The sequence below is a fragment of the Filicampus tigris genome, chromosome 17 (genome assembly GCF_054856515.1).
Source record: "Filicampus tigris isolate MCC_2025a chromosome 17, RoL_Ftig_1.0, whole genome shotgun sequence".
NCBI lineage: Eukaryota > Metazoa > Chordata > Actinopteri > Syngnathiformes > Syngnathidae > Filicampus > Filicampus tigris.
This window is the reverse complement of record NC_141233.1, coordinates 797740-941918: the sequence shown is the minus strand read 5'-3', so window position 1 is coordinate 941918 and position 144179 is coordinate 797740. Positions and strand designations below refer to the sequence as shown.

General features: G+C 41.6%; 2 protein-coding genes and 2 long non-coding RNA genes across 10 annotated transcripts; 2 read left to right on the top strand and 2 right to left on the bottom strand.

Moving 5' to 3' along the window:
* The first annotated feature begins 19507 nt into the window (after window positions 1-19507).
* On the top strand, window positions 19508-22357 carry LOC147132810 (uncharacterized). The gene has a single exon (XM_086013163.1). It carries the CDS (start codon window positions 19508-19510, stop codon window positions 21548-21550), a length of 2043 nt encoding a protein of 680 aa, XP_085869289.1. The 3' UTR covers window positions 21551-22357.
* Window positions 22358-27951: 5594 nt separating this feature from the next.
* LOC147132809 (uncharacterized) lies at window positions 27952-31688 on the bottom strand. Of its 2 annotated transcripts, XR_015081873.1 has the most exons (4): window positions 30925-31688; window positions 29711-29859; window positions 28319-28412; window positions 27952-28242 (listed from the first exon to the last, which is right to left on the bottom strand). It is a non-coding gene; the product is annotated as an uncharacterized LOC147132809 (long non-coding RNA). The 2 variants fall into 2 exon arrangements; XR_015081872.1 differs by having other exon boundaries at window positions 27952-28412; window positions 30925-31686.
* Window positions 31689-32186: 498 nt separating this feature from the next.
* amot (angiomotin) lies at window positions 32187-117919 on the bottom strand. Of its 6 annotated transcripts, none has more exons than XM_086057173.1 (14): window positions 117673-117919; window positions 110383-111343; window positions 91265-91314; window positions 89564-89748; window positions 89178-89297; window positions 84816-84960; window positions 82375-82467; window positions 81900-82045; window positions 77598-77747; window positions 62342-62538; window positions 59510-59638; window positions 45637-45875; window positions 42248-42502; window positions 32187-35087 (listed from the first exon to the last, which is right to left on the bottom strand). In XM_086057173.1, the coding sequence occupies exons 2-14, from the start codon at window positions 111279-111281 to the stop codon at window positions 34954-34956; spliced, it is 2742 nt and encodes a 913-aa protein (XP_085913299.1). In that variant the 5' UTR covers window positions 111282-111343; window positions 117673-117919; the 3' UTR covers window positions 32187-34953. The 6 variants fall into 6 exon arrangements, with proteins under 6 accessions (XP_085913299.1, XP_085913300.1, XP_085913301.1 ...); XM_086057174.1 differs by lacking the exon at window positions 91265-91314 and adding an exon at window positions 90865-90966 and having other exon boundaries at window positions 110383-110585; XM_086057175.1 differs by lacking the exon at window positions 91265-91314 and having other exon boundaries at window positions 110383-110585.
* LOC147132808 (uncharacterized) lies at window positions 38918-68309 on the top strand. The gene is made up of 3 exons (XR_015090302.1): window positions 38918-38974; window positions 40885-40970; window positions 68280-68309. It is a non-coding gene; the product is annotated as an uncharacterized LOC147132808 (long non-coding RNA).
* Window positions 117920-144179: the final 26260 nt, after the last annotated feature.

Sequence of the window (144179 nt, the reverse complement as noted above, 5' to 3'; positions counted from 1 at the left end):
TGAAGTCGCAGTTAAAGGTAAACTATCGCTAAGAGGAAGGACCCAGATGGGTAGTCTGCTGTCAAGCATGATGAAACAAAAAGAAGAACTTGTTACGAACAGAGATTATGTTGATTCTGAATTGGACAGAGTCAGCATTGAGAGGGAAAATTTACTGTCATTGGAGAAAAATATTGATACGGAGAAGGAAAGACTAACAATTGACAAGGACAAGTTGGAACAACTGCAAACTGAGCTGAGAGTGCGGGAAGATGACTTAATAAGTAACATACAATTACTAGACATGGTGAAGGCCAATCTTCAGGAGTTGAATGAGAAAAGACTTGAAAACATATTCAAGAAGGAACTTGATTTAGAAACAAATCAAGAAGGCCTGCAGAAAAGGACACTTGCTTTGGAGAAGACGCTTGCAGACCTCGATCAAGTGACGGATCAAATATTAAACCAAAATAAACTGCTGCAGGGACAAAGGATCCTGCAAGAAGGTCTGCTGTCAAGCATGGAGAAACAAAGAGGAGAACTTGAGGAGAAGAAAAAGTTTGTTGTTGCTGCTTCAGAAAGAATCATAAATGAGAGGGAAACATTAATTTCCAAGAAAAATGATATTGAAGAAGAGAGAAGAAGACTAGCCAGCGAGAGAAACAAGATGGATCCACAGCAAGCGGAGCTGAAAGAATGGGAAGATCACTTCATAACTAAAGCTCAATTACTGAAAACAGCAAAGGCCAATTTACAAGAGGTAAATGAGAAGAAACTTGAAAACATTCACAAAAAAACAATCAAACTACAAGCCAACAAGGAATGCATGCAGAAAATGTCGCTTACTGTGAAGAACAAAATTGCTCACCTTGATCAGATGACAGCTGAAGTCGCAGTTAAAGGTAAACTATTGCTAAGAGGAAAGATCCAAATGGGTAGTCTGCTGTCAAGCATGATGAAACAAAAAGAAGAACTTGTTACGAACAGAGATTATGTTGATTCTGAATTGGACAGAGTCAGCATTGAGAGGGAAAATTTACTGTCATTGGAGAAAAATATTGAGACGGAGAAGGAAAGACTAACAATTGACAAGGACAAGTTGGAACAACTGCAAACTGAGCTGAGAGTGCGGGAAGATGACTTAATAAGTAACATACAATCACTAGACATGGTGAAGGCCAATCTTCAGGAGTCGAATGAGAAAAGACTTGAAAACATATCCAAGAAGGAACTTGATTTAGAAACAAATCAAGAAGGCCTGCAGAAAAGGACACTTGCTTTGAAGAAGACGCTTGCAGACCTCGATCAAGTGACGGATCAAATATTAAACCAAAATAAACTGCTGCAGGGAGAAAGGATCCTGCAAGAAGGTCTGCTGTCAAGCATGGAGAAACAAAGAGAAGAACTTGAGGAGAGGAAAAGGTTTGTTGTTGCTGCTTCAGAAAGAATCATAAATGAGAGGGAAACATTAATTTCAAAGAAAAATGATCTTGAAGAAGACAGAAGAAGGCTAGCCAGCGAGAGAAAAGAGATGGATCAACAGCAAGCGGAGCTGAAAGAATGGGAGGATCACTTTATGACTAAAGCTCAATTACTAAAAACAGCAAAGGCCAATTTACAAGAGGTAAATGAGAAGAAACTTGAAAACATTCACAAAAAAACAATCAAACTACAAGCCAACAAGGAATGCATGCAGAAAATGTCGCTTGCTGTGAAGAACAAAATTGCTCACCTTGATCAGATGACAGCTGAAGTCGCAGTTAAAGGTAAACTATCGCTAAGAGGAAGGACCCAGATGGGTAGTCTGCTGTCAAGCATGATGAAACAAAAAGAAGAACTTGTTACGAACAGAGATTATGTTGATTCTGAATTGGACAGAGTCAGCATTGAGAGGGAAAATTTACTGTCATTGGAGAAAAATATTGATACGGAGAAGGAAAGACTAACAATTGACAAGGACAAGTTGGAACAACTGCAAACTGAGCTGAGAGTGCGGGAAGATGACTTAATAAGTAACATACAATTACTAGACATGGTGAAGGCCAATCTTCAGGAGTTGAATGAGAAAAGACTTGAAAACATATTCAAGAAGGAACTTGATTTAGAAACAAATCAAGAAGGCCTGCAGAAAAGGACACTTGCTTTGGAGAAGACACTTGCAGACCTCGATCAAGTGACGGATCAAATATTAAACCAAAATAAACTGCTGCAGGGAGAAAGGATCCTGCAAGAAGGTCTGCTGTCAAGCATGGAGAAACAAAGAGAAGAACTTGAGGAGAAGAAAAGGTTTGTTGTTGCTGCTTCAGAAAGAATCATAAGTGAGAGGGAAACATTAATTTCAAAGAAAAATGATATTGAAGAAGACAGAAGAAGGCTAGCCAGCGAGAGAAAAGAGATGGATCCACAGCAAGCGGAGCTGAAAGAATGGGAAGATCACTTTAGAACTAAAACTCAATTACTAAAAACAGCAAAGGCCAATTTACAAGAGGTAAATGAGAAGAAACTTGAAAACATTCACAAGAAAACACTCAAATTACAAGCCAACAAGGAATGCATAAAGAGAATGTCACTTACCGTGAAGAACAAAATTGCTGACCTTGATCAGATGACAGCTGAAGTCGCAGTTAAAGGCAAACTATTGCTAAGAGGAAGGATGCAGATGGGTAGTCTGCTGTCAAGCATGATTAACCAAAAAGAAGAACTTGTTACGAACAGAGATTATTTTGATTCTGATTTGGACAGAGTCAGCATTGAGAGGGAAAATTTACTGTCATTGGAGAAAAATATTGATACGGAGAAGGAAAGACTAACAATTGACAAGGACAAGTTGGAACAACTGCAAACTGAGCTGAGAGTGCGGGAAGATGACTTAATAAATAACATACAATTACTAGACATGGTGAAGGCCAATCTTCAGGAGTTGAATGAGAAAAGACTTGAAAACATATTCAAGAAGGAACTTGATTTAGAAACAAATCAAGAAGGCCTGCAGAAAAGGACACTTGCTTTGGAGAAGACGCTTGCAGACCTCGATCAAGTGACGGATCAAATATTAAACCAAAATAAACTGCTGCAGGGACAAAGGATCCTGCAAGAAGGTCTGCTGTCAAGCATGGAGAAACAAAGAGGAGAACTTGAGGAGAAGAAAAAGTTTGTTGTTGCTGCTTCAGAAAGAATCATAAATGAGAGGGAAACATTAATTTCCAAGAAAAATGATATTGAAGAAGAGAGAAGAAGACTAGCCAGCGAGAGAAACAAGATGGATCCACAGCAAGCGGAGCTGAAAGAATGGGAAGATCACTTTAGAACTAAAACTCAATTACTAAAAACAGCAAAGGCCAATTTACAAGACGTAAATGAGAAGAAACTTGAAAACATTCACAAAAAAACAATCAAACTACAAGCCAACAAGGAATGCATGCAGAAAATGTCGCTTACTGTGAAGAACAAAATTGCTCACCTTGATCAGATGACAGCTGAAGTCGCAGTTAAAGGTAAACTACTGCTAAGAGGAAGGATCCAAATGGGTAGTCTGCTGTCAAGCATGATGAAACAAAAAGAAGAACTTGTTACGAACAGAGATTATGTTGATTCTGAATTGGACAGAGTCAGCATTGAGAGGGAAAATTTACTGTCATTGGAGAAAAATATTGATACGGAGAAGGAAAGACTAACAATTGACAAGGACAAGTTGGAACAACTGCAAACTGAGCTGAGAGTGCGGGAAGATGACTTAATAAGTAACATACAATCACTAGACATGGTGAAGGCCAATCTTCAGGAGTCGAATGCGAAAAGACTTGAAAACATATCCAAGAAGGAACTTGATTTAGAAACAAATCAAGAAGGCCTGCAGAAAAGGACACTTGCTTTGAAGAAGACGCTTGCAGACCTCGATCAAGTGACGGATCAAATATTAAACCAAAATAAACTGCTGCAGGGAGAAAGGATCCTGCAAGAAGGTCTGCTGTCAAGCATGGAGAAACAAAGAGAAGAACTTGAGGAGAAGAAAAGGTTTGTTGTTGCTGCTTCAGAAAGAATCGTAAATGAGAGGGAAACATTAATTTCAAAGAAAAATGATCTTGAAGAAGACAGAAGAAGGCTAGCCAGCGAGAGAAAAGAGATGGATCAACAGCAAGCGGAGCTGAAAGAATGGGAAGATCACTTTATGACTAAAGCTCAATTACTAAAAACAGCAAAGGCCAATTTACAAGAGGTAAATGAGAAGAAACTTGAAAACATTCGCAAAAAAACAATCAAACTACAAGCCAACAAGGAATGCATGCAGAAAATGTCGCTTGCTGTGAAGAACAAAATTGCTCACCTTGATCAGATGACAGCTGAAGTCGCAGTTAAAGGTAAACTATCGCTAAGAGGAAGGACCCAGATGGGTAGTCTGCTGTCAAGCATGATGAAACGAAAAGAAGAACTTGTTACGAACAGAGATTATGTTGATTCTGATTTGGACAGAGTCAGCATTGAGAGGGAAAATTTACTGTCATTGGAGAAAAATATTGATACGGAGAAGGAAAGACTAACAATTGACAAGGACAAGTTGGAACAACTGCAAACTGAGCTGAGAGTGCGGGAAGATGACTTAATAAATAACATACAATTACTAGACATGGTGAAGGCCAATCTTCAGGAGTTGAATGAGAAAAGACTTGAAAACATATTCAAGAAGGAACTTGATTTAGAAACAAATCAAGAAGGCCTGCAGAAAAGGACACTTGCTTTGAAGAAGACGCTTGCAGACCTCGATCAAGTGACGGATCAAATATTAAACCAAAATAAACTGCTGCAGGGAGAAAGGATCCTGCAAGAAGGTCTGCTGTCAAGCATGGAGAAACAAAGAGAAGAACTTGAGGAGAAGAAAAAGTTTGTTGTTGCTGCTTCAGAAAGAATCATAAATGAGAGGGAAACATTAATTTCAAAGAAAAATGATCTTGAAGAAGACAGAAGAAGGCTAGCCAGCGAGAGAAAAGAGATGGATCAACAGCAAGCGGAGCTGAAAGAATGGGAAGATCACTTCATAACTAAAGCTCAATTACTGAAAACAGCAAAGGCCAATTTACAAGAGGTAAATGAGAAGAAACTTGAAAACATTCACAAAAAAACAATCAAACTACAAGCCAACAAGGAATGCATGCAGAAAATGTCGCTTACTGTGAAGAACAAAATTGCTCACCTTGATCAGATGACAGCTGAAGTCGCAGTTAAAGGTAAACTATTGCTAAGAGGAAAGATCCAAATGGGTAGTCTGCTGTCAAGCATGATGAAACAAAAAGAAGAACTTGTTACGAACAGAGATTATGTTGATTCTGAATTGGACAGAGTCAGCATTGAGAGGGAAAATTTACTGTCATTGGAGAAAAATATTGAGACGGAGAAGGAAAGACTAACAATTGACAAGGACAAGTTGGAACAACTGCAAACTGAGCTGAGAGTGCGGGAAGATGACTTAATAAGTAACATACAATCACTAGACATGGTGAAGGCCAATCTTCAGGAGTCGAATGAGAAAAGACTTGAAAACATATCCAAGAAGGAACTTGATTTAGAAACAAATCAAGAAGGCCTGCAGAAAAGGACACTTGCTTTGAAGAAGACGCTTGCAGACCTCGATCAAGTGACGGATCAAATATTAAACCAAAATAAACTGCTGCAGGGAGAAAGGATCCTGCAAGAAGGTCTGCTGTCAAGCATGGAGAAACAAAGAGAAGAACTTGAGGAGAAGAAAAGGTTTGTTGTTGCTGCTTCAGAAAGAATCATAAATGAGAGGGAAACATTAATTTCAAAGAAAAATGATCTTGAAGAAGACAGAAGAAGGCTAGCCAGCGAGAGAAAAGAGATGGATCAACAGCAAGCGGAGCTGAAAGAATGGGAGGATCACTTTATGACTAAAGCTCAATTACTAAAAACAGCAAAGGCCAATTTACAAGAGGTAAATGAGAAGAAACTTGAAAACATTCACAAAAAAACAATCAAACTACAAGCCAACAAGGAATGCATGCAGAAAATGTCGCTTGCTGTGAAGAACAAAATTGCTCACCTTGATCAGATGACAGCTGAAGTCGCAGTTAAAGGTAAACTATCGCTAAGAGGAAGGACCCAGATGGGTAGTCTGCTGTCAAGCATGATGAAACAAAAAGAAGAACTTGTTACGAACAGAGATTATGTTGATTCTGAATTGGACAGAGTCAGCATTGAGAGGGAAAATTTACTGTCATTGGAGAAAAATATTGATACGGAGAAGGAAAGACTAACAATTGACAAGGACAAGTTGGAACAACTGCAAACTGAGCTGAGAGTGCGGGAAGATGACTTAATAAGTAACATACAATTACTAGACATGGTGAAGGCCAATCTTCAGGAGTTGAATGAGAAAAGACTTGAAAACATATTCAAGAAGGAACTTGATTTAGAAACAAATAGAGAAGGCCTGCAGAAAAGGACACTTGCTTTGGAGAAGACACTTGCAGACCTCGATCAAGTGACGGATCAAATATTAAACCAAAATAAACTGCTGCAGGGAGAAAGGATCCTGCAAGAAGGTCTGCTGTCAAGCATGGAGAAACAAAGAGAAGAACTTGAGGAGAAGAAAAGGTTTGTTGTTGCTGCTTCAGAAAGAATCATAAGTGAGAGGGAAACATTAATTTCAAAGAAAAATGATCTTGAAGAAGACAGAAGAAGGCTAGCCAGCGAGAGAAAAGAGATGGATCAACAGCAAGCGGAGCTGAAAGAATGGGAAGATCACTTCATAACTAAAACTCAATTACTGAAAACAGCAAAGGCCAATTTACAAGAGGTAAATGAGAAGAAACTTGAAAACATTCACAAAAAAACAATCAAACTACAAGCCAACAAGGAATGCATGCAGAAAATGTCGCTTACTGTGAAGAACAAAATTGCTCACCTTGATCAGATGACAGCTGAAGTCGCAGTTAAAGGTAAACTATTGCTAAGAGGAAAGATCCAAATGGGTAGTCTGCTGTCAAGCATGATGAAACAAAAAGAAGAACTTGTTACGAACAGAGATTATGTTGATTCTGAATTGGACAGAGTCAGCATTGAGAGGGAAAATTTACTGTCATTGGAGAAAAATATTGAGACGGAGAAGGAAAGACTAACAATTGACAAGGACAAGTTGGAACAACTGCAAACTGAGCTGAGAGTGCGGGAAGATGACTTAATAAGTAACATACAATCACTAGACATGGTGAAGGCCAATCTTCAGGAGTCAAATGAGAAAAGACTTGAAAACATATCCAAGAAGGAACTTGATTTAGAAACAAATCAAGAAGGCCTGCAGAAAAGGACACTTGCTTTGAAGAAGACGCTTGCAGACCTCGATCAAGTGACGGATCAAATATTAAACCAAAATAAACTGCTGCAGGGAGAAAGGATCCTGCAAGAAGGTCTGCTGTCAAGCATGGAGAAACAAAGAGAAGAACTTGAGGAGAAGAAAAGGTTTGTTGTTGCTGCTTCAGAAAGAATCATAAATGAGAGGGAAACATTAATTTCAAAGAAAAATGATCTTGAAGAAGACAGAAGAAGGCTAGCCAGCGAGAGAAAAGAGATGGATCAACAGCAAGCGGAGCTGAAAGAATGGGAGGATCACTTTATGACTAAAGCTCAATTACTAAAAACAGCAAAGGCCAATTTACAAGAGGTAAATGAGAAGAAACTTGAAAACATTCACAAAAAAACAATCAAACTACAAGCCAACAAGGAATGCATGCAGAAAATGTCGCTTGCTGTGAAGAACAAAATTGCTCACCTTGATCAGATGACAGCTGAAGTCGCAGTTAAAGGTAAACTATCGCTAAGAGGAAGGACCCAGATGGGTAGTCTGCTGTCAAGCATGATGAAACAAAAAGAAGAACTTGTTACGAACAGAGATTATGTTGATTCTGAATTGGACAGAGTCAGCATTGAGAGGGAAAATTTACTGTCATTGGAGAAAAATATTGATACGGAGAAGGAAAGACTAACAATTGACAAGGACAAGTTGGAACAACTGCAAACTGAGCTGAGAGTGCGGGAAGATGACTTAATAAGTAACATACAATTACTAGACATGGTGAAGGCCAATCTTCAGGAGTTGAATGAGAAAAGACTTGAAAACATATTCAAGAAGGAACTTGATTTAGAAACAAATCAAGAAGGCCTGCAGAAAAGGACACTTGCTTTGGAGAAGACGCTTGCAGACCTCGATCAAGTGACGGATCAAATATTAAACCAAAATAAACTGCTGCAGGGACAAAGGATCCTGCAAGAAGGTCTGCTGTCAAGCATGGAGAAACAAAGAGAAGAACTTGAGGAGAAGAAAAAGTTTGTTGTTGCTGCTTCAGAAAGAATCATAAATGAGAGGGAAACATTAATTTCCAAGAAAAATGATATTGAAGAAGAGAGAAGAAGACTAGCCAGCGAGAGAAACAAGATGGATCCACAGCAAGCGGAGCTGAAAGAATGGGAAGATCACTTCATAACTAAAGCTCAATTACTGAAAACAGCAAAGGCCAATTTACAAGAGGTAAATGAGAAGAAACTTGAAAACATTCACAAAAAAACAATCAAACTACAAGCCAACAAGGAATGCATGCAGAAAATGTCGCTTACTGTGAAGAACAAAATTGCTCACCTTGATCAGATGACAGCTGAAGTCGCAGTTAAAGGTAAACTATTGCTAAGAGGAAAGATCCAAATGGGTAGTCTGCTGTCAAGCATGATGAAACAAAAAGAAGAACTTGTTACGAACAGAGATTATGTTGATTCTGAATTGGACAGAGTCAGCATTGAGAGGGAAAATTTACTGTCATTGGAGAAAAATATTGAGACGGAGAAGGAAAGACTAACAATTGACAAGGACAAGTTGGAACAACTGCAAACTGAGCTGAGAGTGCGGGAAGATGACTTAATAAGTAACATACAATCACTAGACATGGTGAAGGCCAATCTTCAGGAGTCGAATGAGAAAAGACTTGAAAACATATCCAAGAAGGAACTTGATTTAGAAACAAATCAAGAAGGCCTGCAGAAAAGGACACTTGCTTTGAAGAAGACGCTTGCAGACCTCGATCAAGTGACGGATCAAATATTAAACCAAAATAAACTGCTGCAGGGAGAAAGGATCCTGCAAGAAGGTCTGCTGTCAAGCATGGAGAAACAAAGAGAAGAACTTGAGGAGAAGAAAAGGTTTGTTGTTGCTGCTTCAGAAAGAATCATAAATGAGAGGGAAACATTAATTTCAAAGAAAAATGATCTTGAAGAAGACAGAAGAAGGCTAGCCAGCGAGAGAAAAGAGATGGATCAACAGCAAGCGGAGCTGAAAGAATGGGAGGATCACTTTATGACTAAAGCTCAATTACTAAAAACAGCAAAGGCCAATTTACAAGAGGTAAATGAGAAGAAACTTGAAAACATTCACAAAAAAACAATCAAACTACAAGCCAACAAGGAATGCATGCAGAAAATGTCGCTTGCTGTGAAGAACAAAATTGCTGACCTTGATCAGATGACAGCTGAAGTCGCAGTTAAAGGTAAACTATCGCTAAGAGGAAGGACCCAGATGGGTAGTCTGCTGTCAAGCATGATGAAACAAAAAGAAGAACTTGTTACGAACAGAGATTATGTTGATTCTGAATTGGACAGAGTCAGCATTGAGAGGGAAAATTTACTGTCATTGGAGAAAAATATTGATACGGAGAAGGAAAGACTAACAATTGACAAGGACAAGTTGGAACAACTGCAAACTGAGCTGAGAGTGCGGGAAGATGACTTAATAAGTAACATACAATTACTAGACATGGTGAAGGCCAATCTTCAGGAGTTGAATGAGAAAAGACTTGAAAACATATTCAAGAAGGAACTTGATTTAGAAACAAATAGAGAAGGCCTGCAGAAAAGGACACTTGCTTTGGAGAAGACACTTGCAGACCTCGATCAAGTGACGGATCAAATATTAAACCAAAATAAACTGCTGCAGGGAGAAAGGATCCTGCAAGAAGGTCTGCTGTCAAGCATGGAGAAACAAAGAGAAGAACTTGAGGAGAAGAAAAGGTTTGTTGTTGCTGCTTCAGAAAGAATCATAAGTGAGAGGGAAACATTAATTTCAAAGAAAAATGATATTGAAGAAGAGAGAAGAAGACTAGCCAGCGAGAGAAACAAGATGGATCAACAGCAAGCGGGGCTGAAAGAATGGGAAGATCACTTTATAACTAAAACTCAATTTCTAAATACAGCAAAGGCCAATTTACAAGAGGTAAATGAGAAGAAACTTGAAAACATTTACAAGAAAACACTCAAATTACAAGCCAACAAGGAATGCATAGAGAGAATGTCACTTACCGTGAAGAACAAAATTGCTGACCTTGATCAGATGACAGCTGAAGTCGCAGTTAAAGGCAAACTATTGCTAAGAGGAAGGATGCAGATGGGTAGTCTGCTGTCAAGCATGATTAACCAAAAAGAAGAACTTGTTACGAACAGAGATTATTTTGATTCTGATTTGGACAGAGTCAGCATTGAGAGGGAAAATTTACTGTCATTGGAGAAAAATATTGATACGGAGAAGGAAAGACTAACAATTGACAAGGACAAGTTGGAACAACTGCAAACTGAGCTGAGAGTGCGGGAAGATGACTTAATAAATAACATACAATTACTAGACATGGTGAAGGCCAATCTTCAGGAGTTGAATGAGAAAAGACTTGAAAACATATTCAAGAAGGAACTTGATTTAGAAACAAATCAAGAAGGCCTGCAGAAAAGGACACTTGCTTTGAAGAAGACGCTTGCAGACCTCGATCAAGTGACGGATCAAATATTAAACCAAAATAAACTGCTGCAGGGAGAAAGGATCCTGCAAGAAGGTCTGCTGTCAAGCATGGAGAAACAAAGAGAAGAAATTGAGGAGAAGAAAAAGTTTGTTGTTGCTGCTTCAGAAAGAATCATAAATGAGAGGGAAACATTAATTTCAAAGAAAAATGATCTTGAAGAAGACAGAAGAAGGCTAGCCAGCGAGAGAAAAGAGATGGATCAACAGCAAGCGGAGCTGAAAGAATGGGAAGATCACTTCATAACTAAAGCTCAATTACTGAAAACAGCAAAGGCCAATTTACAAGAGGTAAATGAGAAGAAACTTGAAAACATTCACAAAAAAACAATCAAACTACAAGCCAACAAGGAATGCATGCAGAAAATGTCGCTTACTGTGAAGAACAAAATTGCTCACCTTGATCAGATGACAGCTGAAGTCGCAGTTAAAGGTAAACTATTGCTAAGAGGAAAGATCCAAATGGGTAGTCTGCTGTCAAGCATGATGAAACAAAAAGAAGAACTTGTTACGAACAGAGATTATGTTGATTCTGAATTGGACAGAGTCAGCATTGAGAGGGAAAATTTACTGTCATTGGAGAAAAATATTGAGACGGAGAAGGAAAGACTAACAATTGACAAGGACAAGTTGGAACAACTGCAAACTGAGCTGAGAGTGCGGGAAGATGACTTAATAAGTAACATACAATCACTAGACATGGTGAAGGCCAATCTTCAGGAGTCGAATGAGAAAAGACTTGAAAACATATCCAAGAAGGAACTTGATTTAGAAACAAATCAAGAAGGCCTGCAGAAAAGGACACTTGCTTTGAAGAAGACGCTTGCAGACCTCGATCAAGTGACGGATCAAATATTAAACCAAAATAAACTGCTGCAGGGAGAAAGGATCCTGCAAGAAGGTCTGCTGTCAAGCATGGAGAAACAAAGAGAAGAACTTGAGGAGAAGAAAAGGTTTGTTGTTGCTGCTTCAGAAAGAATCATAAATGAGAGGGAAACATTAATTTCAAAGAAAAATGATCTTGAAGAAGACAGAAGAAGGCTAGCCAGCGAGAGAAAAGAGATGGATCAACAGCAAGCGGAGCTGAAAGAATGGGAGGATCACTTTATGACTAAAGCTCAATTACTAAAAACAGCAAAGGCCAATTTACAAGAGGTAAATGAGAAGAAACTTGAAAACATTCACAAAAAAACAATCAAACTACAAGCCAACAAGGAATGCATGCAGAAAATGTCGCTTGCTGTGAAGAACAAAATTGCTCACCTTGATCAGATGACAGCTGAAGTCGCAGTTAAAGGTAAACTATCGCTAAGAGGAAGGACCCAGATGGGTAGTCTGCTGTCAAGCATGATGAAACAAAAAGAAGAACTTGTTACGAACAGAGATTATGTTGATTCTGAATTGGACAGAGTCAGCATTGAGAGGGAAAATTTACTGTCATTGGAGAAAAATATTGATACGGAGAAGGAAAGACTAACAATTGACAAGGACAAGTTGGAACAACTGCAAACTGAGCTGAGAGTGCGGGAAGATGACTTAATAAGTAACATACAATTACTAGACATGGTGAAGGCCAATCTTCAGGAGTTGAATGAGAAAAGACTTGAAAACATATTCAAGAAGGAACTTGATTTAGAAACAAATCAAGAAGGCCTGCAGAAAAGGACACTTGCTTTGGAGAAGACGCTTGCAGACCTCGATCAAGTGACGGATAAATTATTAAACCAAAATAAACTGCTGCAGGGACAAAGGATCCTGCAAGAAGGTCTGCTGTCAAGCATGGAGAAACAAAGAGGAGAACTTGAGGAGAAGAAAAAGTTTGTTGTTGCTGCTTCAGAAAGAATCATAAATGAGAGGGAAACATTAATTTCCAAGAAAAATGATATTGAAGAAGAGAGAAGAAGACTAGCCAGCGAGAGAAACAAGATGGATCCACAGCAAGCGGAGCTGAAAGAATGGGAAGATCACTTCATAACTAAAGCTCAATTACTGAAAACAGCAAAGGCCAATTTACAAGAGGTAAATGAGAAGAAACTTGAAAACATTCACAAAAAAACAATCAAACTACAAGCCAACAAGGAATGCATGCAGAAAATGTCGCTTACTGTGAAGAACAAAATTGCTCACCTTGATCAGATGACAGCTGAAGTCGCAGTTAAAGGTAAACTATTGCTAAGAGGAAAGATCCAAATGGGTAGTCTGCTGTCAAGCATGATGAAACAAAAAGAAGAACTTGTTACGAACAGAGATTATGTTGATTCTGAATTGGACAGAGTCAGCATTGAGAGGGAAAATTTACTGTCATTGGAGAAAAATATTGAGACGGAGAAGGAAAGACTAACAATTGACAAGGACAAGTTGGAACAACTGCAAACTGAGCTGAGAGTGCGGGAAGATGACTTAATAAGTAACATACAATCACTAGACATGGTGAAGGCCAATCTTCAGGAGTCGAATGAGAAAAGACTTGAAAACATATCCAAGAAGGAACTTGATTTAGAAACAAATCAAGAAGGCCTGCAGAAAAGGACACTTGCTTTGAAGAAGACGCTTGCAGACCTCGATCAAGTGACGGATCAAATATTAAACCAAAATAAACTGCTGCAGGGAGAAAGGATCCTGCAAGAAGGTCTGCTGTCAAGCATGGAGAAACAAAGAGAAGAACTTGAGGAGAAGAAAAGGTTTGTTGTTGCTGCTTCAGAAAGAATCATAAATGAGAGGGAAACATTAATTTCAAAGAAAAATGATCTTGAAGAAGACAGAAGAAGGCTAGCCAGCGAGAGAAAAGAGATGGATCAACAGCAAGCGGAGCTGAAAGAATGGGAGGATCACTTTATGACTAAAGCTCAATTACTAAAAACAGCAAAGGCCAATTTACAAGAGGTAAATGAGAAGAAACTTGAAAACATTCACAAAAAAACAATCAAACTACAAGCCAACAAGGAATGCATGCAGAAAATGTCGCTTGCTGTGAAGAACAAAATTGCTCACCTTGATCAGATGACAGCTGAAGTCGCAGTTAAAGGTAAACTATCGCTAAGAGGAAGGACCCAGATGGGTAGTCTGCTGTCAAGCATGATGAAACAAAAAGAAGAACTTGTTACGAACAGAGATTATGTTGATTCTGAATTGGACAGAGTCAGCATTGAGAGGGAAAATTTACTGTCATTGGAGAAAAATATTGATACGGAGAAGGAAAGACTAACAATTGACAAGGACAAGTTGGAACAACTGCAAACTGAGCTGAGAGTGCGGGAAGATGACTTAATAAGTAACATACAATTACTAGACATGGTGAAGGCCAATCTTCAGGAGTTGAATGAGAAAAGACTTGAAAACATATCCAAGAAGGAACTTGATTTAGAAACAAATCAAGAAGGCCTGCAGAAAAGGACACTTGCTTTGAAGAAGACGCTTGCAGACCTCGATCAAGTGACGGATCAAATATTAAACCAAAATAAACTGCTGCAGGGAGAAAGGATCCTGCAAGAAGGTCTGCTGTCAAGCATGGAGAAACAAAGAGAAGAACTTGAGGAGAAGAAAAGGTTTGTTGTTGCTGCTTCAGAAAGAATCATAAATGAGAGGGAAACATTAATTTCAAAGAAAAATGATCTTGAAGAAGACAGAAGAAGGCTAGCCAGCGAGAGAAAAGAGATGGATCAACAGCAAGCGGAGCTGAAAGAATGGGAGGATCACTTTATGACTAAAGCTCAATTACTAAAAACAGCAAAGGCCAATTTACAAGAGGTAAATGAGAAGAAACTTGAAAACATTCACAAAAAAACAATCAAACTACAAGCCAACAAGGAATGCATGCAGAAAATGTCGCTTGCTGTGAAGAACAAAATTGCTCACCTTGATCAGATGACAGCTGAAGTCGCAGTTAAAGGTAAACTATCGCTAAGAGGAAGGACCCAGATGGGTAGTCTGCTGTCAAGCATGATGAAACAAAAAGAAGAACTTGTTACGAACAGAGATTATGTTGATTCTGAATTGGACAGAGTCAGCATTGAGAGGGAAAATTTACTGTCATTGGAGAAAAATATTGATACGGAGAAGGAAAGACTAACAATTGACAAGGACAAGTTGGAACAACTGCAAACTGAGCTGAGAGTGCGGGAAGATGACTTAATAAGTAACATACAATTACTAGACATGGTGAAGGCCAATCTTCAGGAGTTGAATGAGAAAAGACTTGAAAACATATTCAAGAAGGAACTTGATTTAGAAACAAATCAAGAAGGCCTGCAGAAAAGGACACTTGCTTTGGAGAAGACACTTGCAGACCTCGATCAAGTGACGGATCAAATATTAAACCAAAATAAACTGCTGCAGGGAGAAAGGATCCTGCAAGAAGGTCTGCTGTCAAGCATGGAGAAACAAAGAGAAGAACTTGAGGAGAAGAAAAGGTTTGTTGTTGCTGCTTCAGAAAGAATCATAAGTGAGAGGGAAACATTAATTTCAAAGAAAAATGATATTGAAGAAGAGAGAAGAAGACTAGCCAGCGAGAGAAACAAGATGGATCAACAGCAAGCGGAGCTGAAAGAATGGGAAGATCACTTTATAACTAAAACTCAATTTCTAAATACAGCAAAGGCCAATTTACAAGAGGTAAATGAGAAGAAACTTGAAAACATTTACAAGAAAACACTCAAATTACAAGCCAACAAGGAATGCATAGAGAGAATGTCACTTACCGTGAAGAACAAAATTGCTGACCTTGATCAGATGACAGCTGAAGTCGCAGTTAAAGGCAAACTATTGCTAAGAGGAAGGATGCAGATGGGTAGTCTGCTGTCAAGCATGATTAACCAAAAAGAAGAACTTGTTACGAACAGAGATTATTTTGATTCTGATTTGGACAGAGTCAGCATTGAGAGGGAAAATTTACTGTCATTGGAGAAAAATATTGATACGGAGAAGGAAAGACTAACAATTGACAAGGACAAGTTGGAACAACTGCAAACTGAGCTGAGAGTGCGGGAAGATGACTTACTAAATAACATACAATTACTAGACATGGTGAAGGCCAATCTTCAGGAGTTGAATGAGAAAAGACTTGAAAACATATTCAAGAAGGAACTTGATTTAGAAACAAATCAAGAAGGCCTGCAGAAAAGGACACTTGCTTTGAAGAAGACGCTTGCAGACCTCGATCAAGTGACGGATCAAATATTAAACCAAAACAAACTGCTGCAGGGAGAAAGGATCCTGCAAGAAGGTCTGCTGTCAAGCATGGAGAAACAAAGAGAAGAACTTGAGGAGAAGAAAAAGTTTGTTGTTGCTGCTTCACAAAGAATCATAAATGAGAGGGAAACATTAATTTCAAAGAAAAATGATCTTGAAGAAGACAGAAGAAGGCTAGCCAGCGAGAGAAAAGAGATGGATCAACAGCAAGCGGAGCTGAAAGAATGGGAAGATCACTTCATAACTAAAGCTCAATTACTGAAAACAGCAAAGGCCAATTTACAAGAGGTAAATGAGAAGAAACTTGAAAACATTCACAAAAAAACAATCAAACTACAAGCCAACAAGGAATGCATGCAGAAAATGTCGCTTACTGTGAAGAACAAAATTGCTCACCTTGATCAGATGACAGCTGAAGTCGCAGTTAAAGGTAAACTATTGCTAAGAGGAAAGATCCAAATGGGTAGTCTGCTGTCAAGCATGATGAAACAAAAAGAAGAACTTGTTACGAACAGAGATTATGTTGATTCTGAATTGGACAGAGTCAGCATTGAGAGGGAAAATTTACTGTCATTGGAGAAAAATATTGAGACGGAGAAGGAAAGACTAACAATTGACAAGGACAAGTTGGAACAACTGCAAACTGAGCTGAGAGTGCGGGAAGATGACTTAATAAGTAACATACAATCACTAGACATGGTGAAGGCCAATCTTCAGGAGTCGAATGAGAAAAGACTTGAAAACATATCCAAGAAGGAACTTGATTTAGAAACAAATCAAGAAGGCCTGCAGAAAAGGACACTTGCTTTGAAGAGGACGCTTGCAGACCTCGATCAAGTGACGGATCAAATATTAAACCAAAATAAACTGCTGCAGGGAGAAAGGATCCTGCAAGAAGGTCTGCTGTCAAGCATGGAGAAACAAAGAGAAGAACTTAAGGAGAAGAAAAGGTTTGTTGTTGCTGCTTCAGAAAGAATCATAAATGAGAGGGAAACATTAATTTCAAAGAAAAATGATCTTGAAGAAGACAGAAGAAGGCTAGCCAGCGAGAGAAAAGAGATGGATCAACAGCAAGCGGAGCTGAAAGAATGGGAAGATCACTTTATGATTAAAGCTCAATTACTAAAAACAGCAAAGGCCAATTTACAAGAGGTAAATGAGAAGAAACTTGAAAACATTCACAAAAAAACAATGAAACTACAAGCCAACAAGGAATGCATGCAGAAAATGTCGCTTGCTGTGAAGAACAAAATTGCTCACCTTGATCAGATGACAGCTGAAGTCGCAGTTAAAGGTAAACTATCGCTAAGAGGAAGGACCCAGATGGGTAGTCTGCTGTCAAGCATGATGAAACAAAAAGAAGAACTTGTTACGAACAGAGATTATGTTGATTCTGATTTGGACAGAGTCAGCATTGAGAGGGAAAATTTACTGTCATTGGAGAAAAATATTGATACGGAGAAGGAAAGACTAACAATTGACAAGGACAAGTTGGAACAACTGCAAACTGAGCTGAGAGTGCGGGAAGATGACTTAATAAGTAACATACAATTACTAGACATGGTGAAGGCCAATCTTCAGGAGTTGAATGAGAAAAGACTTGAAAACATATTCAAGAAGGAACTTGATTTAGAAACAAATCAAGAAGGCCTGCAGAAAAGGACACTTGCTTTGGAGAAGACACTTGCAGACCTCGATCAAGTGACGGATCAAATAATAAACCAAAATAAACTGCTGCAGGGAGAAAGGATCCTGCAAGAAGGTCTGCTGTCAAGCATGGAGAAACAAAGAGAAGAACTTGAGGAGAAGAAAAAGTTTGTTGTTGCTGCTTCAGAAAGAATCATAAGTGAGAGGGAAACATTAATTTCAAAGAAAAATGATATTGAAGAAGAGAGAAGAAGACTAGCCAGCGAGAGAAACAAGATGGATCAACAGCAAGCGGAGCTGAAAGAATGGGAAGATCACTTTATAACTAAAACTCAATTTCTAAATACAGCAAAGGCCAATTTACAAGAGGTAAATGAGAAGAAACTTGAAAACATTTACAAGAAAACACTCAAATTACAAGCCAACAAGGAATGCATAGAGAGAATGTCACTTACCGTGAAGAACAAAATTGCTGACCTTGATCAGATGACAGCTGAAGTCGCAGTTAAAGGCAAACTATTGCTAAGAGGAAGGATCCAGATGGGTAGTCTGCTGTCAAGCATGATTAACCAAAAAGAAGAACTTGTTACGAACAGAGATTTTTTTGATTCTGATTTGGACAGAGTCAGCATTGAGAGGGAAAATTTACTGTCATTGGAGAAAAATATTGATATGGAGAAGGAAAGACTAAAAATTGACAAGGACAAGTTGGAACAACTGCGAACTGAGCTGAGAGTGCGGGAAAATGACTTAATAAGTAACATACAATCACTAGACATGGTGAAGGCCAATCTTCAGGAGTCGAATGAGAAAAGACTTGAAAGCATATCCAAGAAGGAACTTGATTTAGAAACAAATCAAGAAGGCCTGCAGAAAAGGACACTTGCTTTGAAGAAGACGCTTGCAGAGCTCGATCAAGTGACAGACCAAATATTAAATCAAAATAAACTGCTGCAGGGAGAAAGGATCCTGCGAGAAGGTCTGCTGTCAAGCATGGTGAAACAAAGAGAAGAACTTGAGGAGAAGAAAAAGTTTGTTGATGCTGCTTCAGAAAGAATCATAAGTGAGAGGGAAACATTAATTTCAAAGAAAAATGATATTGAAGAAGAGAGAAGAAGACTAGCCAGCGAGAGAAACAAGATGGATCAACAGCAAGCGGAGCTGAAAGAATGGGAAGATCACTTTATAACTAAAACTCAATTTCTAAATACAGCAAAGGCCAATTTACAAGAGGTAAATGAGAAGAAACTTGAAAACATTTACAAGAAAACACTCAAATTACAAGCCAACAAGGAATGCATAGAGAGAATGTCACTTACCGTGAAGAACAAAATTGCTTACCTTGATCAGATGACAGCTGAAGTCGCAGTTAAAGGCAAACTATTGCTAAGAGGAAGGATCCAGATGGGTAGTCTGCTGTCAAGCATGATGAAACAAAAAGAAGAACTTGTTACGAACAGAGATTATGTTGATTCTGATTTGGACAGAGTCAGCATTGAGAGGGAAAATTTACTGTCATTGGAGAAAAATATTGATACGGAGAAGGAAAGACTAACAATTGACAAGGACAAGTTGGAACAACTGCGAACTGAGCTGAGAGTGCGGGAAAATGACTTAATAAGTAACATACAATTACTAGACATGGTGAAGGCCAATCTTCAGGAGTTGAATGAGAAAAGACTTGAAAACATATTCAAGAAGGAACTTGATTTAGAAACAAATCAAGAAGGCCTGCTGAAAAGGACACTTGCTTTGAAGAAGACGCTTGCAGACCTCGATCAAGTGACGGATCAAATATTAAACCAAAATAAACTGCTGCAGGGAGAAAGGATCCTGCAAGAAGGTCTGCTGTCAAGCATGGAGAAACAAAGAGAAGAACTTGAGGAGAAGAAAAAGTTTGTTGTTGCTGCTTCAGAAAGAATCATAAATGAGAGGGAAACATTAATTTCAAAGAAAAATGATCTTGAAGAAGACAGAAGAAGGCTAGCCAGCGAGAGAAAAGAGATGGATCAACAGCAAGCGGAGCTGAAAGAATGGGAAGATCACTTTATAACTAAAGCTCAATTACTAAAAACAGCAAAGGCCAATTTACAAGAGGTAAATGAGAAGAAACTTGAAAACATTCACAAAAAAACAATCAAACTACAAGCCAACAAGGAATACATGCAGAAAATGTCGCTTGCTGTGAAGAACAAAATTGCTCACCTTGATCAGATGACAGCTGAAGTCGCAGTTAAAGGCAAACTATTGCTAAGAGGAACGATCCAGATGGGTAGTTTGCTGTCAAGCATGATAAAACAAAAAGAAGAACTTGTTACGAACAGAGATGATGTTGATTCTGCTTTGGACAGAGTCGGCATTGAGAGGGAAAATTTACTGTCATTGGAGAAAAATATTGATATGGAGAAGGAAAGACTCACAATTGACAAGGACAAGTTGGAACAACTGCGAACTGAGCTGAGGTTGCGGGAAGATGACTTAATAAGTAACATGCAATCACGAGACATAGTGAAGGCCAATCTTCAGAAGTTGAATGAGAAGAATGTTACAAACAATTTTAAAACATTAATGAATTTAGATGCAAACAAGCAGGGTGTCCAGAAAATGACACTTGCTTTGAAGAATATGCTTGCAGACCTTGATCAGATGACAGACCAAGTAGCAGTTAAAAGCAAACTGCTGCTGATGGGAAGGATCCAGTTGGGTCGTCTGCTGTCAAGTATGATGAAACAAAAAGAAGAACTTGATAAGAACAGACAATATGTATATTCTGCTTTGGACAGTGTCAGCGATGAGAGGGAAACTTTAGTTTCAATGGATAATAATATTGATTTAGAGAAGGAAAGACTAATACTTAAGAAGGACAACCTGGAACAACTGCCGTCTGAGCCAAAAGTGTGGCAAGATAACTTCATGACTAATGTCATATCTATAGAAACAGTAAAGGCCAATCTACTCGAGATTGAGAGGAAATTTGAAAACACTTACACAATCAGCACAAAATTAAAACTTTTCAAACAAAAGCTACATGATAATTTTATAGAAATTGTGCAATACTTAGAACACAAAAATCAATATTGCCTGTATTGCAGTAAAATAATGGAAGACGTGTGTTCTGTACTTGAGCAAAAACTGATCATCAGTGGTTCTCGTAAGCTGACCACCCATCTTGTGATGACAAAATCAAACAAGGGAATACAAACTGAGGTTACTTCTAAAGAATGTCTTAATTGGCAAGAGTTGATGAAAATGAATGAAATAAAAAATAAAGAGCACAAGAAATATGCTCTACAGAGAACAGTGATGCAGACACAACAACTTGAAACAAAGTGGGGCCTGGAAGAGCATGAACATCATCATATAACAGGTCAATTCATGCAGTCAGAAAGAGAATATACTCTAATTCCATCAGTATCGGTCAGTGACAATGTGGGAAAAGAACAGAAAGGGACACTTTCCACTCAGCCTGAATCATTGGCCAAAAGAGGTGTTTCCCGAGAATTCAATACTTTTAAAAGAGACTGCTTGCGAAAAATCTGGAGGGATACAAACATGGAAAAGAAGGAGATTGATCAGATGAAATACACTGGGCATGGGATGAAAAAATACTTGGAGAAACAGCTACAGGTGATTACCAATTTTGTTGAAACATATCGGATAAACAAGGAAAAGACATTTGCAGAGAAGAAAACAGATCAAGAATGTGTTAAGACATGCCGAAGTCATTCAGAGACAAAGCATAAATCACAGGATAAAATGTATTTTAACCTTCAGAAACTTAAAATTGAGATGCTTTGTGATATTGAGACCCTAGCTTTCAAAAAAGAAAATCGGACCAGGGCACTGAATACTTTGCAAACACGCAGTTGTTATTGGACAGAAGAAAATGGTAGTAGATAAAGTGTGTACTTTTGTATCGGCTCGAGTGCCAACAATGTTCATCGGGAAAATGAGACAATAACTCTGTCATGTAACTGTATCATACTAAAGGACACTTAAACATCACACCAGGGACAAAGTATTCAACCTGTAATTCAAGTTGAGAGACAACTACCCTCCGCCACAGCAACACCCATTCAAATACAGTAAATGCATCTGACAGATGGCTCATAGTTTCATATTTATGATTTTAAGATTTTTTCCTCGTGGCAGACTTACAGTATATTTCCTGTACGGCACCTTTGTGCAAAGTCAGGGAACTCCGAAAAGTGATGTTTGTGCTTGTACAGCTTAAATTGTTTCTTTATTGTAATTTACCATCTTTTTTGTTCTCCAAATGTTACAATGTCTAATATCTTTTAAAGATTGTAAAGGGTCCCTTACTTGCAACTGCACTGTTTTTTAAATAGTATTTGTAGTTTGTTATAGCAGCATGATTTTTGGCTGTGCTACTAAGACGAATACTATACATAATGGCGGCATGGCTCAGTGGTAGAGTGGTTAAAAAGCGCTATACAAGTAACAGCCCATTTACTGTCACAGTGCTGGAGTGTTATTTCCTTATATATTGAGTGTTGAAATTGCATTTATTGACAAGTTATGTATTACTGCTGGGGTCTAAGTCTTTTAAAGGTTAAAACATAAAAATGTATATACAGTACAACCACATTATGTTATGTTACTTTGTTTGTGTTTCATTATTCATTTATTTTGTTCTGCCATATTTATGTTGTCCAGCATGTAATAAACCTTTGAAAGAGTGGCAAATTAGTGGCCCCTTTTATGTCTCCATTTACAACACATACTGTATTAAATAAATGCAAATGTTCAATGATTTCTCATGCATAGAAAGGGTTCAAAACGTTCCGGTACAGTAGCTTCATAATATATTCTCAATATAAGAGAAGAATAAAAATACAACATTTGTAAAATATATATGAATCAATAAAATAATTCCTCCCTGAGCCCTCACCTTATTGTGGTAGAGGGGTTTGTGTGAGCCAATGAGCTTACGAGCTAATATGTCTGGGGCTTTATCCCCTGACAGGGTCACCTGTGGAAAAACGGTCCTAGGTGAGGGACCAGACAAAGCATGGCTCTAAGAGCTCCTAAGATGAATACTATACTTCAGGGGTGTCCAAACTCAGTCCTCAAGGGCCGGTTTCCTGCCTGTTTTCCATTTATCCTTGCTGCAACGCACCTGATGATCGTTATCAAGCTTCTTGAGAGCTTGCTCACGATCATCAGGTGCGTTGCAGCAAGGAGAGCTGGAAAACAGGCAGGAAAGCGGCCCCTGAGGACCGGATCTGGACACCCCTGCTACACATGGACTCAGTTCACCCTCACCAGTACACGGGTCACTGCACTCCTCCGGCCCCCCCCACCAGTCCTGGAGCTTGGGCTCAATCAATCAATCAATCAATCAATCAAAGTTTATTTATAAAGGCATTTCATACATAACAATACAACTCAAAGTACCTCACATTATTAAAATCACCCACCACCCACAAGGGTGCAAACAAACACATCATCATTGCCCTACGAAAAACACTTATGTCCATTATTATTTATTTATTTTTTTTACATGACTGGGGTTTCCGCATTACAAACATCGCATTAACGTTTTTTTTATTTTTATTTTATTTTTTGTATTTCAAAATTGGACATGCATGTTTTTCACAGGACAGCGACGATATGCAAACATACATAAGTAATACGTAAGAGAGCAATGAATGACTAAAAGACTAGATGCTGGGTAGGGTACAGAGCGTATCGTTAAGAAACACCATCTCACAGAGCTGTCTGCACCGGAGCCAGATCGCAGGCCGCAGCCACAGGCCACCAGCATTGATTCCCCGTACAGCTGTGCAGGTGTCTGTACACACAGCGACTGGAGACCCATGAGCCAGACGAACAGCCACGGCCCACCACAGCTCCTGGAGTAGAGGGCTCCCACTTTTGTAATGACTAAAAAAGTTCAGAAAAATAAGATGGCCCAATCCAATCCAATGCAACTTTATTAATAAATCACTTTAATTTTTTTTATTTTTTTTACATTTATTTAGTTGAAAACAATTCTTAAAGTTAAAATGGCATAATATGGTCATTTCAACATTTTTCATTGAAACAAAGTTTGACACAGTTGCTTTAAATGTGTGTCTTGCGTGTTAAACTACAGATCCAAGTAAGTGTGTAATACTTTCTGTATAAAACTTGAAATGTATGCTGAAGGAAATCAGCGATTAAAATTGGACTGAAACAAATACAATCAGGTAACTAATTTATGACTAAATCTTTAATTAATTTCAGTCAAAAGACTAAAGCTAAAGCTAAATTAAAATATCTTGTCAAAATTAACACTGGTTGTTTCAGATCATCCACTCATCCATCCATTATCCTAACCGCTTATCCTCACAAGGGTCGCGGCCGCACTGTCATCGGGCAGTAGGCGGGGTACACCCAGAACTGGTTGCCAGCCAATCGCAGGGCACAGAGACAAACAAACACACACACTCACATTCACACCAAAGGGCAATTTAGAGTGATCAATTAACCTACCATGCATGTTTTTTGGAATGTGGAAGGAAACCGGAGTTCCCGGAGAAAACCCAAGGCACGGGGAGAACATGTAAACTCCATACAGTAAGGCCGGGGCAGGGATCGACCCCACAACCTCTGAACTGTGGGGATGACATGCTATCCAGTCGATCACCGTGACGCCCCTGTTTCAGATCAATCAAACAAAATCACACCAAATTTTTGCATTGTCATGGGGGTTATGAGCACCCCTCCAATTTGAACTGATCCATGCGTCTATTAATGTGATTGGCTCAGCCGCTCAGACGGCGACCATTATTTTTCAGGAAAAAAAGCAAGGTAGAGGACATTTCAATGATGCTTAAAAGACATAAGCCACCAGAAAAGGAGATGTGTGATGCAGATATAAACGGAGGGCAAAAAAGAAAAAGGGGGGTCAGGTGAGGCAGTGCCCACCCACGGACACGCTCTGCTCACCCAAAGAAAACTGGATGTAGTTCTGATGGCAGTCTGGGCACTGCGTATGGTATCCCATTCATATAGTACTGTACTGTGTATGTCAGCGGACGCTGCCGTGGACTCTCCCGTGTCCTACAGCATACACTGTCAGCTCAGTCCCCATGGAGCAGCCCCTTCCAGCAGAGAGATGTTAACCCCTCGGCGTCCAGATTGTAAATTAATCTCTCATGTGCCAAAGCGCAACTCGCAGACACCGACAGTAGTTCAGACTGTACTTGACATTTGTCCTGCTGCGGTTCATTTATTACTTGTCTGCCTCGTTATCTAGCTTCAGTCACGTCAGCGATCTATTTGCCCTAGCACTACCACCGTTTCCTACCATTGCATCTCGTACTGGACTATTATCATTATTTCACACATCTTGCACATTTTGTCTGTCATCTGTGTCCTCTGTTGTGTGTTGTGCTACATGTTAGCAACGTGTAGCTACCTTACCTGCCTTTGGCGGGTAGCGCCTCTCAGTCAAATAAGCACATACTGCCTGAAAGAGAGATGTATAGGTGGCTCATAAAGAAGCAAACAGCTTCCACGCCCGATAACCCCCCCTCTACCACCGCCGCGAACACCGAGCAGGGCTCAGTATCAATGCCGTGGTCTGCAGGTGATGTACGCCCACTAGACGCATCATGTCCTGGCGGCAGCTCGGCCCCTCTGCCTGCGGCGTCTGAAAGCGTCAGTCCTGTCCTTCCCGTCCAATCCTCCGACTCCGGCCCTGCTGTGTGTGCTCCTCCAGACTCAAAATTGGATCGCCCATCAAAACCCATTCTGGGGCCTCACGTTTTAACCTTTCTTTGTGTTTTTACCTTCACCTTAAAAAAAAAATAAAATAAGAATAAAAAAACATTGTCACCTGCATGTCCATACTGTTCAGCAGTGGTGTTACCAGGATGCCAGGTGTGGGTGGGCATTAGCCTTACTTGGGGGGGCAAAAAAGTGCTACAATGCTCAAGTAGGTCGAAATCCAGCTTAGGGCTACTGCACCTTAAAACGAGTTTTGTTTTCTCCTCAGTTGAGATAACTGTTGTTACCGACAGCTTGTCATTGCCATATTCAGAGTCTGAAGACGACATGGCTGAGCCAGTGATGTCACACACGCATTGGATCAAATAGCCAGTGGGTGGACCTGGCTCATTAAAATATTGAGTTTTCTGCATCTTTTTTTGAGGCCTTTTCATTTGGTTTTTACCAAAGTAATCATTGGGATCTCATTATTTATACTTGTACTCCTTCTTAATTTTTTTTAGGGTAACTTTTGTGTCCCTCACACTTTAAATTGGATCTAAATTAGGCAAAAATGTGATTAGGGAAACTTTTTTTGGTCACACTTTAACTCATTCACTGCCATTTTCAGACCCTCTATTACACTAATGTTTGAAAAATTTGGGAATAAATATAAATACATTTCTTGGATTGAATGGTGAACTGTGAAAAGACAAGTAAATTTGTCAGTGGCAGTGAATGACTTAAATTGGAACTAAATTGGGCAAAAATGTGAAATACATTAGAAAAAACTACCCAAAATTGAATGGCCTTTACTGAACCGCTTAATGCAAATGGGGCCTTCCTTGCAGGTTTTTAGTAAGGTGATGGCAATGTTAGAATGTTAATCTTTGTGATTGCTGACTGTTGTTGTTGTAATATTTATGAAGTTAAAAAAAAAGTTTGAAAATTTTGGATTAATACATTGTATTTTTAAAACTGTCATTTCTTCACCTATTTCATGTTTGACCAAGTGAGCACAAGTTTGGCTAAATTTGTACCTTTGAGGGTCCAATGGCTTGTCACTGGGGCAGTACACCTATTGTACCCCTTTAAACAGGGTACATATTGGAACCATTACTTTTTTTCCTGCAATTATTTCCTAAGGGGGCACAATGGATGTTCTCTTGAGGGTACTGCCCCAGTGACAAGCCACTGGACCCAAAAAAGAAACAAATTTAACTGCTTTTTTCGGACAGTTTACTTTGCGCACACATGTAATAATAATTCCTTAGACTAAAAAACTAACTGCTTCCATACACAGAAGAATCAGTGTCGTCAGCGCATGCGCAACAGAGCAAGGCAAGCATTTTCCACGTTGGTTTTGTTGGCGCATAGACAAAGGTAGACGTTTTCAGTACTTCAGAGGACTTAATAACTGTTGAAAACCTTGTAAAATACAAACTATCCATCCATCCATCCATCCATTATCGATACCGCTCATCAGCCTATCCCAGCTGTCTTTGGGCAGTAGGCAGGGGACACCCTGAATTGGTTGCCAGTCAATCGCAGGGCACACAAAGACAAACATTCACACTCACAATCACACCTAGGGGCAATTTAGAGAGTCCAATCAACTTACCATGCATGTTTTTGGAATGTGGGAGGAAACCGGAGTACCCGGAGAAAACCCACGCAGGCACGGGGAGAACATGCAAACTCTACACAGGGAGGTCGGGGCCGGGATCAAACCCACGACCTCTGAACTGTGAGGCAGACGTGCTAACCAGTCTACACCGTGCCACTCCATCCATACATACATTATCTAAACCGCTCATCCTCACAAAACGCGGGGAAAATACAAACTCCTATGCAGATAAGACTTTTGTGAACATGGATACTGTAATGACAGCAATTCTGTTTCTACCATCAGCCTTTGTTCATCAATGTGGGCAGTCAGGTGGTTCTGACTCATCCGTAGTGGCACATCCTTTTATCTACAGCTTTGAATTTCATTCAATAGCCCCTTTTCCACCCACAAGCCCATGGGAACATTTAGTTCCTGGTTTAAATTCCTGTGGCCCAGGTGGTTTGCATTTCCACCCCAACTCATAGTTCTTGGTAAATTATGCAAAGGAGACTGATGACACATCAGTGGGAGGTGTTACTTCCCTACTCATTACGGACACCCTACATCAACATCAAATTGCAGGTAGAAAATAATTAAGTGACCTTTAAAGCTAGAATATTATTAATCTAAGTTTAATATTGGTTAACTTAAATATACAAATCTGTATATTAAATATACAATCAATATTCAAATGTGTCAACATGAAAATCAGAGTGAAAGTATTGTTGCTTAATCCTTATGTAAACGTATCTTTTTATTTACCCTTCATCTCGATAAGGCAATGATTTTTATATAATTTTTTATGAAAAAGTTTTTCCCTAATACACATAATAGCTGAACCTATTTGTAGCATAATATGAGTATATGTATTTGCTTTTATTTTGCCATGTTTTAATCTGCTGTCTGTAGCCTGGTCAGCATTGCAAATACCATACCTGGATAAGTAAAAGTTAATTAAATGAAACACATACATGGCTTCATTGACAGCCCTTTTGGAGTTTTTAATTACAGCAGCGTGAAGTAAGTTTTGGAGAAACAAAAAATTATACATTGCGACATTTTATTTGTTCACATTAAAAAACAAAATAAACAGCCAGAAGCCAGGCTGAATTTTCTAGGCTTGCACCCGGACCAACTCGGCATCGTTCGCAACTTGGAAAAGTGTCTGGCTTGCCACGTCATTTTCTGCCACAGTGAACTCCTGGCTTGCAATTTCCATTCCTGCGATTGAATACAAGGTCTCATCCCCTACGGTCTACGCAATTTCCTATTGGCATGATAGAAACGCAAATTTAATAACGGAATTGTCCTACAAGTTACTCTAAGTGAAACATCTTACTGACACGGGCAAACGCTGGATGAGGGTTGCTTCTTGGGAGCCTGATGGAGAGCTCACACTTGTCCCTGCATTGGAAACTTCTTCAGCATGTGCAACATCTGCAAATAAAAAAACATGCAGAAAAATGTCATAGTTTAGTATTAGTGGATTTAAATAAGTGATTCATGCAGACAGTTGCATTTTATGTTCTACAGTTGTTGTTTTTTATAAATATATTTATTCAGTTGCAGTTTTTTATTTAACGTGCAATATTTTATTTTTTTCATGAGTACTGCGGACTCGAGTTTATAAAGGTGGAGGCCATGTTGAGCAGGCAAAGCCTTACTTTCGGCATCAGCCTGTTATTGCTATAAGTAACTAAAAAGTGCTACTGATAATTGCTGCAACAGGTGACAAACTAAATAAATCACGCTAACATGTGCTGTGTGGAAAAGTGAATATGCCATGAAACGATACCTCGCGGGGTGAGCATGGCCAAAAGTTTCAACACAACCAACTTGATCCGACATTTGAAGAACAAGCAATTGGAAGACAATGGTGAGTTTACGAGGCTCACTGCATTGAAGCAGCAGTAACAATGAAACGGCAGCCACGCGGCCCGTGCTGACCAACTCTAACCCCGGTGGTGGAAGACACCGGATTCCGCTGTCTGCTCGCCCACTTCGAGCCTCGCTAGCTACGTGACGCAAATACTTCACACGTAGCTCCACCAGAGAGTGTATTGTCGCATCGAATGTTTCCTAAAAGAAGGTCTATTATCCCGTTTAAGTTTTACAAGTGTTACATGGAGCTCGCATGTCAGTCCTGTGTCGATGTCGAGTCTAACAAGGGAGTTTTTCGCTCGCGTACTGCGTTTAATGGCAATATTCGTACAAGGCAAATGTATTCCAAGACAAAATACACGTGGTATTGAGCTATAACGCGCGGAACATGCGGAAAGCTATGACCGATAATAAAATGGGCGACCGAGTTTGGGGTGTGCATGATGCGTTACTGTTACAGTGCAGTATAAGTGGCATTATTGCCACAGGGAGTCACATTGTAGGTCACTTGTGGGCACTAGACCCGCTATATCATTTTATAATTCACAAAAAGATTAACAGTGACTTTTTTCTTGTTGACAAATGACGTATGCACAAGACAAGAAACCAAGTTCCTGAGTCGTTTCAATTTAAGAACTCAATGAATAGTTTATTCGAGTGAAGTCTGCATGTGACAATTTTTCTACTTTGATTAAATTCTGAACTATGCAATGTTTAGGTGGCAAGTTATTTATTTGACTTTTTGCAGAATTAAGTCTGTTAGACCCTAGCGATTAAAAATAGCCAAATGTGCCGGGCACCCCAGAAGCAGGGAACACAGACCAAGCGTTCACAACAGGAATTTTAATCAGAACCTGAATTCATATAATAGTCGAGTGCATGAGTGTCCTGAGTCCAGAGGAGGAGGTTCAAGTCTGGAGAAGTACCAAGGAGTGGGTCCGATGGAGAACAGAGAAGGAGCGATGATGAGGCCGGAGACATTGGTTTGTAGCACGGAGAGAGTCTAGAGATGGAGAGCATAGGAAGTGGTTAATCATTGATCAAGTAATACGAGGTCTGCAGGAATAATGAAGTTGAGTAGCATAAACTTGAGATTCGAGAGCGCTTCAAACTAACCACAATGGTCAACGTTCAAGCACTGGTTGCTTGTCCAGGCTTTTGAAGGCAGCCGTCTTGATTGAAGGCGGCTGCAGTTGATTAGAATCCTGCAGCTGATTAGAATCCTCCCCACCTGAGCTGGCTGAAGCAGAAGCCTGGCTCAGCGGTGAGGAGGAGGGGCAGGGATCCTTGCCGTGGCGTGTCACAACCGAGACTGCTGATTATTTTAATCTGCTAACTACGTTACTAAAAGCTGGTAAATTTTTCAGTTATGTTTGTGACTGAGTAATTGTTGTTTTGTGCCAGCAACGGTTTTGTATTTTTTCATGCTTTTGAAAATATATATTGATTTGTGTGAAAATTACAGCAATAATATGGCAGATTTTTTTCAGATAATATTGCATAATAGCAGTCACCATAAATAAATAGAATAATATACAGATATTCCATGTGATCAGAATCGGTATTGGCCGATCTCACTCATGCATGATCGGTATCAGTATCGGTGTCATAAAACCCTGATCGGAACATCCCTACTTGACACTGTCTCAAATTGTCCATCCAGAACAGCTGTAAATCAAAAATACATGCCCTAAAAAGGCCAGAGTTCACTATTAGATTATATGAGCCTGTAATTTAAGCCTTACGTTTGCATTTTATTTTCAACATTTGAGGTGGAAGTTATTCAAAATGCAACGCTTCATTATTCAGGTACAATTTCCCTGTATGTAAACGCAATGTTTTATTTTTAAACTGAATATTACAGTGGCTTACAAAACGAATCTACGGTACTTTGTGTAAATACAGTAAATCAACTATCCTGTTTTATGAATGCTTCAGTGGTGAGACTTTGAACAGCTAACCCTTTTCTGTGCACATACACTCACACAATTTGTGTTTCTGCTGGAAATTACTATAACAGATAATTAAATGACATAATTCTAAGTATTCCTGAGAACTTTGTGATTACCTTCGTCAGTAGCGCCACAGAATCCATGGCTCCGGTGTCCAAGAACGCAACCCATGGCATCTAGATGGTCATGCAATTTGCTCACTTGACGGTCATTTCCACTGTTGTGATCCGGGAGCTTTTTATTCGTCTTAACTTTACATCTTCCGCGGACTTATTTTGCCGTGCAAACAGTTTAAACTCGCCTTGCTCCGCAGTAATAAGATGGTGCATACTGGTTGCTCCTTGTCGCCGATTCAAAGTTGGGTTGGGTGTCTTTGTCCCCCGAAAATGCTCAGAATAGCGTGCACATATTCGCCCGTCTACATATTCATTCAGTTTTCCTTTACTTTTGAAATATTGGACGAGCGAGCACAGTGACGGCACACGAGTTAGCAGTTACCGAAGCTAATGGCTAATGGCGTTGTGAACAACACCCCCCCAAGTTTGACCGACCAATCGGCGTTCGTCAGCAATGCCCACCCCCGGGAAGAGTTCCATCTGGACTGAAAATGGCACTGGTCGCTTGCTGGGCCGAAATGGCCCCACTAATGGCCCTGGGCTATTTTGTTACCCTGGTAATTTTTTTGGGGTGTAAACAAAAGGCAGAACCACTTTACCAGGGTAAAGTGAAAGGTTCCTCCAAAGGGGTTCTATGCACTAGTTGAAAACAAGGCATTCTGATCAATATTGTGTTTGTGGAATATGAGTTAAGCAGCAAAATCCACCTATTTTTAGCCATCTCAGGGCACGGGCATTTTGGCACTTCTGTCAACTGAAAATTACATCACACTTGCTCAGTGCTCAGATAACGACCAATCATGGCTCAGCTTTAGAAAACAGGTGAGCTGTGATTGGTCATTACCTGAACCCTGAGCAACTGTGGTCATTTTCAGTTGACAGAAGTGATAAAATGGCCACCCCCAGCGATGGGTAAAACGGGTGGATTAACTCTTATTCCATAAAGTCAATACCGGTATTTATCAGAATGCCTTGTTTCAACTATTGGGCCTGCATGGAACATATTCTTGAAAAAAATATCTCTTTAAACATAATACTTTTTGGTGTTTCCAATACACATACATTTAAGTGAACAGAGGGAGTTATCACATTCTCCTGTACAAGGTGTACAGATCCTTCATACGACATATCAAAGCTACAGAACAGGTAAAATAAATAAATAAATAAATAAATAAAGCAAACTAATTCAGTGTTGCTGAAAATTAAACAAGTGAAAGTCTCATTGTATTATCTTTTGATAGTATACATTTACAAGCCGTTACTATATGTAGAAAATTTATTTATAATGGTTAAGAATAATAAAAGTATGAACAATAAAACATGAGTGCACGTTAAAATATATGATCTCTTTGCAGTTGTTGCAATATAACCGGGGGGCGGCGGGAAGTACAATTGGTGCAAAAATGCTATTAAAAGGTAGCACATAGATTTGGTCCAACACAGCAAACTACCTATTTGTAACACTGTACAGTGGAATTTACAATAGGTTGATCAGCATGATTAATGATGCCAGAGAAACTGAAATAACGCGTGCATAGGATTTCTATAAAAGGTTTGCGCATCTAAACATACAAAACACCACTTCCACCTGGTAAAGTGCACCGCAACCTGCGGTCCGCTAGGTCCGTATCATAGTTGTGCCTTTTACATACCTATATTCAGCCTTTGCTTTCATGTCATTGTTCATGGTTCTTACAACATGATGCAAATGAATCTTTGAGTAGCACTCAGAGATACACAGTACCTTCTAAGGGAAAATGTCAAATTTGCATTCTTACTGAGGAAATGTGCATGCAGCGATTCTCCCAGGCTTATTAGTACAACCGTATGCCATATAGTGTCATTTTCGCAGCAGAGACAGAAAACAATGTGAAAATGCCACAGAGAAATCAATGTATTCAAGTTAGGCGGTTTAAACGAGTGGCAACGTAAGATGGCCGCTGTTGGCTTCACGTCTCCCGACAGCGAGTAATGGCATTGTTAGTCCATTCATATAAACATCCGTGGCACGGAGTCCATTCCAAACTGTATGTTTGGCACAAACACAACACTGCATATCACCCAAGTGAAGCACTTTGGCATCTTTTTCTTCTACTAAACTGTGGCCCTTAGAAAAGGCAGAGGGAATTATGAACGACTCAAAATTGCAGTCGGTGTTGGCACATAACCTTCCGGCTTCTGCTTGGAAGCAAATAAAACAAAATGTCAGAGCACCAAGTACAAAATCTAAAAATCTGATTTTGGATTAAAAGGAGGCGCTTTAATGGTGGCAGGTGTTTGCTGACACCCTTTTACAAAGGTCTGAATATAATTGGTTGAATCTGAACACAGCCACGCCCCAATTATAATGTCCTTTTTTTCTGTTGTTTATACTTCTCTCAAAAAAGACAATCAAAAACAGATGCCAATTGGGTTGGGCAGGTTATAGTTTACTAAAATGGTGGAAAACGTTTTTCAATGATTGAGCTTGGACTCTTTTTTATCACATAAACCTGGCATTTGAACATGGGGGTGTAGACTTTTTCTATTCACTCTACAAACAGGCAACAACACTATGACCAAAATCTAAAGATATCCAATACCAGATTTTTTTCAGCCCTAAATGGGACGATAATGCAGTTTTACCTGACATGGTAGAAGACTTTTGGTAAAGTGAGTGTTGTTAACATTGGTGTAGAATTGTACTTTTGGTTTGGTTGATGTATGCACTACTTGTACTATGACTTAATTGTGTGTGTTGTGTGTTGGAAGGACTTTTGGTATTGTAACAGAGTTTGCTTTTCTTTAGAAACTGAATGCCTACACTGCAAATCGGCTAGTGTTAAAAGTTTGGGAACCATGTTAAAAACAGTTGCATTAACACCACTCAGTAATAAAATAGCCTGTGTAGTCTAGGATGTAACAATGATTGCAAAAATGGGGTGTCACCTGATTCAACCCAGAGAAATGGAAACCATGCCCTTACGTCATGATTAAAGTTGACTGGTTAGAGAGTCCATACAATTTTCTTCAGTATCATTTTCCTCCTCTCTTGCAAGATGGGATCAAGCTTTCCTAAGGTAGGCAAAATGTTCACATGATAGTATATTTGATGGAAAAAAAGCCTCATAACTGGAATTTTCTATTTCATATTATTTCAAACAGATTGGCCAATAGTTTTCGTGTCACTTCACATGGGCTACACGGCCAATTGGGTTCATTAACACGGTGTGTAATTTGTTTAACATGTTTTGGTTGAAGTTGGTCAAAGCAGCTGGAGTGACAAACTGCATGTAACTTTTTGGGGGACTGTGAGTCGCGCAGCTGACTCCATTCAGTCTAATGAATATCATTTGTCAGGAGCTGCTTGGCAAACACTGTTTTTTCTCCAAAATATAACATCCATCCATCTATTATCCAGCCGCCTAGCCTCACGAGGGTCGCGAGGGTGCTAGAGCCTATCCCATCTTTCTTTGGGCAGTAGGCGGGGTACACCCTGAAATGGTTGCCAGCCAATCACAGGGCACACAAAGAGAAACAACCATTCAGACTCACAGTCACACCCAGGGACAATTTAGAGTGTTCAATCAACCAACCATGCATGTTTTTGGACTGTGGGAGGAAAACAGAGTACCCGGAGAAAACCGCCCAAGGTGTTGAATTAACACCAGCAGATTTGCGGTGCATCCTTAAATCTTGCAACTAACACATTTTTAAGTTATTTTTGCAAATTGTTTGTCTCTTGATGCCATTATATTTAACTCTGGGATTTGCGACCACCTATTTTATCTATTGACGTCTATGTTTTAATGTACCGGTATTTATTTTTCTAAGCTAATACATTATGTACCACACTTTCGTTCAGTGCAAACTGTTTAAACACCCCGTATAAACTTTCCTTTCTTTCCTTTGTTTCCTTAATTGATGTTTTGGTGAGAGGTGGAGCAGTGTAGTTATGGATGCCTGGGACCACCGCCCAGTTATCCCCACCCTCTGCACGCCCCTGATGGAGTTGAGGCCCAGTCACTCATTTGGATGAGATAATGGGAGTTAGATGAGAATCTCCATCATATCCTTGTCCACTTCCTGGTGGGTGGCTGTGACTGAGAAGTGTTGCTGTGAGTGGGTCTGGGACTGGACAGGGACCCTTCGTTCCATGGTGCTGCTATGAAACACTGGACAATCTATACAGGACATACAGGATAAATAAGAACAAGAAAATGACTTAAATAAATTCCGTCAAGATTAGATGATGCAATTAGAAATTGCAATTACCAGTTAACATTACATAACAGCCAATTTTTTTTGATGATGTAACAAATGTAATGGGTCCTTGAGTTAGGTGTCGCCAAAGAGTGATGTCATCGCCCGGTGCCTATGTGTAGGTTGCCGCACTGACTTCCCGCCTGGTGACCAGAATCTGAAGGTATGTATGCTTGCTGTCTCGCTGTTTTTGGCTGGTCAACGATCCTTGTGACACAAGGTGAAGTGTGAATGAATCCGCTTTTTCATGTGTGAGTTAGCGGACCTGCTACTGGGCTTGTTTTTGTGTGAATAAACGACGGGCTTTTTTGATATCCCAGCGTTTGCGTGGATGAGTACTTTTTGCCTCGTCTTTTCCTCTTCGCCGCATAACCCGAAAAGCTACAATACCAAGCGAGAGTGCATTCTCCACTGCAGGAGACACTCTCTGTCCAGGACACTCAAGCACTTTGCCTCAGAAGGCAGATATAACTTTCCTCATAAAGAACTGCTTTTGAGTTTATACGGTACCTGCTGCTAATCTGGACCGGGTTGCCAAATTGTTCTACTTTTGTTGGATATCTACACACCAGGTTAGCCGACAGTGGGAGCTCTGTAACATGTTTTAAGTGCCTGCAGCATCAGACACTTGAGTGTAAATAAGTTCTTTTTGATTATTTTCTGTTTATCCCTCCTAGAAAGAAGAAAATACTGCACGCATGGAGGAGAAAAATAAAAATGAAAAAAAAGGAAAAGACAAGAAAAAGGAAAAATTTGGTCTTGCGTCACATGTGGGTCATGAGGGCTGTTGAAGTCTCAGTTCCTCTCCGGAGGAGCACTGGAGAGCGTTCTGGTAACTTGGTGTGGCCACCACGTTTGTTGGGCTTGGTAGCAGCGTATATATTCTAAGCTGATGTTTTTGCCTTTACGTGCAACTGCCCTGAGATCAGCGATCACTTGGATCTCTGCCAACAGGGGAAAATATTCTTGAAAGAATCTGTGGCAGCTAGGGAAAAAGGGGGCCTCAGTGAGGGCTCAGTCGTGCCCATGTGGCTATGAGAAAGGGAAAGACCATTAGGGTCTGGTGCTCGGCCAGAGGTGGAACAAAAGAGGACAAGAGAGGAGAGGTCTGGAACAAAAGAGAGAGATACACCGGAAATGTCCTCATCTTTATAGGGCTGAATTCGAGCCAGGCTCCTCCTGCAGTCTCAGTTGGGGGCGAGAGGGGGACTTGTCGAGCCCTGCCTACCCAGTAGGAAACAAGCCTATCAATTGAATATGTGGCATTAATACAGTAATGTGATTTGTATTTTAAACCATATTGTGAAAGCTTAGTCCCGCTGGGTAAACCGTCAGCAATTGGTGAGTACGATCATGGAAAACCTAAAAAGAGGAAGATAACCTTAAAAGAACATTTGACAGTTGGTGAGCCAATGATGACAATTGTATAAATTTCTAGCATTGGGCCACAACCTTGTACTGCTAAAACAGTAACTTTTCAGGAGAGCCCAAAAAGGGCAAGGTTGTTCACCCATTAGATCACAAAAGCCCCAATAACTGTAAAGTTCTCCTTAATAAGGATTGTAAGACCTCCTGAGAAAAAATAATATTAGAGTCCAAGAAGATTGATGGCCTTTGTTCGAGTTCTGAAATATGTGACAGTAGTGATATAGACGATGTAAACAAGTGCCTGGTGTCATCAGCAGGTGTGCAAAACACAGAAGGGCCCCGAGCTGATATGGACAGCCCTCATGTCAATACCCTCTTTTTTTTTTCTATGAGATCCGTATTGATGTGTGGTGCTTGTGCTTGAATTGTTGGGGGTGAAAAACAATGGTCAGTAAGTGACAGTCATACCTAGAAGTGGACACTGACTGGCAGAGCACTTTACGTCCGTCTTCGTACCTTTAAAGCGCTTCCGTCCTTGCATTCCGTCAGTCCGCTCCCCGCTGCCCACCCCCCCCCCAAAAAAAAAACGTCCGGGCATGACATTATTTCAAGCTCATTAGCTGGCTAATTTCCAATGCTCATCCACATCATGAGTGGATTGAATTGTATACAACTGTTTAACGGTTTAGCTTTTAGCTACTAGCAACAACCATCGTGATGTGATGATGACGATGATGATAATTATGCTGCCCGGAACAAGCCAGGGGACATCTCGAGAATATTTAAGATTGTGTAACAACACAATACTATTGTGGTTTGTTGCATGTTTTCACGTTTTATTGTATTATTTTGCAATAAAAATAATTATTGCAAAATAAGGCAATGTTATTTTAGGAGGAAAACAAACGTCTTCCACGTCCGGGTCATAGCTTTCATGGGATTTTTTTCCCTCGTCAGTGAAATGGCCGACCACCAGAGGACAGACTATGCCTGTGAGAGCAACACTACAGGCAGGGAACGCACTGGGACAGTCCGGAATGCCCAGCTCTACTGATTGGCTGTCATTGTGTTTGGCATAACCTGATAGGCTCCTAATGTTTTTTTCCCCCTTTTTGAAATTAATTAATTAATTAAAATAATGACTCAGAGAAAAATGAATTTATGTTATTTTATTTTAACATAACACTTAACTAGTGTTGTTCCGATACCACTTTTTGGGCCCCGATACCGATTCCGCTACCAGGCTGTCGGCCGATACTGGCCGATGCAGATACTGCACCGATGCATTGCCATTTGAAAAATCAAATTTTTTTTCTTGTAATTCTAAAGAATTGCATACTCACTTGAATGTAAAATTATTCATATTTAAATCATCACTTGTGAAGTATCTGTTGTAATAAGGCTGCTTGATTATGAAAAAAATATTAATCACGATTATTTTGGTAATAATTATAATGACGATTATTCAAACGATTATTTTTTGCTACAAAATAAGAACAGGTTTAAACATGTAAAAAATATTAAGACAAAAGTCTTTGAAACACTGTAATAATTTAAGTTCGTTTTGGACCTAACAATATTTATTAAATTATTTTAAAACATTTAAAAAGTGCAAATTAATAAATTAAAGTATGGTTTCTTTGTATAAACAAACACAGCATTGGAGTTAACTTGCTATGCACTTATAAATTGCCAAAGTAGTGAACTGCTTGGAGTAAAATGCCAATTTTGACAGAATAACAGATATGCTATTCATCCATCCATTTAGACCTTTGTCTGGGGCCTTTTTTGTTTTGTTTTTAAAGTAATATTTAAGTAATTTGCTTCTAATAGATTATAAATTTAATATGCTGATTTGGTCAAACTAATTTAAATGTTGACTGTTACATAGTAATCTATACAATACTTCTAAGTTACAGTAGGGCCATATACAAACTGTATTACAATATAGTAACCAATAATATGTTTGCAAATTGCATTTGAAGCAATTTGAAACAAAAATAAACAGAACATTTTTGACTTCATATTATAGACTACACAAGAAATGTAACTTAAGTCACAATAATAATGTTTAGCATGGTTTCTATTTTTATGCTAGTAAAAGTAGTGTTATTTGCATAAGATATGTTATTTAAAATAAATCCCTCGTGCCGATTGCGAAGTGGAGTCTGTGCCCTAAATATTTGGAAGGCTTGTCCGGGCAATAGATTCTGTTATCTTTTTGTGTCTCGCTAATGTTGATGAGTGGGGGTTGCTGCATACAGTGTTTCAACGTTGCACATGGCACTAAATCTGACTCGGTGTTTTCTTGCTTTGGTGTATCATAACATCATCGTAAACCAAACGATGGTTGAATAGATTCGTCGAGTTGCCGGTGGGTGCAGAGGCAACTTGCACTTTATACGTCTTTGCTCACCGTCTTCCACGGCGAACCCAAAATGTAAGCAAATAAGCGATTTCGACTTGCCTTGCTTGTTTACAAGTTGTTCCTGTGGCGGTTCGTGTGCCATTTTTAGGTCTGTTACTCTGTTAAAACGTTGAGTAGGAGCGTGTGCAGTGTGACTTGCCACTTGTGGGGTACGGGCTGGATGGCTGGCTAGCTCGCTAGCTAGCTAAATCGGAGAGGGCGGCGCAGCAGAGTAACTCGTGAGCGCATGCCTCAAAACAACTCAAAATTAGTATTAATAATCGTTTTTTACGATTATGCCAATTTTGTAATCGTGGAGTGTAATCATCGAAAATGTAATTGAATTTAGATTAATTGCACATACCTATGTTGTAACATATACACACATAATACGTGTGTTGAATAAACAGCCTATTTCCATAGCTCTTTGTGTTGGTGAGATTGCGACATGGGCTAGATATTAACATGCATGTGCATTTGGATACGGCTCTTCTGTTTCCCTCCGGTGTGCGGCTCTCAAATATGCGCGCTGCATTCAAATAATGATACCAGTATCAATAACCAGCATCGGCGCTTCATTTGTTCGTAATCGCCGATGCCGATACCAGCATTTTATGTGGTATTGGGATACTTGCCGATACCAGTATCGGTATCAGAACAACACTACACTTAACCTTTAATAAGAGGTCAACGTTAACTATGAAAGAGTTAAATATCCATCCATTCATCCATGCATTATCCAATTCGCTTCTCCTCAACAGGGTTGCGGGCGCGCTGGAGTTTATCCCAGCTGTCTACGGGCAATAGGTGGGGGACACCCTGAACTGGTTGTTGGCCAATCGCAGGTCACACAGAGACAAACAAACATTCACACTCATACCTAGGGGCAATTTAGACTGTCCAATTAACCTAGCATGCATGATTTTGGAATGTGGGAGGAAACCGGAATACCCGGCGAAAACCCACGCAGGCACGGGGAGAACATGCAAACTCCACACATGAAGGCCGGGGCGGGATTCAAACCCACAACCACTGCACTGTGAGGCGGGTGCGCTAACCAATCAAGTACCGTGCCGCCCAGAGTGAAATAAACTAATATAAATATGAAATATAAAGATTAAATAATAAATAAAAAATCATTTAAACGTAATGTGCTTAGAAGGGCTGAGGGATATGTCTGAAAAACTCACAATTTAAGTCTTTCATATCACTCAATATTGATCATTCTTGATTTTGTTTCAAACCTATTTTAAAAAAACACAACAGTTAACTGTTTTTGTGCACATCGTTATGTAACATAATGTGCAGTCTCCCCTCCACCAGTGCATTGTAAATGCTTATTTGCATTAGGTGCTTCCCCAAGCAGTATTGTTGATACACATCAGCCTTCATTCAATGTTCATACAATGTAAGTGAACTAATACTCTATTGCAGTGTATACATAATCGTTGACCAACCATCTTAGTAGTACTTTATCTTTTAGTGGACTCATTATTGTCATAGTCCATTCATATTTTACTTGCTTGATTGTAACTTGAGCGCGATGCCGAGGATCGGACATGGCTAGCACTGGCGCTAGCATGTCAAAGACAGGTAGGGTTGCCAACCGTCCCTTAAAAAACGGAATCGTCCCGTATTTAGAAATATAAGTACGCATCCCGTATTGAGTTGTAAAGGGACGCACTTTGTCCCGTTATATCGTGGGAGTCAAAAATAGTCCGTCAAATGTCGATGGTATTAATGAACAACAGTTGTCTTTATATGACAACTTACGGTAATGGTCCTAGGACCTCTCTGCTCCATGACCAATGAGCTGACAGCATATTTTTACACGAGTATGACGATACCGAATATCTATCAAGTGCACTGCATTGTTTGACGGCCCACTTTTTCAATAGTCCATGGTGGACTGACTGACCTCAAACAAACATGCTTTCTCTCAGTGGTGGAGACATACAGAAGGCTCAACAAAACTAGGGGAACCCCAGACAAATTTGTTGTCCACCAGGTAACGCCAGAGCTAGATATGGTATGTACGGTATGTAAATTATTTTTTTAACCCTCTGATCAAGGTTAATATGGGAATGTGCAATGAATGTCAGCATTGTGTAACATAATAATAACAAACATAATTTTGGGGTGAAATAAACAAGTACATTGAACAGACAGGTAATTAATTAATTGATTGACATTGATGAATAATAGCTAAAGAATGCACACACACACACACACACACACACGCACACACAGCCTTACATTAATTACAAGTTCAAACAGATATGCATATTTTTTTACTGTACAAGCAGTCGATATACTACACTTTAATTATAAATATAGTAGAAAAACAGTAAAAAATGTTTTATTTTTCTTTTATGATCATTCTTCATCCAATCAAATTTGTTTACAAAGTTCTGGTGGGCGGGACCAGAGCCAGCAGTCTGGTTCTGCCAAGGCAGAAAGCTCTTTGCCCTTGGCAACACATAGCAAAAATTCTGATTGGATGACAATAAAACTTTCTAAATTAGGAATTAATAAATATACTATACAGAATATATGAATTAATTGCAGATATCAATACTTTAGCTTGAGGTTCCATACTTAAAATTGAGCGCTCTGGATCGGAATCTCGATATTTTGGTATCGATCTGCCCATCCCTAGTTGAAGGCAGTCAGGTTGGCCGTCCCTGCCGATGAGGTGTCCCTTATTTATTATTTCGGGAGTTGGCAACCCTAAAGACAGGGAACTCCTTTACTTGTACACCACGTCTCCATCTGGAGGCGTTTAATCGGCTTATCGTGCATAATATCATTTTATTGTAAGAGTTGTACTGAGTCGACTGGTCATTTATTTGAACAAAGCTATGCCGCTAGCTCACTTGAAGCGAGTATGACGCACGGCCGCCGGGCCCGCACACATGCTCCGTTAGGTTAGCTGCTTCTTCTACATTGGTTTAAATGCTTCTTCTTCGTTGGTTTAACTTCTTCTTCGTGTCTGGAGGTGGATGCACGCTGCCTACATCACGCACCATGCTGCGATCAGGTTTGTTTTCTAAATGTTGTCTATCTAATGTTTTATCGAGGCATTTTCTATTGATATCGATCACGTGTCAATCGCGATACATAGTGGTATTGAATTATCGGTCCAGTCCTAATACATACATACTTATGGAGACTTTGGGGCTTTTCTCAGCAATTTTAAAATGAGATTACAAACAGATTAATTAGATCAATAAATTAATCTCATTTTTAAAAATCTCTTGACAGCACTAATAAGAAATGAACATATTACTCAGTTTGTAATCTTACCAGCTCCACGTTCAGGGATGTAGAGGGGGCTGGTGCTGGACAATCGGTTCAGCACCATCATGCTCTGAAGGGCCGGGGTGCCAGGCTTACTGGTGTCCTGACTCTGATTCTTCTCCGTCTGTGTGCAGCTATCCCTGCTGCTTGTCTTAGAGTGAACTTCTGTCATTTGTGTCGAAGCAAATACTGGGGAGGAAGATGATGTGATAGATTCTGTCTTGAGAGAGTCTGTCCGAAATTCCGGACCGAGCAAAACCCCTGCAGGAGAAAAACAATTTATCTTGATTTTTCAAGGTAAGACTAGCAAACTACCGCCACCATTACACTTCGAGCCCACTGTTTGTAAAGTAAGGGGTCCGTTTCACAAATTAGGTTTAGTGAAACCTCAGAGTCTTGTAACCCTGAAATGAGGGAAACTCAAACTTTTCCGTTTCAAAAAGGGAGGTAACTCAAACCAGAGAAAGAGAGGTAACTCTAGCCGGTTTCAGAGAGTGCGGTAACTTAAGCTCTTGGTCAGTTACTGCAGTAACAGACTCTCTGAACCTAACCTGGTCGGGGCCAGGTTTACCTCAATGAGTTTTACTCTGTCTCTGCCCTCTTTCTGAGCCACGCACTCCTTTTCATTTCCTCATTCCTTCAGTTCGCCCAAGCGAGTTTTGTCATAGCGTAGTTCTGCTGCCTGTCATTAAAAAAAAAAAAATCGGAGTCAGTATATGAGAAGTCCATTAGGCACAGTATCATTGAAAAGGTTTCTGTTGAATTTACTCACTTTTATTTCATCAAGTGGTTGCACAAAATAAAATCACCTGGATCCAGATACATTTATTTAGTATATGTATAGTCTACTTAAACAATGTGTTTTAGTCCATATGACTATATTTCGTGCAACCACTTGACGAAATAAAATTGAGTAAATTCAACACACCATTTTTCAGTGTAAGTGGAGACAAACGTGACTTGTCCTTTCGCTAATGATCCCGTAAGTGGATGAAGGTGCAGCATTACTACGCAGAGAATCGGGGGGGTTGGGCGGTGGGGTGTCAGATCGCGCAATGATGTTTTAGCATTTCCAGAAAATTCTTTTTTTGAGCGGTACCGTTTGATGTGACGGTCCATCACCTACATCACAAATGTCAAACTCAAGGCCCGCGGGCCGGAGGTTTTCTATGGCCCCTGGGATGATATTGCTTTATTATTAGATCCGGTCCGCAGCAAGCTGGTGTGGGTAGCAGAAGTGATCGGGTCCTTCGCGCCTGCTGATGACGTCACGCTGTAAAATATACTGTAGCGTCTTCCAAGAACACAGACGTAGTTTAATTATCACATTTTATTTGTCCAACCGGCTACTGTGGTTCGCAGCCGATGCCAATACAGTACGACAACCATTCAGTCATGCTCTCCTCTTCGTCCTCCGCTACTGTCGCTCGCATGCCCTCCCATCAAGCAAGCCGCACGATGCATTCATTAACCTCGGAAACAACACAACTTGGCAAGACACAAAATCGATGCCAACACAGATAACCCAATTCGTACCACTATTTCTGTAATATATTTCTTTGCATCCATGTTTACCACCTCCTGGCTGTTGTTATAACGAACATTACCGCTACTTTTGCGAGGATCGTCCGACTCAAGACTTCACATCACTTTTCGTGGCTTTCAGAATCGGATTGTGGTGAAAAGTTATTTGGAGTAAAACACGCTTTATTAAGAAATACTTCATGTTATAAATCTCACGTTGTTTTATTATTAGTAATTGTTGGCATTTGATATTTTCATTGAGTTTCGATGTAGTGCTGAGATGTCCCACACTGTGAGCAGGCATTGAACACTCCTCAAGCGCTAAGTGTTGATAGCGAGAGACGTGGTTTCTTTTCTTTCTCCTCCTTCAACACAGCTAGCTAGTAGTTTGTTCGTGCCAGCAAACTCAGTAGTTGCAGATTTCCTGTGTTTCACCATGTTTGTTGTTGTGTGTAAATGTTAAAAGGTGAGTTTAATCATTTAAGTTCGTGTCAGGTAACTGCTGTACATAATAGCCTAGATATGTTCTCGTGAGTGATGTCACGTTGATGGACACTAGTTAGTTATTTCGGCTAGTATGCTTACTATTCTAGTGATGAAACGTGTGAATGTGTATTGTGTGTATTGTTTGGCTGTTTAATTGCTTAATACAGTTTAGGCATTTTGTTAACTAATGGATATGCATTGGATGATGTTGCTAGGTTATTCTTTGTCTGTGTTGTTGCAGACCACAATAAATAGACGTGTCAAGTAGAATACAGGCCTGTGTTCTCTGACAGGAGCACCCACATCCATACCTTGCCACTCTAAAATAGAGTTAGCTGGAAACATCATACCAATCATATGATCCTCTCCGTTTTACTTCACATTATGTACAGTTTATACAATCTTGCAGCCCGAGTCAACTATAAAATTGTTTCCAGTTTGGCAGGAGAAACACAAACATTCCACTGATCTTGTTTCACAAGACGGGCAGCGGCTTCTTCTCGGGTCATAAGCGGAAGTGACGTACGAGCTGCCTCGCAAAAGTAGCAGTAAAACAAAACAGCCAGGGGGGTGACATAGAGGCAAAGAAATATAATACAGAAATATAAAGTGTGACATCATCAGCAGGCGCGAAGGACCCGATCCAATCTGGACATTTTAAAAAATTTCAATGAACATTCTTTCAGTCCGGCCCTTGGCTTGTCGCAAAATTTTTGATTTGGCCCTGCGTCCATTTGACTTTGACACCCCTGATCTACATACACTGAAATAAGTCTCTGTTGAATATTTACTCAATTTTATTTCTTTAGGTGGTTGCACAAAATATAATCATCGGAATCCAGATACATTTTTAAATAGACTATACATCTACATCTGGCTCCAGATTATTTTATTTTGTGCAACCACCTGACGAAATATAATTGAGTAAATTCAACCATCATTTTTTTCAGTGTTCACCCATGAGATTATGCCAATGTCTTAACTGTTTGAACAATGTTTTTATATTTCATCAGCTGTTGAGTGCGCTTCTCCCCTGCAAGCGGTTTTTCTCTGTTATATTATTGTGATTGCAAAGGATTTCAAACTTTCGCATATATTGACCCGAGCAGCAATGTTCTCCCACGCCCCTTCGTCTTTGCCATGGTGACTCTGCGAATCGGGGCTCCATTCATGCTGTCTTTTCATAGTTGTGGTGCGCACGCTTAACTCCAGGTGAAGGTACTCCGAATTGAGTAAACTGATTCAAATCAGCTGTTCTGGAACCGGAAATTCAGAGTTTCCTATGTCAGAGTAGATAAACTCAGACTTCAGGATTAGACTCAGAGTTTGATGAACCTGATTTGTGAAATAGACCCAAGAACTTCAAACGCTTTGCAGACTCTTACCTAGGCTCCCTTTCCAGCTGCTATCTTTCCGTTCTTCAATGATGGCTGAGGTACTGTGTCCAATGCTATGAGAGAGCAGTCCTGAGCTTCCAGTGCCAGTATTGGAAATGGACATCAGAGACTTGGAGGGCCTTATTGTCGATGGCACATCTGACTTGATTGGCTCCTTCTTGGAGCGCTGGTGGAGTACCTTGATCATAGCATCCTTCTCTATGATCTGGGCATGGAGATTCTTTATCCTTAATCAGAAAGAACAGGTTATACTGAATTAGAGCAGTGTAAAAAGAGCTACACCTTGGATAGATTACCTGTCAGTTGCATGTTTGATACTAAGAAACACAGAGGGGGAAAATTACGGCCTTTTACCTTTTCATTTAACAGAGTACCTATGCGCCACTTGACAAACACATTCATTGGATATGTGCTGTGATGGCGCAACATGCAAGGTGGACGTTTGCTTCCTGGCAAAGCGGCAAAAAAAAAAAAGGGGACACAGGAACGGTGTTGCTGTGTTGTTGACCACACAACCAATAGGAGAGGGGTTGCCGGAGTGATTTTAGAGTGCTAAGAGAAAAAACATTTTGACGGACTTGTTCAGTAAATGACATGGAGAAACCAGAGAAAGTAATAAATGCACTGTCCAAAGAGTCTTGAGCTTTAGAACACAAGAAATGAACAGCCAGTCTACTTCACATCCATATGAGTGGGAAAAGCTCTGGGCTACTTCCTGGTAGGCTGCTAGGCTAACCAAGCACTTCCGAACAATGAAGCTTGCACTAGGGCACTGTGGACTGTGGTGAACACCAAGAAAGCCAAGTGCATCGTGAAAAGGCCTTTAGAATCATCATTGACCTTCACATACCAAGGCTTGAAATAAGCGGTTTTGCATCACAGTTTTAGAGTCAAAATTAGTATTTTGCACCTCATTCGTACATATTGTATAGCAAAACTGAGACTCAAACGCCAACCATCAAAAGTAGTAATTACGGATGTGCGCGACTAGTCGTTTAACCGTCTACGATTTATTAAACGTTTAGTATTTTACTAATCGGTTAAACACTGCATTAAGAATCACGCATCTTGTTCCTCACGCCTCGGCCTCTGTGAACAAGCTGAGCACCAAGAAAGAGAATTGCTCCCGTCCCTCCCGCCCACACGCACACATAGTAGGGGGCGGGGACACTAAGTTTGGGGAAGAAAAGTATATTCTGTCGAAGTTACCATGAAAAACAACGGCGTTTGGCAGTATTTTGATGCAGCAGATGACAACAAGGTCGTCTGTAGGCTTTGTAAGCATAAACTCGATTACAACCACTCTCTTGGAGCAATGACAAACCACATCCAAAGTAAATCTCGATGTGAACCTGCAGGTCAATGGCGGTGGCCAGTCAGACGAGCATGAGAGCGTTTGTTCCAGCCAGACGCTGCGATGCTCACTGCACAGCAAAGATTACCCAACTAATTTGTTAAATGACGCGATATGCTGCCACTTTCTTTTGTTGAGGGCAAACGGTTCGAAAAAATGAATGCTGTATACCGAGCCTGAGTAGGCTACGTGGTGCCAAGTCGCAAAACAATAACGCCCCAACTCGAGAGTAGTCATATGAAAGAGTAGATACTACGAGCGTTTGAGCGGGTCAGCTATGTGGCCAATGTCTTAACTAAAAACGGATGGACGTCCATAGCCACTGAATCTTACATGACTATAACATGTATAACGTATGTGGACGAAGGACATTTCCGCAGCTGTGTGCTTCATGCGCCTTGGAGGAAAGACACACAGCTGAAAACTTGATGGGTAAACAGCTGAGTGTGATGGGTACGTGGGCGCTAGAAAATAAAGCCGTCGCCTGTGTGCATGATAATGCACCTAACATATGGCGAATGAGACCCTGCTGGACTGGGAGTCTGTACCATTACTCATTACATTATTCGAAATAAATCCAATGTATTGCATTGGCAAATGTATCAGAAATGTATTTCTCTTTCAATTGTTCACTTTTATTCAGTCAGTTGTTGTTACATCAATAGAATTTAAATTAACAAACTGTCCTGAATGTTTGGGCTAAAATAGCCCCTATTGTAAATACACAAAACATTTGCATTTTAAACTTTGAGTTCAATACGTATTAAATTTCAAGTTTTCTTGCTTATAGACTAGTCGCAAATAAAATTTGAGACTAGTCGGAGGGCAAATTAGTCGAAATTCCCATCCCTAGTAGTAATGTGTATTGGGAGTCGTTCTCCATGTTCACTTGAACGAGCCCGCACATGATTTTCAGTTACTGATTGTCAGTTAGGCTAGGTTCACACCGCAGGTCTTAATGCTCAATTCAGATTTTTTGAAAAAATCCGATTTTTTTGTGTAAGCGTTCATATTACATTATAAATGCGACCTCGGTCTTCTCTGCAGTATCAACACATGCGTCGCCAAAGTAACCCGCATGCGCAGAAGAAGAGACCACGTCACTCCCGAGTCCCGACGTTGTGTTTGCGGAAGTAAATGTGGTCCAGCATGTCGGGGCATTTATACAGTGAAGCGATTAGTTAGGACACGGGTGTCAAACTCAAGGCCTGGGGGCCAGATCAGGCGTGCGACCTCATTTTATGTGGCCCGCGAAGGCAAATCATGTTGACATGTTTCTTTCAAATCGTCTTCACTTTTAGCACTACATATGAGATATTGCAAACATTTGTTAGGCTTTAATATGTTGTTTCATGGAGACATCACTAACGATAACGTCATGTCATAACCACACGTAAAAAATGAATCGATCTGAACCATGGCTGAATTACTACGGCTCAGGACAGCTCAGGATTTCAAGACACTACGCGCTGGCACGCATGGAAAATGTGGTTGATTTTTGTCAAAACACTACCGCTTTTGTCCACATGGCACCGTCATAATCAACAAAAACTGACATATGACCCAGTGTTGCTTTTTTAATGCTCAATTCGGATTTTTTGAAAAAAATCAAATTTTTTTGTGTAAGCGTTCATATTATATTATGAATGCGACCTTGGTCTTGTCTGCTGTATGAACACATGCGTCTTCAACGTGGCCCGCATGCGCAGAAGAAGAGACGACATCACACCCGATGTTGTATTTGTGGAAGCAAATGTGGTCCTGCGTGTCGGGGCATTTATACAGTCAAGCGATTAGGTAGCACATAGAAATAAATACAGTATTTGGGGGAAATTATGAGGCGAGGCTTTAATATCTCATTTCATGGAGACATCACTAGCGACGACGTCACGCCTTAACCATGCATAAAAAATGAATTTATCTGAGCCGTTACTACGATCGCCATAAATGTCCACTTTATGCTTCATGTTTCAAGTGGGATAAAATTAAAGTAAAATATAAAGTCAATAGTGTTACTTAAACAACTTTGCAGATTCGATCCTCTGCTGTCAGCACTTTCCCTCTGCCTGCGCCGAGACCATTTTGGGCTGCGGATGACGTCAATGTCGCATATATGCGACCTGGCCGTTCACACTGCGGCCGCATTGAAAAAAATCGGATACGTATCCGATCTGCGCCCACATATGAAAGCAACCCAGGTCGCATTTGAAAAATCGGAATTAAGCCGTTCAGACTGTCATAAAACAAATCAGATACAGGTCGCATATGGGCAAAAAAGTCCGATCTGGGTCGCATTTGCCTGCGGTGTGAACCTAGCCTATATGTAATTTATTGCATGAGCCAAGTCATCATTAAGAGTTCACAGAGGAGAGACAATGCTACTAAGGAATACTGTAGTGAAGAAAATTACAGACAGCAGGAAAAGGAGCTGTATCTGGACACAAGGATCATTTTTTCATGTTTTTCCTCATTGTCAATGTCAACTGGACAAAAGTTATCTGAATGCTGTTTTTTTTTCTGAATGCTGTTTTTCGTGGTCTAACCTTTTTGTAGTTTTATGTAGAGTAAATAAAGGGTTACTTTTTAAACACATTTTAATACATTTTATTTTCTAAAATTACATTACAGCAGAGATTTTTTTTAAATCAATTTAACTTTGCTTCTACATAAGAAAATAAAATTTACTGTTATACAGAATTTGAATCTAAGAAATAAAAACTGTTGATTCTATATTACAATACAATGCATCTTTACTTATATAGCGCTTAAAAAAACTATTGTTCATTCACTGTTTTTCCATATTTTTACTGCTTAATAAAACCCTTATTTCAGTTCCCTGAGATTAACCTGCAGAAAAAAAAGCTCCACAGTTAGAAAGTTGCTCCCCAAATTAGGTTGTTGTAAAACACGAAAGCCAGAAGACCTGAAGAGATCCCACTCACACAGAGAACTTAACTCCTAAAGAAACGCTTTAGATGTGATTTACATTTGTTGCCTTTTACTTGGTCAGCCCAAAGACATAGTGTTCCTAAAATTGGACAAAGGCAAGAACATCCTCAGTGACACATGGGTGAGGTTGGGGCTTGATTTGGGCCTCTATGTGGGGGGTATTTTTTCTGTGCTGTAGTGGGGGTTTTTTCTGTACGGATCTAAAAACATGTATTCTGGCGTAATTGAATTTTAAAAATTGGGAATTGTAATTCCCGCTCTATCAAAATTATGACTTTTTGGCTCTGACTACTCTTGGATGTCTTAAGAACACACTATATTTTTATTTGCGGATTACCCCAACATTTCGAAGCATGCAAGCTCAAAATGGAAAAAAAAAAAGCGCCTGAAGTGCAAGGATGCTCGTGTGTATGCTGTCACTTTACAACTTGAATAAATACCTATTACGCCATTCCTGTTATAAAGTTTTATGGAGCAAAGAATTACCTTTTGCCACATTTATACATAACAGTATATAATCTCAAATGGAAACAATTTTAGAGCTACACTCTATAAAACAAAAAAAAAAAAATGTAAATCTTATGGGAAAATATGGCAGCTGGGTTGCCAGAATTATTTCCATTAAAAACAGGGTAAAATGTAAGTCATCTTTACAGTATTTTTTTATGCATAAAAATGTTAAAGATTGGCGGCACGGTGGTCGACTGGTTAGCTAGTCCGCCTCACAGTTCAGAGGTTGTGGGTTTGATCCCGGCTCCAGCCTCCCTGTGTGGAGTTTGCATGTTCTCCCCGTGCCTGCGTGGGTTTCCTCCGGGTACTCCGGTTTCCTCCCACATTCCAAAAACATGCATGGTAAGTTGATTGGACACTCTAAATTGCCCCTAGGTTTGATTGTGAGTGCGGATATTTGTTTCTGTGTGCCCTGCGATTGGCTGGCAACCAATTCAGGGTGTCCCCTGCCTACTGCCTCAAGACAGCTGGGATAGGCTCCAGCACGCCCGCGACCCTTGTGAGGAGAAGCGGTATGGATAATGAATGAATGAATGAATGAATGTTAAAGATTACCAAATATAAAAGCTTCAGATGGTAAATTAAACATCTCTTTTCTACGGAAGAGGATTAGGGCCAATTAGCCAGGCTTAATAAATAAGCTTTAGCTTCTGCCTGTGTCTTTCTGTCACTAATATTTGTCTGTTGATTGTTAAAGTGAGAATATTGTAGAATGTAGTGTATGATGACAGAATAAGCAATAATTTAACAAAACATGAATTTAATATTGCAGTAAAATGTTCATGCAGTTGTCACTTATTGTACATTATAATGCGCTTCACAAGTGGAAAGACATCTGCTGTGCTACTGGATTTACACATGTACCCCTCTCTGGTCAGTGCTAAACTAGTTTGAAGTTCAGTTGACCAATTTTAAAATCATCAATCAATCTATAACGACATCACTATAATCAAACATGGTAAGGATCAAAATTGATTTCAGATTAATTGTTTTTCTACATACGAAAACGGTCATGGATATCTATATCATCAAATTTGTTAAGCAAGTTACTTTTATCTCTGAGAAATCTTCTTTTTGGTCTTGGTGGTAAGGTCAAGGTAATCCATTTTCACCATGCACAGTGAAGTATTCAGCCTTTACTCTGAAGTTAAACCTGCCCCTGGTCAGTCTTAATTTAGACCTGGATTCACTTTATTCTTTCATTAAAACAGGAGATTATTTAATTTAAGACTAGGACTAGTCTGAGACTATCTCCATCCATATTTCGAAAAGATTTTTTCAATAAATCGTGGATTAAAATGTGATTTAATCAAGAACTAGGCTGTACTGGAAATTGGGCAAAAAGTGTAGGGCCCAACACTGACCCTTGGGGGACGCTGCCAAAATCTAGTCTAACATTATTCTTGAATACAAATGGTTTGTATTTTGAAACTATACATGAAACATTTAATGGACATAACTAGACAAATAAATTGAGGCTCATTATATCATCTAGGATAGGATTACATATTGTGGGCTAGGGCTGCTCGATTATGAAAAAAATTATATTTCAATTATTACCAAAATAATCATGATTATTTTGGTAATAATTGAAATCACGATTATTCAAACGGTTTAAGAACAGGTTTAAACAGGTAAAAAATATCAAGACAACATTCTTTGAAACGCTATAATAATTTAAGTTCGTTTTGGACCCAACAACATTTATAAATGAATTATTTTTTAAAAATTAAAGTGCAAATGTATAAATTAAAGTATGGTTTCCTTATATAAACAAACGAGTTAACTTGCTATGCACTTATAAATTGCCAAAGTAGTAAACTGCTTGGAGTAAAATGCCAAATTTGACAAAAATAATAGACATGCTATTCATCTATACATTTAGACCTTTGTCTGGAGCCTTTTTTGTTTTCTTTTTGAAGTAATATTTACATATAGTAAACAAAGTTTAAGTCATTTGCTACTGATAAATTATAAATTTAATGTGCTGATTGGGTTTAAACTAATTTAAATGTTGACTGTTACATACTAGTATGTAATCTATACAATACTTGTAAATTACAGTAGGCCATATATAAACTGTATTACAATAGAATGACCAATAATATGTTTGCAAATTGCATTTGACACAATTTGAAATAAAAATGAAACGAAAAAATGTGACTTCATATTATAGAAGAAATTTAACTTAAGTCACAGTAATAATGTTTAGCATGGTTTCTATTTTTGTGCTAGTAAAAGTAGTGTCTATTTGCACAAGATATGTTATTTAAAATAAATTCCCTCGTGCCGTTTGCGAAGTGGAGTCTGTGCCCTAAACATTTGGAAGCCTTGTCCGGGCAATGGATTCTGTCATCTTTTTGTGTCTCTCCGATGTTGATGGGTGGTACAGTGATTCAACGACTGAGATTTGCGTTGCGGACGACGCCGCATTTAACTCGGTGTTTTCTTTCTTTGGTGTATCATAACATCATCGTAAACCAAACGATGGTTGAGAAGATTCGTTGTGTTGCCGGTGAATGCAGAGACAAGTTGCACTTTTTACGTCTTTGCTTCAACGGCAAACCCAAAATGTAACCAAATAAGCGATTTTGACGTGCCTTGCTTGTTTACAAGCCGTTCCTGTGGCGGGTCTTGTGCCATTTTTAGGTCTGTTACTCTGTTAAAACGTTGAGTAAGAGCGTGTGCAGTGTGACTTGCGGGGTGCGGCGTGCGGGCAGGCTGGCTGGCTAGCTTGGAGAGGGCGGCACAGCGGAGTAACTCGTGTGCGCATTCCTCAAAACAGCTCAAAATTAGTATTAATAATCGTTTTTTACGATTATGCCAATTTTGCAATCGTGGAGTGTAATAATCGAAATCGTAATTGAATTTTGATTAATTGCACAGCCCTATTGTGGGCTAACAAAATGTTTTACAAAAACGTGTTTTAATATATTTAATTTATATCATGTTTATGCCTTAATTGCTTATTAAAATGTTTCAAGAATGTAATTACATTTTTAAAAATATATTTGATGTATTTATTAACCATGGACATGTTCAGGGGTTGAATGTGTCTTTTTGGCGTACCCAATAACTGGCGAGTAGACTAGACTGTTATTTTTTTTTTACCAGACAATACAGTAATATAAAATTGTCATTTATTAGAATTACTTTTTCGTATGTTGGTCTGTCAAAATTGATTTTCAAGCAAAGCAATCACATTGTGTCTCTTCACAATAGTTTAATAAAAGCTTCTACACAAGAAAGACATGATGGACTTTACTTTTTTTTTTTTTTTTTTTTTTTTATACCACTGGTCTTCATAAATTACTAAACAAATACAAAAATCGCTCACATTTGGCGAATAAAACATCTTAATTTCACCCCCTGGACATGTTTTTGCTGTCTGTATGTCGGCTACTCAAAGTTTACGACTGGGCTAGGAGGAGCTTGAAATAATTTCATCCATCAATCCATCCATCCATTATCTATACCGGTTATCCTCACAAGGCGTGAGGCATGCTGGAGCCTATCCCAGCAGTCTTCGGGCAGTAGGTAGGAGACACCCTGAACTGGTTGGCAGCCAATCGCAGGGCACACAGAGACAAACAAACAACCGCATTCACAATCACACTTAGGGGCAATTTAGAGTGTCCAATTAACCTACCAAGCAGGTTTTTAGAATGTGGGAGAAAACCGGAGAAAACCCACGCAGGGACGGGGGGAACATGCAAACTCCACACAGGGAGGCCGTGGCCGGGATCGAACCCACGACCTCTGAACTGTGAGGCGGACGTGCTAACCAGTCAATCACCGTACCGCCCTGAACTAATTTAATTGACATAAATATACAGTGAACTGGTGAACAACATGATCACCTGTCGTTCTTGACAGAAGTTGCTGAACAAATTTGCATGGTTGTCCTTCAAATGTTTGGACAAATTAGACATGTTGCCTCCCTTCGCGATCAAGGTAGACTTTGTAGCACTTTGTACCAAAGAAGCACCGCAGTGCAAGCCATATGTGTTCAGTGGCTGCCTTTGTCATTCGGTTTTATCAACAAGTACGGGCTCTGTTCCTCGTTGTCTTCCACCTGCTTTGCGCGATTTCACTTTCTCTCCGCCTGTGAGCATAAGGAGGCGGAGACGCGTGGGCAAGTACGTCACACTCGCTCTTAAATAGACAGGCTCCAATTTACCAATTCAATCACATTCAATAAAATGAAATAAAAGTACAGTTTGTTTTTAAATGCGGTATAGCACCGTTTTAAAAACTCTAGTAGTATCTAGATACTATACTGGTACCGGCATACCGTGCAACCCTACTCTGACCAATAACATTTGTAATTTCTTCAATAGCCTGTATGGTTCAAGTGCAATAAGCACTTAAGCTAGGTTCACACCGCAGGTCTTAAAGCAGCACTGGGCAAGAAATTAACCTTAAAGGGACGGTGGGGATGACTATGTTTTCACTAACAAGTTCATTTTATATATCTTTTGATCAGGAAAATGAAAAAAGTTGTCATTTTCTATTTTATCAATAAATTTGGGAGAAATGAGGAAATAAGTGACTTCATGAATAACGGCCCTTATTAATGAGGAGAATGGCCACGCCTCCTAGCATTCTATCCCTGTTCGGCCGTAGTCACAGGTGTAACCGATTCCAAACTCTCCATTGGAAATCATTGTACTTTCATTGCTTATAACGTCCAAAAACGGCAATCAATTAGCACCAAAATTTATTTGGACATCTCTACTAATGCCCGCTTCAACATATCAAAAGGATTAACCTCTCTGTGGCTGATTTATATGAGAATTAGGAAATGTGGAAGTGAGCAGAGCTACATAGGCTGGGACCAGCGCACACTGCTTCTTTGCTTAAAAAAACAACAACAACAAAAACACACACTGCTTCTTTGCTGATCACCGTTAGGACAAGCGAGGCATTTAACACCAGTCCGGATATTTACAGAGACTGAAGTGGAAATGAGTAGACGTGCACATTTATTAGGATGAGGAATGGCCCCATTTTCTCGAACGACAACACGTATCTAGATACTATACTGGTACCGGCATACCGTGCAACCCTACTCTGACCAATAACATTTGTAATTTCTTCAATAGCCTGTATGGTTCAAGTGCAATAAGCACTTAAGCTAGGTTCACACCGCAGGTCTTAAAGCAGCACTGGGCAAGAAATTAACCTTAAAGGGACGGTGGGGATGACTATGTTTTCACTAACAAGTTCATTTTATATATCTTTTGATCAGGAAAATGAAAAAAGTTGTCATTTTCTATTTTATCAATAAATTTGGGAGAAATGAGGAAATAAGTGACTTCATGAATAACGGCCCTTATTAATGAGGAGAATGGCCACGCCTCCTAGCATTCTATCCCTGTTCGGCCGTAGTCACAGGTGTAACCGATTCCAAACTCTCCATTGGAAATCATTGTACTTTCATTGCTTATAACGTCCAAAAACGGCAATCAATTAGCACCAAAATTTATTTGGACATCTCTACTAATGCCCGCTTCAACATATCAAAAGGATTAACCTCTCTGTGGCTGATTTATATGAGAATTAGGAAATGTGGAAGTGAGCAGAGCTACATAGGCTGGGACCAGCGCACACTGCTTCTTTGCTTAAAAAAACAACAACAACAAAAACACACACTGCTTCTTTGCTGATCACCGTTAGGACAAGCGAGGCATTTAACACCAGTCCGGATATTTACAGAGACTGAAGTGGAAATGAGTAGACGTGCACATTTATTAGGATGAGGAATGGCCCCATTTTCTCGAACGACAACACGTATCTAGATACTATACTGGTACCGGCATAACGTGCAACCCTACTCTGACCAATAACATTTGTAATTTCTTCAATAGCCTGTATGGTTCAAGTGCAATAAGCACTTAAGCTAGGTTCACACCGCAGGTCTTAAAGCAGCACTGGGCAAGAAATTAACCTTAAAGGGACGGTGGGGATGACTATGTTTTCACTAACAAGTTCATTTTATATATCTTTTGATCAGGAAAATGAAAAAAGTTGTCATTTTCTATTTTATCAATAAATTTGGGAGAAATGAGGAAATAAGTGACTTCATGAATAACGGCCCTTATTAATGAGGAGAATGGCCACGCCTCCTAGCATTCTATCCCTGTTCGGCCGTAGTCACAGGTGTAACCGATTCCAAACTCTCCATTGGAAATCATTGTACTTTAATTGCTTATAACGTCCAAAAACGGCAATCAATTAGCACCAAAATTTATGTGGACATCTCTACTAATGCCCGCTTCAACATATCAAAAGGATTAACCTCTCTGTGGCTGATTTATATGAGAATTAGGAAATGTGGAAGTGAGCAGAGCTACATAGGCTGGGACCAGCGCACACTGCTTCTTTGCTTAAAAAAACAACAACAACAAAAACACACACTGCTTCTTTGCTGATCACCGTTAGGACAAGCGAGGCATTTAACACCAGTCCGGATATTTACAGAGACTGAAGTGGAAATGAGTAGACGTGCACATTTATTAGGATGAGGAATGGCCCCATTTTCTCGAACGACAACACGCCGTCCAATTTGGAACGTAAACGAAAAGGTACGTTCCAATGCAGTCACACTCGGTTGTGGAGTCAGCCTCGCTGGAACTTTTTGTTCGCTGAACATTGACAATTGTTCGATGAGGGCTTACCTCACTCCCTGGCGGCTCTCTGTCTGACAACACACGCGACTGCTTGGGAGGCACCACTTGAAGATCGACGCAGGCTGGATGCAGAGTAAAGGGCTAATGTTGTTGTGCTAACACCTTTTGTTTTAACGACCTGAAGCTAGTTGTTGCTATTAGCCGTTACATTATCCTATCCTACCTAGCCGGGGAGGGAAGAAGGGGACGTAAAGCTCCAATCTGCCTACTGCTGCTGCAAGCCGCCGTCTCTCTCCCTCCTGAGACACGAGTTTAGCGTCGCTAAATGTCCGAAATATAACCAGTCGGGGTTCATGTGCGCATTCACGCTCTTGTCCGCTTCAGCCTGTGTAAGTGGAGAAGCGATCGCCACGGTATTTTTGATTTTGTGGAGGTGATCATGATGAGGTCACGTTTTATGTCAATAAATCCAAACTATTGTGCAGAACACTTTTATACTTTCACAGGTTGAAGTGGACAAGAGTAGTAATGTGCATTTGCATTTTGGTGAATCAGTCACCGTTTTAGACAACAGAACTGACAAAGCGAGTAATATTACCACGCTTGGCTCCCTCCCGTGATGTGGACAGCTGAGACTGAAAACATAAGCTACGCCCCAAAAACGGGCGGGGAAATTTGTCGTAAACCTAATCACAAAAAAAGCCCTTAAATCATTCCAGAGTCTTTTGAGGTGGGCATTTTAGTACTAATGTCATTTTTACATGCAAACCTATTATATAAGTTCCAATGTTAAGCTCACCCAAGTGTCACTTTAATAACATTTTTCACAATTCTTCTGATGAAACATTGATTTACAAGTACAGTAGTTGAATGGGACTTCATGCCCTGAGGGGGTCTGTATCATTTTTACTGGCACAAAGCAATTTTGAGGAGGGTGGGCTATACCCTGGCACACAAAAAAATACAAATGTCCTGAATTGCTTTACGGCATACTCACTTCCTCCTTTCGCTATAAGGACGGCTCAGGATTTCAAGATACTACGCGCTGGCACGCATGGGAAATGTGGTTGAACACTACCGTTTTCGTCCACATGGCACTGCCATAATCAACAAAAACTGACATATGACCCAGTGTTTCTTTAATGCTCAATTCGGATTTTTTGAAAAAATCAAATTTTTTTGTGTAAACGTTCATATTATATTATGAATGCAACCTTGGTCTTGTCTGCTGTATGAACACATGCGTCGCCAAAGTAACCCGCATGCGCAGAAGAAGAGACGACGTCACACCTGACGTTGTGTTTGAAGTAAACGTGATCCTGCGTATCGGGGCATTTATAAAGTCAAGCGATTAGGTAGCAGGTAGAAATAAATACAGTACTTGGGGGAAATTATGAGGCGTGGCTTTAATATCTCATTTCATGGAGACATCACTAACGATGACGTCACGCCTTAACCGTGCGTAAAAAATGAATCTATCTGAGCCGTTACTACGATTGCCATAAATGTCCACTTTATGCTTTATGTTTCAAGGTGGATTAAATTAAATTAAAATAGAAAGTCAATAGTGTTACTCAAAACAACTTTGTAGATTCGATCCCTTGCTGCCAGCAGTTTCCCTCTGCCTGCGCGGAGCACATTTTGGGCTCCGGATGACGTCAATGTCGGATATATGCGACCTGGCAGTTCACACCGCGAACGCATTGGAAAAGATCGGAAACGTATCCAATCTAGGACCACATATGAAAGTGACCCAGGTCACATTTGAAAAAATGGAGCCGTTCAGACTTTCATAAAAAAATCAGATACCGGTCGCATATGGGCAAAAAAATCAGATCTGGGTTGCATTTGCCTGCGGTGTGAACCTAGCCTTAGTCACTTGTGTTGTGGGTCTTTTTGAATTTGTTCTGACTAGTATGTGAAGGAACTGTATAAAGCAGGAGTGTCAAACTCATTTTTGTCGCGGGCCACATCATAGTTATGGTGTCCCTCGGAGGGCCGTTATGACTGTGAACCCATAGAAATGATTGGTTTATATTATCACATATACACAACTAATTAAGGATACTAATTAAGGATAACTAGTTTTCAAATCATTAGACAGTGTTCAATTCTTCTCAATTTATTTTAAAGGAGGGATTGGTAACAAATGTTTTCAATATCTCATATGTAGTGTTAAAAGTGAAGACAATTTGAAAAATGAATGTCAGCACACAAGATTTGCCTTCGCGGGCCACATAAAAAGATGTCATGGGCCGGATCTGGCCCCCGGGCCTTGAGTTTGACGTGTTGTATAAAGTATTGTTAATTTAAACAATTTAAGAAAAGTCTCCAATTTCTAAAGGGAGTAAAAAATCGTCAACATTCTACACCACTGATAGTTATCAAGAAAAATACAGGTATTCTGAAATGTTACCTGCTTTCCATGTCCAAACATCGGCGATTGGCCATTAGAATCTCTTCTTCTTCTTTTTGAATGCGGGCCTCCACTGATGTGTCATAACTGCTGCTGGGAGAATGACTTAACATTGTGGCAGAGGTGCCCCTGAAAAACAGACAACAATGACTGTATTAAAAAGGGTGAAACAAGCAACATTATGTGTTTGGATTGCTGTAACCAGTGAGTGGCCCATTAGAAAATACCAGAGCTGGGCACTTGACCCTTTTTTGCCGGTCCGGCCGCGATCCTCCACCCTTGACCTGCGTACCCTTCCGGCCGCGCCCCACCGGCCATATTCATAAACATTGTCGGCCCGCGCCCCGTTACGCCCCCAAACCCCCCAACCCCCCCCCAAAAAAGTGTCCGTGATTGACGTCGCCGCGGCAGAGATGCTAATGGCAGAGGCTTTTTAAAGGTGATTAGCTGGCTAATTTACTATTCAAACCTGCTGTGGACACGCTTCAAATGCGTCAGTGGTATTTACCCAACTGCGTGTGCTTACTTGTATTGCGAGCCCCGGGTTGGATTTGTCGCATTGTATGTATAATTATTTGGGTCCAACAGACGACCAGAAGTCGCAGTCAACAAGTTACTTATTTTCCACATTTCCCCTCCTTCACACTTCCCAGCCTTCAAAATAATAGCATACCAGCAAACCACTATACACAGCAGGTTTGCTACGGCGTTTCCGGAAGTAGGGAAGACGAGACAGAAAAAGTGCATGAACTCCACCTTGATGTGCCGGCGTCATCCTTGAGTGCTGCACACACCTTGACTATACTCGTGGACACAAGTTGTTTTGAAACAGTTGTGTTCCAAGTCAGGGGGTGTCGCTTCAAAAAGACAACGACAACAATGGATATTGTGCCTGCTACAACCATAAAGGGACCGAGATGACTAGACGATACATTTAATTTTAGTGCGAAAACGATCTGGAAGGTGGCGGCTAAGGGGGAACGGTGAGTAGCTTCTTTTTACACATACGCCGCTGCCAAACTAGTTTGCTTTGCAGCGGCAACGAGCTGCGTGGTGCATTCTCTCCTCCGTGAGGGAAACTGTACATCATCGCAACATGTGACATAATGGACCGATCAGAGCAGCAACAATTCCTAATGTGTGCGTGGCATGAGTTGCAGACCTGTCGCCAACAGCACAATGTATCGGTCATGTGAATCAATGCGGCAGTTGTCGCTTGCACCTAAAGAAGCCTAAAAAGAAGCCTTTCACTGAGAAGGCTGAGATGAAATTTGGCCGTCTCGCGAGCACGTCACACGCATGAGGGCCGATTTGTGGGCCGGACTAAAATCCACTTCCAGCCATGCTTAGTCGAGCCCTTTTATTAAAATTTGTCAGCCCCCACCCCCCACCCCAAAAATGGGCATCCGGCCGGGTCAGAGGGTCCAGCTCTGGAAAATACAATGCAGAGAAGCATTTACACACATCTGATGTACAACTAAATGTTCTACTTTTCCCTGACTCCAAGGAAAAGTAGAACATTTAGTTGTACATTAATTGTAGAGGGTGCCTAAGTGGTTAGCACAAGTGCCTCACGGTTCTGAGTCATGGGTTCAAATCTGGGCTCTGGCCTTCCTGTGAGGAGTTTACATTTTCTCCATGTGCCTGTATAGGTTTTCTCCGGGTACTCTCGTTTCCTCCCACATTCCAACAACCGGAGGTGGGCATTCCGTCTGACCGACCTGTCTCTCTGTCTATGACGGACGCTCGTTTTGCAGACAATAAACGATAACCGTAAAACTATATAAAAAACATTTTTAAAAAAAGAAGACGGACAAAGCACAAACTGAAGTGAATTTTCGCCCATCTATATATTCCATTATAACTGGGGCAAGTCCGAGCGGACCTCACATTCCATTATTGATGGACGCCTGTTTAGCTGACGGAAACGGAAACACGCACCCGAGTCTCGCGCATGCTTGCTCGCAGGGATGACCACCAAGACGAATGGCGGACGGGACCCAGGCTGCAGATGGATGGCTTCCCAAATCTGTCCATCTGTTTATTTTACTCATTTGCTAACTTGTGCATTTAATATTAGCGTTACGTGACGGAGCCAACTTGACATGCATTAAGAGTCAGTCATAGATGGATGTAACGGAGAGAATATGGTCACTTTTCGAAATAAAATGTTTTTCAGCCTCGGATAATAAATAAACAGGAAGTACTGTACTTTTTTTTTTTTTCTTTCATCTGTGCGGCCCGCCGCAGCCCAGTCCAAAGTGGCCTGCCGCCCGGTACCGGTCAGCGGTCCGGTGGTTGGGGACCCCTGATGTAGGGGATCACGCGCACATTTAGCATTTTTGCATACACAGAAGGTGAGATGAACTAACCATTAGGCCAGTTCAACAGGGAGGAATGCCAAATGTTTGCCAAATGCTCAAGTTCTAGTTGAGTGACCCTTAAAGGGGAAGTCAACGCAAACATTTTTTTTCAAGAATATGTTCTATGCAAGCCCACTAGTTGAAACAGGGAATTCTGATAAATATTGTGTTTGTGGAGTAAGTGTTAATCCACTCATTTTTAGCCATCCCTGGGGGCGGACATTTTGTCTTCTGTCGACTGAAAATGACATCACAACTGCTCGCAACGACCAATCACGGTTCCAACCACCAAGAGCCACAGCGCATGTCCATGGTGAGATACCTGTGCTATTGTAACTTCCATGGGAGTCTTTTGAATAACTCATCATCGAACACATTATCACCCGTAGACAAGATGCTATTATGTCTGAAAGATAAATAAAGTCATTGTGATCATACATATCATGCACATAGTATCATTCCCTTCTACCTTTGAGAAGCAACAGAAGCAGCAGCCTCAAGGGCAAACTGTCTCATGACGCTCTCCTCCAAGTACTTTTGTTCCCATTTGGTCATATCAGCCTCCAGAGCCAAAATGCGCTCCTCCTTCTCCCTCAGGTGCTCCATTAATGCCGTGACACTGTACTCTGATGGGACCACACCATTGTTTTGTGTGCCTCCGTGACGCTGGAAAGGAAAAAGGTATTTTGATAACAATAACTTCAAACTTGATTACAGCTGTATGGATACATTATAATTGAAAAGATGTAAAGCATCACTTAGATTCAATTGTTTTAAAGGGACACTTGGGTGAGCTTAACATTGGCACTTATATAATAGGTTTGCATGTAAAAGCGGCATTAGTACTAAAATGCCCACCTCAAAAGAGTCTGTAGTGATTTAAGGTATTTTTTTGTGATTATCAATCAATCAATCAATCACATTTTATTTATATAGCACTTTTCATACATAAAAATGCAACTCAAAGTGCTTTAAAACATTCAAAGCAAAACATAGAATTATCTTCAATCAAAAGAAAAGATAAATTATTTAAAAGTTGTTGAAAGCCAAACTAAAAAGGTGTGTCTTGAGCTTCCTCTTAAAAATATCAACAGTCTCTGCAGACCTGACGTCCTCTGGCAGGCTATTCCAAAGGTGAGGACCAAAACGGATGAATGCAGCCTCGCCATGAATTTTGGTCCTCACCCTTGGAATAAATAAAAGGCCGGCGCCAGAGGACCTCAGGATCCGCGAGGGCTGGTATGATAAAAGCAAATCAGATAAATAAGATGGCCCAAGACCATTAACACATTTATAAACTAATAAAAGTACTTTAAAATCGATCCTGAAACACACAGGGAGCCAATGCAGCAATTTCAAAACTGGCGTAATGTGCTCCCGCCCTCTGGTTCTCGTCAGCACCCGAGTGGCTGAATTCTGCAGTAGTTGCAGTGGTGAAATGCTCTTTTTCGGGAGGCCACAGAGCAGGGCATTACAGTAATCTAAACGACAGGAAATAAAGGCATGCATCAGCACTTCCGGCGATATTCTTAAGGTGATAAAAAACAATCTTGGTTACATTTTTAATATGAGGAATAAAACTGAACTCAGAGTCAAAAATGACGCCAAGGTTCTTCACACAATGTGAGGGATTAAAAATGTGTAGTTTTGGTAAAAGCTTCTCTCTCTGACCTTCGGGACCGATAACTAAAACCTCAGTCTTGTCCTGATTGAGCTGTAGGAAATTATCTGCCATCCATGACTTGATATCTAAAATGCAATTTAAAAGGGTATCAATGGGTCCTGTGTCATCAGGAGACACGGCAATATACAGCTGCGTGTCATCAGCATAGCTGTGAAAGCTGATGCCGTGTCCCCTGATGACATCCCCGAGGGGAAGCATATAAAGATTAAAAAGTAGGGGGCCTAAAATCGAACCTTGAGGAACCCCACATTTAATTTCATGAGTTTTGGAGGAACAAGTATCCATACTTACAAAGAAATATCGGTCTGTGAGATAGGAATAAAACCAGTCAAAAACAGTACCAGAGATGCCCACTAGATTTTTAAGTCTATTTAATAAAATTTGGTGATCTACTGTATCAAAAGCAGCGCTTAGATCCAGTAGCACCAAGACTGTGAGTTTTCTCACGTCTGCAGTGCACCTAATATCATTTAAGATCCTTAAAAGAGCAGTCTCCGTACTGTGGTTCATCCTAAAACCAGATTGATATTTCTCCAAAATATTATTTGTATTTAAAAAATGATTCAACTGGATGAAAACCAGTTTTTCTAAAATCTTACTTAAAAACGGTAAGTTGGATACGGGTCTGTAATTATTAAAAACGCTCGGGTCAGAACTGCTCTTCTTCAGAAGGGGCTTCACCACCGCCGTTTTAAAGGCAGCGGGGAAGACGCCTGTCTGAAAGAGCAATTGACTATATTTAAAATTTGTTCTTCAAAAAATCCATAGAGTGTCTTAAAAAGAAATGTGGGAATTGGATCCAAAAGGCAGGTTGTTGGGTTTACCTGGGAGAAAACTCGAACAAGTGTCCTTGCATCAACCAGGGCAAAACTTTCCAGTGTTTCCTCATGTAAATATGATTGTCCGGGTTTATTAAAACTTGTGTTTTGACGGGCTAAAAGACTGGATCTTATGTCATCGATTTTACTTCTGAAGTGGTCTGCAAAGTCCTCACAGAGAGCATCTGTTGGTCTCTGTGGGGACTTATTAAAATCAGAACTAGTTAAAAGTTCAAAGGTGGAGAAGAGAACCCTGGGGTTGTTTTTATTGACTGTAATGAGGTTTGAGAAATAGGAAGATCTTGCCAGTTTTACTGTTTTATTGTAGGATTTCAGTTGTTCGCATAAAATTTCATAGTGTACTGTAAGTTTACTTTTTCTCCACCTCCTCTCTGCACTCCTGCATTTTCTCTTTGATATTTTAATAGCATTGTTTCTCCATTAGGTTTACGACAAATCTCCCCCAAAAAGGGGCGTGCCTCATGTTATGTTTTCAGTCTCAGCAGTCTACGTCACGTGAGGAAGGTATGTGTGGTAATATTGCTCGCTTTGTCAGTTCTGTTGTCTAAAACGGTGACCGATCGCCACCAAAATGCAGATGCACATTACTACTCTTGTCCACTTCAACCTGTGAAAGTATAAAAGTGTTCTGCACAATAGTTTGAATTTATTGACAGAAAACATGATCTTATCATGATCAATTCCACAAAATCAAAAATACCGTGGCGATTGCTCCTCCACTTTCACAAGCTGAAACGGACAAGAGCATGAATGTGCAGACGAACCCCGACCGGTTATATTTCGGACATTTAGCGACGCTAAACTCGTGTCTCAGGAGGGAGAGAGACAGCGGCTTGCAGCAGCAGCAGGCAGATTGGAGCTTTACGTCCCCTTCTTCCCTCCCCGGCTTGGTAGGATAGGATAATGGGACGGCTAATAGCAACAACTAGCTTCAGGTCGTTAAAACAAAAGGCGTTAGCACAACAACATTAGCTCCTTACTGTCCACCCAGCGTGTGGAGGTAAAGATGAGCCTGTGTCTTCATGTCGCCTCGCAAGTAGTCGCGCGCGGTGTCCCTGCTTTTTGCTTGCAGCCGCCACCTTCTGCCTGAGTGAAGCGGTGTGAGAGTGACAAAAACCCTCATCGAACAGCCAACGAAAAGTTCCAGCGAGGCTGACTGCACAGCTGAATGTGGCCGCATTGGAATGTGCCATTTCGGCTGTTACCTTCCAAATTGGACGGCGTGTTGTAGGTCGAAATACTGGGACCATTCCTCAATCAAATAAATGTGCACGTCTACTCATTCCCACTTCAGTCTCTGTAAATATCCTGTAAATATCCTGACTGGTGTTTAATGCCTCGCCCGTCCTAACCGTGATCAGCAAAGAGGCAGTTTATTTTTATTTTTTTAAAGCAAAGAAGCAGTGTGCGCTCGTCCCAGCCTAAATCTATGTAGCTCTGCTGACTTCCACATTTCCTCATTCTCATATAAATCAGCCACGGAGAGGTTAATCCTTTTGATATGTAGAAGTGGCCATTTTTAAAGATGTCCACATAAATTTTGGTGCCAATTGATTGCCATTTTTGGACGTTATAAGCAATAAAAGTACAATGATTTCCAATGGAGGGTTTGGAATCGGTTCCTTGCGTGACTCCGGCCGAACAAGGATAGAACGGTAGGGGGCGCGGCTATTGTGCTCATTATCAAGGGGCGTTATTCATGGAGTCACTTATTTCCTAATTTCTCCAAAATGAATGGATAAAATAGAAAATGGCAACTCTTTTCATTTTCCTGATAAAAAAATATATAAAATGAACTTGTTAGTGAAAACATGGCCATCCCGGCCCCACCGTCCCTTTAATACAAAGGTCTGAATGGATTTTGGTGAAATTTGGGACGGATTTATTTATTTATGCAAGCACTAACTTCACTTTCTATTATGATCTGGATCGAAACTGGATCAAGCATAGGCAACTGGCAAATTATCATGCATTTTTATATACACACACACACATACATATACATATACATATACATGTATGTATATATATATATATACATGTATGTATATATATATATATATATATATATATATATATATATATATATATATATATATATATATATTAGGGTTGTCAATTTAGCGCGTTATTTTCGGTGTTAATCCAATTTTAAAGGTCAAAGGCTGCTGGTCACCATGATGTATACATGTATATTTTAAACAAAGCTTCAAAGTAGAGGAGGCGTTACATCTGCTTCAAAATATTGACGATGAGGATGAATTGCTCGGCTGAGTCCCCCTGCCCCGTGGTGATATTGACGTACGCGTTGTTAATGTCACCCTTAAAATTTGTTCTTCCTTATCTTCGGAGGCCGTGGTATGGCGGGTTACAATATAGGTTTGACTTTATGTGTTTATTCTGGCGTCTTCCTTGGTAAGGACAGTGTTTTGTTGCGTCTTCGTATTCAGACGTGAACAGTCCAGCTCTAATTCACCTCTCTCTCTCCTTTCTTCTCCGCCCAGGAAACGCACGGTACTAAACCCAACAAAAAGGAATAAATACTTAAACACATTATAAATAAATAAATATATACTCACAAAACAATATTACAGCATTTTAGAAAAATAATACAGACAAAATAATCTGCCGTTTGCGCCAAAGCAGCTGTATTTTATAACAGCACGACCAACGCAGCGTGATCGAGAGCCGCACGGGACAATCTCAGCGGTACACCACCTGTTTCTCATTCATTTATCTGACACAATTTACATTAAAATATACCCACAACAGAATTTTAATAAACAAAATACCTTTATTAGACACTCGAGCAGCGAGTGACATCCGTAAAAATGACTGCTCTCGTAGTTCTCATGAAGAAATAAACATATCTGTCAGAACAACACTAATGTAAATGATTATTTGTGTGGGTGCGTGTATGCACGGACGCGTGTGCGCGTCTAGTTGTGTGTGTGTGTGTGTGTGTGTGCGCGTGTTTGAAAGGGCTGAGGGGCTGTTTTGTGAGTTGAATCCAATGCTTGTTTTTTCAATTGAAGGAGAAGTCAAACCAAACATATTTTTCAAGAATATGTTCAATGCAGCCCCCCTAGTTAAAACAAGGCATTTTGATTAATATTGCGTTTGGGGAATATGAGTTAATTTGTAAAATCCATCAATTTTTGACCATCTCAGGGGTCGGCCATTTATCACTTCTGTCAACTGAAAATGATATCACACATGCCTTGAGGGCTCAAATAACTACCAATCATGGCTCAGTTTAAGAAAACAGGTGAGCTGTGATTAGTTGTTACCTGAGCCCTGAGCAACTGTGATGTCATTTTCAGTAGACACACATGACAAAATGGCCGCCCCCAGTGATGGCTAAAAACAGGTGGATTAACTCTTATTCCACAAACGCAATAATTATCAGAATACCTTGTTTCAACTAGTGGGCCTGCATAGAACATATTCTTGAAAAAAATATGTTTGGGTTGACTTCCCTTTAATAAAGTATTTCTATAAGAAAATCAATCCTCTTTTTCATGTTAAGGGTATTAAAATTCAAAATTTGATTTTTTTTTTCAATAAATAAAATATGAGATTAACTACGAGTTAACGATGAAAAAATGTGATTAACTACGATTCAATATTTTAATCGCTTCACAGCTCTAGTATATATAATATATACTGTATATATATGTATATATATATGTATATATATATGTATATATATATATATATATATATATATATATATATATATATATATATATATATATATATATATATATATATAAATCGCACGCAGTATGCATTCCAATTTAAACAGAAAGTCACACCAGATTATGTGAATGCAGGAGGTCCCAAAATATAATTGTTATATTTATAAACAATGTCCATTATAGAGAATTGGGAAGAAGAGGATACGATACAGCGAGCCCCGACGAAGATGGACGAACACAGACAACGCGAAGGAGCAACATTTTGGATGCGGCTTTGGAACGAGGAGCGGAGGGAACAGAGTGGCGGCGAGCCGGTGGTGGGAAAGAAAGAGTGGAGGCTGCGCAGCGAATGAAGGACAAGCTACAACGATTCAGACGAAAATAAAGCTCGTTGGACATAGTATTGGAGGTACAAGGGTGGGAAAATCACAAGTCAGGTAAATTGTTCATTTCTGATACTAAATAACAGAGAAGATGAAAGGAAGGACTCTAGAGGTCTATTTCATATTTCTTTACTCTTGGTATGTTATGTAACTGAATGTTAAGTTGTGAATTTAACAGCCTTAAGCAAACATGATCGACTCGGGGGAGAGAGGTTAATTGGGTGGTATAGGAAGGGGATGTTTAGACATAATGGACAGTACAGTGTTGGGTCTAGAGAGAGGCCCTCATCTCAGAGGACCATGTAGTGTTAGGGGCACCGGGATATTTGGGAGACAGCCCCAGGGTTTGACCCACCCCCTGATTATGTTTTTGAATTTTTCTTTTTAGGTGATGTTTTGTTTACATTGTTGTATAGTTCATTCCAGTTGGGGAGCACATTTAAGGATTCAATAAAAAGTTAATAATGGATAATAGTATCAAGATAATATCGCTAAATATAAGAGGCTTGAGTACGCCAGCAAAGAGAGGGAAGGTTATGACAAAACTGAAAAAAGAAAAAGCACAAATTATAATGTTGCAAGAGACTCATTTATCCCAACTAGAACATGAAAAATTTGGCTACAAGAACTTATTCTCTAGCACATACAAGAAAGGCCGTAAGAGAGGAGTAATAATTTTGATGGCGAACTCAATCCATTTTGAATGTGAAAAGGAAATCAAAGATAAAGAGGGAAGGTTTGTCCTAGTGAAGGAGAGGGTAGCAAATGAATTAATCACATTGGTTAATGTATATGCACCCCCTGAAAGTGACGAGTATTTTTTCAAATGTCTATATGATCTCATTGCAGTGGAATCAGAAGGGATATTGATTTGCGGGGGGGATATAAATGTAGCTTTGTGCCATGGAAGTGATACTACAAGTCTAAACAGAAATAGGAAAAAATTGTCACGCTATGTTAACATGTCATTGGAAGAGATGGGACTGATGGATATGTGGAGACATATGCACCCACTAGAGAGGGAATATACGCATTTTTCAGCTGCTCATAAAGTGTACTCAAGGATAGATTATTTATTCATGAATGTAGGTGACTGCCATCTTGTTGAGGAGTGTAATATTGGTGCGGCAGTAGTATCAGACCACAATCCATTGACTTTGAAAATAGGTCTGAACAAGAGGAAGCGAAATACAGTATGGAGATTGAACACAAGATTATTCAATACTGAACAGAGGAAGCTGGCTATTAGAAAAGACATCGACACATATGTGACAGAAAATGACAATGGTGAGGTGGACCCAATGATACTGTGGGATGCCATGAAGGTGGTTGTTAGAGGAAAACTAATTGCAGAGGCTGCTCAGATAAAAAAGAATAATTTAGAATTATACAGGAAATACATTGGAAAATTAAGGTTGCTAGAAAAACAAAATTATGATTCAAAGGACTCTATTCTTTACGAGGAGATAAAGGGCCTAAAGAGCAAAATAAACATAATATTGGCAGAAGAAGTGGAAAAAAGAGTACATTTGTAAAACAGAGTTATTATGAAATAGGCCCGAGAGCCACCAAATTATTATCGAGACGCATAAGAAAACAGCAAAATATTAATAGTATTAACAAAATAAGAGATCCACGTACACAGGAATTGCTTCACCCTCTGGAGGATATTCAATCAATCAATCAATCACATTTTATTTATATAGCACTTTTCATACATAAAAATGCAACTCAAAGTGCTTTAAAACATTCAAAGCAAAACATAGAATTATCTTCAATCAAAAGAAAAGATAAATTATTTAAAAGTTGTTGAAAGCCAAACTAAAAAGGTGTGTCTTGAGCTTCCTCTTAAAAATATCAACAGTCTCTGCAGACCTGACATCCTCTGGCAGGCTATTCCAAAGGTGAGGACCAAAACGGCTGAATGCAGCCTCGCCATGCATTTTGGTCCTCACCCTTGGAATAAATAAAAGGCCGGCGCCAGAGGACCTCAGGATCCGCGAGGGCTGGTATGATAAAAGCAAATCAGATAAATAAGATGGCCCAAGACCATTAACACATTTATAAACTAATAAAAGTACTTTAAAATCGATCCTGAAACACACAGGGAGCCAATGCAGCAATTTCAAAACTGGCGTAATGTGCTCCCGCCCTCTGGTTCTCGTCAGCACCCGAGCAGCTGAATTCTGCAGTAGTTGCAGTGGTGAAATGCTCTTTTTCGGGAGGCCAGAGAGCAGGGCATTACAGTAATCTAAACGACAGGAAATAAAGGCATGCATCAGCACTTCCGTGTTAGCCTGAGAGAGAAACGGGCGGACTCTGGCGATATTCTTAAGGTGATAAAAACCAATCTTGGTTACATTTTTAATATGAGGAATAAAACTGAGCTCAGAGTCAAAAATGACGCCAAGGTTCTTCACACAGTGTGAGGGATTAAAAATGTGTAGTTTTGGTAAAAGCTTCTCTCTCTGACCTTCGGGACCGATAACTAAAACCTCAGTCTTGTCCTGATTGAGCTGTAGGAAATTATCTGCCATCCATGACTTGATATCTAAAATGCAATTTAAAAGAGTATCAATGGGTCCTGTGTCATCAGGAGACACGGCAATATACAGCTGCGTGTCATCAGCATAGCTGTGAAAGCTGATGCCGTGTCCCCTGATGACATCCCCGAGGGGAAGCATATAAAGATTAAAAAGTAGGGGGCCTAAAATCGAACCTTGAGGAACCCCACATTTAATTTCATGAGTTTTAGAGGAACAAGTATCCATACTTACAAAGAAATATCGGTCTGTGAGATAGGAATAAAACCAGTCAAAAACAGTACCAGAGATGCCCACTAGATTTTTAAGTCTATTTAATAAAATTTGGTGATCTACTGTATCAAAAGCAGCGCTTAGATCCAGTAGCACCAAGACTGTGAGTTTTCTCACGTCTGCAGTGCACCTAATATCATTTAAGATCCTTAAAAGAGCAGTCTCCGTACTGTGGTTCATCCTAAAACCAGATTGATATTTCTCCAAAATATTATTTGTATTTAAAAAATGATTCAACTGGATGAAAACCAGTTTTTCTAAAATCTTACTTAAAAACGGTAAGTTGGATACGGGTCTGTAGTTATTAAAAACGCTCGGGTCAGAACCGCTCTTCTTCAGAAGGGGCTTCACCACCGCCGTTTTAAAGGCAGCGGGGAAGACGCCTGTCTGAAGAGAGCAATTGACTATATTTAAAATTTGTTCTTCAAAAAATCCATAAAATGTCTTAAAAAGAAATGTGGGAATTGGATCCAAAAGGCAGGTTGTTGGGTTTACCTGGGAGAAAACTCGAACAAGTGTCCTTGCATCAACCAGGGCAAAACTTTCCAGTGTTTCCTCATGTAAATATGATTGTCCGGGTTTATTAAAACTTGTGTTTTGACGTGCTAAAAGACTGGATCTTATGTCATCGATTTTACTTCTGAAGTGGTCTGCAAAGTCCTCACAGAGAGCATCTGTTGGTCTCTGTGGGGACTTATTAAAATCAGAACTAGTTAAAAGTTCAAAGGTGGAGAAGAGAACCCTGGGGTTGTTTTTATTGACTGTAATGAGGTTTGAGAAATAGGAAGATCTTGCCAGTTTTACTGTTTTATTGTAGGATTTCAGTTGTTCGCATAAAATTTCATAGTGTACTGTAAGTTTACTTTTTCTCCACCTCCTCTCTGCACTCCTGCATTTTCTCTTTGATATTTTGATAGCATTGTTTCTCCACGGGGGTACAGTCTTTGTTTTTGTTGTTTTAATTAAAAGTGGAGCTACTGAATCTAATGATGATTTAAGATGTAGGTTAAAATTGTCAACAATAAGATCACAGGGTGCAGGTAAAATGTCAGCAGGAGTGTTTTTTAAGATCTCGATAAAATTTGCTGCCACCTCAGAAGATAGGTAGCGTTTCTTCACTGTTCTGACCGGGACTGCTAGATGGTTAAAACTGGCGATGTTAAAATAGACACAGTAGTGGTCTGACACTGCCAAGTCAACAACAGAGGACACACCAGCAGACAAGCCATAGGTTATAACCAAATCCAGGGTGTGTCCTCTGTTGTGAGTTGGCTGCAAGACGTGCTGTTTAAAATCCAAGCAGTTTAAAAGGTTTGAAAAATCTCTGGATAGTGGGTCCGAGATGTTGTCCATGTGTATATTAAAATCGCCAGTTATTAATATCCTGTTATAACTGGAATATAAAATGGATAAGAATTCTGAAAATTCTGTAATAAAAGAAGTGGAATGATGGGGAGGTCTATAGACGGTAATGCAGAGAATAGGGGGACTGCTAAAAACAAAGGCATGGTGTTCAAACGATAAATAGCTGCTAAAAATGATCTCCTTTGATAAAAGAGTATTAATAAAAATTGATGCAGTCCCGCCTCCTCTTTTGCCATCCCTTGTAGAAAATAAAAAGTTAAAATTCGGTGGGCAAGCCTCGTTGAGAGCAACTGGAGCATCTGTACCAAGCCATGTCTCAGACAAAAGTATACCATGTAAATTATTGTCTAAAATCAGGTCGTTTATGATAAAAGTTTTGTTTAAAAGGGAGCGCACGTTCAGCACGGCCAGATTAATTATTGTGCTGGACGTGCGCTCATGGTGGTACGAATGAGCAGTATTAACATATACTAGATTACCACTGTTAAAACCACGTTGTTTGTGTGTGCAAGGGAAGCGTCTGCCGGTGATGGTTTCAATGGGAAAATTGTCCGATAGTGGTAATGATAATGAGGGCCTGCAGGGGGAGGTAGTGAGGGTGGTGGTACTGTGAGCAGCTGGTATTGGTCTGTAAGTGATGGTAGTGACATTGTCATTGCAGCGTTTATGAGTAGAAGAAGAAATATGATTGGTAAACAAGAGTCAGCTGGGAGTGGAATTGGTTATGACATGGTGGATGTTAGCGGCTAAAATCTTGCTACCAAGAGAGTTCGGATGAACACCATCCGGCTGATAAAAAGACGGGCGATTCCAGAATAGGTTAAAATTGTCAATAAAAGCAAAGTCAAGGTGGCCACAAGTGCGTAGGAGCCACGTGTTCAAGCTTAAAAGGCGGCTGAAGCGCTCGGCTCCGCGAGACAATGCCGGCAAAATGCCACTCACCCAGACCGACAGACCGCAGGTTCTTAACAAGGCAAAGAGGGCGTGAAAGTCTCTCTTCGTCTGCTCAGACTGTCGGCGTATTGTCTCGTTTGTCCCAACGTGAACGATGAGCCGGGTAATGGATGATGGCAGAGAGTCAAGAACACCCGGCAGGATGTTAACTATGTCCATGACTTTCGCTCCGGGAAAACAGCGGGTGACGCAGCCGGGATAGTGAGTACGTCTAATGGTGCTGTCGCCAATTATAACGGTGGTCGGTGGGTGACGTGAGGAGGGAACGCCAAGGGACTCACCACCGGCGGAAGATTCACGACCCCACTGTCCAGGATGGCTCCGCCGAGGCCGAGTGAAGACGGTGGATGACACCGATGAGTGTCGCCGATGATGCTGGTGATGACGACCACCCTTGTACCGGGACACCGCGTCCCGGAGCAGCCCGACGCGTGAGTGGACGGCCGTGTCACCGGCGGACCCGCCCAACATGGGGTTCCCGGCCGAGGTCGTCGCCGTGGGTGGCGGGGAATCCGAGGGAGCCCCTGGGAGCACAGCCCCAGCGTCGGACGCAGCAGTCGGTCTCTCCGACTGCTGTAGTGCAGTGATGGGCACAGGAGACTCACTCGCCAGGGCGGCGAACCGATTCCCCAGGACCAGTTGGGGGCGGTGGGGTGGCTCCCCGGCCCTCCGGCCGCGGGACACCACCTTGACCCAGGTGTCACTCTGCAGCGGTGTCGAGCAGGATGGCCCCGGGCAGGCAATTGGATCCCACTTCGCCGTGTCCGAGAGGCCAGCCGCCTCAGCCGTCATTGTCGCCGACAGGATTTCACGAGCGCGCCTCCTCATGACCACCGCGGAGAGTTCGGGGAAACGGGTCGCGAAGCAAGAGATGACCGATTCCTTCTCATGGAGCTCCTCTGAGAGACGACGAATATCCCTTCTTAGGTCAGAGATTGTCTTATTTGCCTTCTCCAGCAGGCCATTGTGTTCGTCGCTGTCGTCTGAAGGCATTTTAATACACTAGCTCCAAGCTAGCCCGTTTCCGTCTCAAGCTAGCTGTATGCTAGTCCGCGAGATCAAGCGACCCAGAGATTAACAAAAATTTAAATAAATAAATAATAATAAAAAATAAGATAAAAATAGTCTCCAAAAATTAAAAAGAGTAAAAACGCAACGCGCAGGTGAGGTAGATTCGAAGGCGAAAGTGCAGAAGTGCAATCGATACCATCCACGTCCAAACTCTGACCATTGATATTGGGAAGGTAATTAAGGAATACTATAGTAAGTTGTATGAGCAACCTTTGTCAGCGGGAGAAGGTGTGATGGAGGAATTTTTGAAGACAGTAGACTTGCATTCGATTGGCTCATCCCAAAATAAGAAATTAATAGCAGAAATTACAGAAAAAGAGGTGTCAGATGCTCTTGAAGAACAGAAAAAGCCCCGGGAGTGATGGATATAGTGCAGAATGGTATAGATTTATAAAGAACCGACAAGCACAAGATAACATTAGAAGAGTTCATATAGTAAACCAAGCTCAAAAGGTCAAACAGAAGACCTTATTAGTAAATGTAGATGCGGAAAAGGCCTTTGACTCAGTAAATTGGATTTTTTTATTTAAAGTATTGGAAAGATTTGGCTTCAGTAGTAAGTCTGTGCAATGTATTAGGTCATTATACCATCAACCCAAAGCCAGAATTAAAATTAATAGCAACCTGACAGACAGAATATATTTACAACGAGACAGGGCTGCTGTCTCTCACCCACTTTGTTCGCCCTTTTTATTGAGCCATTAGCGCAAGCAGTACGACAGAGTGAAGAAATTATAGGAGTAACAATAAACAACATAGAAAATAAGATTGGACTTTATGCTGATGATGTAATTGCGTACCTCAGACAACCAGAGAACTCTTTACCCGCACTAATGAATCTATTTGAAACATATGGTCATATATCTGGATATAAGGTTAATATTTCAAAAAAACAGGTACTGAAGATCCACTACACTCCATCGAGGTTCATATCAATTCAACTGGAACCAAGATGCATTTCGATATTTAGGGGTCCACATCACCAAAAAATGAACTGATTTGTACAAAGTAAATTATGATATTATCAATCGGGAAATTCAAAAGGACATAGAGAGATGGTCTACTTTAACAATGGACTTTAGCTCACGAGTCGAGGTGATCAGAATGAATATACTGCCTAGATTTCTCTACATGTTCCAATCCTTACCAGTAGAGGTCCCACAAACACAGTTTGTACACTGGGATAGGGCAATATCTAGATTCGTTTGGAGTGGAAAACACCCAAGAGTGAGATATGCGACTTTACAATTACCAAAAGTACAAGGAGGTGTGTGTCTCCCAAATTTAAAGAAGCACTTCCTCGCTGCCCAATAAAGATATATAGTATGCTGGTATAATACAGAATATGCGGCTAAATGGAAAGGTATGGAAAGAGAGTTTGAGGGTTACCTAATTCAGAGTTTGGTTGGAGATAAAGTTATATATGATAAGGTGCGGGAAAAACTAGATCCTGTTACTTTATTCACTCTGGAGTTGTGGTTTACAGTTACACAGAAACATAAAATTGAGGATATAAAGCTGTTGAAGTGGGTGGCATATGATAAAGGTTTCAAACCGAACAAATATGACAGGGAATTTCAACGGTGGATATGTAAGGAAATAACAGCTTGGTGCACCTTGTTGGACGGAGGGGAAATGAAAAGTTTCCAAGATATGAAGGAAGAAGCTGTTCTGGACAGCCATGACTTCTATAGATATTTACAAGCAAGGGATTATTATATGAAAAAGATCAGACTTGATCTCGCACATGAAGTATGGGGTGTAAACTCAATTTATACTCAAATCCTATAAAAGTAATCTTTCAGAATTATTCCTGCACTATACAAAGATTGGATGAGAAATAAGAATTCAACTAATTATGTAAAGACGAAATGGGATTCTGAATTTGGGATAGAAATCACAGAGCAACAATGGTGTAGGATGTGGAGTGCACATCAATCGACCACAAGCTCACAATCATGGAGAGAGTTCTCATGGAAAAATTTAATAAGGTTTTTTGTAACCCCCAAAATTAAAAATAGGTATTCAAAAACGAATCTCAACTGTTGGAGGGATTGTGATGAAATGAATGCAGATCATGCACATATCTTTGGGAAATGTCATAAAATAACCCCTTTTTGGAAAAAAATACATACGGCAATACAAAAAAATTGTAAGGTATAATGTCCCTTTTGACTGTAAAACTTTATACATGAATGACTTTGGTGAAGGGAAGATATATGATGGGGATAAATATCTAGTGAAAATATTATTAGTTGCATGTAAAAAAGCTATATCTAGAAAATGGTGTAATGTAGAACCACCTGACCAGGATCAATGGATGGCAATTGTGGAGGAAATCCGTATGATGGAGATACTGACTTTTCGTATGAGACTACAGGGTACTCAAGGAGACTGAAAATGGGAAAAATGGACATGTCTAAAACCGGACTGACAAATGGCGATTGATAAGAGGAAGAAGAGGAAGTGGAACTGAATTGTGAAAGAAATGTGACTCCCCAGGTGTTGGTGTTATTGTTAGTTATTTTGTTTTGTTTTGTTTTTATTTTACCTTTTTGATGTGTGTTTTCAAATATGCTGAAGAAAAATAAAAATCAAAGTTAAAAAAAAAATTGTTTTAATTTTATTTAAAAATGTATTTATGTTAGGTGAAGTCTATGAAGGCTGTCTTTTTTTCTTTTGTCAAAACAAATAGCCCATTTATGTTAAATTGTCAAGTGCGGTGACAGATTTGAACTGCAGCGCATTCATTCAAATTGCAGTGCTCATGCACACCAGCACACCGCTTATGTGCCGCATTGGTAATATCACAGTTGTAACTGGCTTCTCCAATGTGGCCGGCAATGAACCTGACTTACACACACCTGTAACGTAAATGTCAGAAAATTCAAAATCAATTTGGATTTGTGTACCTGTTGCATGCGTAGTGATTCCAGCTCTTTCTCCAGCCTTGTACGAAGTCGATGTTCAAGTTGTTCTCTCTTCTCACAGGCTGCCTGTAGCTGAGCTAGAGCTTGTTGCATTCTCTCCACCTTTTCCACATAAACTTGTTTCTTATTTAGCTAAACACGCACACAGACACATACAGACACAGGCTGATGAGATTAATATTAAGGCGCTTCTGCTTTTCGCCATGACTTTACCCCAAAACTAGAACATTTTGCTATGACTTTGCATGTTCACAACTAGGGCCGAACTATTATTGAAAATGAGCAAATTGCTTTTTTTTCCCTAAAAATTGTGATTGCGATTTTATAAAATATATGTTTCCGATGTCCTTTTCAATGATATATAATTTTAACAAATAAGCACTTAATTAATCTTTATTGGAACAATTTCAGATCTATTAAAGATAAAGGGTATAAAGATAAAGACAAATGAAGCAATAGTTAATATGAAAGACAGTTTATTACTCTACTTCAATTAAAGGTTCTAAACTTACTAAATACTTTGACATGTAGTCTTTCTTGCAAGTGTTTATCATGACAACATAATTCTGCCACACAAGTGTGATGTAAATATTAATTACTGTATGTATACTATACTGGAAATCAGTAAGAAATCAAATTAAAATGCAGATTATCGTGAGTCGTTTGCCTTTTATTTTGAAGTAGTTGCAGTTCTCTTTCCTGTGCTGGTTTTTGTTTTTGTTTTCGGGGCTGGGCGTGCACAGGTATGCTGAGCTCCTCACAGCTGTTCCCCATCACTCATCACATCCAGTATTTAGCTTCCGGTCAGATTTCCACTCCTCGACAGAACGTCTTGTCACTTCCCAAGAACAGCCCCAAGTGTTGAGAGCTCAGCCACTGCCATGCCCGGTCCTCAGTGTCTTTGTTACTTTTGATTCTTTGTTTAATAAAGTTGATTTGTTACTTTTGCATCTGCCTGTGTCTGGGTCTCTCTGTCTTCTGTACTGCTTTTACAGAAAATGACATCACAGTTGCTCAGGGTTTAGGTAACGACCAATCACAGCTCACCTGTTTTCTGAAGCTGAGCCATGATTGGTTGTCAGCAGACGCCAGAGCAACTGTGATGTCATTTTTCAGTTGACTGATGTGACAAAATGGCCCCTGAGATGGCTAAAAAGGGGTGGATTTTGCTGATTAACTCATATTCCACAAACACAATATTAATCTGAATCCCTTGTTTCAACAGGTGGGCCTGCATGGAACATATTCTTGGAAAAAAATGTTTGGGTTGACATTTTTTAACAATCTCCAGCCAATAACATCACACATGCTAAAATGTAGGGAAAGTAAGAGTATACCTGTTTGACGAATCTTTTTCCAATTTAAAAAAAACAGCAGCATGCATTATGGGGGCATCACCTCATCAGTAATGATGAGAAAAATAATTTTGTATGTCTTCATTTTCATTCATGAAATCAGACAACGCAACATATCGCCACACACAGACCAGTGGCAGGTGCTGGTCATTCCAATGAAGGGTGTCAATACACAATCTGTGACGCCTGCACAATCTAAGTCGCACATGCGCAGATCTTTGATCGCTAACTACAGCAACTGCACTAGGACAAAACATGTAGTATTGCCTTGGCACAATCTGTGGTATGCATTCGAAAAAAAAAATAAAGTATATACAGTATTTATGACATGTGATTCTTTCATATCATCTTGCTCAAGTAGAAAAGTGTTTTAAACTTTTATTTTCCGTGCAACTAACCACAGTAGGTTACTATCTACATCCATTGTATATTTTCTAATCAATATCTAGCAAAATTAAACAAAACGCTTCTCTACAAAGCATGAAAAATGCAAAACTGAGCAAACAATCAACATTTTGGTGTATGTACAGTAAATAAAATACACGTTCTAAGGTCACTATATCTTCATTACAAAAACAATTAGTTTGTTATACATATAATGATATAAAAATATAAAATATTAATATTTTCTAAAATCTTTATTAATCAAAACCAGCATCCAATCATATTTTCCATAAAACATGAGAACTATAAACTGAGCACACAAGCAACTGAACTGTGTATTACAACAAAAACAGGTCTATTCGGAAATTAAAATCATACTATTTACTATTTTAACGGCCTATTTTGTTTTAAGTCTCTTCAGTGTCTTTCTGAAATGTTCCATTTGATCAAAGTGTTGTTAATTACCTGTTTCCCATTTTGTTTCACTGTCCCATATTTAATGTCAAACTCATTCTAAAGATAACTAAGATATAGTAGACGGGAGGGCACGTCATAAGAATCTATTAGTATGTAATATGTATTATGTATGTTTTCAAAATTGCAACGCTGATTGCGCAGGCATTATATAGGTTTTTTGGTCTCATGCTGCGTTCACACCAATCGCGGATGAGCGTCCCGCTTCGCTTTATTTGCTGGTGTTTGACCGCAGAAAATTTGAAACCTGAATGCTGCAGCCGCTCATTCGCGCAGAGCGGAGAGGGGAAGGGCTTCGCTTAGTAGTAGACGACGCCAGCATTTTTTGACATCGCAATAAAGTGTCCGACACTGTGCAAACAATATTGCCGTCTTGGTAAAGTTCAACAGCTGTAAAAATCAAAAGAAAGAAAGTAAAAACATACCAGGTGTACCAAGCTCCTCACTCACGGTTCTTCAAGCCTGCTCTCTTTTTTTTCTTGTCCCGGTAGTGGGAGCTGGCCACGTTATATCGCTCAGGATATCCACAAACGGCAACAATAATCTTTTCCTCCATTTCGCTATCCACACAAACCCTGCCGAGTGTACAGGACGCTGTGTGCAACGTAGTACTCCCAGATGCCGATTGGCTGCCCCGAGGCGAAGAGGGAAAAAAAGTTCATCTGTTTTAACTGCGCCAAATGGACGAATTACTGCTCGGGCGCCAATAATAACAATTATTTCTCCAAAAACAAGAGGGACCTCGCAGTGGACGTGCGCTACATTTTTTCCATGTGTTGCACTGAACAACTTTTTTTATGAAGTGATCGACCTGTGTCGATTCTGTCGCCTTCAATGCTGTCTGTGTGTTGTTGGAACTTGCTGTGTGCCGGTGTGGCGCACACACATTTCCTATTGGTTGTACTTTGCTCGTGTCTGTCGATTGCTCTGCGCCGCGCACACTATTGGTACTTTGTTTGTTTTGGGTGGCTTCTTCCGTGCGACGAATTAGGAATCAAAATGTGGTAACGACATTTTAAAACCTGAACGATTCCGGGAGAACCAAAGTGGTAGTCCGGCTTCCACTCGATTCTCAGTGGCCAACCCTACTCCTCTCTCATCGCTCCTCTATAGATAAGAGATGCTAAAAAGATGAGCCTCTACCGCGTGTGTGGCCACTACACTCTGGACCACATTTACTTCTGTAAAGACTACATTGAGAATGACGTCATCTCCTCTTCTGCGTATCCGGGTCACTTTGGTTCACACACCAGACAGACTGAGCTTGCATTTAATATGTAATGTGAACGCTTACACAAAAAAAAAAAAAAATAATATATTAAATAAACTACCTGTTTCATCCACTGATTGTTCCTCACAAACATCATATTCACAGTTTGCATTATAACTATATTGCATTATAACTCCAGTCACTGTCATTATTCATACAAAATTACCAAATTATTATTACACAATTATGCTAATTACTTTGTATGTATGGCTACTAGGGCTGCACAATGTATCCCAAAAATATCAATATCGGAATACAGTATTGGCCCATGCAATATGCATATCACAAAGACGATCAGATATAAACTTAAATGAGTGTCGGCATCCAATAGTTGAGCATTATCTAGCGTAATAATTACAATGAACTCATTCAGTATCAGACATTTTCAGACCTTCTTTTACCCTAACGTTTGAAAACATTTGAAAAAAAAAAATCAATTCCTGGGATTGAATGCTAGACTGTGATAAGACATAAATATGCATTTGGGATGAATTCAATAACAATGCATTGAGCTTGCTTATTTTGCCACATGACAAAGTGTAATTCTTTCATTAGATGATAAAAATGTCTTTTTTTTTTAGGTACATGTTAAATATCACAATCACTTATATCGCTATATTCAACAACTATATCGCATACCGCATGTTTTTCCAATATCGTGCAGCCCTAATGGCTACTATTTATCATCATGCATAGTCATGCTGTACCCATCCAAAAGAGTGTGCAATCAAATCATGTGCTGGCATGAAGAACAGAGAAAGTTGGAAAGAGTGGAAAAAGGAATGTGAGACCTGTTCTTACCTCCTCCTCTAGTTTGACCACTTTGGCTTGGGCATTGTTAAGGGCCTGGTCTCTGATTTCAATGTGTCTCCTCTGGTCATCCGTGGTGGAGTGCATCACATTCAGCTCCATCTCTAGTTTTTCCTTCTCACGCATAGTCTCTTTGTCTAAGCATGAAACCAAACAACACATACATTATAAATGGTTCTCTCTGTCTCTCTACATGTGTATGGATAGAAGGTTGGAATCTGAATATACTTGTTCAACTAAATAGTGGGCCATTTTTCCCCCCTGCAAACATGTCATTTTGACTGAGCAGGCTTTATGAGTCTTTGGCATCATCATCACTTATGTGTCTACCATTAAAGCGGGTTAAATTGATCTTCTTAAAATATAACTATGATCTGGAAGGCAATGAAATATCGGCGACCTCATAAATAGCACAGAAAAACTACACTTTTCATTCATTTTCATTTGTGTGTGTATTTCTTCTCACTCTGTGCAAGCAGTTGGGATATGGTCTTAAGATTGTTTTCTGATCCATCAGACTCTTGAGCAGTAAGCTGTTTATTGGCGGTCTCCATGCGCTCTATTAGACAAAAATACACAGCATTAAAAATGTAACCTGTGATGCAGCAGTGGGATTCAAAGTAATGTGGGACAAAGAAAAGAAAATGTCAATTTTGATGGAACCTCTGAAATTGATGGCTCAATGCCTAAACACTAAACACTAAAAAACGCTACCGAGGAACCTGAATCTGAACAAAGGTGGCGACTTGGTGGAATAACACTTAATACACGAGTCCAGATGACAATTTGGGCTACCTGACTCCACCATCATTTGGACACGGACGATGGGCGTAATCTCTGGAGGCGATTGAAATCTCCCGTGTCCCCTAACCTGTTATGTGTGGGCTGCATTCAAAGACCGTTTACACAACAGGACATTTCATACTGGGACACAAAAAAACTCCATCAATATTTTGAACGTTAATATCTCAACAGTTTGGGCTTTCTAACAATATATAAAAGCTGACATAAAGCTAAAAAAAACTTGACTGTTTTACTTAATTGCAATCAATGGTTCATCTAGGTCACATGTGTCAAACTCAAGGCCCGGGGGGCCAGATCAAGCCCATGACATAATTTTTTGTGGCCCATGAAGGCAAATCATGCGCGTCAAGTTCACGTTTCTTGCAAATTTTCTTCACTTTTAACAACACTGAGGTATGAGATGTTGCAAGCATTCTTTATTTCCAATCCCTCCTTTAAAATAAATTGAAAAATTGTTGAACAAATAATTATTTACTGGTTTCTAATTTCCAAACTAAGGTCCGCTGATAGTGTAGTGGTACACACGCCTGAGTTGTGTGCGGGCAGCGTGGGATCAATTCCCGCTCAGTGACAGTGTCTATGTGTGCCCTGCGACTGGCTGGCGACCAGTTCGGGGTGTAGTCTGCCTTCGCCCATTGACGGCTGGGATAGGCTCCAGCAACTCCCCGCGACCCTGTATAGGATAAGCGGTTTGGAAGATGACATGACATGACATAATTTCCAAACTAGTTATCCATCAATTTGTTATGTATATGTGTCGGCCCTCCGAGGGACACCATAACTACAATGTGGCCCTCAACAAAAATAAGTTTGACACCCCTGAGGCTAATGTTTTATCACATACCGTATTTTCCGGACTATAAATCGCTCCGGGGTACAAGTCGCACCAGCCATAAAATGCATAATAAAGCAGCAAAAAACATATATAAGTCGCACTGGAGTATAAGTCGCATTTTTGGGGGAAATTTATTTGATAAAATCCAACACCAAGAACAGACATCCATCCATCCATCCATTATCTATACCGCTTATCCTCACAAGGGTTGCGGGCGTGCTGGAGCCTATCCCAGCTGTCTTCGGGCAGTGGGCGGAGGACACCCTGAATTGGTTTCCAACCAATCGCCGGGCACACAGAGACAAACATCCGCACTCACAATCACACCTACGGTATGCTTATGTTACATTACACGACGCGTCCCACCCCCTCCGGGAAGCCAAGTTGTCCCCGTCGCGTAACGCTAATATTAAATGCACAAGCTAGCATCTCCGCCGCGTAACGCTAATATTAAATGACAAGCTAGCAAATGAGTAAAACAAATAGACGTATTGGGCACCACTCGCAACCCCCCAGCACCCCCACCCCCCCCGCTGTCGGTGAATAGTTACAGGGCCGGGCCGCAAATGGTATGGACTTGCATGAACACGTATGTGGCATAAAAAAGGTTGGGGACCACTGCTTTAAACCAAGCCATCAGTCTAGAGCGCCCTCTTGCGGTTTAGTGTGAAAATAACATGTGAGATGACATACCGGTAATAATGTGTTAATAATTTTACACACAAGTCGCTCCAGGGTATAAGTCGCACCCGAGGCCAAACTCTGAAAAAAATCCCCGCGACTTATAGTCCTGAAAATACGGTATGTTCTGAAACGTGTGTTTTGTTTTGTTTTTTTACAGCTGCAGCTGTCATGAAAGAGCCATACATAACTCTGAGCGGAGAGGTCACGTGTTACAATTCATAATCAAATCACTGGGCTTTGATCCTCTATATATTGTTTTTGTAAATTTTGACCTTAACCCGAATATTGACTGCATGTAAACGTAGTCTGTGTTCCTTTTCATTATGATGAGTAGCCCTGGGCAAACATATGAGGTTGTTTTAAATACACAATGTGCAATTCAAATATTTTTATATTTAGTTTGACAGTAAACTTCAACTTAGAGTGGAATTACATTGCTGGAAGCCTTTTTTTTTTTTTTTTAAATGTTCACTATTTGGCAAAGTTGATTGCCAAGTGATTGTGAATTGTGAGTCAGTGTGGAGTGAGTTAAATTGACTGAGTTATCAAGGCACTACAACAAATTGTCACAACAGCTATCTTACCTCTAAGATCCCTGTTAAAGTCATGCAGACGCCGGACCTCCAATTCTAGCTTGTTCCTCATTGTTTTCTCCAGAGCCTCCCTCTTGACAGAGGAATTAGCAAGGGTTTCATAGGCCTCTGAAACCAGCTGGATTTCGGTTTCCAACTGCCAGAAGAAATAGGTGGAATGATAGGGTTGTGGTGTGAGTGATCAAGGCAGGTTGACCCAAATATACTGTAGGTGACCCAGAACTAATGCAAACTCACAGGGGCAGGAGCTAAGGCAGTAAAAAACGCAACCAGGACAGATCAGATCAATACAAAGGCAAAACCAAGCAATGACCTCCCCAGTGGCATTATTACGTAACTTATCACAATCACTCAAGCCTGTCTATACCTTCTCATCATAGAGTGAACGTATAAGTGTACCTTGCTTTTACCAGGATATGTGGCAACTTTCTTCTAATCTACTACTGAATACAAACACATTATTATCATTACCAGGCCGCTTTTTTTTAGTATAGTTTAGTTTAGTTTAGTTTAGTACAGACATGTCCAAAGTCCGGCCCGGGGGCCAAATGCGGCCCATGGTCAAATTTCATCCGGCCCGCAGCCTCTGTCATAAAACGCATAACGTCTGGCCCACACATAGACTTAATAAATTGAGCAGCATATGAAGTAGCTTACACTAAATGCTCTTCCCCATTTACCCACTAGAGGGCAGTAGCACTCTGATGCTACCTTCACACCAAACGCGGATGAAGTCGCGGATGTTCCGAGTCGCTTGATTCGCTCGCATTTGACCGCGGGAAATTTGAATCTTGAATGCTGCAGCCGCTCATTCGCTTACAGTGGAGAGGCGAGGGGCTTCGCTTGGTAGTAGACTACAACAGCCTTTTTCAACATCACAATCAAATGGCCGACACACTATGCTAATGCTAACAACATTTCTGTCTTGGTAAAGTTTAAGAACTGTAAAAAAAACAAAAAACAACCGCCGAGTGAACAGGACGCTGTTTGGCTGTGTGTGAGACTAGTATGCCCGATACTGATTGGCTGCCGCAGTATGTCCGATGCTGATTGGCTGCCGTGAGGCGGAGTGGCAAAAAGTTGACACGTTTAACGCGACGGTGCTTTGCTCCGCATCCCACCACTTCAAATGCATAATTTGCACCGGCCCGCGTGAACTACATTGACTCAATACAAACGTGCCGCCAGAAACGCATCATCCGCGTTTGGTGTGAATGTAGCATTACTCCCAATTTTCTAAAATGGCGACAATAAACCAAAAAAGGAAAGTTGACTGTGAGGGCCAGTGCTTCAAGGACGGGTGGAAATTGGACTATTTCTTCACTGAAATACGCAACAACTGTGTCTGCCTCATTTGCCAGGATACAGTGGGTGTTTTTAAAGAGTTCAATGTCAAGCGGCATTACCAAACGAGACACGCTGACATGTACGACAAGATTGCAGGGAAGGAACGCTACGAGAAATTGAAGCAACTTGAAGCTAGTTTAACCTCACGGCAGTAGTATTTCGCAAGAGCCCGTGAGTCAAATGAGAACGTCACAAAGGCTAGTTATGAGGTAGCAGCACTGATCGCAAAGCATTGAAAACCTTTCACTGAGGGTGAATTTATCAAAGAGTGCGTGATGACTATGGTGAAGAAAATCTGTTCTGAGAAGCAGCAAGAGTTTGCCAAAGTCTGCCTGGCACATAACTGTGGCGCGCAGGATTGAAGAAGTGTCATCAGACATCAAAAGACAATTGGTAGCCAGAGGAAAGGAGTTTGACTTTTTTTCGCTGGCTTGCGACGAAAGCCTCTGGCTCAGTTACTCATTTTTTTGAGGGGAGTGGACAATGACATGAATGTTACAGAAGAACTACTGGACCTCCAGAGCCTGAAAAACCAAACGAGAGGAGCAGACTTATTCTCTTCTGTTTGCGCTGCCGTGGATGACATGAAACTCCCGTGGAATAAAATTTCTGGGATTATTACGGGGCGGCGCGGTGGTCGACTGGTTAGCACGTCCGCCTCACAGTTCAGAGGTCGTGGGTTTGATCCCGGCTCCGGCCTCCCTGTGTGGAGTTTGCATGTTCTCCCCGTGCCTGCGTGGGTTTTCTCCGGGTACTCTGGTTTCCTCCCACATTGCAAAAACATGCATGGTAAATTGATTGGACTCTCTAAATTGCCCCTAGGTGTGATTGTGAGTGCGGATGTTTGTCTTTGTGTGCCCTGCGATTGGCTGGCAACCAATTCAGGGTGTCCCCCGCCTACTGCCCGAAGACAGCTGGGATAGGATCCAGCACGCCCGCGACCCTTGTGAGGATAAGCGGTATCGATAATGGATGGATAGATGGATTATTACGGATGGAGCACCATCCATGACAGGTGAACGAAGTGGATTAGCAACACTAATAAGTAACAAAGTAAATGAAGAAGGCTGTAAAGCTGTAAAACTACATTGCTTCATTCATCAGCAAGTTCTGTGTCCCAAACATCTGCAATACGAACATGTTATGAAACGGGTGATAAAGGCTATCAACTATATCCGCTCCAGTTCCAACAGTTTCTAAGCGAGATGCATGCGGAATATGGAGTGGTTGTCTATCACACTGACGTGCGATGGCTCAGTCGGGGTTCTGCGCTGTCACGCTTCTACACTATCAGGGAGCAAATCGGTGAGTTTTGGGCTGAAAAGGGATAACCTATGCGAGAACTAAGTGACTCTATGTGGCTTGCTGATTTGGGTTTTCTAGTTGACATTACAAAGCACCTTAAGGTCCTCAACACCAGTCTCCAGGGACCAGACGCAGTCATAAGCCAACTATATTCAAACATCAAAGCTTTTGGAACCAAGCTGCGACTGTTTGAAAGACACCTGTCGCAGACCCACCCCAATACGGCACACTTTTCAACGCTGCAAGAAATCATGACCAGATACCCACAGAGCAATGTCAGAACGCAAACGAGGAGGTACGCATCAGATATTTCATCTCTGGCTGCAGAGTTCAGACAACGCTTTAGGGATTTTGCAGCTATCGAGAAGGAGATCGCTTTATTTTCCTCACCTTTCTTCGTGGACACAGATGATGTTCCAGACCATTCGCAGTTGGAGCTCATTGAGCTGCAGTGTGACGCTGAGAGCCGCAGTCTTTCTCTCGCCAACTTTTACCGACAGCTGGATAAGGACCGGTTTCGAGAGATTCGAGCATTTGCTAAGAAAATGCTCACCTTGTTTGGGTCGACGTATTTGTGTGAGAAGGCATTCTCGGTTATGAACTTAAATAAGAGCCATGTGAAGACACGGCTAACAGACTCTCACTTGCGAGACATTTTGCGCATCAATACCACTGCCTGTGAGCCAGATCTGGCCTTTGTGCTGGAGTCCAGATTTCAATATCACCCGTCACATTAAGTCATTTGACATTTACAATTAGTCATATTCATTCATTCATTCATTATCCATACCGCTTATCCTCACAAGCGTCGCGGGCGTGCTGGAGCCTATCCCAGCTGTCTTTGGGCAGTAGGCGGGGGACACCCTGAATTGGTTGCCAGCGAATCACAGGGCACACAGAGACAAACATCCGCACTCACAATCACACCGAGGGGCAATTTAGACAGTCCAATCAACTTACCATGCATGTTTTTGGAATGTGGGAGGAAACCGGAGTACCCGGAGGAAACCCACGCAGGCACGGGGAGAACATGCAAACTCCACACAGGGAGGCCGGAACCGGGATCGAACCCACGACCTCTGAACTGTGAGGCGGACGTGCTAACCAGTCGACCACCGTGCCGCCCCAATTAGTCATATGTCATTGATTATTACTATTCAAAAGTTCTGTGAATATTGAACTGCCATGGTGATATATTTCATGTTTCAAATGTAATTTGCACTCAAGAGTACAATTACTTCTGTTTAAGAAAAAAAAAGGTTAAGTGAATATTCAACTGCATGTGATATGCGTGTTTCAAATGAACCAAAACACATGCTTAAGACTGTTGAAATTATAATAAAAAAGCAAATGTGAAACAGAATGGCTTGTTAAAATTTGTTTAAATATATTGTTGTTGTACGTAAAGAATTTCAGCCAAGGTCGGCCCCCCCACATTATTGCCACACCAAATCTGGCCCCCTTTCCCCTGGTTTAGTGTATATATATATATATATATATATATATATATATATATATATATATATATATATATATATATACACTAAACCAGGGGAAAGGGGGCCAGATTTGGTGTGGCAATAATGTATATATATATATATATATATATATATATATATATATATATATATATATATATATATATATATATATATATATGGACAATGGACTCCACCTTCACATCACCAGCTCTGAGGTTACCTTGTGTAGCTTGGTGACTTTATCATGACAGGCATCTATCTCCTGCCTCAGAACTCTGTTCTCTTCATTCAGCATGTCCACCTTCTGCTGAGCGTGTGCCGTTATTTCAAAGGACTGCTCCTGCAGGTGGGAGTAAGAATGCAGATGGGGGAAATGTCTGGCTTGGACAAAAGTTTGAGCCTGGGGAAGGGGCAGGCTTTGAGAATTATGTTGTTGATATTGATGAGTCTGTTCCTGCTTATTGTGGATCAGTGGCAAGGAGCCGTTGGGGAAACCATGCCATCTTTGTGGAGTTAGGTCGATCGGCATAGGTGTAAAATTATCGCCTAACTGGTGAGAAACAAGACCCTGTAGATTGTGAATCCCCATGCTGCGGAAGGTCTCACCATGACTATGTGGCTGTTGGTGAGGAACAGAAAGGTGAGAGGAGGAAGGGGCATGGAAGGCACTGGGTAAGCTACAAAGAGTAGAAGATTGGGCCCGGGACAAAGAACCAACAGAGGTGATGGAAGAGGTGGGGCTGTGGTGGTGAAGGGACTTCTGGAAAGTAACTGAACCTTCCTTAGATGACCTGAGGAGAGAAAAAAAAACAATGTTTTGGTTAACACAGCTCTTTGAAACTGAGTTGGTATATCCACAGAATATTGCATTTTTTTCTCTCAATAGAAACTGCATTATAGTTAAAAAAAATATATGAATTTTCTTTTTTTTTTCTCCCCCAAAATAAATCACAAATTGCTGAAAATCATTACTACAGTTGTGAATTTGTAAATGACTTGATCTGTAAACGAATACAATTAGGGCCAGATGTATTTTGACATTGGCATTTATAATTTTGCCTTCATATACCACCAAAATTCCTATTTAAAAAAAAAAAAATCAACATTCGTTTGAAGTGTAAAAATATGCTCTTTACCTTACGGAAAAACAGCCATTTCATAACCTCCATTTTGAAGGGAAAATGTTTGGACTGGTGTGGTTCATTCGGTTGCAACTTAAAGAAAACAAAGCTCATAAAAGTCCAAAGTTATTAGATGGATTGATGTGGCATCTGCTTTAATGCTCAAAAAAAAAAAAAAAGCCTCGATATATATACGCGCACGGACGCACACACACAGTGTCAGAAAAGTAACAGGACTGGGTCACACAAAAAAAATTCTACAAAAAAACATGTTGATGTTACAAATCCAACTAATTTGTCCCCTTCAAAATACTTTAGATATTATGTGTGTGTAAAGTAATTCAATGTCCGCACAAGTATTTAAAGTTATCAGACAAGCTTTAATTGTCAGTCTAGAATTAACGGTAACATCAATAATATCCCTCGAGCATGAACGAGGGAGTTGCCCAAGTAACCCGGTAGCAGCTGTTTACGGCATGTTGGACTACTGTCGTAAAGTCCACTGCATATCGTCCTTATATGACAGTATGCAAAATTATTTCTTCAGACAGAACAATTGGTGAAGCCAGCATTCGCATTCGGGAAAATATGAGCAGCGTTATGAGAAAGTAAGATTCCAAGTATTGTTCTTTATTCATTTTTGACACTCCCCTCACAGCACCACAAACCTATTGTATGAATAAATATGTCTACCTTGAAATTTCCTCAATTTGTATCTATTTTTCCTCTGTACTTTGGCCTGACCTTAATTTAATTGTGTGTATGTGTTTGACAGAGAGTCCTTACAAATAAGCTGATGTTGGGACTTAATATGGATGGTGGTGGTGGTGGAAAAGATGCCTTTCGTAGAATGATCCATTGTTTGAGGATTAAAAGCTGATGAAGGTCCTGCGAGACAGAAACGACCTAAATGAAGCCAGTTATGTTTGCAATACAAGACAGTGCAGGATCTTTCCATCTGTGCATTTTTTTTTTTTGCAAAAGTTTGACAGGAACAATGTCAAAATATTATCAATATCATTATCTGGATTAAATTTCAAAGAAGCTTGACATTGAAGTAATGTCAAATAATGCATGAAAATAATGCAGATGCTTTCTTTAGCGATGCAGTGAGGGAAGAAACGCCGCAAATGTCTCAACCCATCCCCTACACTGATCCCCTGTAATATCCTAACAGGCAGCATACCTTGCATGGAGCAGCGGCCTCTGATCCTGAGCCCGATGTTTCTACACTCTCTGCCTCCAAGCGTAAAAAAAACAAAAAAAAAACTCAATCAGATTGATGAAAGAAGAGTACGGTTGTAGTAGCTCCATTCCAAGAACATTCATCAAAAATGTTCCAAGGTATTCATATATGGTTTTCATGGTATTTGTATTATAGTGACAAATTTTATAGTGACAAATTTTAACAATTGAACAGACTTTTGTACAGTTGATGACTTACACAATGAAATCATGCAGACATGTTTTGAAGGGAAGCACCATTAGACTGATAATCAGCAAATACATTTAGCAAGATCTATTTATTTGGAAAATGTGGTCAATGTGGGCTCATGTTAACTTCTTGTATGTATCTGTGGCGTTTCGCTAAACACTTACAATAAGATCTCGGCAAGAATGATGATGATGATGATGCTTTATTTTCTTTTTGTACTCTCCAGTCACTTCCGCGTAAGGCATGTATACATACGCATGTAAGCGCGCTCGCACGCGCAAAGCATCATCGTCAATGTAGTCTGAACTATTCACTACTCATGACACCTCCCCTCTTAAATCAAATATTCTCAATATTTGTCCCTCTTTTTTTTCTTTTTTTTTCAATAAACATTGAACAAGCATGTATCAAAGTTTCTGTTCTTAAAACAACATCCACCGTTAACTATGAGTCTGAGTATTCTTATTCCGGACTCCACACAATTTAACTTTAACTTCAAACTCGTCTTAACTAATGGAAGACTACCATGACCCCAAAGGAGAGGAACAGGGATTATTCTGCCCTGTGTGTCTTCCATCTCCATTTAACTAGCATACCGGCTGTTAAACGTCACAACTCTACCACTCCTGGTGACTACAGGACCGCTAGGGCCTGCTACTAGATTACTGTCCACAGTCTCCAAATCTGGCTCGAACGGTACCGGTTCTGGTGGAAGTCATGGTGGCTCTGCAAGGGTCTCTTTGTTGACTTGCTGGATGTTCCTGCGGTTCCTTCTCGGAGTGTTGCCTCTGTCTGTTTGTAGGGTAAAGGACCGTGGCATCTTCTCCGCGTGCTGCACAACTGCCTTCGTTGCCCATGTTTTCTCTCTGTCGATCTTGAGACGAACCTAATCTCCACTGGCGAGCGGAGGAAGTGCCTTTGCTGAGTATTTGCGGTTGTAAAACCTCTCATAGGACTGCTTGGGTTGCTAGTCAATCCTCCTGACTCTCTTCAGGTCTGGCCAGGCTGGTTTCAGGTTTTCCTTGAGGGTCGGCAGGGTTGTACGCAGGTTCCTGCCTTGTATGATCTTGGCAGGGCTCTCTTGTGTAGGCCCGGTTGGTGTTGAGCGGTAGCACATGAGTGCAAGATGAGGGTCTTCCTGTTTAAGAATGCTTTTAGCTGTCTTTACTCCACGTTCTGCCATGCCGTTACTTTGGGGGAAATGTGGGCTGGACGTGATATGTTGGAAATCATACCTTTCGGTGAAGTTCTTGAATAGTTCCGCAGTGAACTTCTTCGGGAATGCCGAACCGGCTGAAGGTGCTTTTCATCTTTCCAATCACAGTTTCACTGTTTGTCTTTGGTAGATTGAGGATCTCCAACCACCTCGAATAGTAGTCAATTATGACGAGGTAGTATCGACCTTTGTATTCACAGAGATCGACTGCTATTTTCTGCCAGGGCAAGTCTGGAAGTGGCGTTGTGAATAAGGGTTCCCGGTTCTGATTGGGTCTGTTGATGTTGCAATGTAGGCAGGACTGTATGAGTTCTTTCACATTGCTGGCTATACCCAGCCACCAAATAGCATTGTTGTAGCGCTGCCTACACTTTGTTAGTCCCTGGTGACCGTGATGAATCTTTTGAATCATATCGTCGCGCATGCTGCGTGGGATGGCGCAGGACTCCGTTAAGTTCACTCAGTGTTCCGCGAGCATGGAAGTATTGCTTGGCTGCTATGGCTGTAGTTTGGATTCTGTCTGGCCAGCCATTCTTCACGTAATTGAGGACACACTGCAACTCACTGTCTTGTTTTTGTTTCCTCTCTGATTTGGTCCAGGACTGGCCTTCTCACTCCTATGCTCTCCTCTATTGCGTCCACGTAGGCCTGGACCTCTAATTCCAGGTCGCCTGTCTCCGTGGTCTGTAATGGGCGCCTTGACAGGGCGTCGGCTGCGATGAGATTCTTCCCCGGTACGTACACGGCTGTAGGGTTGAATCGCATCAGTCTGATTAGGAGACGCTGGCAGTGGAGGAGTGTAGTATCAAGGTTCTTTGAGTTTATTAGTGTGACTAGCGGCTTGTGATCTGTGTAGAGCTGGTATGACTCTAAGCCGCACAGATACTGATAGATGCGTTCCGATGCCCAGACTCCAGCCAAGCATTCTTCCTTGATCTGGGCATATCTTCTCTCAGCATCGGTTAGCATCCGCGAACAAAAAGCCACGGGTCTAAGCTTCACGTCATGCTCCTGCATCAATAAGCCTCCGAGGCCATAGCTACTTGCATCTGCACTAACCACTGTTAGCCGCTGGGGATCAAAGTAGGCTAACACTGGTGCAGTAGAGATCAGTGTTTTCACGTCATCAAAAGCCTTTTCTTGTTGTGGTCCCCAGGTCCATTCTCTCTCAGTCTTGAGAAGGTCGTTCAGGGGCTGGAGCTGCGTAGACAGGTCAGGTAAGTAGCGACCTACATAGTTCACCATCCCGTGGAACCGGCGTAGTCCTGGGATGTTCTCAGGGGCACTCATGTTCGTGATGGCAGCAACTCTTGCTGGGTTTGGTCTGATGCCATCTTTGCTCACAACTTGTCCCAAGAAGTCCAATGTTGATTGAGATAGCTTGCACTTTTCTTTATTGAGCTTTAGACCGGACTTTTCGATGGTCTCCATCACCTTACTGAGTCTCGTGTCATGCTATTGTTTGGTCTCTCCGCTGACCAAGATGTCATCCATATAATACATCACACCCTCATGCCCTTGTAGTAATTTAGACATTTTCCTCTGAAATATTTCAGGTGCCGAAGTGATGCCGAATGGCATCCTCCTAAAGCAGTATCTTCCCGGAGGGGTGATAAAAGTTGTCAGCAGAGCAGACTCTCCCTCTAAGCCAGAACCCGCTTGTTACGTCGAGGCTTGAGACAATTGTACTCCCCGCTAGCTTGGGGAGGAGGTCATCGATTGTGGGCAGAATTAACCTTTCTCGTTCCACACTTTCATTGAGCTTCCTTAAATCGACGCATATTCTGATTTTTTTGTTGTCCCTTTTGACGACCGGGACCATTGGGGCGCACCATTGCGTTGGCTGAGTCACTTTTTCGATAATACCCATGGACTCCATACGTTTTAGTTCTTCCTCTACTCTGGGAAGCAGTGGGACTGGAACACACCGCGGTGTGGCCACACTGTATGGCTTTGCTCCCTCTTTGAGCTTAATCCTCACAGGATCTCCCTTTAATGTTCCTAGCTCACCATACACTTTGTTGATTTTGTTCAGTCTTTTGATTAGGCCCAACTTGGTGGCCACTGCACAACCAAGCAGATTTTCTCCACACGATTTTACTACAATTATTCTGAAGTGACAGTCTCTCAGCTTGTTCTGGATCTCAGCTTGAGTTTTGGCGCTAAACTGGCCCCTGGTGGCGACCATGCCACCTGGACTTTCTAGAGAAGTTTTCACTGGGTTGAGCCGGCTTTTTAGCTAGGCTATTATAAGTAGCCTCCGTGACAACTGATGTATCAGCTCCCGAGTCTATCTTAAATGTCACTGGTGTGTTGCCTACGCACAATGTGGTATGCCATGGTGGCTCATCTTCGGTTATCACCTCGTTCACATTTGTTTTGTTTTCAGTGAGTGATCCCAGGAATACAGACTCCTCTTCATCACTATTATTGTTATCTGTATTTTCTGTTATCTCCTGCACACTTTTTGTGTAACAAACAACCGCAATTCGCCTTCGAATCTACCTCACCTGCGCGTTGCGTTTTTACTCTTTTTAATTTTTGGAGACTATTTTTATCTTATTTTTTATTTATTTAAATTTTTGTTAATCTCTGGGTCGCTTGATCTCGCGGACTAGCATACAACTAGCGTGAGACGGAAACGGGCTAGCTTGGGGCTAGCTTGGAGCTAGTGTATTAAAATGCCTTCAGACGACAGCGACGAACACAATGGCCTGCTGGAGAAGGCAAATAAGACAATCTCTGACCTAAGAAGGGATATTCGTCGTCTCTCAGAGGAGCTCCATGAGAAGGAATCGGTCATCTCTTGCTTCGCGACCCGTTTCCCCGAACTCTCCGCGGTGGTCATGAGAAGGCGCGCTCGTGAAATCCTGTCGGCGACAATGACGGCTGAGGCGGCTGGCCTCTCGGACACGGCGAAGTGGGATCCAATTGCCTGCCCGGGGCCATCCTGCTCGACACCGTTGCAGAGTGACACCTGGGTCAAGGTGGTGTCCCGCGGCCGGAGGGCCGGGGAGCAACCCCACCGCCCCCAACTGGTCCTGGGGAATCGGTTCGCCGCCCTGGCGAGTGAGTCTCCTGTTCCCATCACTGCACTACAGCAGTCGGAGACACCGACTGCTGCGTCCGACGCTGGGGCTGTGCTCCCAGGGGCTCCCTCGGATTCCCCGCCACCCACGGCGACGACCTCGGCCGGGAACCCCATGTTGGGCGGGTCCGCCGGTGACACGGCCGTCCACTCACGCGTCGGGCTGCTCCGGGACGCGGTGTCCCGGTACAAGGGTGGTCGTCATCACCAGCATCATCGGCGACACTCATCGGTGTCATCCACCGTCTTCACTCGGCCTCGGCGGAGCCATCCTGGACAGTGGGGTCGTGAATCTTCCGCCGGTGGTGAGTCCCTTGGCGTTCCCTCCTCACGTCACCCACCGACCACCGTTATAATTGGCGACAGCACCATTAGACGTGCTCACTATCCCGGCTGCGTCACCCGCTGTTTTCCCGGAGCGAAAGTCATGGACATAGTTAACATCCTGCCGGGTGTTCTTGACTCTCTGCCATCGTCCATTACCCGGCTCATCGTTCACGTTGGGACAAACGAGACAATACGCCGACAGTCTGAGCAGACGAAGAGAGACTTTCACGCCCTCTTTGCCTTGTTAAGAACCTGCGGTCTCTCGGTCTGGGTGAGTGGCATTTTGCCGGCATTGTCTCGCGGAGCCGAGCGCTTCAGCCGCCTTTTAAGCTTGAACACGTGGCTCCTACGCACTTGTGGCCACCTTGACTTTGCTTTTATTGACAACTTTAACCTATTCTGGAATCGCCCGTCTTTTTACCAGCCGGATGGTGTTCATCCGAACTCTCTTGGTAGCAAGATTTTAGCCGCTAACATCCACCATGTCGTAACCAATTCCACTCCCAGCTGACTCTTGTTTACCAATCATATTTCTTCTTCTACTCATAAACGCTGCAATGACAATGTCACTACCATCACTTACAGGCCAATACCAGCTGCTCACAGTACCACCACCCTCACTAGCTCCCCCTGCAGGCCCTCATTATCATTACCACTATCGGACAATTTTCCCATTGAAACCATCACCTTACCACTATCGGACAATTTTCCCATTGAAACCATCACCGGCAGACGCTTCCCTTGCACACACAAACAACGTGGTTTTAACAGTGGTAATCTAGTATATGTTAATACTGCTCATTCGTACCACCATGAGCGCACGTCCAGCACAATAATTAATCTGGCCGTGCTGAACGTGCGCTCCCTTTTAAACAAAACTTTTATCATAAACGACCTGATTTTAGACAATAATTTACATGGTATACTTTTGTCTGAGACATGGCTTGGTACAGATGCTCCAGTTGCTCTCAACGAGGCTTGCCCACCGAATTTTAACTTTTTATTTTCTACAAGGGATGGTAAAAGAGGAGGCGGGACTGCATCAATTTTTATTAATACTCTTTTATCAAAGGAGATCATTTTTAGCAGCTATTTATCGTTTGAACACCATGCCTTTGTTTTTAGCAGTCCCCCTATTCTCTGCATTACCGTCTATAGACCTCCCCATCATTCCACTTCTTTTATTACAGAATTTTCAGAATTCTTATCCATTTTATATTCCAGTTATAACAGGATATTAATAACTGGCGATTTTAATATACACATGGACAACATCTCGGACCCACTATCCAGAGATTTTTCAAACCTTTTAAACTGCTTGGATTTTAAACAGCACGTCTTGCAGCCAACTCACAACAGAGGACACACCCTGGATTTGGTTATAACCTATGGCTTGTCTGCTGGTGTGTCCTCTGTTGTTGACTTGGCAGTGTCAGACCACCACTGTGTCTATTTTAACATCGCCAGTTTTAACCATCTAGCAGTCCCGGTCAGAACAGTGAAGAAACGCTACCTATCTTCTGAGGTGGCAGCAAATTTTATCGAGATCTTAAAAAACACTCCTGCTGACATTTTACCTGCACCCTGTGATCTTATTGTTGACAATTTTAACCTACATCTTAAATCATCATTAGATTTAGTAGCTCCACTTTTAATTAAAACAACAAAAACAAAGACTGTACCCCCGTGGAGAAACAATGCTATCAAAATATCAAAGAGAAAATGCAGGAGTGCAGAGAGGAGGTGGAGAAAAAGTAAACTTACAGTACACTATGAAATTTTATGCGAACAACTGAAATCTTACAATAAAACAGTAAAACTGGCAAGATCTTCCTATTTCTCAAACCTCATTACAGTCAATAAAAACAACCCCAGGGTTCTCTTCTCCACCTTTGAACTTTTAACTAGTTCTGATTTTAATAAGTCCCCACAGAGACCAACAGATGCTCTCTGTGAGGACTTTGCAGACCACTTCAGAAGTAAAATCGATGACATAAGATCCAGTCTTTTAGCCCGTCAAAACACAAGTTTTAATAAACCCGGACAATCATATTTACATGAGGAAACACTGGAAAGTTTTGCCCTGGTTGATGCAAGGACACTTGTTCGAGTTTTCTCCCAGGTAAACCCAACAACCTGCCTTTTGGATCCAATTCCCACATTTCTTTTTAAGACATTTTATGGATTTTTTGAAGAACAAATTTTAAATATAGTCAATTGCTCTCTTCAGACAGGCGTCTTCCCCGCTGCCTTTAAAACGGCGGTGGTGAAGCCCCTTCTGAAGAAGAGCGGTTCTGACCCGAGCGTTTTTAATAACTACAGACCCGTATCCAACTTACCGTTTTTAAGTAAGATTTTAGAAAAACTGGTTTTCATCCAGTTGAATCATTTTTTAAATACAAATAATATTTTGGAGAAATATCAATCTGGTTTTAGGATGAACCACAGTACGGAGACTGCTCTTTTAAGGATCTTAAATGATATTAGGTGCACTGCAGACGTGAGAAAACTCACAGTCTTGGTGCTACTGGATCTAAGCGCTGCTTTTGATACAGTAGATCACCAAATTTTATTAAATAGACTTAAAAATCTAGTGGGCATCTCTGGTACTGTTTTTGACTGGTTTTATTCCTATCTCACAGACCGATATTTCTTTGTAAGTATGGATACTTGTTCCTCTAAAACTCATGAAATTAAATGTGGGGTTCCTCAAGGTTCGAGTTTAGGCCCCTTACTTTTTAATCTTTATATGCTTCCCCTCGGAGATGTCATCAGGGGACACGGCATCAGCTTTCACAGCTATGCTGATGACACGCAGCTGTATATTGCCGTGTCTCCTGATGACACAGGACCCATTGATACCCTTTTAAATTGCATTTTAGATATCAAGTCATGGATGGCAGATAATTTCCTACAGCTCAATGAGGACAAGACTGAGGTTTTAGTTATCGGTCCCGAAGGTCAGAGAGAGAAGCTTTTACCAAAACTACACATTTTTAATCCCTCACACTGTGTGAAGAACCTTGGCGTCATTTTTGACTCTGAGCTCAGTTTTATTCCTCATATTAAAAATGTAACCAAGATTGGTTTTTATCACCTTAAGAATATCGCCAGAGTCCGCCCGTTTCTCTCTCAGGCTAACACGGAAGTGCTGATGCATGCCTTTATTTCCTGTCGTTTAGATTACTGTAATGCCCTGCTCTCTGGCCTCCCGAAAAAGAGCATTTCACCACTGCAACTACTGCAGAATTCAGCCGCTCGGGTGCTGACGAGAACCAGAGGGCGGGAGCACATTACGCCAGTTTTGAAATTGCTGCATTGGCTCCCTGTGTGTTTCAGGATCGATTTTAAAGTACTTTTATTAGTTTATAAATGTGTTAATGGTCTTGGGCCATCTTATTTATCTGATTTGCTTTTATCATACCAGCCCTCGCGGATCCTGAGGTCCTCTGGCGCCGGCCTTTTATTTATTCCAAGGGTGAGGACCAAAATGCATGGCGAGGCTGCATTCAGCCATTTTGGTCCTCACCTTTGGAATAGCCTGCCAGAGGATGTCAGGTCTGCAGAGACTGTTGATATTTTTAAGAGGAAGCTCAAGACACACCTTTTTAGTTTGGCTTTCAACAACTTTTAAATAATTTATCTTTTCTTTTGATTGAAGATAATTCTATGTTTTGCTTTGAATGTTTTAAAGCACTTTGAGTTGCATTTTTATGTATGAAAAGTGCTATATAAATAAAATGTGATTGATTGATTGAAAATGTCCCAACTTCTTGCACTTGTTACATTTCCTCCCTCGAGCTGGGCATTCCTCAGTCTCACTGTGTTCCCTGTTACATTTTCCACACTTTCCATCTTTGGTTTTATCTTTTCTCTGCCTGTATGCATTAGCTGCGCCTTTATTCCAGTTTCTCTTTCCTTTGTGTTGGACGGACCTTACTTCATCTACGTTATCTGACAAGCCATGTTGTTGGTTTTGTCCTTTAATCAGCTCATAGTGTCTCGCCATCTCTATTGCACTACGCAGTGTCAAATCTTCTTTCATTTGCAGCTTTTGAGACAGTTGTTTATCATGAATTCCGATGACCAACCTATCTCTCATTTGCTCCTCCTTTAGGGCGCCAAAGTCACAATTTTCAGCTAGCTCATAGAGTTGTCTGATGAACACTTCCACGTTTTCACCAGGCTGCTGCACTCTGGAGTGGAATTTAGCTCTTTCATATATAACATTCCATTTCGGGACGACACTGGGCGTCAAACTTTGCGAGCACTGGTTCATATTTTTCTGCATCTGCTGCGGTTGCGAACGTGACAGACTTGAATATGTTCTCAGCCTCTGCTCCCATTGAGTAAATCAGTGCACTGACCTGCACCGACTCTTCCTCCTCCATTAATTTAGTAGTGACTCTGTATCGGGAAAATCTCTGTCTGCAATCAGGCCACGTAGCCAGGTTTGTGAAATCCAGCGCGTCCGGAGGGGAAAACTTGCCATGGCGATGCACCAAAGGTCGTCTTACTCACTTCTCTTCACACTTCACCAAAGGTGTTTTCCTTCTGACACCATGTGGTGTTTCGCTAAACGCTTACAATAAGATCTCGGCAAGAATGATGCTCGACTCTCAACAGCAGTGCAAACACGGTAACCATTTATTTTGTTTTTGCATTCTCCAGTCACTTCCGCGTAAGGCATGTATACATACGCAAGTACGCGCGCTCGCACGCGCAAAGCATCATGGTCAATGTAGTCTGAACTATTCACTACTACGACAGTAACCAATTGCAGAGACTGCTCACTGTCACATTTGCAAATTTATGAACTCAATGAGAAATTACATTCTATTGCGAATGATTGCAAGGTGGTTTGGGGATTTGTCCATGTTATTTTGAGAATGTAATTTGTGTTTCAAGAAATTAGACAAAACAACGGAGAAAAAAACGTAATGGCCAGAAAACCCTGCTCCACATTCCCACCTTCAGACAGCCTCGGGCAGACCGACAGTATTGAGGACTTGTTGGAGAAGATTGGAGCAGCTAAATTTATTACCTCCTTGAACTGTGCAAAGGTTACTGGCAAGTGACTCTGGAGAGTCAAGACGTCCTGTGACTGCGGTTCACAGTGCAGCCTACCTTGATTATGTAGTAGGGGTGTTAACGGTTTTTCTATTCATCCCGTACCGTCACGGTTCAGTGCACGCAGTCATACGACAAATACGTCTGTGAGAAGAAAAAAAAAAGTCAACGCCTGATACCAAGCGGCCCCCACATTTGTTGTTCGTTGGCTTTGTTCGACCTTGGTGCGGTATGTTGTAGGTAACACTTCAAGCATGCTCTAACGAATTGGATTGTCTGTGTTGTGGGCGAAGTTGTGTTTGCCGAGTTGTGTTGTTTCCGAGGCTGATGAATGTATCGTGCGGCTCGCTAGATGGGAGGGGGTGCAGACGAGAGAGGAGGAGCGGAGGACGAAAGAGAGGGAGCCGTGACACTTTGTGAACTTAACGGTGTTTGTACTGTATTGACATTGGCTGTGGCCCACAGTAGTCGGTTGGACTAATAAAATGCGTTAATTAAACTAGGTCAGCCTGGAAGTTCTTGGAAGACACTACAATGCTAACACATGTAAAACGGCATCACGCCAATACAGTTACCGGGGGTAGAAAAAAGAAACACGCTCAACACCAACACCCTGCTAATTTTAAGCAGCCTGCAGAAGTGAAAGCAAACAGAGCCCAAGATATTAGTAATTACTGAAGCAATCGGCATATACATAGCAACATCTATGCGCCCATATGCTTTAGTCTTCAAACATTTATTAAACATGCTGGAGCCTCGTTACAATGTTCCATCCCGGGCGCATATTAGCAAGACCGTGGTCCCTGTCATATACAATCACACAAGAGCTGTGGTGCATCATGAGCTGTCCTCTGCTGCTCTTATAATGAAGTTAAAGTTACTAGTTGGCAAGTGCTACCTGATTTTATCTGCAACCTCATTTTGTCCATACAAGAAATTTGTTTTCCTGTGTTTAATCTTTTTTATCTTTATTATTATTTATGAAGAACCCTAATGTGCAAGTTTTTCTTCGATTTTGTGCTTTTGTAACAGGGAATGTTTTCTGCCTTATAGTAAATTGAATTGTAGCTTGGTCCACTGATAGTGTAGTGGTACACACGCCTGAGTTGTGTGCGGGCAGCGTGGGATCAATTCCCGCTCAGTGACAGTGTCTATGTGTGCCCTGCGACTGGCTGGCGACCAGTTCAGGGTGTAGTCTGCCTTCGCCCATTGACGGCTGGGATAGGCTCCAGCAACTCCCCGCGACCCTGTATAGGATAAGCGGTTTGGAAGATGACATGACATGAATTGTAGCTTGCTCTCTGTTAAAACAGAATAAAAAAAAAACAACCAAGTCTTATACATTTCAGACTTATTGCTGTACCGAACCCGTACCGAGTCGTGACTCCCGTACCGAGGTACGGACTGAACCTTGACTTTTGTGAAAGATTACACCCCTATGATGTAGTGATATTCAGCACCACCTGGGAGGAACATCTCCAACACCTGTCTGTGGTGCTGGGGAAGCTCCAGAAGGCTGGCTTTACACTTAACCCCTCCAAATGTGAATGGGCACAGCAGAAGACAAGGTACCTGGGATATTAGTTGGGACGAGGAGCGGTGCGTCCTCAAGTGAATAAAGTGGATGCTATCCAGAACTGCCCTCCACCTCGAACCAAGAAGGAAGTTCGCTCCTTCCTTGGACTTGTTGGCTGGTACCGAAGGTTCATACCACAATTTGCAACAAATGCAGCTCCACTCACAGCACTAACATGCAAGGACAAGAGGAATCCTGTTGAATAGTCTGAAGACTGTGAAACTGCCTTTAACACTCTGAAAAAACACCTGTGCTCATCCCCTATTCTCAAGAGTCCTGGCTTTAAAAGAAGGTTCTTAGTGCAGATAGATGCATCAGCTGTCGGCCTTGGTGCAAATTTGGCCCAAGGGGACCCTGGAGAAGAACATGCAATTCTTTACCCGAGTCGCAAACTACAGCCACGACAAACCAGGTATTCCGCGGTGGAGAAAGAGGGTTTTGACCATCAAGTGAGCCTCTGAGAGCTTGCGCTATTACCTGCTCGGACGTGAGTTTGACCTGGAAACTGACCACAGAGCCCTCTCCTGGATCAACAGCATGAAGGTCAACAACAGCGGTCTTACCAGGTGGTACCTCTCTTTGCAACCATTCAAGTTTATCATCCGGCATCAGGTGGGCAAGACAAATGTTGTAACAGACTATCTGTCCAGATAGTCAATAGATCAATCTCCAGGAAATATTTTTGTGATGTCCCCTGCTCTGTAGTCTGGTGACCAACGGTGGTTGTGTTGGAAGCTAAATGCTATCATGGTTGACACTTAAACAGTTGTGAACAATTCAATCCACTTTATGAATTATGAAACCTCAGAATGTGTGAAGAATCTGGGCGTCATCTTTGACTCTGAGCTCAGTTTTATTCCTCATATCAAAAATGTAATCAAGATAGGTTTCTATCACCTTAAGAACATCGCCAGAGTCCGCCCGTTTCTCTCTCAGACCAACACGGAAGTGCTGATGCATGCTTTTATTTCCTGTGGTTTAGATTATTGTAACGCCCTGCTCTCTGGCCTCCTCAAAAAGAGTATCTTTTCTATACAACTACTCCAGAATTCAGAAGCTCGGGTGCTGACGAGAACCAGAGCGCGGGAGCACATTACACCAGTTTTAAAATCGCTGCATTGGCTACCCATGTGTTTCAGGATCGATTTTAAGTTACTTTTATTAGTTTATAAATGTCTTAATGGTCTTGGGCCATCTTATTTATCCGATTTGCTTTTATCATACCAGCCCTCGCGGATCCTGAGGTCCTCTGGCGCCGGCCTTTTAATTATTCCAAGGGTGAGGACCAAAACACATGGCGAGGCAGCATTCAGCCATTTTGGTCCTCAACTTTGGAATAGCCTGCCAGAGGACGTCAGGTACGCAGAGACTGTTGATGTCTTTAAGAGGAAGCTCAAGACACACCTTTTTAGTTTGGCTTTTACCTAATTTTAAGTAATTTATCTTTTCTTTTGACTCAGGATTCTTTTTCTCTTAGTTTACTGATTTTAGTTCTTCAATTATATTACTGTTGTTGTTAGCTTTTAGCTCCAGTGTTTCCTCATGCGGGGCCCTCCGCGTTGGGGGGGGTGGCTGCCCTTCCCGCAGGGGCCGTCATCGCAGGGGCTCCTTGGGTCCGGGTGGCCGGGGGCCTCTACACTTTTTGTGGGGTCCACCCGGCTGATCCGGGCCGGGGGTCTCTGAGATGGCGGCACTCCCTGTGGCCTGTGGACTGTCATTCCCCTCAGCGTGAACGAGCCCCCCTTGGGTACCCTTTCCTATATGGTTCCTCTGTGCCTTGTCATGTCTTTTTTAACAAAGTTTATATGGTTGTGTGCTTTGTGTGTATATGTGGGGGGTGTGTGTGTGGGGGTGTGTGTGTAAGTGCGAGTGCTGATGTACTGGCGGATATATATCTTTGGGTTTCTTGGGAGGGAGGAAGGGAGCGGGTCTTCCTTTTTATGTTGTTTATGTTGTGTTTTGGACATTTTTACTGGACAGCATTTTGAGTTGCATTCATGTTGTATGAAAAGTGCTATATAAATAAACGTGATTTGATTTGATTTATATATACACTTATATACATATACATATATATATACATATATATATATATATATATATATATATATATATATATATATATATATATATATATATATATATATATATATATATATATATATCTCCATCCATCCATTATCGATACCGCTTATCCTCACAAGGGTCACGGGCGTGCTGGAGCATATCCCAGCTGTCTTCGGGCAGTAGGCGGGGGACACCCTGAATTGGTTGGCAGCTAATCGCAGGGCACACAGAGACAAACATCCCCACTCCCAATCACACCTAGGGGCAATTTAGAGCGTCCAATCAACTTACCATGCATGTTTTTGGAATGTGGGAGGAAACTGGAGAACCCGGAGAAAACCCACGCAGGCACGGGGAGAACATGCAAACTCCACAACCTCTGAACTGTGAGGCAGACGTGCTATATATATATATATATATATATATATATATATATATATATATATATATATATATATATATATATATATATATATATATATATATATATATATATATCCATACATATACAGAGCTGGGCAGGCCGGACCGGTTGGACCCTCCCGCCGGACGCCCATTTTTTGGGCGGGGGGTGGGGGCTGACAAATTTTAATAAAAGGGCTGGACTAAGCATGGCCGGAAGTGGATTTTAGTCCGGCCCACTAATCGGCCCTCATGAGTGTGACGTGGTCGCGAGGCGGCCAAATTTCATCTCAGCCTACTCGGTGAAAGGCTTCTTTTTAGGCTTCTTTCTACTCCCGCATAGGTGCGAGCGACAACTGCCGCATTGATTCACATGACCTACGCATTGTGCTGTTGGGGACAGGTCTGCAACACATGCTACGCACACATCAGGAATTGTTGCTGCTCTGATTGGTCCATTATGTTACATGTTGCGAAGACATACAGTTTCCCACACAGAGAGGAGGAGAGTATGCAGCACACAGCTCAAGGCTGCTGCAAAGAAAACTAGTTTGGCAGCGGCGTGGGTGTTATGTCACGTGTGTGTGTGTAAAGAAGCCACTCACCCACGTTCCCCCTTGAGACCCTGATAGACCAAACCGACGTCGGAGGTTGTGAAGTGTCGTGGCGTCTGAATGTGCCATCTGTTTGGTGTAGTGGCCACTGTCGTAGTGTCGTAACCCGTCTGTAAGCGTCTTGGGGGCGTTTACCTATGTTGAATCGGCGTCGCCAGTCGTGACATTTGGTCACTCTGATTGGCTGTTAGCTAACAAATCAGCGCGCGGAGCACCAACGGGAAGTGACAAATGCAGAAAAACAGTGAGCACGCCTCCGCTGCCTTAATCTTCTTACAAGTACAAGAGCGAGGGTTGACAATGTAAGTATTTCACAATACCGTGTCAAGAACGTGATGGTTTATTTCGCGTGGGAGTTCATTTTGAGCGAAGAATAGAGCTGAATGCATTGTTTAGGTTTTTATAATCCGACCCCGGTCAACAGCTTTCCGGTTGGAGTTTTCTAACCATGAGAAATGATGACTACCGCCGCGACGGTATGGAAGGGTTTTACATCTTATGCATGCGCAAAAGGTAATTTAATGGTCAGCGTAGCTGTCTGTCGTTTCTGTGTATTCCTCCAGTGTGACGTGCCGACAACCTGCCGGACGCCACATGGGGTAGGCATCTGTTACTGTTGGCCAGCGTCTTTTTGGTGTATCAGGGCCTTTAGTAGCCACCTTCCACATAGTTTTCGCAATAAAATTAAATGCCTCATCTAGTCATCTCGGTGTCTTTATGGTTGTAGCAGGCACAATATTCACTGTTGTTGCAGTCTTTTTGAAGCGACGCCCCCCGACATGGAATGCAACTGTTCAAAACAATCTCTCTCTCTCGCTCTCCCCCCCCCCCCCCCCCCCCTCTCTCTCGCTCGCATTAGTCTATTTTGGGTGGAATTAAGATTGATCAGTTCTTAATTAACACAAAGCCTAATTCATCGACAATGTATTTGGAATTCGGAAAAGTAAGCTGTCTAACTGGCTCTCTTAAACGCAAGACAGAGTGTTTTTCCTAATGTTACCTATCGTTGCTATCATTTGGTTAAGTCCAAAGGAAGATAAATAATTCCTTTTGTCGCAGGGTCTTACACTAGAGAATCAAAAAGCAAAAATACATCTCTATTCGCGCAGCTTCTCTCTATGCGCCCCTCAGATTACAGCCCTTTAGCTGGCAGAAGGAAAGGAAAGCAATGATCTCTGAAGGCTGAGGCCTTTTATAGGTCCTCATGCTTCTGGAAGCTTCGAGATGAGGTCATGGAAAATTCCACTGTAAAACACGTGATTCTCCTTACATTACCTCATTGTTCACCCATGTCCGAATTACCTTTACTCCATATTTGGAAATCTGCCTTATCGCCCATCGGCCTGTGTTCAACAGAGCATATCGGTGTGTGACCATAAATCATATGTCTTGTTCAGTGGCATACAGTCAGCATCACCCCATCAACTTCCTACAAATGTACAATGAAACATTGCTTTTATAAAATTCCACCATTCAGGCTAATACTTCCTTTTTATCCTAAGGCTTCATCAGTTCCTATATCACAATAAGTAATAATAAAATCAACCTTATGTTTCTCAATCACATTACTACATTTTTCTGCACATGTAGTGATAGGCCTAACATAGTTACAACTCTTATCACATGTACCATATTGTGAGAATATGTACATGGCACAAACATAGGATCTGGTAAGCAATTAGTGAGTGTATACAGTATGTGGCGATAGCTAAGCATGCAAAGCAATCTCAATAATAAGCAAACATCAAAACATAGCAAATGAATGAAACATAGAAAATGATCACAACATATCATAGCAAATAAGTACAGCAAGTGCAGAGCAAACAAGCAGAGCAACTAGTACATAATACATCAATATAAAATGATATATCATCTGTTGCATATAATATTGAAAGAATGTTGCATTGAACCTGTCTCATGCATGAATTGTGGTCCTGTGTCAAAGCACTGGCAAACTCTAGTGTCTAAATTTGAAGCCGATAATTTAGATTTGAGGTCAGTTTCCCCATTTTAAGCCAATGTTGCTCCTAGGAACGTAGTCCATTCAATATATTTACCAAATGATCCATCACTTCACCTGGTAAATCTTTTATACTACACATACATACATATATATACATATATCTATATATATATATATATATATATATATATATATATATATATATATATATATATATATATATACATATATATATATATATATATATATATATATATATATATATATATATATATATATATATATATATATATATAACGGTGCTAAAGTACACTAGTAGTACGACAAATCTACGCATTCACTTGATGAGGCGGCATGGAGTTAAGGATGAAGTCAAAGAACATCTATTCAATGAATAACGAATGGCAATACCCATTGATGCCTGGACATCATGTGCAACTGACTCCTATGTGACAATCACAGTGCACCATCTCTCTCCTGGCTGGGAGCTCAGAACCATGTTTTACAAACCAACCCGTATTATGTATTGAACGAGTCACACATAAAAATGCACTCTTAATCTCTTTGAACGGTATGCCGCATTTAAAGTACTGACAAGTTAAATGCATATTTTAAAGTGAGTATTTAGAAACTCATTGCAACCTCCTTTATAACTGAGCTGTACAATATGGAAAAGATTTGTAATGCCACTGGATTAGAGCTACACTAACGATTAACTATGGATTAATTGTATTAAAACATGTTTAAATTCTATTATTTTCTTCTGAAACAGGACATTCTTTCAAATTGTCAGTGCAAAAAATGTATTAACAAATTATGATTCATTTACTGGTTTTGTCTGTAATTTTAAAAATGCAAAAATGTTTGAACATCTTATCCTCATTAGGGTCGCGAGTGTGTGGAACACCCTGATCTTGATCACTCTTTCCAAGGTAAAAGCAAATGTTTGCAAATGTGCAAGAAATTGGATAATTTAAAATTAAGGTATTTAGGCTGCTAATCATATCAAAATGATTATCAATTAATTTGACAATTAATAGATGGAGATTGAGCATATAATCGTTCCATCTCTTCACTGATTCAAACCGGATCGAATTGTAATCCTACTGCATCAAACCGAATTGTTCCACTTTAAAATCGAACCATCCTTGAATGGAATCGCACCCCATGTATTGAGATGCATATCGAATCGTCTTTATTGGAGAGATTTACATTCATAATAGAGTATATATATATACAGTGGTACCTCTACTTACGAACATCTCTTCATATGAAATTTTCAAGTTACGAAACGCTTCAACAAGAAAATATTGCCTCTTGTTACGAAATAAATTTCAGGATACGAAAGGTACAAATACAGTATGGGCTGCTACTTGCAGCTCCGGGGTTTCCTGAACACAACATACTCATAGCTACTCTGCCATTGGCTATTACCTAGCATCTTCCTGGCATCCCATTGGCTAAGAGGGACCTCTACCGTGTGTGTCTATGTGTGTAGATAGACAGGTAGAAAGATATATATGTGATAGATATGTCTATAAAGCGTCCTCGTCATTCGCCCCTCCGGCCATGAGGTGTTCCGATAGTTTTACGTGAATTACAGTACTCGCTATGGACCCCAAGAAAGTGATGGAGAAATGAGGAAAAGAAAAAAGAAGAAAATCGTTTTTTTTGGCCATACAAACAAAGGCAAGAGATAATAGAAGAGTATGAAAAAGGGATGTGTTTGGTTGATCTCGCCAAAGAATATGACCGTAATGATTCTACGTTATTAAATCAGTTGTTTACAAAACGGCAAGCAAAAAACACTTCTGAGATAGAACCAAAGAGGGCAAAAAGCGATGAGGACAGCAATTGAAAGGTAAACGAGCATCATTTTTATTCTTTACTCTATTCTTTGTTTTTTACATTATGCACAACTCTCATATATTGTGCAATAATCTAATTGTAACATGTATTTGTTACATGTTTTGATGCATTTTTATGCTTTGTAAAACATTTATGTCTGAATATTGGGGGGCTTGAAACGGATTAGGGCATTTACATGGAAAACGTGTCTCTACTTACAAAATTTTCTACTTAAGAAATTTCTTACAGAACCAATTAATTTCGTAAGTAGAGGTACCACTGTGTACTGTGTATATATAAGGGCCATTCTACTGAATTGGTTCTAATTCAGAGTTGGAAAATGTGTGAAATTTGTTTTTTATTTCAGAATAACCTTTACTGTATTCATGTTGCACCATATGGTTACTACCAAAAAAATCTTACATCTTGTGATGTGTATATATATATATATATATATATATATATATATATATATATATATATATATATATATATATATATATATATATATATATATATATATACACAAACAGATGGATTAAACATCTATCCTTCACAAGATGTAAGATTTCTTTGTTGTTGATTTGCATGTACAGATGAGGATATTGAAATCGCACCAACCACCATCTTTTCAAAGGGAAAACAACTAAACAGTTCTTTGCTAACATTATCTCAACTGCATGAGGTATTTCTCTCACCTGAATGAGCCATACTCTGGTGGAGGCTGATATCGTACATGTGGCATTGTCCTTGAGGCCTCCCTCCCACTCTGCTCCTGATGAAAAGGACCTCCAGTCTTTTGCTGCTTAGTAGGTGATCTCAGTCTTTTAAACGGGTAGTCTGGAGGTGGGCCACGATGCTGGGGCTTGTAGTACTCCTGTGGCTGCCCTGAAGGGGACAGCTGGGGGGAGAGTGAAGAGCTAATGACTGGAGCATGTGCTTTGACACCACAAGTGGCAAGAGAGAGCTGCATTAGCCGTTCGCTTAGAGATCGAACATGCCCTTGTTTAAGATCCTTTAGTCCATCATCTTGGAGTACTTTAACTGCCCCATTAACACGTTGTATCGTAGACCGACCTTCTGTGGGCAACTTTGAATCTATTACTCCAGTGACATAAAACCTAGAACCCGCTGAGGTAGGAAGTGTGTTCTGCTGGGACTGGTTGCTCTGTTGTTGATGCAGAGGTGGACCATGGCCTCGGAAGTACTGCGACTGAACTTTTGCTTCCTCATAAGTAGGGAGTTCTTCTGGGTTTTGGCACTGACTTTGGCTAGTTGAACCACCTCCACCGTGGCTTCCTTCTCCTCCGTTGCTCCCATCACCACCCACTACTTTGGAACCTAATTTCTCCAGGCCGTCTGTCTGTAGCTCTTGGCCCTGGGGCTCCTGTCGGGCAATATTGGGTGTCCTGGAATGCTCTTCAGAAGGGCCGCCCTGCCCGCCGTTCCCTCCAACGCCAACTCCAACTCCTACCTGTTGTTGCTGCATCACAAAACTCCGATTCATTTGCTCCTGCAAAAGACGCTGCAGGACAGTACTACTGCCACCTGCAGCACTATTGCTACTGCTGGATGACTCTTCAGTCGTGGTCCTCATCTACGCCGTGCACTGACTCCGCAGTTCAAAGAAGGCAAAGCCCCGTCCAGGGTCTTTACTTTCTAAAAGGAATGGGTAGAGAAAGTTGAGAAATTGTAAAAGAATGTAGTGTGAAGCATGGGTGCAACATTAATTTGAAAGAAGGGAATGCTGTGAAAGGTGTACAGCAGGGGTCAATAACATGGTGCCCCTCGGGCCTGTTAGCTAAAAGCTCAACAGTGATGGACATTGTGTTAAAGGTGTTAATTTATGGAATAATTATGAACTTGAATTAAAAAGTATTTATTATAATGTGGTCGACTGGTTAGCACGTCCGCCTCACAGTTCAGAGGTCGTGGGTTCGATCCCGGCTCCGGCCTCCCTGTGTGGAGTTTGCATGTTCTCCCCGTGCCTGCGTGGGTTTCCTCCGGGTACTCCGGTTTCCTCCCACATTCCAATAACATGCATGGTAAGTTGATTGGACTGTCTAAATTGCCGCTAGGTGTGATTGTGAGTGCGGATGTTTGTCTCTGTGTGCCCTGCGATTGGCTGGCAACCAATTCAGGGTGTCCCCCGCCTACTGCCCGAAGTCAGCTGGGATAGGCTCCAGCACGCCCGCGACCCTTGTGAGGATAAGCGGTAGGGATAATGAATGAATGAATTATTATAATATTGTATTAATTTAAATTAGCACTATGTAGTGGTTCATTATTATTATAACTATTATTATTATCTTTAATATAATTTTTACCATAGATGAAGAATAGAGACATAAATTAAGAAAAAATGAAGAAGGGGTGGGATTTAATCAATCTAAACTTCTTCCCACTCCCTTTTGAGCATGGAAGGCTTTTGTTAGGTGTGATTTAGCTCATTTTTGATTGTTATTTTTTATTTTCATTGTAATTGTTTTTTTCTCTTCATGTACAAATAAATCATCATTCATTCATTCATTCATGTATTCATTCAAAAGGTGTGAATCACTTACTGTGCTCAAAAAGGGCTTTAAAAATATATCCATCCATCTACTATCCAAGCTGCTTATCCTCACAAGGGTCGCGAAGCCTATCCCAGCCGTCTTTGGGCTGTTGGCGGGGTACACCCTTAACCGGTTGCCAGCCAATTGCAGGGCACACATAGACAAATAACCATTACCATAACCATTCACAGTCACTATCACACCTAGGGACAATTTAGAGTCTTCCATTAAAACCAACTATGCATGTTTTTTGGAGAACCCACGCAGACACGGGCAGAACATGCAAACTCCACATAGGGAGGCCAGAGACTGGAATCGAACCCCAGACCTCTGCACTGTGAGGCGGCTGTGCTAACCAGTCTAACACTGTGCTGCCCAGTTTAGAAATATAGTGTTACAGAAATATGTAAATCATGTATAAATTTAAGGCTGAACGATTAATTGCATTTGCAATTGTAATTGTGATTTTGTCATTGTGAATGCTTCAAATGGTCATTAATTTTATCGTATTAGTGCAACTCAGCATTGTGTATAGTTTTTGGGTCCACTTTAAAATGCACTAAACATTCAACAAAAAAAAAATTATGGCCAGAGTATCACCTTCAATTTCAATAACTCCATCATTGATAAACATGTCAGGAATGATGGTACAAGCTGCAGAGTTTAATACAAGTTGAATATACTATCATGTTAAAGTGTAAGTAAACCCCCAAAAGTTCTTTACAATAATATGTTGTCTGCACCCCCGCTAGTCTAAACACGGCATTTGGTTTACAATTGTGTTTGTGGAGTTCAGAAGCAAAATGATATGGATAAAAACAGGTGGATTTTACTGCTTAATTTGTATTCCACAAACACAATATTAATCAGAATATCAAGTTTAGACTAGAGAGGCTGCATAGAACATATTTAATTGTCTTTATTATTCATTTGTAGATACCTTAAAGAATTCAAGATTTAAGATAACTGATGGTCATATAAGAGCAGCTGCTTGCTGACGCGATTATGCCACGATTTACATATGATCCAATTCGTCGACTAATCGCAACTACTGTTCTTGATTAGTCGATTAGCAAAATAATCGTTTGTGGCAGCCCTCCTCCATCAGATGGGGAGTGCAGATGGGGAGGAAAAAGCTTAATGCCCATAAAATCCAAAATACAGAGGCGATTGTTTTGATATTTTCAGAGGTTAAAGTGGGCATAAGTGAAGATGTGCAAGTTGAATACAAGTTGAATGTAGTATCATCTTAATTGTCTTTATTATTCTTTTGTACATACCTTAAAGAATTGAAGCTGTAAGCTACCAATGGTCATACAGTAAGAGCAGCTGCTTCCTGGTGCGATTTTGTCGTGATTTACATATGAGCCGATAAATCAACTAATTGCTGTTGGTTATTAGTCGACTAGTTAAAATAATAGTTTGTGGCAACCCTACAGGAGAGCCCTCAAAGCGACCCTGCTTGCAGCTCTATGTTTTACTGCTGCTAAGTATCTCGCCAGTGGACCGCGGGCAGAAGAGTCAACCAGCCAGTCTTGTTCATGTGAATAAAAATATTTTTTATGCCTTTTTAAAGTATTTGTTAGTTTTTTTTTTACCCCCAAGGTATCGAAATGGTATTGATTATTTTCCTGGGTGTCGATATCGAGTTTGAAATTTTAGTATGTGACAATCCTGAGAGAGAGAGTGAGGGAAAGGGAGAGAGAGAGGGAGATAGAGAGAGAGATACTAACATTCTGGAACACAGACTAAGAGAGATACTAACATTCTGGAACACAGACTAACAATCCATCCATCCATTATCCAAACCTCAAGTTATACAAAATCACAAACTATCAGAAAGACTATATATGCAAACCAAAGATGGAGCGGCGGAATGGGTCAACTGCTATATTCCAACCCTTACCAAAAAGTAGTTTATCGAAGTATACTATAAGTAAACTTTTTTTTATATTAAAATGGAGGCAGTATACTTGAAGTGTACTTTTTAAATACTTCATTTTCTAAACTTCACAGAAGTATGCTTAAGTATACTTGGCTTGCACTGAAAAGTATACACCAAAGTCTAAGATAAACTTATATGGAAGCTTGAAGTATACACGTTCCTTCTGTAAAGTATACAGAAAAATGTAAGGCTATAAAAGTACATTAATACTAAGAATTACATTTATATGAAACCATATCGTAAGTTGATTGGGCTCTCTAAATTGCCCCTAGGTGTGATTGTGAGTGTGGGTGTTTGATTCTGTGTGCCCTGCGATTGGCTGGGCAACCAATTCAGGGTGTCCCCTGCCAACTGCCCGAAGACAGCTGGGATAGGCTCCAGCACGCCCCACGACCCTTGTGAGGATAAGCGGTATCGGTAGTGGATGGATGGATGAAACCATATCGTCGCTGTCCTGTGAAAAACATGCATGTCCATTTTTGCCCCAATTTTAAATTTTTTATGTAAAGGGAGTTTCTGCATTACAGATATCCTATTAACGTGAACATAGTAATTTTAAAAAAATACAAAATTGGGCATGCATGTTTTTCACAGGACAGCGACGATATACTTCTTTCTGCCACAAAGTGCTGATACTTAGCCTTGTCAGTATTGGTCCAATTACAGGAAAAGGAAATATGCTTGCATTCAGTTTAGAAGTTTAGATGTTTTTCACGACTGACAAGCAGTTTGCTTTAGTTTGTACATGTTCAACATCATAGTACTGATGTTTACAGGTTCACAATTGTACAGTGCTCAACTGTATTGTCTTTATTTATATTAAAAACACAAGAAAAGAGTTAGAAACATTTAACTTGACTTTATTGATACAGGTTTTGTCCCTCTCATAAGGGTTTGGCATTAGTGTTATATCACAGAATCATCTGTTTCAACAAAAACACATTTTGTATTTAATCATTTCAGGTCAGAAAGCTGTAATGATTTCTGTTGTTTAGAATCATATACGATGTACTTTTTACATTGATTTGTGAGTTATTAAATACTGGCTTATCTGATTTAGTAAAAGCCTCGACTAAAACACAACATAGTTTGGCACATGAACAAAATGCAGAAAATTGATTTGAACACGTTTATTTAAAAACAAGCAAGTTTGATTAAACAACATGTACCATCTTTCAAGCACATGGCACTACTGTACCTCTTCAGTGGGGATTCAGTTCATACGGATTTACTCTTGCAAGAAAAAATAACAGTCTTAATAACCATTGAATTGTTTAGTGTTACAAAGCAAGGGACGTGCTACCGAATCACAACTACAGATCAACAAAAACACTTTGGAAACATGCTTGTGTCCATGTCTGTCTTGCCAGTCAACAGTGACACTGAGTCTCTGATAACAATGGTCACAAGGTGGGGGTTTGTCCATCGGCTCGAGTCGAGGGCGCCTGCTGATGACATCAGGCTCTTGTTTTTAGTTTAGATATATTTCTTTCCCGCTATTTTTTTCGCCCCGTGGCTGATGTATTTGTGTATTCCAAGTTACTAAACGTAAAAAATTAATAAAAGAAGTGCTTCACTGCTATATAAGCGAGGCATTGTTTCGCCCCCTGGCATCGCCTGAGAACCTATAGCGAGAAGAAGTCACGTGAGAATGTCACGAGAATGTATGGTGGCTTTGGGAATCAGAATTTGGTTATTGTTTATTCAGAGGAAGAACATGGACACGTTTTATTAAGAAATATTTCGCATACATACAACTTTGCAGCCCGATTGCATCTTTTCCCCCCCTTTCCGCGATCACATGTGTTACCGTCTGCGACAACGGGCAGGAAATGTCGGACATAAGCTGAAGTGACTTCACCAATGTGGCAATAATGCACTTTATTTTAGTTATTTATATTTATTTATTTATTTTTAGTAACTCAGAACATACCAACACAAGAACCACGGTTTGAAAAACATAACGTAAAAGAAATTACATAAATATACGATTACAGCGTGACATCATCAGCAGGCGCTGCCACGTAACCGATGGGCGGCGAGAGTAACAGATTTAAAACTTGGCGCCAACGCTTACTTGAGTTGGATGGATTAAAAACTTGATGCTATACTTGGTGAGTGCATTATATGAGAGTTGTAAACGACCCACAATGATTTCTGATACTATGTAGTGTACACTACCTCTTGAAGTGGTTCATTTTATCCAGTTCCCCTGTAGCATGTATTGCTTATTGCTCTAAAGTTAAATTCAGAACGGTATAGAAAACCCTTCATGTCTTGTTAATTGTGAGTTGTTCTCAGAAAAATAACATTTGAGTAATGTTTTATTTCACGTGTTTTTTCTCACCCACAGCACATACTCAGGTGAAGTTCCCTGAACCACAATCCAAGATGTGAGGAAGATAATTAGAGAAAAAATTTAATATTAGTTATGTGAAACAAATAAATGGGGAAAATGGAAACAATCCTGAACTACCTTTCTCAAAAAAGAAATATTCGATATCATGACTTTTTTTTATTTCTTTTTACTTTTTTTTATATATTTGTAAATGCACAGTAAGCTATCTTAAAATGTGCTGTACAAGTATAATGGTGCATCAATGAGTGTCCTTTTGGTATACTTAAAGTATAAACCTGTAAACTAAAGTGTTAACTAGAAGTATACAATTTGTATACTAGCGGTATATAAATGAGTGCACTTGCAGTACACTTCAAGTATAAACAAGTAAACTAAACTGTGGACTAGACGTATATGACTTGTATACTAGTAGTATATAAATTAGTGTACTTATAGGACACTTCAAGTATAAACCGGTAAACTAAATTGTGGACTAGAAGTATACGACTAGGAGTATATAAATGAGTGTACTTGCAGTACACTTCATGAGTATACTTATAGTATACTTTTATCAACTTAATTTGTTCCAAATTAGTATAAATAAGTATTGAATTAGTGTACTTTGTAGTACACTACAAGTACATAGTTCAGAGTATGCTTATATACTTATACTTATACTCATGTATACTTTATAAAGTATACTTCTTGTATACTACTTTTTCGTAAGGGAAGTTATAGTTTCTCAAAATAAACGAACTATCGAACAATCATGTTGTTGAATCAAATACACTATGTACGCTTTATCGTGGTAATGAAGGCAGCATGCCGATGATCGTCCTTGAGGATCCAAAACTCCTCTGTCACTACTGACAGACTTAAAGGAAAAATTCACCTCAACTTCACTAAGTATGGCGCCCTTAAGGTTTCACACTTCTCAGTTACATTATCTCAAAATAGTCTCCAATTGAGTCATGAACTTGTGCAATCATCACCAGTCCTTAACCTATTTGAAAAGCAAACGATTCTAACTTTGTGCCTTCACAGCCTTTTGTTCGCACTGGAGTTCTATTGTACATACCATTGCTCCCAAGAAAATGACTCAACTAGAATGCAAGTACAACAAACACAGAAAATAAACTAAAACGTTTACCTCTCGATTACGTCCGTGCTTCTTCAATACGTCTTCAATGAAACATTATTTGCAACTCTTTTCCGTTAACCGCGAGACTCTGCGAGCTGCTGCAGCTCAGTAGACAGAGACCAAACAAAAATAGTACGAGCGATCAACTGTGAGACTTTTCATTGGTTATTTTTTTCACAAAATACTTAGATTTAATCGGATTGGTAAGAATTTTATGTTTTTCCATAAAAAGGAAGACAGCTCAGGGAGCAGGAAGCGCGCCCCCTCCCATCCGGTACGCGACATTAAAAGAATGCAAACGGGCGCACACAACATCAAATTTAAGTACCACTGTAGATTTTTGTGTGGCGTTCATTTCATTACGGCAACGTTTTGATTAGCAGGGCCTCTACGAGGTACCTACTGACTTTGTAGAAGTAGTAATAATAATAATAATAATAATAATAATTATTATTATTATTATTATTATTATATGATAATAATTGCTAAGAAACGAATGTTGTTTAGGTGAGGGACCAGGCATCATAATAATAATGATAATAATAATAATAATTATTATTATTATTATTATTATTATTATTATTATTATTATTATTATTATGATGCCTGGTCCCTCACCTAAACAACATTCGTTTCTTAGCACCAATCAAAATGATAACTTACTCACCACAGAACGCAAACATGGTAGAGAAGTCATTGTTTATCATGCATTCACAATCATGGTTTCATGAAATAAAATGCACACATATAGCAATCTTTCACATACTCATAATACAAGCAGGAAAAAACCCAAGTAAAAAGCAACATTTCAAACTGTGATGAATTAAGAGACTTTTGTGTCATTGTTCTTTTTAGGTATGATTTGAATGAATAGGCTTGAAAGGTTTTGAGTGACCTTCTGCTTGGTTCTTTTACTTTTAATGCTCGCTATGCCAATAGTAACTTACCAGTAGACTTCACACTCTCAGTTGAACTATTTAATGGATGCCAGAAAGATCGAGACACAGTTGTGGAGCCTTCTCCACGAGATTGCGGAAGGTCTAATCTAGCCAACATTGTCCCTACACTTCTCCTGCCTTGGTCGCCTGCACACTAGCGGGACGACTCTGCCTGCCCCATGCGACAATGTGTGACCTCACAGTCTTAACTGAAAAAAAAATCTGTGCCTAAAGTGTCAATGAGAAGGAAAGCCAAGTGAAAGCATGAGAAAGCATGAGTCACAGCAAGATAACGGCCTGGCTGAAGTCACCTAATCATATACGCCAAAGAGGCCTAACAATCCCCATTTGACTGACCTTATTGGTCACTCAACTAAAACTTGAGCCTTTGAAGGGGAAAAAAAATCCCCCCGTTCGTGTATGCAAAAATCCTACATTTGCACATGATCCCCTACAAGGCAATATTTAGGGTCCCCCCCCCCCCCCCCAGGACCTGCACCCTCAATTGCCATTAACTTCTGGCATCACTGGTACTACACCAGTACATCATGGAAAAGTCTCGACAATACAACAAAATCACATGACCTATAACTGTGTGTGTGTTATTTATTGGTATCCGATGTGAGCAATAAACCTGTGGAGCACATGAGCAAAATTTAATCCGTCATCGTCTACCGTAAAATAGAGACTCAGTGTTGTTCTCGTTGAACTCCTCCAGCCTTGGAACCTCCGGGACAGGCATGACAAGATGCCTCTCTCACTGGGCGGCCTGGTAGGGAGGATGTCCCCCCCTCCTCAGATTGTCCGCTGCATGATCGATAATCCAGATAACCAAGACCCAAATGCAAGGAATACACCAGCACACCAGCATCCACAACATACAAACATGCCTAGCACTACTCCTATGGAAATGTTTAAAGTGGAAGTCAACCCAAACTTTTTTTTATTTTTTTAAGAATGTTTTATGCAGGCCCACTATTTAAAACAAGGCATTCTGATTAATATAGTGTTTGTGGAATATGAGTTAAGCAGCAAAATCCACCTGTTTTGATCCATCTCAGGGGGCAGCCATTTTGTCACTTCTGTCGTTGGTCGTTACATGAACCCTGAGCAACCGTGATTCATTGGCCCAATTCCAATACCGACACTTACACCCTTGTGCTCCTCATTTGCGCGTTCCCGCCGAGGGTATGAGTGTGTAGGGCAGGGGTCGGCAACCCGTGGCTCTGGGGCCGCATGCGTCTCTTTCATCCTTATGTTGTGGATCTGTGTGGCTTGGGAAAATAAATAAATGTCAGGCTGAAGTGAATGTTATTTGTCAATGTCATATCATGAGAGAAGATATTAGGGCTGTCATGGGATTTAAAATAAGAAGACAGTTTGATTATGATTTGAAATTAATTGATGTAATTAATCTAATTTTTAATCTTACTTAAAAATTGCTGAACAAACCTCAAAGCCCCCCATTGTCTGTATGTATGGATCTGTGTTTATGGTGTATATCTTTTTTTCAATTACCCAGTTGGTTGCCACCTTGAGGAACTGTTTGACGCATTTATCAGCCAAGTCCCTGGTTTTTGTTTTCATGACGATCAGTACAAAATGAGTTGAAGTTTCACTCACCACCAATAAAGCGTCCAGTCACCCCCAAATAACCATGGTTGTGAGTTGAGGTCCAGTGATCTGCGGTAATAGCAAATTTGTCCGAATCCCCCACTAAAACATCAAGTTTGCTTTTCTTTAACCGTCATACATCTTACTGATTTTAGCCATCATTGCAGTCTTGCACGGTGGTTTGTATGATGGGTCATTGGACGCTGTTTGCAATGCCTCAATTAATTCCATGTCTGTCATGTCTAACTATGTTGATCGGCCTGCAGTTCAGCGCTATTCGCTTTGCAAGAACATTCGTCAGCCTGTCGGTATGTATGTATATGAAGATACAGTGGGTACGGAAAATATTCAGACCAGTTGAAATTTTTCACTTTCTGTCATTGCAGACATTTGCCAAAATAAAATAAGTTCATTTTATTTCTCATAAATGTACACTCAGCACCCCATCTTGACAGAAAAAAATCAGAAATGTAGACATTTTTGCAAATTTATTAAAAATGAAAAACTGAAATATCATATGGTCATATGTTTTGACACCCTGACACATTTTATTGGGTAGACGCACCCTTTTGAGCTAGTACAGCCATGAGTCTTCTTGGAAATGTCGCAACAAGTTTTTCACACGTGGATTTGGGGATCCCCTGCCATTCTTCCATGCAGATCCCCTCCAGTTCTGTCAGGTTGGATGGTGAACGTTGGTGGACAGCCATTTTCAGGTCCCTCCAGAGATGCTCAATCGGGTTTAGGTCCGGGCTCTGGCGAGGTCTTAAGAACGGTCACGGAGCTGTTCTGAAGCCACTCCTTTGTTATTTTTGCTGTGCGCCTCCGGTCATTGTCCTGTTGAAAGGTGAAACTTCCACCGAGTCTGAGGTCCTGAGCACTCTGGAAGAGGTTTTCCTCCAGGATATCTCTGTCCGTGGCCACATTCATCTTTCCTTCAATTGCAACCAGTCGTCCTGTCCCTACAGCTAACTAACGTTAATTTGCCATGTTACAGTGTGAACCAAAATAACAGCATGGCGTCACGGCTAAATTGTTATTCTGCTTACGTGCATCAGCATATATTTCAATAGACATGCCATGTTAGCTGTAAAATTTTTGGTTGACCGAATTTATGTTGGGGGATTTTAATGCTTCTGTATTGTTTACCACCAGAGGAGATCACACTGCTCCTTGATGAGAGATTATATGATTTCGAACTAGGGTTGAGCACCGAGAACTCGGAATTGAGTGGAACCGGGTCCATCATTCCGGGTCTCCTGGAACTGTCCAGATTTTAGAGTGTCGGTACTAAGTTTTGATTCCTAGTTAGCTGCGCGGAAGAGCTACGAACGAAGTACGACCGATTAAAAAAAAAAAGTGTGTGCGCGCACGGCGTGCAGCCACGGGCTCCTGCCGCTAAAGCTGCGTCGCAATAGCATTGAAGTTCTCCCCACTTGAGCTGCTGGGGTCCTCTCAGTCAGCCCCTCGTTTTGTACCGGCCGGCATGCGTGGGCTGCAGCAGCGGCGACTCTGGGCATGCACCCGACCCTTCCCACGGATCTCCACAGCGGTGACGGTTGTACACTAACCATGTTTTCACTAACAAGTTCATTTTATATATTTTTTGATCGGGAAAATTAAAAAAATTGCCATTTTCTATTTTATCCATTTATTTTGGAGAAATTAGGAAATAAGTGACTCCATGAATAACGCCTCTTGTTAATGAGGAGAATGGCCGCGCCCCCTACCGTTCTATCCTTGTTCAGTTGGAGTCACTGGAAGAACCGATTACAAACTCTCCATTGGATATCATTGTACTTTCATTGCTAATAACGTCCAAAAACGGCAATCAATTGGCACCAACATTTATGTGGACATCTCTACTAATGTCCACTTCAACCTATCAAAAGGATTAACCTCTCCGTTACTGATTTATATGAGAATGAGGAAATGTGGAAGTGAGCAGAGCTACATAGATTTAGGCTGGGACCAGTGCACACTGCTTCTTTGCTTAAAAAAACAAAACAAACACTGCTTCTTTGATTTAAAAAAAAAAAAACAAAAACACTGCTTCTTTGCTGATCACGGTTACGATAGGCGAGGGATTAAACACCAGTCAGGATATTTACAGAGACTGAAGTGGAACTGAGACGTGCACATTTATTTGGATGAGGAATGGCCCCGGTTTTTCGACTGACAACACGGCGTTCAATCTGGAACGTAAGCAGCCGAAAATCAATCAATCACATTTTATTTATATAGCACTTTTCATACATAAAAATGCAACTCAAAGTGCTTTAAAACATTCAAAGCAAAACATAGAATTATCTTCAATCAAAAGAAAAGATAAATTATTTAAAAGTTGTTGAAAGCCAAACTAAAAAGGTGTGTCTTGAGCTTCCTCTTAAAAATATCAACAGTCTCTGCAGACCTGACATCCTCTGGCAGGCTATTCCAAAGGTGAGGACCAAAATGGCTGAATGCAGCCTCGCCATGCATTTTGGTCCTCACCCTTGGAATAAATATAAGGCCGGCGCCAGAGGACCTCAGGATCCGCGAGGGCTGGTATGATAAAAGCAAATCAGATAAATAAGATGGCCCAAGACCATTAACACATTTATAAACTAATAAAAGTACTTTAAAATCGATCCTGAAACACACAGGGAGCCAATGCAGCAATTTCAAAACTGGCGTAATGTGCTCCCGCCCTCTGGTTCTCGTCAGCACCCGAGCGGCTGAATTCTGCAGTAGTTGCAGTGGTGAAATGCTCTTTTTCGGGAGGCCAGAGAGCAGGGCATTACAGTAATCTAAACGACAGGAAATAAAGGCATGCATCAGCACTTCCGTGTTAGCCTGAGAGAGAAACGGGCGGACTCTGGCGATATTCTTAAGGTGATAAAAACCAATCTTGGTTACATTTTTAATATGAGGAATAAAACTGAGCTCAGAGTCAAAAATGACGCCAAGGTTCTTCACACAGTGTGAGGGATTAAAAATGTGTAGTTTTGGTAAAAGCTTCTCTCTCTGACCTTCGGGACCGATAACTAAAACCTCAGTCTTGTCCTCATTGAGCTGTAGGAAATTATCTGCCATCCATGACTTGATATCTAAAATGCAATTTAAAAGGGTATCAATGGGTCCTGTGTCATCAGGAGACACGGCAATATACAGCTGCGTGTCATCAGCATAGCTGTGAAAGCTGATGCCGTGTCCCCTGATGACATCCCCGAGGGGAAGCATATAAAGATTAAAAAGTAAGGGGCCTAAAATCGAACCTTGAGGAACCCCACATTTAATTTCATGAGTTTTAGAGGAACAAGTATCCATACTTACAAAGAAATATCGGTCTGTGAGATAGGAATAAAACCAGTCAAAAACAGTACCAGAGATGCCCACTAGATTTTTAAGTCTATTTAATAAAATTTGGTGATCTACTGTATCAAAAGCAGCGCTTAGATCCAGTAGCACCAAGACTGTGAGTTTTCTCACGTCTGCAGTGCACCTAATATCATTTAAGATCCTTAAAAGAGCAGTCTCCGTACTGTGGTTCATCCTAAAACCAGATTGATATTTCTCCAAAATATTATTTGTATTTAAAAAATGATTCAACTGGATGAAAACCAGTTTTTCTAAAATCTTACTTAAAAACGGTAAGTTGGATACGGGTCTGTAGTTATTAAAAACGCTCGGGTCAGAACCGCTCTTCTTCAGAAGGGGCTTCACCACCGCCGTTTTAAAGGCAGCGGGGAAGACGCCTGTCTGAAGAGAGCAATTGACTATATTTAAAATTTGTTCTTCAAAAAATCCATAAAATGTCTTAAAAAGAAATGTGGGAATTGGATCCAAAAGGCAGGTTGTTGGGTTTACCTGGGAGAAAACTCGAACAAGTGTCCTTGCATCAACCAGGGCAAAACTTTCCAGTGTTTCCTCATGTAAATATGATTGTCCGGGTTTATTAAAACTTGTGTTTTGACGGGCTAAAAGACTGGATCTTATGTCATCGATTTTACTTCTGAAGTGGTCTGCAAAGTCCTCACAGAGAGCATCTGTTGGTCTCCATCCATCCATCCATTATCTGTACCGCTTCTCCTCACAAGGGTCGCGGGGCGTGCTGGAGCCTATCCCAGCTGTCTTTGGGCAGTAGGCGGGGGACACCCTGAACTGGTTGCCAGCCAATCGCAGGGCATCTGTTGGTCTCTGTGGGGACTTATTAAAATCAGAACTAGTTAAAAGTTCAAAGGTGGAGAAGAGAACCCTGGGGTTGTTTTTATTGACTGTAATGAGGTTTGAGAAATAGGAAGATCTTGCCAGTTTTACTGTTTTATTGTAAGATTTCAGTTGTTCGCATAAAATTTCATAGTGTACTGTAAGTTTACTTTTTCTCCACCTCCTCTCTGCACTCCTGCATTTTCTCTTTGATATTTTGATAGCATTGTTTCTCCACGGGGGTACAGTCTTTGTTTTTGTTGTTTTAATTAAAAGTGGAGCTACTGAATCTAATGATGATTTAAGATGTAGGTTAAAATTGTCAACAATAAGATCACAGGGTGCAGGTAAAATGTCAGCAGGAGTGTTTTTTAAGATCTCGATAAAATTTGCTGCCACCTCAGAAGATAGGTAGCGTTTCTTCACTGTTCTGACCGGGACTGCTAGATGGTTAAAACTGGCGATGTTAAAATAGACACAGTAGTGGTCTGACACTGCCAAGTCAACAACAGAGGACACACCAGCAGACAAGCCATAGGTTATAACCAAATCCAGGGTGTGTCCTCTGTTGTGAGTTGGCTGCAAGACGTGCTGTTTAAAATCCAAGCAGTTTAAAAGGTTTGAAAAATCTCTGGATAGTGGGTCCGAGATGTTGTCCATGTGTATATTAAAATCGCCAGTTATTAATATCCTGTTATAACTGGAATATAAAATGGATAAGAATTCTGAAAATTCTGTAATAAAAGAAGTGGAATGATGGGGAGGCCTATAGACGGTAATGCAGAGAATAGGGGGACTGCTAAAAACAAAGGCATGGTGTTCAAACGATAAATAGCTGCTAAAAATGATCTCCTTTGATAAAAGAGTATTAATAAAAATTGATGCAGTCCCGCCTCCTCTTTTGCCATCCCTTGTAGAAAATAAAAAGTTAAAATTCGGTGGGCAAGCCTCGTTGAGAGCAACTGGAGCATCTGTACCAAGCCATGTCTCAGACAAAAGTATACCATGTAAATTATTGTCTAAAATCAGGTCGTTTATGATAAAAGTTTTGTTTAAAAGGGAGCGCACGTTCAGCACGGCCAGATTAATTATTGTGCTGGACGTGCGCTCATGGTGGTACGAATGAGCAGTATTAACATATACTAGATTACCACTGTTAAAACCACGTTGTTTGTGTGTGCAAGGGAAGCGTCTGCCGGTGATGGTTTCAATGGGAAAATTGTCCGATAGTGGTAATGATAATGAGGGCCTGCAGGGGGAGCTAGTGAGGGTGGTGGTACTGTGAGCAGCTGGTATTGGCCTGTAAGTGATGGTAGTGACATTGTCATTGCAGCGTTTATGAGTAGAAGAAGAAATATGATTGGTAAACAAGAGTCAGCTGGGAGTGGAATTGGTTACGACATGGTGGATGTTAGCGGCTAAAATCTTGCTACCAAGAGAGTTCGGATGAACACCATCCGGCTGGTAAAAAGACGGGCGATTCCAGAATAGGTTAAAGTTGTCAATAAAAGCAAAGTCAAGGTGGCCACAAGTGCGTAGGAGCCACGTGTTCAAGCTTAAAAGGCGGCTGAAGCGCTCGGCTCCGCGAGACAATGCCGGCAAAATGCCACTCACCCAGACCGAGAGACCGCAGGTTCTTAACAAGGCAAAGAGGGCGTGAAAGTCTCTCTTCGTCTGCTCAGACTGTCGGCGTATTGTCTCGTTTGTCCCAACGTGAACGATGAGCCGGGTAATGGATGATGGCAGAGAGTCAAGAACACCCGGCAGGATGTTAACTATGTCCATGACTTTCGCTCCGGGAAAACAGCGGGTGACGCAGCCGGGATAGTGAGTACGTCTAATGGTGCTGTCGCCAATTATAACGGTGGTCGGTGGGTGACGTGAGGAGGGAACGCCAAGGGACTCACCACCGGCGGAAGATTCACGACCCCACTGTCCAGGATGGCTCCGCCGAGGCCGAGTGAAGACGGTGGATGACACCGATGAGTGTCGCCGATGATGCTGGTGAAGACGACCACCCTTGTACCGGGACACCGCGTCCCGGAGCAGCCCGACGCGTGAGTGGACGGCCGTGTCACCGGCGGACCCGCCCAACATGGGGTTCCCGGCCGAGGTCGTCGCCGTGGGTGGCGGGGAATCCGAGGGAGCCCCTGGGAGCACAGCCCCAGCGTCGGACGCAGCAGTCGGTCTCTCCGACTGCTGTAGTGCAGTGATGGGAACAGGAGACTCACTCGCCAGGGCGGCGAACCGATTCCCCAGGACCAGTTGGGGGCGGTGGGGTTGCTCCCCGGCCCTCCGGCCGCGGGACACCACCTTGACCCAGGTGTCACTCTGCAACGGAGTCGAGCAGGATGGCCCCGGGCAGGCAATTGGATCCCACTTCGCCGTGTCCGAGAGGCCAGCCGCCTCAGCCGTCATTGTCGCCGACAGGATTTCACGAGCGCGCCTTCTCATGACCACCGCGGAGAGTTCGGGGAAACGGGTCGCGAAGCAAGAGATGACCGATTCCTTCTCATGGAGCTCCTCTGAGAGACGACGAATATCCCTTCTTAGGTCAGAGATTGTCTTATTTGCCTTCTCCAGCAGGCCATTGTGTTCGTCGCTGTCGTCTGAAGGCATTTTAATACACTAGCTCCAAGCTAGCCCCAAGCTAGCCCGTTTCCGTCTCACGCTAGCTGTATGCTAGTCCGCGAGATCAAGCGACCCAGAGATTAACAAAAATTTAAATAAATAAAAAATAAGATAAAAATAGTCTCCAAAAATTAAAAAGAGTAAAAACGCAACGCGCAGGTGAGGTAGATTCGAAGGCGAAAGTGCAGAAGTGCAATCGATACCATCCACGTCCAAACTCTGACGTGGCAGGAGAAACGCAAACGGAAGTGACGACGAAAAGGTACGTTCCAATGCGGCCACACTCGGTTTTGGAGTCAGCCTCGCTGGAACGTTTTGTCCGCTAAACATTGACGCTTACCTCACTCTCTGGCGGCTGCAAGCGGTGTCGGACAACGCAGGCCGGACAGAAAGTAAGGAGCTAATGTTGTTGTGCTAACAACTTTTGTTTTAACGGCTTGAAGCTAGGTGTTGCTATTAGCCGTGCCGTTATCCTACTGTTAGCCGGGGAGGGAAGGCGGGGATAAAGATCCATGCTTGCCTGATTGCTTGCCCTCTGCCAATCGCCGTCTGCCTCCTGAGAGTTGACAAAAGTTTAGCGTAGCTAAATGTCCGAAATATAAGCAGTCGTGGTTCGTGTGCGCATTCACGCTCTTGTCCGCTTCAATTTATGTAAGTGGAGGAGCAATCACCGCGGTATTTTTGATTTTGTGGAGGTGATCATGATGACATCCCATTTTATGTCAATAAATCCAAACTATTGTGCAGAACACTTTTATACTTTCACAGGTTGAAGTGGACAAGAGTAGTATTGTGCATTTGCATTTTGGTGCCAATCGATCGCCGTTTTAGACAACAGAACTGACAAAGCCAGCAATATTACCATGCTTGCCTCCTTGCCTCCTCCCGTGACGTAGACCGCTGAGGAGGAAATGTAACATAAGTCACACCCCAAAAGGGGGCGGGGTAATTCGTCATAAATCTAATCACAACAAAAGACCTTAAATCACTACAGTCTTTTGAGGTGGGCACTTTAGTACGATGTCATTTTTACATGCAAACCTATTATATAAGTGCCAATGTTAAGCTCACCAAAGTGTCCCTTAAGCAAAATGAAAAGGTATTTGTATTCATCATAATCATCATGAAATATAATAATACCACTCACTCACTATATCGCGGTTCACCTTTCGCGAACTTGCTACACTGCAGATTTTTTTTACAGTGCTATTTTGGACGTTTTTGTTTTTTTGCAGCGTACGAACCCGTATTGTGTCAGAATTGACTGCCTGTATTTTTTTTACAGTGCAGTTCAGCATGCTGTTTTTTTTACAGCGTACAAACCCTGCATTGTATTCTGCGTCCTGATTGGCTAAAGTACTGTAGACTAATACATCTCCTCCATGTAGGGTTGCCAACTGTCCCGTATTAGCTGGGTGTCCCGTATTTTGGGCTAATTTGGTTTGTCCCATACGGGACCTTAAATGTCCCGTATATTGGCTATCAACTCTTGCAAATACAGAAAACTTCACTCTACCGATCCTGTAATATAAGATGCTTTTAGTGAAGCTTTGTATGGCGATCGATTGTCAATAACGACGGACACAGAGAGGTTGGCAGCTCAATGTCCTATGGCGTAAGATCGCTGTTAAAAAGGCATATCCGTGATTTAAAGATTTGTATCCGAAATAGTAAAAGGCATATCCGTGATTAAAGATTCGTATACGTAATAGTAAACATTTGTGAGTACAAATCAAAATTGTGAGGGTTTGACTTCTTTTCTTGAGAGTACGAATCAAAATTGTGAGGGTTTGACTTCTCTTCTTGTGAGTACGAATAAAAACTGTGAGTGCCATAGTTTTGGGAATACAACTCTCGCTTCTATGACTACGAATCTTCACTACGCACGAATTGCCAGTTTAGGACGAATCACATTTTTGAGGACGAATCTGCACGACATGCAAATTAGGATGATGTCACGCAGAACACAGGCAGGTCCGAAAGGGAGCTAATCGATCCGCGGTTCCTCTCCCCGCGCATGCGTAGAGAAGAAAACAAAGATGGCGAACGCGAGCGGATCGGACGGCGCTTCCAGCGGCTCACGAAACGCATCTTCACTGCAGGTAAAGTCAGCAACGTGTATATCCAACTAATATGTATTTCATAACGTTTTTCTGTCGCAAATAATAGCTTTGGACTCAGGCTTACGGCAATAGATTGCAATCTAATGATGTGTTTCATTGTTAGCATTAGTACTGCTAATGTAGCTCTGTTTTCAACGTATCTGTCACCATATTGTAGTTTAGTCACTTGTACCCACAATTCAGCACGTTAACAAAAATGTTTGTATTGTATGGATGCTGTTAATAGCTCTTGCTAAATTGGGCGCTCCATTTTATTAATTTAAGTAGTCTCACAGAACTCCAAAAAACAAGGACATTATAGTGTGTTAATGTAAAAGAAAAAAACTTAAGCAAAATGTCCCATAATTTGTTTCTACTTTGTAGACATGTCACTGAGACCCGGACTCGGGGGGACCTGCAGTGGGCAAATGAGCTGAACCTCTTTTTCAATAGGTTCGATCAGATGCCTGCCCCCACTCAGTCTCTCCTGCTGCAGGCTCCACCTACTCCTCCTGCTGGGTTTGTCACCGCCCCCCCCTTTTCTCCACAGTCTCCAGCTCCCAGCTACACCAGCCACCACTCCCTCCTGCCCAGCCTTGGCCTTCACAACATCTCAGGTGAGGAACCAGCTGAAGAAGATGAAGGCGAGGAAGGCAGCGGGTCCAGATGGCATCAGCCCCCAGCTCCTCAAATCCTGCGCAGACCAGCTGTGTGGAATTGTCCAGCACATGTTCAACCTGAGCCTGAAGCTGGGCAGGGTCCCCCAGCTATGGAAAACATCCTGCCTGGTCCCGGTGCCAAAGACCCCCCACCCGAAGGAGCTCAACAGCTTCAGACCAGTGGCGCTGACGTCTCACCTGATGAAGACCCTGGAGAGACTGGTCCTTGTCCACCTGCGCCCCCTGGTGAGCTCCTCAATGGACCCACTCCAGTTCGCATATCAGCCTGGCATCAGTGTGGATGATGCCATCATCTACCTCCTCCACACTTCACTCTCCCACCTGGAGAAGGCGGGGAGCACTGTGAGGATCATGTTCTTTGATTTCTCCAGTGCTTTCAACACCATCCAGCCCACCCTACTGGATCCAGGACTACCTCACAAACCGGCCACAGTATGTGAGGACACAGGACTGTGTGTCTGACGTACTCCTCTGCAGTACGGGGGCCCCACAGGGAACTGTCTTGGCTCCCTTCCTGTTCACCCTCTACACCTCGGACTTCAACTACAACACCCCTACCTGTCACCTGCAGAAGTTCTCTGACGACTCTGCGATTGTCAGCCTCATCACAGGCGGAGATGATCGGGAGTACAGAGAACTTACTCAGGGTTTTGTGGACTGGTGCCAGCAGAACCGCCTCCTGATCAATGCAGGGAAATCCAAAGAAATGGTGGTGGATTTCGGTAGGCGCCAGCACTCTTCACCTGCACCAGTGAATATCCGGGGAACAGATGTTGAGAGAGTCTCAACTTACAAGTTCCTGGGTGTTCATCTGAACAATAAACTGGACTGGTGCGACAACACAGACGCCCTCTATAGGAAGAGTCAGAGCAGACTCTTCCTACTCAGGAGACTGAGGTCTTTTGGGGTTCAGGGGACACTCCTCAGGAACTTTCATGACTCGGTGGTTGCATCGGTCATCTTCCAGGGAGTGGTCACCTGGGCAGGCGGTGTCTCGGCCCGGGACAAGAAGCGGCTGGACAAACTGGTCAGGAGGGCCGGCTCTGTCCTGGGCTGCTCCCTGGACTCTGTGGACTCGGTGGGGGACAGGAGGATGTTGGCCAAGCTGTCATCAATGCTGGGCAACCCGGACCACCCCCTCCAGGGCACCCTAACAGCACTCCACAGCACCTTCAGTGACAGACTGTTACACCCTCGCTGTGCAAAGGAGAGATTCCGCCGTTCCTTCTTGCCTGCTGCTGTCAGACTCTTTAACAAGAACATTGTGTAGTCTCTATAAACTGGCGGACATTAGTGCAATTGTGCAGTCCTGCACCTGAGCTCATATCGTGCAATACCCAATATTCCCCACTACTGTAATACCGTGCAATACTCAACATTCCCCACTACTGTTAGTCTAGTTTTATTTTTATCCAATGCTGTTCCTTACATTACACTACAGCACTGCAGCACTGTCACTTATTTAGAGTATTTTTTCCTCTTTACTATGTACAGGCCGAAATGAGTGTTCTTCATATTTTTTATGTAGATGTAGGTTGGTGTGTATATACATATGTATATACACATGTTACTGCGTATATTTACATAGGTTTGATCCTAAATGTTTGCTGTCAATGTTATACATTAATGGCCACACTATGCCGCCGCCCCTGTGAGACCTATATCTTTGCTGCTGTAACAATGAAAATTTCCCCACTGTGGGATCAATAAAGGCATTCTTATCTTATCTTATATCAGTACACATTAACCAAGTATTTAATGGATTTTGAGTTACACTCATGCACAAGCCAACAAAGTTGTGCACATTTTAATTGAAAATATTAAGTTTCAATGCAATTCATTTTTTTCTTTTATAGTAGTAGCAACAAGATGCCTCATGTCATGCCTGAAGAACAGTAGCAGTATTGATTCAATCAAAAAGACGAGGGTAACACTAATTCATTTTCTTTTCAACATACAGCATATTGTCATTTCTGTCCTGTGAAAAACACTTACGTCCAATTTTTGAAATTTTTAAAATTTCCATATTAATGCGATGTCTGTAAAGCGGAAACACTATTCACGTAAAAATAATACAATTGAAAAAAATGGAGGTAAGTGTTTTTCACATGGCAGCGACGATATGCAGCTAACAATATACATTTTTAATTCAGAGCCACATTTATCGATGTTATCATTTAGTTGAATAATTTATTTTGATTACATATCGAAGTTACCATCATGTCAAACAGTATACTTTGACTGATAAATATTTTTATGTAATTATATTTTCAGAAATGTAGCCAGTCATGTCCAGGATGATCCCTTTGGTGACGGTCGCAACTCTGACCCTGCATGGGGACTTGAAGTGTAACTGCAAGTCACTGGTGACGGCTGAGATCCAGACGGAGTGGGCGGAAAAAATTGCAGGGTTGGAGATGGAGGCAAACACTGATGACAATCTAGATCGACGATGAACACATGCCCTCAGATGGACCGCCTGACTTGGGGGCGATGTCAATGACGACGTGGAGAAACAGAGCCACGAGAAAATGACAACATAGAAATCAAGATACTTGACAAAATCATGAGTACTAAATTGCATAATTATGCAACACATCAGAGTATAATAGACATCAATTATTTCACTGAGTATATTATTTGTAGGTAGGCATAACATCTATTAGTCAGTATCATTGGACGCGATGAACAGGCAATAGTTTTTGTGTGTGAAATTGTATTTGTGTACATCCGTTTCAATCAGTTGAAATCTGATTTCTGACACCACACATGAAGAATTTACATATTGTTTGATACATTTTCTAGGGATGTAACGATTCATCTAAAATTTATTTAAACTGCATAAAATATGCATTGATGTAAAAATGAATAAGTAAAAGAGATTAGAATCGATTCGCAACACCATGTTAACAATAGCCGCTCTCAAATTATTTGGCGCAAATTTTTCTCTCAAAAATGCCTCATCTCCCGCTGGAGAAAAAATGATTGGTGCCAAGGAAGGGTGAAATATGTTTACTAATTCCTATTTCCTTTAGTATTTATAGGTAGTTTCATAGTATTAGTGCAACTCAGCATAGTGTATTGTTTGTTTAGTTCCATTTTAAAGTGCACTAAACATTCAGCAATAAAATATTTACAGCCACAATTCAATTTCAATTACTGGTACTCCACTAAAAACAAGTCAGGAATGCTGGTACAACCTGCGCAGTTTAGTACAAGGTGAATGTACTATTATCTTGTCTTTATTCTTTTGTACGATACCTTAAAGAACATATGTCAAAGTCAAGGCTCGCGGGCCGGATGTGGTTTTCTACGGCCCCTGGGATGATATTTCTTTATTATTAGATCCGGCCCGCAGCAAGCCGGTGTGGGTAGCAGATATGATCGGGTCCTTCGCGCCTGCTAATGACGCCACACTTTAAAATATATTGTAGCGTCTTCCAAGAACACAGACGTAGTTTCATCATGTTTTTATTAGTCGAACCGGCTACTGTGGGCCGCAGCCAACGCCAATACAGTATGACAACCGTTCAGTCAAAAAAGAGCAACGGCTCTCCTGTTCGTCCTCCGCTACTCTCGCTCATATGCCCTTCCATCCAGCCGCACGATGCATTCATTAACCTCGCAAACAAAACAACTTGGCAAGACACAAATTCGACCACAACACAGATAACCCAATTCGTTACACTATTTCTGTAATATATTTCTTTGCATCTATGTTTGCCACCCCCTGGCTGTTGTTATAACGAACATTACCGCTACTTTGGTCGTCTACGTGACGACTGAAGACTTCACGTCACTTTTCGTGGCTTTCAGAATCGGATTGTGGTGAAAAGTTTTTTGGAGTAAAACACACTTTATTAAGAAATACTTCATGTTATAAATCTCACGTTGTTTTATTAGTAGTAATTGTTGGCATTTGATAAATTCATTGAGTTTCGACGTAGTGCTGAGATGGCCCACTCTGTGAGCAGGCATTGAACGCTATTCGAGCGCTAAGTGTTGATAGTGACTTTTTTTTTTTTCTCTTTCCTCCTTCGACACAGCTCGTAGTTTGTTCGTGCCAGGAAACTCGGTAGTTGCAGATTTCCCGTGTTTCACGACGTTTGTTGTGTGGAAATGTTAAAAGGTGATTTTGATAATTTAGGTTCGTGTCAGGTAACTGCTGAACATAATAGCCTAGATATGTTCTCGTGAGTGATGTCACGTTGATGAACACAAGTTAGTTATTTCGGCTAGTATGCTTACTATTCTAGTGATGAAACGTGTGAATGTGTATTGTTTGGTTGTTTAATATCTTAATGCAGTGAATTGTAATGTTTAGGCATATTGTTAACGAATGGATATGCATTGGATGATTGTCAGGTTCACACCAAGTGAGACATTAGTAAACAATGCACACAATGAGGAGAGAAGACACTCGACAACAATATTGTCTTTTTACTTGCAAGGAGGGAAGTGTACGATTACAGTTCCTAAAACCCTCTGCCCGGCTCCAGCTCTAAGGGAAAGGGGAGGGAAAGCAGCTGGAACACTATGAACTTGTTTTGTCTATGTGTGTGTGTGTGTGCGTGCGTGTGTGAGCCATTAGCATACTGTAATGCCCCTCGAAGTGGTCAAAGATGCACACAGTCGCTGATTCAATCCGATCGTCGTTTTAGTCACAGATCATCACGGGAAAAAGAACACATTCACACAAGAGCTGCTGGTGGCCACAACTCACGCCCATGCGCTCAATCATACCACTCGCTCTTTCAGCCCAACTTCCCTCCTAACCTGGCTCGTCCCCTCGCTATGACGTCACTCACTACTCATAGGCCCAGCCAGCACATGCACAAAACAAGGAACAGATATTACACTGCCCTCCCCTTTATGAAACTCCTCGCCCCCGAGGGGTCAACAAAAAAGTCCTCTAGGCGCAGCAGCGGCCTACGCCTCTGTCTCTTGGGTCGGCCTGGGCCCGTGCCATTTCTGTCTCCAACTGGAGGAACAGGGACGACATGAGTGGGATCTGGGGAACCTGAATCCACCACTCGTCCTGAAATGGCAGGTGAAACAGACCCGACCTCAAATATTGGAACACCACTGCCCCGGTACGGAGCCAACCTGTCCTGATGTAGGGCAACCCTGCGGCCCCTGGGGGGAACTGCCACCCGATACACTACCTCCCCCACCCGCTCAAGGCCCGTCCCAATGACTGTCTAACTTAGGGCAGCGTCCCTTCTTTCTTTTTGGTGTATACACCCAAACCAGCTCGTCAACCTGGAAGTTCCGCCCCTTGCTTCGTACGTCGTAGTTCCGCTTCTGACGTGCACCAGCTTTCTCTAGCTGGTCCCGGGCAAAGACATGCGCTGCCTCCAAACGATCCTGCAGTCTCGGCATATTCCAACCCCGGCCAATCCTCGGGGCTGCCTGGTGGTCTGCCAAACGCCATCTCCGCCGGTGTCCGGATCTCCCGGCCAAGCATCAGCAGAGCAGGAGTACAGCTTGTGGAACTTTGGATAGCCGAACGATACGCCATCAACACCATTGAAATATGCTGGTCCCAATCACGTTGGTGCTCGGAGGTGAGGATGTCAAGCTGCTGCTGCACGGAGCGGTTAAAACGTTCTACTAAACCATCACTCTGCGGATGCAAAGGGGTGGTTCGCGTCTTCTGCATGTTCAAGCGTTCACAAAGGGCAGCAAAAACCTTGGACTCAAAATTTCTGCCTTGATCACTGTGGAGTATATCTGCAGTCCTAAACCGGCAGAACATGCCCTCCAACAGTGCATCCGCCACCGTCTCCGCCTCCTGATCTGGCAGTGCGTATGCCTCGGGCCACTTTGTGAAATAGTCCATCGCACACAGCACGTAACGGTTCCCTCTGTCCGTCACAGGAAAAGGACCCATAATGTCCACAGCAACCCGCTCCATGGGCGCCCCAACTCTCTGTTGCTGAAGCGGTGCATGCGATTGGTCTTGAGGGCCCTTGTAGGACGCACACTTGTCACACCGCCGGCAAAAGTCCTCCACGTCCTGTCGATGCTGGCCCCAGTAAAACCCTTGGCGAAGCCGTCTGAGTGTCTTTGTGCTGCCAAAGTGTCCAGTACCCGTGCCCCCGTGGCATGCTCTTAGTACCGACTCTCTAAGAGCTCTGGGCACCACCACCTGCCACCTCTCCTCTCCGGTCACTGGATCCTTCCACGCACGCTGCAGCACGCCATCCTTCATGCGTAAGACAGCAAAATTGCTCCAAAGGCCTTTGGCGCCAACAGAGTCCCATCACTCCTTCCCAGGGTGGCCTCCTGCCACTCTGGACCCACTGTCGCACAGGGTTGAGATCACGATCCTCTTCCTGCTTGACAGCCCACTCTGCAATGTCCACAGCCTCCAGGATGCAGCACGATGGTCCAGCAGCAGTTGCCTCCCCACACAGCTCCAACTCCCTTGCATCCCGCCGGTCGCAGTAGCTGCAGCCGCCAACAGCACATGGACGCCGGGAAAGGGCATCAGCATTGATGTGCTGAGCTCCAGCCCGATGTACCACAGTAAAGTGGAACGCCTGCAGCTCCTCCAGCCACCGTGCCACTTGGCCTTTTGGTTCCCTGAACGACATCAACCACAGCGGCGCAGCATGATCCAGAAGAAGCCGGAACAAGGGCATCCCCGGTGCAAGGAAATCCTCTCATGAACCGTCTGTAATATGAGGAAAGCCCCAAAAAGCTCTTAAGCTGCTTCTGATCTTTTGGGGCTGGCCAGTCTTTGATGGCGCTGACCTTCTCCTCCAGTGTGCTGATGCCGTCTCCATTCACTCAGTGACCCAGGAACTCCACCTCCCGCCGCATAAAGTGGCACTTTTCTGGGTGCAGTCCAGCCGCAGCAATTCTACTCAGCACCAGCCTCAGAGACTCCAACGCAGTCTGGAAGGACTCACTGTGGACGAGGACATCGTCCAAATACACCAAGCACTTTTGCCGCGGAATGTTCGAGAGCACTGTGTCCATCAAGCACTCGAACGTTCCTGGTGCATTGCAGACTCCAAAACTCATTACTTTAAACTGCCAGTGTCCTCGGGGGGTGCAGAACGCTGTCTTAAGTCTGGACTCAGCGGTGAGGGGGACCTGCCAGTAGCCACTGCGCAGGTCGAGTGATGAGAACCACACAGACCCAGAGACCAGATCCAACGTCTTGTCTATCCGCGGGAGCGGGTAGCAGTCCTTCCTTGTCACTTTATTGAGCGGCCTGTAGTCCACACAGAACCGCGGTCTGGTACTTTTCTTTCTGGGAACCATGACCACGCCAGACGCCCATGGGCTGTCGGAAGGCTCTATGATTCCCGCCTCAAGCATGGCACGGACCTCCTGATCCGCAGCCTCCTGCTGGGCCAGAGGCAGGCGTCGGGGCCGCACCTTAAATGGTCGCGTGTCCGCGGTGTCGATGTGGTGCTCAACCAAGTGAGTGAGGCCCACCTCATTCTCACTGAGGGCAAAAATGCTCTCAAAGTCCCACAGCACCTGCCTCAGGTGCCATAGGCGACCCGGGGTTACATTCCCTAGCATGGCTGGGCTGGCCGTCACTGCCCCCCCACCCCTCCACCCCCAAGGGCCGTCCGTCACGGGGCGCGCGAACTCTACCCGATCTACTGTCGGTCTCTGTGAGGTCGACTCCGGTAGCCCCAACTGGGAACAAGTCCAGGTGGGGTGAGCGAACTCTACCCGATCTACCGTCGACTGCCTAGGAGCTGGTGCTGCAGCTACCTTGGTTGGGCTGGGTAGGATCATCCCCACCTGCAGCTTGCCTGCTGCAGGGTCAGCAGTGTTGATGATTACCCCCGAAGTACCCCATTGAGACGCCGGAACCATCCCCACACGCTGACCATTCGGCAGGTTGAGCACCCCAGCTCCCAAATCCACCACACATTTTGCAGCTTTCAAAAAGTCCCGACCCAGAATACATGGGTCACTCAGGTCCGCCACCCAAGCTGAGTGAGTCGTCAACAAACCCCCCAAAACAAACACAAATCCCTCTGCCTCTCATGGGGGCCGTTTCACCGGCCACTGTCCTCAGTTTTGTAAAGGTTGATTCTAAGACGGTTCCCACTGGAACAACGTCAGGCCTCACAATCGTGGCTGAGGACCCAGTGTCCACCAGGGCTGTGCAAGAAGTGTCCCCAATCTGCACGCGAACATGATTGGGGTCCCCCACGTCTGTCCATCCCACCATTACAACAGTCTCATCCTGGACATGGGGGTCCCTGCACATAGCGCCAGCACATGTAGGTTGCACCTCCCGGTTAATGACCGGAAGGGTCCGCGTCATCCGGGCTACACGGACCCTTTTTCGTTTCCCTGCTGATTTAGCAACTTTGGGCAGCGCTGCAGAAGGTGACCTGGATGCACCCCCAGCAGACAACAGGGCGTGCACGTCGGCCACTTCCATCCTCATGCTGCGCTAGGCGAGTATTAATGGCACACACCAGCACCTCCACCCACACCGGTCTGCGCTCCTCCCCTTCTGGGAATGACGTTGCCGAAACAGGACAGTTTGGTGTCTGCAGCGCTCCCTTGGCTGCAATCTCCCTCTCTGTGGTGAGAGCAAGCGCTGCCTAGGGCTGCCGGGTGAGCAAGCTGGACATGCAGCCGCAGCTCATTTGGTCTGAGGGCTTGGATGAACTGATTGCGCATCAGTTCATTTTGTATCTCATTTGGCATTCCAGCATACGCGCGCCGACCCAGGCTCTCGATCTCATGCACGAGATAACGGAGCGCCTCCCCCGGATGTCGATCACGGTGCTTGAACTCACAGCGCAGGGAGTCTCTCAAATTAAACTCCCCAAAGCGCCTCTGCAAAGCACCCACCAGCGCGCTGTAATCGAGTCTCTCTTCGGGGCTCAGCAGCAGCAGACAGGATGTAGCATCCTCCGTCAGCGAAAGCGCCAACTGCACCGCTTTCGTCTTCTTCGGCCAATCCGCGGCCTCAGCCACCAACTCAAACTGTGCTCTATAAGCCTCCCAACTCCCCTTTCCGGAGAACTTAAGTGCCTTCATAGTGGGCCACGCGAGGCCCAGAGCACCGCCATGCACGTTCACACTCTCGTCCGCGGCGGCAGCTGTCGCTCCGTCATAGCGTAACCCCGTTTTGGCGGGCTCACGCTCATCTTGGCGCGGAACAGCAGCGTTATGGCGGCCGCACTTGGTGCAACTTGACTCAGGCATATCAATCACACAATAAATAGACGTGTCAAGTGTAATACGGGCCTGTGTTTTCTGACAGGAGCACCCACATTCATACCTTGCCACTCTAAAATAGTCAGATGGAGACATCATACCAATCATATGATCCTCTCCGTTTTACTTCACATTATGTACAGTTCATACAATCATGCAGCCCGAGTCAACCAGAAAATCTTTTTCAGTTTGGCAGGAGAAACGCAAACGGAAGTGATGTACGAGCTGCCTCGCAAAAGTAGCAGTAACGTACTTTATTTTATTTTTTTCTTTAGTAACTACGAAGATAAAAACACAACAGCTAGGGGGGTGACAAACATAGAGGCAAAGAAATATTACAGATTAATAATATGACAGAAATATAAAGCGTGACATCATCAGCAGGCGCGAAGGACCCAATCCAATAAATTTTAGAAAATTTCAATTAACATTCTATTAGTGGCTTGTCGCAAAATTTTTTATTTGGCCCTCTCTCCATTTGACTTTGACACCCCTGCCTTAAAGAGATCTAGCTGTAAGCTACTGATAGTCATATAAGAGCAGCAGCTTGCTGGTGCGATTATGCCGCAATTTACATATAATGTGATTAGTCAACTAATCGCAACTCCTGTTGGTGAATAGTCGACTAAAAAAATAATCGTTTGTGACAGCCCTATTTGACACTTGAATCTGGGCTGGAGTAAATCGTTACATCCAGGACATTTACAGTGGATCTATTAAAATAATTTCCGGAGAAAACACAATGGGCTATGCTGAACAGGTAGAGGTTCTGATGATGCTGCAGTGGACTTCGGGGGTGGTTTACAAAGTGCTGCAGCTGGGCTGATTTGCTCAGAATGAAGAGCAAAAGAAAAGAAAAAGAGATCATTGTTAATAGGATCATTATTCAGATGGTTTTATACCATGCAACCACTTGTCAAAATAAAATTGAGTAAATTCAACATTTTTTTTTCAGTGTACTGACAAACTATGATTTGATGCATATAAAAAACACAGTGACATTTCAGATATTTTTCTAGGAATACACAATCACAGGTTTGGTCCATGGGGCGGATTCATAATTTGCTCTTATTATGCATACTAGATGTTATATAGAGACTCAACTGTTCTACAACTAGGTACCAATAAAGGCTGCTGGTGGTTTGGATATGCCAGAGTTACCGAGGAGATCTAGAGTGAAATCCCAGTCAGCCCCGTTTTAATGTTAAGTCACCTGCATTAAAGCCAACTCCGATGAAGCTGACGTGTGTGCATATATTTATTAATATCCAAAGATATTACACTACCAACTCATAAAAAATATACACAACACACACTCAGTGTCTACAAACACGGTATACTGTACTGATGAATATGTAATATTCAGAGCTGGGCACTTGACCCTTTTTTGCCCATCTGGCCGCGACCCTCCACCCCCTTGACCTGGGTATCCTTCCGACCGCGCCCCCCCAGCCATATTTGTAAACATTGTCGGCCCCCGACCCGTTCCGACCTCCGCCATTTCCAGAGGTAGGGAAGTGCATTATGTGCCAGTGTCATACTTGAGTGCTACGCGCAGCTTGACTTTCCTCCCGGACACAATTTGTTTCTGAAAGAAGCCTAAAAAGAAGCCTTTCACCGAGTAGGCTGAGATTAAATTTGGCCACCTCGCAAGCACGTACACGCATGAGGGCCGATTAGTGGGCCGGACTAAAATCCACTTCCAGCTCTGCTTAGTCCATCCATCCATTATCGATACCGCTTATCCTCACAAGGGTCGCGGGGTGTGCTGGAGCCTATCCCAGCTGTCTTCGGGCAGTAGGCGGGGGACACCCTGAATTGGTTGCCAGCCAATTGCAGGGCACACAGAGACAAACATCCGCACTCACAATCACACCTAGGGACAATTTAGAGAGTCCAATCAATTTACCATGCATGTTTTTGGAATGTGGGATGAAACCGGAGTACCCGGAGAAAACCCACGCGGAGAACATGCAAACTCCACACAGGGAGGCCGGAGCCGGGATTGAACCCACGACCTCTGAACTGTGAGGCGGACGTGCTAACCAGTCGACCACCGTGCTTAGTCCATCCATTTTTTTTAAATTTGTCACCCCCCACCCCTCCGCCCCAAAAATGGGCATCCGGCCGACCGGTCCAACCCAAGGACGGACTGCCCAGCTCTGGTAATATTTGTACCAAAAAACATGTAAGGACGAACATCACTCAGTAAGATGTTAAAGCGGATAAACCTCACTTGTGTCACTACATTTCAGTTTAAAATAACAAAACAGCTCTTTGTGATATGTCTTCACTATACAAGAAATTATGCGCAACACTTTTTCTTTTGCATTAAACACTGCTTGTTTTTTTTTTAAGTTCTGTGGGAATACTTAATTAATCAATAAAAACGGAGCAACCAAATCAGCAAGAGCTATTAACAGTATCCATACAATACATCTTTGTCGGCGTGATAAATTGTGGGTAAATAGACACGTTGAAAACAGAGCTACATTAGCCAAGTACTAATGCTAACAGTGAAACGCATCATTAGATTGCAATCTATCGCCGTAAGCCTGAGTCCAAAGCTATTATTTGCGACAGAAAAACGTTATGAAATACATATTAGTTGGATATACACGTTGCTGACTTTACCTGCTGTGAAGATGCGTCTCTGAGCCGCTGGAAGCGCCGTCCGATCCGTTCGCGTTCGCCATATTTGTTTTCTTCTCTACCTATGCATGCGCGGGGAGAGGAATCGCAGATCAATTAGGTCCCCTTTGGACCCCCTGTGTTCTGCGTGACGTCATCCTAATTTGCATGTTGTGCAGATTCGTCCTCAAAAAAGTGATTCGTCCTAAACTGGCAATTCGTGCGTAGTGAAGATTCGTAGTCATAGAAGTGAGAGTTGTATTCACAAAACAATGGCACTCACAGTTTTTATTCGTACTCACAAGAAGAGAAGTCAAACCCTCACAATTTTGAATCGTACTCTCATGAAAAGAAGTCAAACCCTCACAAATTTGACTTGTACTCACAAATTATTACTATTACGGATACTAATCTTTAATCACGTATATGCTTTTTACTATTATGGATAAGAATCTTTAAATCACGGATATGCCCTTTTGACAGCGATCTTACTCCATGAATGTCTTTTACTTGTTCGAACATACATTGCTGGTTCTTAAACAGTGATAGCACATTACAGCGCTCTTAATGGAGACTCTCGGTACTACACATGACAGATCCTAGATCAGATAAAGCGTCAATCTCAGAACAAGCGGCAATCACTCCACCTGTCATTTAAGGACTTCTCTCTGGCTGCGCAAAATGACAGAAGACTGCTTGAATCAGTTAGAAATATCCAGAGAAAAAATAAATTTGGTGAGTCACACTCCTCTTATACATTTCAGATTTCTTACACCCGTTTTTTGATGAAAAGAGCCAAATTTTGGTTTCATATATGAGGTTTCATATGAGGTGACATATCGTCGCTGTCCTGTGAAAAACACTGTCCATTTAAAAAAAAAAAAGTTTCTTATTTTTACGTGAATGTGGTTTCAGCATTAACGTGAAAATTAGAAAAAAAATCCAAAATTCATACATCATGCTCACACCACCGTGGCACCGTGCACCTGTCCCTGATTTAGGAGTGAGAAAGTTGGCAACCCTACCTCCGTGCCATGTCTCGTACAGAATACGTTCGGCTTACTCAATATTGTGAGGGAGAAGAGAGAGAAAAGGAAGAAGAGGACATGAGTGCCAAAGGATGAATTTACACTACATCGCTTGGCAACCATGGCAGCTGCACAAGACCCTCTCATGTTTCGTTTAGTTTTCCAATCTAATTGTTGGTGGCATGTCAGTTTCTTCTCATCTTCTTGCCCAAGAGAGAAAAAACATCTATGTTTTTCTCTCGGGAAAGGAGAAGAGAAATAAATCGTCAACGCGGACCTGCATCAGGATGAAGGAAGCGTCAGAGGAAGCGTGAGATATGTGCGAGTCAAAATAATTTTTTATGTTTGCAACTTTTTATGTTGTCCATTAAATTTTTAATTTGTTAGTTAAAAATGTTGTCATTATTTGTATGAAAATGAGTACTTTTTTTTTCTCATACAGATGTTTGGGACACTAACTTCCTGTTATCATTTATTAAAATATGTTTATGGGTCAGTGTGACCTGCTCTAATGTTTTAATCCTCCAAAAATATAAAAATGTTTTTAATATTAACTAATTCACTGATAGACATTTTCAGACCCTCTTTTACTCTAACATTTGAAAAAAAATTGAAAAAAATATAAATAAGTACGGCGGCACGGTGATCGACTGGTTAGCGTGTCCGCCTCACAGTTCAGAGGTCGTGGGTTCGATCCCGGCTCCGGCCTCCCTGTGTGGAGTTTGCATGTTCTCCCTGTGCCTGCGTGGGTTTTCTCCGGGTACTCCGGTTTCCTCCCACATTCCAAAAACCTGCATGGTAAGTTAATTGGACTCTCTAAATTGCCCCTAGGTGTGATTGTGAGTGCGGATGTTTGTCTCTGTGTGCCCTGCGATTGGCTGGCAATCAATTCAGGGTGTCCCCCGCCTACTACCCGAAGACAGCTGGGATAGGCTCCAGCACGCCCCGCGACCCTCGTGACAATAAGCGGTATCGATAACGGATGGATGGATAAATAAGTGCCTGAGATTGAATAACTGGACTGTGAAAAGACAAATAAATTTGTCAATGGCAGTGGATTAGTTAAGAAACAAAAATTATAAAAAAACGACCACCAGAGAACGTTTAACCTTTTTTTTCTTCCAAGATTTTCAAACGGGCCAATTTGACCCATAACAGGAGGGTTAAAAATGTTTTGACATATTTCGTTATAAAATAATATTAATAATTACAACAACAACAACAGTAATAACAACAATAATAAGAATAAGGTATACTTTTTCTTACTAGATTGAACTTCGAGCATTTTAACCCGTTAAGGCCTGGAGTGCATATCCGCGTTCCTACCACTAAAACCGGGAGCAGTGTTACGTGTTTCTACCTTTAAAGCCGCGAGAGCGAACGTCATTTTCTTCTTTAAATCCAATTCTCGTTCTCCTAGCCAATAAAATGCATCGGAATATACATGTGACGGTGTCGTGACTCCTCGGACGATGTTGTTAATGTCCATGAAGT

Excerpts from the sequence above, each read along its gene's own strand:
- LOC147132810 (XM_086013163.1), top strand. The coding sequence starts at position 19,508 with ATGGAGAAACAAAGAGAAGAACTTGAGGAGAAGAAAAAGTTTGTTGTT.
- amot (XM_086057171.1), bottom strand. The coding sequence starts at position 111,281 with ATGAGGACCACGACTGAAGAGTCATCCAGCAGTAGCAATAGTGCTGCA. Across the intron at positions 82,468-84,815 it reads CTTTAACAGGGATCTTAGAG|AGCGCATGGAGACCGCCAAT; the intron begins GTAAGATAGCTG and ends TTTGTCTAATAG. Across the intron at positions 45,876-59,509 it reads TGTTTGGACATGGAAAGCAG|GATAAAGAATCTCCATGCCC; the intron begins GTAACATTTCAG and ends TTTCTGATTAAG.